The 121,896-nt window shown below is 42.1% G+C and overlaps 4 protein-coding genes and 1 long non-coding RNA gene across 12 annotated transcripts; 2 read left to right on the top strand and 3 right to left on the bottom strand.

Annotated features, from left to right (window-relative positions):
- The first annotated feature begins 331 nt into the window (after positions 1-331).
- On the top strand, positions 332-30,282 carry LOC118385931 (sterol 26-hydroxylase, mitochondrial-like). 3 transcript variants are annotated; one of them, XR_004826124.2, is made up of 9 exons: positions 332-604; positions 3,873-4,063; positions 9,623-9,822; positions 13,633-13,830; positions 13,972-14,135; positions 23,467-23,633; positions 23,743-23,859; positions 23,994-24,194; positions 27,461-30,282. XR_004826124.2 is itself a non-coding variant. In XM_035773183.2 (9 exons), the coding sequence occupies exons 1-9, from the start codon at positions 362-364 to the stop codon at positions 27,590-27,592; spliced, it is 1,578 nt and encodes a 525-aa protein (XP_035629076.1). In that variant the 5' UTR covers positions 334-361; the 3' UTR covers positions 27,593-30,282. The 3 variants fall into 3 exon arrangements, 2 of the variants coding, with proteins under 2 accessions (XP_035629076.1, XP_035629077.1); XM_035773183.2 differs by having other exon boundaries at positions 334-604; positions 23,743-23,824; XM_035773184.2 differs by having other exon boundaries at positions 461-604; positions 3,947-4,063; positions 23,743-23,824.
- A 960-nt stretch (positions 30,283-31,242) lies between these two features.
- zgc:66484 (uncharacterized protein LOC327557 homolog) lies at positions 31,243-42,410 on the top strand. 3 transcript variants are annotated; one of them, XM_035773180.2, is made up of 4 exons: positions 31,243-31,374; positions 38,460-39,652; positions 40,155-40,344; positions 41,093-41,440. In XM_035773180.2, the coding sequence occupies exons 1-4, from the start codon at positions 31,354-31,356 to the stop codon at positions 41,213-41,215; spliced, it is 1,527 nt and encodes a 508-aa protein (XP_035629073.1). In that variant the 5' UTR covers positions 31,243-31,353; the 3' UTR covers positions 41,216-41,440. The 3 variants fall into 3 exon arrangements, with proteins under 3 accessions (XP_035629073.1, XP_035629075.1, XP_035629074.1); XM_035773182.2 differs by lacking the exon at positions 31,243-31,374 and adding an exon at positions 37,042-37,319 and having other exon boundaries at positions 41,093-42,410; XM_035773181.2 differs by lacking the exon at positions 31,243-31,374 and adding an exon at positions 37,043-37,270 and having other exon boundaries at positions 41,093-42,410.
- vil1 (villin 1) lies at positions 41,726-67,218 on the bottom strand. 3 transcript variants are annotated; one of them, XM_035773179.2, is made up of 20 exons: positions 67,078-67,218; positions 53,115-53,223; positions 52,897-52,971; positions 52,608-52,804; positions 51,724-51,832; positions 50,140-50,250; positions 48,989-49,197; positions 48,718-48,796; positions 47,851-47,949; positions 47,168-47,321; positions 46,661-46,761; positions 46,393-46,530; positions 46,047-46,205; positions 45,728-45,907; positions 45,100-45,245; positions 44,782-44,926; positions 43,569-43,757; positions 43,309-43,377; positions 42,848-43,000; positions 41,726-42,711 (listed from the first exon to the last, which is right to left on the bottom strand). In XM_035773179.2, exons 2-20 carry the CDS (start codon positions 53,193-53,195, stop codon positions 42,598-42,600), a joined length of 2,508 nt encoding a protein of 835 aa, XP_035629072.1. In that variant the 5' UTR covers positions 53,196-53,223; positions 67,078-67,218; the 3' UTR covers positions 41,726-42,597. The 3 variants fall into 3 exon arrangements, with proteins under 3 accessions (XP_035629072.1, XP_035629069.1, XP_035629071.1); XM_035773176.2 differs by lacking the exon at positions 67,078-67,218 and adding an exon at positions 62,078-62,215; XM_035773178.2 differs by lacking the exon at positions 67,078-67,218 and adding an exon at positions 58,488-58,544.
- A 493-nt stretch (positions 67,219-67,711) lies between these two features.
- LOC118385928 (integrin beta-2-like) lies at positions 67,712-84,106 on the bottom strand. 2 transcript variants are annotated; one of them, XM_035773174.2, is made up of 16 exons: positions 83,998-84,106; positions 81,349-81,391; positions 81,136-81,245; positions 75,983-76,187; positions 74,645-74,815; positions 74,129-74,370; positions 72,921-73,079; positions 72,631-72,726; positions 72,376-72,465; positions 71,464-71,598; positions 70,980-71,173; positions 70,431-70,663; positions 70,019-70,238; positions 69,513-69,724; positions 68,941-69,107; positions 67,712-68,644 (listed from the first exon to the last, which is right to left on the bottom strand). In XM_035773174.2, the coding sequence occupies exons 1-16, from the start codon at positions 84,004-84,006 to the stop codon at positions 68,579-68,581; spliced, it is 2,352 nt and encodes a 783-aa protein (XP_035629067.1). In that variant the 5' UTR covers positions 84,007-84,106; the 3' UTR covers positions 67,712-68,578. The 2 variants fall into 2 exon arrangements, with proteins under 2 accessions (XP_035629067.1, XP_035629068.1); XM_035773175.2 differs by lacking the exons at positions 81,349-81,391; positions 83,998-84,106 and having other exon boundaries at positions 81,117-81,225.
- Positions 84,107-89,955: 5,849 nt separating this feature from the next.
- Positions 89,956-90,829, bottom strand: LOC118386469 (uncharacterized). Its single transcript, XR_004826219.2, has 3 exons — positions 90,670-90,829; positions 90,423-90,567; positions 89,956-90,308 (listed from the first exon to the last, which is right to left on the bottom strand). It is a non-coding gene; the product is annotated as an uncharacterized LOC118386469 (long non-coding RNA).
- Between the last annotated feature and the right edge of the window lie 31,067 nt (positions 90,830-121,896).

Raw genomic sequence — 121,896 nt, 5'->3', positions numbered from 1 at the left:
GACAGCTACATTGGCAAAAAAAGTCATTAACAAAGATACTGCAAAATGTAGTTAAAGTACTAGTTGAACGACATATCGTTCACTACTCCCCAACACTGCCCACAGCCGTTTTTTTATCTGAGATTTTTAATTTCTCAACACAGAGACAGTGACAGTGGCCTTCTGTTATTTCTCTGTTCCAAGTAAGCATTACTTTCTGTAGGGCTTCTCTTCAACAAGGGGACATTCCTTCTATTCCACTTCTCCAGTGTTGGAGCTGAAGGGTTAACCTCCTTAGGATCCCAGGGATATGGCCCCTCCCCACTCTCACTGGTGAAACAGAAGCCCTGTGTTTTTAGACATTCCTTGTACTGCTCCCATCATGGTAGTCTGTCTGGCCCAGAGTATGGTGCAGAGGAGCGGCCGCTGGCTCCTGCCGTTCCCTACTGCCCTGTCTCTGGTCTACACCAGGGCTGCAGGAGGCACCCCTTCTCCCTCAGTCGCCCAACCGTCCACCTCCCAGGATAAGATTCGGACCGAGGATGACCTCCCCAAGATTAAAACCAGGGAGATGTTGTACAGATTGTATGTCCAAGGCTACTACAAGCGTCTACACGAGCTACAGGTACAGGAAAAAAGGAAATGTGTGTATTCTAAGCGGGCTCTCTATGTTTTCTTTGGTACTCAAGGTGGCTTGCTGCAAATATTTACCCCTCTCTATGTTTTGGGTCCTGTAAGTTTCCAATATATTACTGTGTGTTTCTGATATTTACTAACACATTGAAACATGAGATCCGTGTCAGCCAGGGTGAGCTTTTGTGTTGAGCAACAGCTGACCCACAGAGACCGTGGATTTAACCCAAGACATGTTTATTTTGTACCTTGTAAATATTCACCTTTTTTTCTATATACATTTCAATCACTTTCCATTTTCGAATTAAATATACCTTCCTCCAACCCGCCTCACCCAACGTGGTATGGATCTGCTATTTGTTTTAGACCTTATAACTGGAACCTCAATTAATTACATGACTTAAACTGCCCGTTTCTGCATAATTCAAGCAGGCAATGAGCCCCGTCGGGTCTTTTTAAAAATGGCGGGTGGGGAAGCGAAACTAATGCGTGATAGTGAGACGGAGAGATGTTGTGGGAAAATTGCTTTTTTTCACTCGATCTGTCCAATTTATCACCTTATCGCCTCTAAAATGTAAATAAAACACTATAAAGAGTTTATATAATGTGTCATTACATACCTATTTGAAGGTTTGTGTCGAATTTGAATCTGTTTTTTTAGGGCGGTGCTAAAGTGATCTTAGAAGTAAACAGCGGTTTTGAGAATGATGATCGCATGCAATGACGCAAAAAATAACTATGTATCCCCCCTTACCCCGTCACTGTCCATTTCTTGTTTTTAAAGGAAGAGAGTAGTGCTACACCTGGTGGAGCGAGATTGTAAGACAGAAATAATATCTTTATGCGTGCTATACATTACGACATGACACGTCCCGATGTAACAGAGGGTCTGTTTTTTTTTTACTTTTCCCCAATACTTTAGAGCCATTACCATGTCGATCCACGCTTGAGTAGAAACCTAGTTCACACCCCCGATTTTGAAGTCAACACAGTCGCTACAGTCCCATTAGTTTTCTTTGTAGCCTCGTTTGAATGTTGCGGTTGCGCACATTTGTACGGAATGGGATGAGTTTACGTTACCTCCCTCATCCTGCCTCACTGCTTTGCTTTCTTGGCCAGGTTGTAAATGAGAACTTGTTCTCAACTGGCCTACCTGGTTAAATAAAGGAGAGAGTGTGTGTGTGTGCGTGTGCGTGTGCGTGTGCGTGTGTGTGTGTGTGTGTGTGTGTGTGTGTGTGTGTGTGTGTGTGTGTGTGTGTGTGTGTGTGTGTGTGTGTGTGTGTGTGTGTGTGTATATATACACTGCTCAAAAAATAAAGGGAACACTTAAACAACACAATGTAACTCCAAGTCAATCACACTTCTGTGAAATCAAACTGTCCACTTAGGAAGCAACACTGATTGACAATAAATGTCACATGCTGTTGTGCAAATGGAATAGACAACAGGTGGAAATTATAGGCAATTAGCAAGACACCCCCAATAAAAGAGTGGTTCTGCAGGTGGTGACCACAGACCACTTCTCAGTTCCTATGCTTCCTGGCTGATGTTTTGGTCACTTTTGAATGCTGACGGTGCTTTCACTCTAGTGGTAGCATGAGACGGAGTCTACAACCCACACAAGTGGCTCAGGTAGTGCAGCTCATCCAGGATGGCACATCAATGCGAGCTGTGGCAAGAAGGTTTGCTGTGTCTGTCAGCGTAGTGTCCAGAGCATGGAGGCACTACCAGAAGACAGGCCAGTACATCAGGAGACGTGAAGGAGGCCGTAGGAGGGCAACAACCCAGCAGCAGGACCGCTACCTCCACCTTTGTGCAAGGAGGAGCAGGAGGAGCACTGCCAGAGCCCTGCAAAATGACCTCCAGCAGGCCACAAATGTGCACGTGTCTGCTCAAACAGTCAGAAACAGACTCCATGAGGGTGGTATGAGGGCCCGACGTCCACAGGTGGGGGTTGTGCTTACAGCCCAACACCGTGCAGGACGTTTGGCATTTGCCAGAGAACACCAAGATTGGAAAATTCGCCACTGGCGCCCTGTGCTCTTCACAGATGGTTCAGACTGAGCACCTGTGACAGACGTGACAGTCTGGAGACGCCGTGGAGAACGTTCTGCTGCCTGCAACATCCTCCAGCATGACCGGTTTGGCAGTGGGTCAGTCATGGTGTGGGGTGTCATTTCTTTGGGGGGCCGCACAGCCCTCCATGTGCTCGCCAGAGGTAGCCTGACTGCCATTAGGTACCGAGATGAGATCCTCAGACCCCTTGTGAGACCATATGCTGGTGCGGTTGGCCCTGGGTTCCTCCTAATGCAAGACAATGCTAGACCTCATGTGGCTGGAGTGTGTCAGAAGTTCCTGCAAGAGGAAGGCATTGATGCTATGGACTGGCCCGCCCGTTCCCCAGACCTGAATCCAATTGAGCACATCTGGGACATCATGTCTCGCTCCATCCACCAACACCACATTGCACCACAGACTGTCCAGGAGTTGGCGGATGCTTTAGTCCAGGTCTGGGAGGAGATCCCTCAGGAGACCATCCGCCACCTCATCAGGAGCATGCCCAGGCATTGTAGGGAGGTCATACAAGCATGTAGAGGCCACACACACTACTGAGCCTCACTTTGACTTGTTTTAAGGGCATTACATCAAAGTTGGATCAGCCTGTAGTGTGGTTTTCCACTTTAATTTTGTGTGACTCCAAATCCAGACTTCCATGGGTTGATAAATTTGATTTCCATTGATAATTTTTGTGTGATGTTGTTGTCAGCACATTCAACTCTGTAAAGAAAAAAGTATTTAATAAGAATATTTCATTCATTCAGATCTAGGATGTGTTATTTTAGTGTTCCCTTAATTTTTTTGAGCAGTATATATATATATATATATATATATATATATATATATATATATATATATTATATTTGTTCCCGTAATAACCCGCAGAGGAGTGCAACTTAAGGAAAACAGGCAGTCTCTGCTGACCTGCAGTGTTGTTTACCTTCTCCAAGAGCTGTCTTGCCCTGGAAATACAATCCCCATTGACACAGCAGGGATTACCAAAGTACAGCGGTTTGCGTTTATTGTACCAGAATGCATGTTGAAAGATTTGTTGACCCCATTTACTAATATCAATCCAGCTTTTCAGTTACATAACAATGTGGAAAAGATTGAATAGTAGATGTGTGCACAACAAAGTAGGCCTATACTATATGTAACCCGGCTCGTCGCTCTCTCTCTCTCACTTTCCCTCTGTGTGCTAGGTGTATGAGAAGCAGCTGTACGGCCCCATGTACAAAATAGGCATAGGCAGCATTAACTCCGTTGCTCTCAACAGTGTGGAGCTACTGGAGGAGCTGCTTAGGAAGGATGAGAGGTTCCCCAGCCGAGGAGACATGTCCCTCTGGACAGACTACCGGGACCTGAGGGGCATTGGTTACGGCCCCTTCACTGAGTAAGGCCCAGGGATGCTGGTGGGAAGTGATGAGATCACATGAAAGAGGGATATAGCAGTGGCAAGGGGAAAGCAGTCACGTTAGAATATACTGTACATATATAGTATGTCTTATGATCACACTCAGTGATGCGGTGAGGTCGGTGGCTGGGTAAGCACGGGCTCTTATGAAAGCCAGATTTACTTACAAACCTTGATGAAGCTCCAACAACCAGAGTGACATAGGCTATTAAAATCCTCTATTGACTCACCTGTCCGTCAATGTAAGTAACATAATAAACAGATCCCTATAAACATCTGTCACAAGCAAGCTAGAGTTACTGTATTTTTTGCATGGGCTGTGTCTAAATCCACCACATTTGCCTGTGGTGGCCTTCCACACCTGTGGTGGAAGGTGGCCGAGCTACAGCAGTGTTTTTCAGACCACGAGACATCCCGAAAATGTCTTCTCATAAAGGTTTGCAGCATTCGAACGGCCTACAACCTTATGACCACTCTATAGACCGGTGACACTCACAAACGTGATGCTGTCCTCCGTTTTACTCTGAAGGTCTGAAGGTAATCCATACAAAGGAATGAAAGGCAGTACAGAGGTAGTTTTGTGCTAACAAAAAATGAAATTCCTGAGCTTTCTTATCTCCTAGATATAGGACAGACACTTAAAACCTTAGTCTTTATGATTAATTTTTTGACGGCCTGTTTTGCCATTTATGAACCTGTTATTCAATGTGTTTCTATTGGTTAGTATTAAAGGCCATTTTTTTTTATACCTAAAGGTGTCCTAAAACTCTAAATCAAATGGCTAAATGATCCATTCGAACATCTTAAAACAATTGCATATGTTAGCTTAGTAAAAGTGTTATTTGGTAATGACGTCTCAGACTAGTGGACATTCCAGTACTCACTGTTCGCCTGCCCGACAGCTAGCAGTGAGGGAGACGGTGGTTGCCTGTTATTGTTTGAGGTACAATAGTGTACATTTGTCAGGTTGTTTTTTTTCTGCCAAGAAGACCCTCTAAACACCAGTCTCTACGTTAACAGTGAAGAGGCGACTCCGGGATGCTGGCCTTCTAGGCAGAGTTACAAAGAAAAAGCCATATCTCAGACTGGCCAATAATATATTCTTTTTAAAAGATCAAGATGGGCCAAAGAACACAGACACTGGACAGAGCAACTCTGCCAAGAAGGCCAGCATCCCTGATGTTTTGCGGGTACTATTTAATGAGGCTGCCAGTTGATTACTTGTGAGGCATCTGTTTCTCAAACTAGACACTCTAATGTACTTGTCCTCTTGCTCAGTTGTGCACTGGGGCCTCCCACTCCTCTTTGAATTCTGATTAGAGCCAGTTTGCGCTGTTCTGTGAAGGAAGTAGTACACAGCATTGTACGAGATCTTCAGTTTCTTGCCAATTTCTCGCATGGAATAGCCTTCATTTCTTAGAACAAGAATAGACTTGACGAGTTTCAGAAGAAAGTCCTTTGTTTCTGGCCATTTTGAGCCTATAATCGAACCCACAAATGCTGAAGCTCCAGATACTCAACAAGTCTAAAGAATCTAACTACAATTGTAATTTACAACATTAACAATGTCTACAGTGTTTTCCTGAATAATTTGATGTTATTTTAATGGACAAAAAAGGTGCTTTTATTTAAAAAACAAGGACATTTCTAAGTGACCCCAAACTTTTGAACAGTAGTGTATGTGCATTAAAGTAGTAATAAGTTCATTTATTTGGTCCCATATTCATAGCACGCAATAACTACATCAAGCTTGTGACTCTAGACATTTGTTGGATTCATTTGCTGATTATTTTACGCCAAATAGAAATGAATGAAATCATACCTTGAAGGCAGAACTCAGTGTGTCAGAGTGAGCAATGAGCTGTCGCCCACTCTTAGCTATGATGTGTGCGTGCCCTAAGGGTCAATACTGGGGCCCCTCCTGTTCAGCCTGTACATTAATGATCTGCCTGTTGTTTGTACTGGGTCTGAAGTTCAAATTTATGCAGATGATACAGTGATATGTGCATGCAAAGAGCAAACAACAAGCTGCACAAGAACTGTAATGGTCTGTAATGGTCCAATACTGTAATGGTCCAGGTTACAAAGTGTCTCAGTGACTCGTGTTTGCATCTCAATGTGAAAAAAACTGTTTGCATGTTCTTCACAAAGAGGGCAACAGATGTTACTGAGCCAGATGTCTATGTGTCAGGGGAGAAGCTCCAGGTGGTATCTGATTTTAAGTACCTTGGCATCATACTTGATTCCTTCCACTTTTAAAAAGCATGTGAAAAAGGTAATTCAAATAACCAAATTCAACCTAGCTAATTTCCTATTTATATGAAATTGTTTGACTACAGAGGTAGCAAAACTGTACTTCAAATCTATGATACTCCCCCACTTAACATACTGCTTTACTAGCTGGGCCCAAGCTTGCTGTACAACATTAAGACCTATTCAGTCTGTCTACAAACAGGCTCTCAAAGTGCTTGATAGGAAGCCCAATAGCCATAATCACTGTTACATCCTCAGAAAGCATGAGCTCCTGAGTTGGGAAAATCTTGTGCAATACACCGACGCATGTCTTGTATTCAAGATCCTTAATGGCCTGGCTCCCCCTCCACTCAATATTTTTGTTAAACAGAAAACCCAAACATATGGCAGCAGATCCACAAGGTCTGCCATGAGAGGTGACTGTATAGTTCCCTTAAAGAAAAGCACCTTTAGTAAATCCACTTTCTCTGTGAGAGCTTCCCATGTCTGGAATACACTGCCATCAGACACACACAACTGCACCACATATCAAACTTTCACAAAATGCATGAAGACATGGCTAAAGGTCAGTCAGATTTGTGAATATAATCCCTAGCTGTGTGTTGCCGCTTTCCATGTTGTCTGTAGCTTGTGAGGTGTGGAAACACTTTGTTGCTTTTATGAATTTTGTCTTGCTGCTTTTTGTTCTAGGTTGCTCTGTCTGTATGCTACGTCTTACTTGTCCTATGTTGCTCTGTCTGTATGCTACGTCTTACTTGTCCTATGTTGCTCTGCGTGTGCTCACTGCTCAATGATTGTCTATATTGTAATAGTTTTTAATAACCTGCCCAGGGACTGCGGTTGAAAATGAGCCGGCTGGCTAAAACCGGCACTTTTACTGAAACGTTGATTAATGTGCACTGTCCCTGTAAAAACAAAATGAACTCAAACTCAATGGTAAATCACTTTTATTGTAAATAAGAATATAATGTTTTCTAAACACTTCTACATTAATATGGATCCTACCATGATTACAGTATATCCCTGAATGACTCTGAAATAATAATGAGTGAAAGTTACAGAGGCACAAATATCGTATGCCCCCAAAATGCTAACCTCCCCTGTTATTTTAATGGTGAGAGGTTAGCATGTCTTGGGGGTATGATATTTGTGTATCTATAACTTTCTCAGTGCATCTGTAACAACTTGGAGAAAGAGCGCAACACATACACACTGACAACAGCTACATCTGTTCAACTCCCCTGTGCCGTTCCTAAGCCAGCCTTTCGGAAGCTTTACCTTCACAGCCCTGCACAGCCCTAAATCCAGCTGCTCAGAGGCGTCTACATACTCCTAAAGCACACTGATGCCATTTTTGTGTCACAGCACAGTTATAAAACTGGGTGGGGGGTGGGGCAAAAATGCAATTTCAGAATGTGAGAGGGTTTTAACATGGTTTTTGATTGACTACCTCATCTCTGCACCCCACACAAGGTCCCTCAGTGAATTTCAAATACTCTCAAGGAAGGGCACCTGTTGGTAGATGGGTAAAAATTCTAAAAAGCAGACATTGATTATCACTTTGAGCATGGTGAAGTTATTCATTACACTTTGGATGGTGTGTCAATACACCAAGTCACTACAAAGATACAGGCGTCATTCCTAACTCAGTTGCCGGAGAGGAAGGAATCCGCTCAGGGATTTCACAATGAAGCCAATGGTGACTTTAAAACAATTGGAGTTTAATGACTGTAATAGGAGAAAATTGAGGATGGATCAACAACATTAGTTACTCCACAATACTAACTTAAATGACAGAGTGAAAAGCAGGAAGCCTGAACAGAATAAGAATATTCCAAAACATGCATCCTGTTTGCAATTAAGGCACTAAAGTAAAACTGCCCAAAATGAACTTTGTCCTGAGTACAAAGCGTTATGTTTGGGGAAAATCTAACACAACACATTACTGAGTACAACTCTTCATATTTTCAAGCGTGGTGGTGGCTGCATCATGTTATGGGTATGCTTGTCATCGTTAAGGAGTTTTTTAAAAACGAAAACAAGAAACGAAATAGAGCTAAGCACAGGCAAAATCCTAGAGGAAACCCGTGTTCTGTCTGCTTTACAACAGACCCTGGGAGACAAATTCACCTTTCAGCAGGACAATAACCTAAAACACAAGGCCAACTATACACTGGAGTTGCTTACCAATACGACATTGAATGTTCCTGAGTGGCCTAGTTAATTTTTTTTTACTTCAATCGGCTTGAAAATCTATGATAAGACTTGAAAATGGCTGTCTAGCAATGGTCAACAACCAACTTGACAGAGCTTGAAGAATTTTAACATTGTACAATCCAGGTGTGCAAAACTCTTAGAATTATCCAGAAAGACTGGTGATTCTAACACTCAGGGGGATGAATACTTATGTAAGGAAGATAAATAAGTGTTTTGTTTTCATCAATTCTAACATTTTGTAAATATTTTTCTTCCACTTTGACACTTTGTGTTGATTGTTGACACAAAATGATGAATGAATCCATTTTAATCCCACACTGTAACACAACAAAATGTGGAATAAATCAAGGGATGTAAATACTTTCTGAAGGCACTTATATATATATATCACAGGGTAAACACTGTCTACCCTGCCTACCTTGACTACACATCACTGCAGTGATGCCATTGATACACTAGTGCTCTGTCATGAAAGAAAATGCTACAGATCCAGTGATTCAAAAAAGGCTGTCATTACACATTTCTATAGACCATGCGTGTGTGCAAGGCAGGAAACGTGAACTATGGACTAACACAGTTTGCACTGGGAGTGTCCTTTTAGAACCATCAAACTGTATGAGATTACATGTATTTTTACTTAGCAGCCATCGAGCTTTGTGAGATTCCCTATGTATATCAACACATATGCTTCAAATCGAAAAGCAGTGCAGTCATTCTGATTTATTTCCTTAGTTTTGTGTTCGGTGAACTCCAAGTGCTGCAAGACCAGCGCAACACCCTGCGTGGCTTTGTAGGTCAAGGTCCAGTCACGTTAATCAAACCGGATGCTCGAAAACAGTACATCCATTTAAATGAGCCGGTTACGTAAGAGTAGTAATACACTATTGTTACATACTGTATGCAATTTATACAGAAGCTGAAGTTAAAGCTTTATCCCATCTTATCCTGCTTGAATTCAATATGAAGTTACCTAAATTCCAACATGTACCAATTAATGAATGCATCATCAATGTTATTGTTGTGAATGTGTCATGCATGTTTCCTGATACAGTATATGTTTCCTGACAGGGAAGGGGTGAAGTGGTACAATCTGAGGACTGTGCTGAACAAGCGCATGCTGCACCCTAAAGACTCGGTGCAGTACGGAGACGTGGTCAACGAGGTGGTCAGCGACCTGATCAAGAGGATCTACCACCTACGCCGGACCAGCGCCACGGGAGACCGGGTGAACAACCTGTCCAATGAGCTCTACCGATTCTCTCTGGAGGGTACGTGGGAAATTCTGCCTATGGGTTGGGACGGCCATTCTTTCACTCTTCACTATATCTACAGTTCATTTTAAGTTCAATGATTTGATCAAGTTGGGTCAAGTTGCAGGTTTGACTGGATCTTTAAAGCATCCAGGTATAATTATAATATAATTCTAACTTGTTATAAGCATTACTAGGCTTTGAAATGTCTTATAATAACCAGGCTTTTAATGTCATGTGGGCTATCTCGTTGCTTAACATTTTCAACGGTCTCAAACTGGCTGTTATTTAGTCCGGCTCATTATGAGATGATTATACGACATTATATCGGGGTCATACATGCTAGTCTTGCTATGCATTACAGCTGCATCCTAATGCCTCATACCTGGATGCTGTAAAGCTGTGGTCACCAACCTTTTCTGAGTCAAGATCACTTTCTGAGTCAAAATACAAGCCTAGATCTCCAGCTCAGATTTGGTTTGAAACGTTACTTAAATAATAACAACGCAAGCTTATCGAAACACTGCTGTACCCCTTCATTGCATCTGCTGTGCTGGTTGTAGCGGGAGTGGAAGTAGGGAGAACGCACATTCAATGGTTTTTAAGTGTTAAAAAAAGTGTTGACAGTGCTGAATAACAACTTTAAATATGAACTTTACTCATAAAAACAGCAGCTCTTTGCTGTATTTGTGAAGTCTCTCCAGTCATGGTTTAAGGTGTTGTTTTGTAATGATATGTATAAAATTATGCTTTACATAGTGTCTGGCATCTTAGTATGTCAGATGAACAGACAATGCTTATCACTACCTCCGAAGTAGACAGAGGCTAGGAGGAAGTGAGATGCATTGGGTGGGATCCCTTTTTTTAAGAAACTCACAATCATCAGCTGTATACGGGATATTTCTGATTTGCTATGTAGCATAGTCAATATGTTAGTCATTGACAACCCTGGACTTTGAGTCAGAGGGGATAGTCATTTTGAGACACCAAAACTGCTCAGTCATTCTTCAGGTACCTTATTTCCATCATCTTCAAGAGGTAATGTTTACTGTTCCTAATGCACGTCATATAGCAAAAGGAGCATTCCAATACTTTGAAATTATATTGTATCTCATTTTGTCCAATATTGATAACCTATAAATAGAGTTTTTGTAGTCTGGAATCAGCAGAATATATCATTTTCATTTGACAGGGAAAATTAATCTGAATCCATTTGTAAAACAGTACTCAAACCGTCAATTACAAAAATGGTCTTAAAGCTTCCTAAATGTAGGTACAACTACACATCTGCATTGAGAAACTGCCAGGGTATAAAGGTAATACAACTTTAAGGGTATGGCACTGTTAACTTCACATTGATCCATTCTTTGAAGACTCTAACAGACATGACTGTTAACATGCGCACCTGAGCTCGGTATGTTTTATGAGTCCTGTCACATTGCTGTGGAGACTTTCCTTGAGTAATTTACACATCACAAACATCACTTCAGAGTTGCTTGATGAATCTCGAGCGGCTGGATTTATTTGTTAATAAAGTCACCACTATTGTAGACTTTACATTTAAGGGACTGGGTAAATTTAGATTCTTGCTTGGATAAAAACATGATTACAAAGAACAGTTAATTTGGTCTGCACAGCTTGGAAACACTAATCCTGCATAATAACCCACTTGTACACATTGAAGTGTCTGCATTCATCCTCCTCACTTCGCTGAAGAAAGTAGATTCAGACTTTGTGAATCTGACAAACATATTTGGTGTTGTCTTCAAGGGCTGATTCACATGAACTTTGCTCCTGGTTTACTCTCACCAACATCATCGGCAGTGACAGTTGCGAAAACCAGTGTCGTGTCTTTACTATCATTATACTGAAGACTTCGTTTTTATCAAAGATTCTCTGTAATTAGTGACTCGATTTAAACTGAATAATCATGTAAATGTAATTAACTAGGAAGTTGGGGCACTGAGGGAAAGTATTCAGATTACAAAGTTATAATTTCCCAATATAACCTTTCAGATATTTTCATATCTGATCAATAGTCTTCTGATTAATGATTTATTTATTTTACCTCACGTTAGTCTCATTCCAAATGTCGTAAATTGTTGGTTATCTGTACGAACCCAGTCTTCACTATGAGTCATCCATACATCAATAGTCTTAAATCATTTGTTTATTACTAACTAAGTAATTCACAGAAATGCATAAACAAACAGTAATTATGGTTACATGAAATTATAGAATGTGCCCTAGTGGGCTGAACCGGCATCATGGTTTGTTTGACAAAAGGGGAGTGGGGGTCGACTAAAGTCACTACAGAGTTCATAATTATAATTGAAATGCTAATCCTTACACATGAACGCTCACTCAGTCGGGAACAATTGCAATCAATATGTATATTTACGCTCAGTGTGTCGTCTTGATCGCTGGTGAAAAGTTCATTTCTTTTGCAGAATTGTCCGTCTCTCTCCCTCTCTCTCGGTTGTGGTGAGAGGGGATTGTTCAGAGTGACATTCATTATAGAATGTATGTTTCAGTGGTTGTCATTCTTCGCGTTCAATGATGCCGAATTCCTAGCTGCAGACTAGTAATCAATATCAAAGACTTGTTCTTATTCTGTCGGTATCGATAGTTTAAGAGTTTAACCACGTGGTATGGTTAAAAAGATTGAGCAATGGTCTACACCTTTAGCCCTCTCATAATTGAGGTAAGCTTGGTCTGGTGATAATTTCTCAAAGTTGGGTTTTATTCGGAATGGCAGAAAAGGGCTGTCCCAGGATGTCTGACCCTAACTGGGCTCAGGGGCGGTCCTCTGATTTAGTTCAAATCAGAAAGGGAATTGTATTTTTCTTCATTAAAAAGTCCACAATCATATTATACAAGAGGTATCATTCTCATTCATGTTATATAACAATTAGATGTAAACCTCATAACTGATGCTATTATATAAACAGCGTTATGGTAATGTGGCCACACCGTCTCTCTTGAGCTTACCAAGTTGTGCCAAACGGACCAGTTCGTAGCTGGATTCTTCCCCGATCTTTTACACTTTCTCTGGAACATGAAATTTGTTCGTACCTCAAGTTCTGTGTGATGGAAGGATTTCCTTTCTCCATGAAAAACTACTCTATAACTGTGTGTCCATGAGGTCTTCTTAGGAATTTAGGACCTCTGACCACAGCAGTCTGGTTGTAGAAGCAGAGAGCGGGGGAGGGTGCTCGCTGTACTCAAAGAGGGCAACGTCATGACACCAGGCTTCGCCCTACAGCTTACCACGACATCCCCTCCTGCAGGAGTTTGTGGACATGACTGACCTGAACACTAGTGCAGTTGAGGGATCTGACGCCAATGAACGTGGACCTCATGCACTGGGCATTATGTTCCAAAACCTGACCAGGCTAGCGAGCAAGATTCTGATCTCCTATAGAATCTTCACTCTGGATGAGGTGAGCAGAGCACTCCCTCAGGCTCCTATATGTGGACGTACAAAAAGAGTTTGGTGTCATGGAGAGTTGTTTAGAACCTCTGACCAGCCTGATGTGGAGTTCTGCTGGCCTCGCCTGCACTGCAGCTGTGATTGGAGAACTGGGTCAGAGACATCTAATTGTCCCTCTGGGTCAAAATGTTTTCAACAGGTAGTTAAAGCTGTGTTTACTCTCTCTCCGTGCTGCTGAGCTGAGCAAATGATAGTGATGACTTTGCTGTTAATCTGTCCCTTTGCATCATATGTACAGTATCAGCAGTGATGGTGTCTGTGCTCCATAAGTCTATGGCTTCACCATTCACGTGCAAACAAAAGTTTATCTTAAACTTTAAATCTCTGTTCTTCAGGAATCTCTTCCATCCTGTTTGAGACTCGGATCGGCTGTCTGGAGGAAGAGATCCCGGTGGAGACGCAGCACTTCATCGATTCCATCGCTCAGATGTTCTCCTACAACTTGCTGGTGGCCATGCTGCCCAAGTGGAGCCGCAACATCCTGCCATTCTATGGGCGCTACATCGCTGGCTGGGAGGGCATCTTCAAATTCTGTGAATTCTTCAGCATAAGACATTCTGTGCACTTCTGCACATCTCAAGGATTTAAGAGCACTGGATTGGAGTGTGCATTGTTGATATTGGAATTCATTTGATTACCTATTAGTACAGATGGATAATGATTTTCTTTTTCAGCTGTGAAGTTTATTGAGATGAAGATGGAGGCAATTCAGAAGCGAGTGGACACAAACCAGGACGTTGAGGGAGAATACTTAACGTACCTCCTCTCCAATACAAAGATGACCAATAAGGAGGTGTACGGCAGCGTCGCTGAGCTGTTATTGGCTGGAGTTGATACCGTAAGTAAATCTGCAGAGCTTTAACTACCGTCAGTTTTAGGGGAAGCAACCGGGGGGGGGTCCTTTATAATAAAGTAGCCTATTGCAGGTACAGTACCAGTCAAAAGTTTGGACACGCGGGGGGTGCTGTTGGAAGCTAAGGATGTAGAACGCATTTCCCTAGTTAGTGACCAAATGTATATATTTTACCTTGAGAAATTGTATGTATTTCTGTTTGGTCGGGTGTCTGAAGAGACCTCTAAACAATTCAGATCAAGTCTGAGAAATGTTGTAATGCTTTCTACCCAGCCAAAAACGGAGTCTGAAAGAGCAGGCCGCAGCAAGCCCGTACCCTCTCCTGATTCAGCCGTGGGTTCAGCCGCTAAATCAGGAGAAGGAACACTGACCCACGGGAACACTGACTGTAGAGCTGCTACAATCCGTGATGGGCACCCTCAAAACTGATATTTTTGGTGGAGAGAGAGTCAATTTGACCGATCTCAGGTCAGAGATATCAATGGTCAAAGATGAGCTTAAAAAAAAGACTAGAGGCTATAACGTTGGCTCATTAATAACTAGGGTGATATACCTCGACAATAGATGCGAAGATATGGAAAGTAGAATGCGGAGGAACAACATTCATCTTCTGGGAATACCAGAGGGAGTGGAGGGCCCAAAACCGACAGAGTTCATGGCCCAGCTGCTTCAGAAGCTGCTCGGCCTGCAGGAGAACCTGCAGCTAGACTGGGCCCACCGCACCCTGTGTAGCCGACCCCGGGATGGAGAACCCCCTCGACCATTTGTCATCGGGGTGCATTTCTTTTCACAATTCCAGTGGGTCAGAAGTTTACATACACTAAGTTGAATGTGCCTTTAAACAGCTTAGAAAATGACAGAAAATTATGTTGTGACTTCTGATAGGCATATTGACATCATTTGAGTCAATTGGAGGTGTACCTGTGGATGTATTTCAATGCATGCCTTCAAACTCAGTGCCTCTTTGCTTGACATAATGGGAAAATCAAAAGAAATCAGCCAAGACCTCAGAAAACAATTGTAGACCTCCAAGTCTGCTTCATCCTTGGGAGCAATTTCCAAACACCTGAAGGTACAACGTTCATATGTACAAACAATAGCACGCAAGTATAAACACCATGGGACCACGCAGCCGTCATACCGCTCAGAAATGAGACTCGTTCTGTCTCCTAGAGATGAACGTACTTTGGTGCAAAAAGTGCAAATCAATCTCAGAACAAGAAGCCACTGCTCCGAAACCCCCATAAAAAGCCAGACTACGGTTTGGAACTGCACAGTACAGATCCTCGTTTTTGGAGAAATATCCTCTGGTCTGATGAAACAAAAATAGAACTGTTTGGCCATAATGACCATCGTTGTGTTTGGAGGAAAAAGGGGGATGCTTGAAAGCCAAAGAACACCATCCCAACCGTGAAGCACGGGGGTGGCAGCATCATGTTGTGGGGGTGCTTTGCTGCAGGAGGGACTACTGCACTTCACAAAATCGATGGCTTCATGAGGCAGGAAAATTATGTGGATATATTGAAGCAACATCTCAACATCTTTTCAATCAGGAAGTTAAAGCTTGGTCGCAAATGGGTCTTCCAAATGGACAAAGACCCCAAGCATACTTCCAAAGTTGTGTCAAAATGGCTTAAGGACAACAAAGTCTAGGTATTGGAGTGGCCATCACAAAGCCCTGACCTCAATTCTATAGAAAATTTGTGGACAGAACTGAAAAAGTATGTGCGAGCAAGGAGGCCTACAAACCTGACTCAGTTACACCAGCTCTGTCAGGAGGAATGGACCAAATTCACCCAGCTTATTGTGGGAAGCTTATGGAAGGCTACCGGAAACGTTTGTCCCAAGTTCAACAATTTAAAGGCCATGCTTAAATTTAAAGGCCAAGGCCAAATACTAATTGAGTGTATGTAAACTTCTGACCCACTGGGAATGTAAAATAAATAAAAGCTGAAATAAACTATTCTCTCTACTATTATTCTGACATTTGACATTCTTAACTAAAGTGGAGATCCTAACTGACCAAAGACAGGGAATTGTTATGAGGATTAAATGTCAGGAATTGTGAATAACTGAGTTTAAATGCATTTGTCTAAGGTGTATGTAAACTTCCAACTTCAACTGTATGTCTATATCCTGGGAAATGTTCTTGTTACTTACAGCCTCATGCTAATCGCATTAGCCTACGTTAGCTCAACCGTCCTGTGGAAGGGACACCGATCCCGAAAAAGTTTTAACCACTCAACTGTACGTCAATGATTTCTTCCACTGACTTGCTGTGCCTTCTGTCAGCCGGGATTTGGTTAAAAAATTAGAGCAGCTGATCACTGTTGAAGAATTGGCTGTCAAATACCTTCAATCCAGGAGAAGCCCAGGGCCTGGGCTTTTTTTAATAAAATGTTTTTAATAAAAATATTCTCTCCAAAATAGTACAAAATGTACAATGAAGCATTTGTAAATGGTGCTTTCACTCAGGCAACCATTTGTCTTAGTTTTTTTAAAGAATAAAACCCAATTGGGGACTTGTCTAAGACCCGACAGTGTATCATACCGTCCAATTAGTCTGCTAAATGTCGACTATAAAATTCTAGCCAAACTTCTGGAAACAGTCCTCCCATCAATTATCTCTCCGGATCAACAAGATTTATTCAAAATAGACACTCATTCTTCAATTATTTAATATTATATGTAATCCCTCTGTCACCAATGCCTCTGAAGCCATTCTATCCCTGGATGTGGAGAAAGCATTTGGAATGGAAATACTTTTTTACACTAAATAAATTTGGCTTTGGCTCCAAATTCATTACTTGGATAAGACTTCTGTACTCATCCCCTCAAGCCTCTGTCAGGACTAATAACACTAATCAGATTGCTTCCTTTTGCAACGATCGACACGTTTGAACAATAATTATTAGCTAAATCTGGTCTCCCCAGACATAATTTATTTAGGTTCTTACAAATCAGGAGTTACGTCCACAGCATAGATCCCCGATTCCCCACCTTTCCTGGTGAAACACAGTTTGACACATTTCTTATCCCAATTACTACTCTGAAAGGCATCTGGTCAATAATCAATAGCCAAATTTGCTCACTACAAACCACCTAATCAAACAATATTAAATCCTCATGGGAGGAGGAACTGGGTGAGGAAATATCTGATGAGCTATGGGAAGGGGCACTCAAAAGGGTGTACATACCTCTTCTATTTGCGCTCGGCACGATCTCATTCAATGCAAACTCATTCATAGGGCTCACTGGACCAAAGCGAGATTATCCAAAATGTACAATGGATGTGAACCCTAATTGTGTATGATGTAACCAGTCTGCTGCTAATCACGTACACATAATTTGATGTTGCCCATCTCTTGTTGGTTTCTGGAAAGACCTCTTCAACGCACTCTCAGTATTTGGTGTTTCCTTTCCCACAATACAACTGGCCAAAATGAATAAGGATGTAATTTCCTTTGTCACTTTGTTAGCGAGACGATTCATTTGACTTAGATGGAAATCCTTTGCACTCCCTTCTCATGCTCTTTGTATTAAATCCATTTTTAATTGCATAAAGTTGGAAAAAATGTAACACCCTCTCAATGGGTCTATAGACAAATTGTATGCATTGTGGGCTCCCTTCTTTTCTTATGTTAAATGATTTCCCTGCAGTTCCAGAGTGATGTATATTTATATATCGGTGACGTAAGAGGCCTGGTATGTGTATACATGGAATCTCGGATGATAAGGAGGACTGTATTATCTGTGTTAGTTGACTTGTAACAACTATCAAAATATCTTTCTTTTGTCTTTGTTTTTTTTTGTTATTTCTGTCTCACTCTTTGTTTTGCTGTATTGTTGTCCTTGATGTGTTGATTTATATTACTACCAAATAACTTAACAATAAACGTAACGAAAACCGAAAACAGCCTATACTTGTGTCAACTAACACAGACCAAGGACATCAGGACACTAAGGACAATCACCCACAACACAACCAAAGAATATGGCTACCTAAATACGGTTCCCAATCAGAGACAACGATAAACACCTGCCTCTGATTGAGAACCACTTCAGACAGCCATAGACTTACCTAGAACACCCCACTAAGCTACAATCCCACTACATACACACCACATACAAAAACCCATGTCACACCCTGGCCTGACCAAATAAATGAAGATAAACACAAAATACTTCGACCAGGGCGTGACAAACACACAGCTACCACTGCGCCACTCGAGATGCTAATATACTATTTTCTACATTGTAGGATAGTAGTGAAGACATCCACAACTATTAAATACCACACATGAAATCGTGTAATAACCAAAAATATATCAAAATATATTTTAGATTCTTCAAAGTAGCCACCCTTTGCCTTGATGACAGCTTTGCACACTCTTGGCATTCTCTCAACCAGCTTCACCTAGAATGCTTTTCAAACAGTGTTGAAGGAGTTCCCACATATGCTGAGCACTTTTAAGTTGGTTTTCCTTCACTCTGCGGTCCAACTCATCTCAATTGGGTTGAGGTTGGGTGATTGTGGTGACCAGGTCATTTGATGCAGCACTCATGACTCTTCTTCTTGGTCAAATATCCCTTACACAGCCTGGAGGTATGTTGGGCCATTTGTGACGGCCCTGAATTTTTCTGAACCGTCTCAGTGCAGCTCCTTCCAATAGGGCGCTTTCCCTTTAATTCCCAATTAAATAGCCAGCATCAGCACAAAAGGGGGTTGTGATGGAGACGTGCATGAGGATGTGTTCAACCCTCACGAAGCTTCTCTATTCCGTTTGTTTTGTTGCCGTTAAACGTGTGTTTTGTAGCCTAAGAGAGTTTACCCAGGATCGGATCCACTCATCGCGTCCCTGGACTACACCTCTCCGTTCTTCGTGGCCTTTCTCCGCTGGAGATCTATTGGCGGATTGGATTGTCTGACTGACCGACTGACTACCACCTTTTTGTATACGGTATTTCATTTGTTTGGATGTGATGTATACTGTGATTTGTGTAGTTAGTGGTAGTTGAGGACTTAAGTAAGAGTTGATCCGCTTTAAAGTTCTGTGGTAAAGTAATTGTTATATTGATTGTATGTTTAATACTGGGTTTACGCTACACTGAATGAACGGACAAACATCGCGTGACAAAAGTCACTTGAGTTCACTGAACTCCTTTCGGGCAGGACTCTTTTTAGGCCCGAGGTACAGGACATTTCTGGAGGAACCAGAACTCATTGTGATATTATTATATGTGTGTGTGTAATCATTGTTGTTGCTAATACAACCCACGCAACAGAATATAGTTGTTTTTTAAGTTCTTTCCAATGTTTTAAGGGTTTATGAAAAGTTTATTTCCATCCTGACTTTTACATAAGTCCTTTGTATTGGTGTAGACTTGACGGACCAGATGGGACTCATTCCCACCCAAACTAAAAGGAGAAACCAATGTTTTCTCTGGTAGGCACAACCTACCTGGCACCCCTATAAATAATAACCTCAAGTCAAAACCGTTACACATTGTCCTGTTGAAAAACAAATGATAGTCCCACTAAGTGCAAACCATATGTGATGGTGTATCGCTGCAGAATGTGGTGGTAGTCATGCTGGTTAAGTGTGCTTTGAATTCTAAATAAATAATTGACAGTGTCACCAGCAAAGCACCATCACACCACCTCCTCCATGCTTCACGGTGGGTACCACACATGCAGAGATCATCCGTTCACCTACTCTGCGGCTCACAAAGACACAGCGGTTGGAACCAAAAATCTCAAATTTCTACCTGTCCATTGCTCGTATTTCTTGGTGTCCTTCAGTATTTTTTTCATTTAACCCAACTAGGCAAGTCAGTTAAGAAAAAAATCTTATTTACATTGACTGCCTACCAGGGAACGGTAGGTTAACTGCCTTGTTCAGGGGCAGAATGACAGATTTTTAGCTTGTCAGCTCGGGTATTCAATCCAGCAACCTTTCAGTTACTGGCCCAACGCTCTAACCACTAGGCTACCTGCCGCCCCAGTGGTTTCTTTGCAGAAATTTGACCATGAAGGAAGTCCTGATTCACACAGTCTCCTCTGAACAGTTGATGTTGAGATGTGTCTGTTACTTGAACACTCTGTGAAGCATTTATTTGAGCTGCAAATTCTGAGGCTGGTAACTCTAATGAACTCATCCTCTGCAGCAGAGGTAACTTGGGATCTTCCTTTCCTGTGGCGGTCCTCATGACTGACCTTCAAGTCTTAAAGTAATGATGGGCTGTCATTTCTCTTTGCTTATTTGAGATGTTCTTGCCATAATATGGACTTGGTCTTTTACCAAATAGGGTCACAACACAACTGATTGGCTCAAATGCATAAAGAAGGAAATAAATTCCATTTAACAAGGCACACCTGTTAATTGACATGCATTCCAGGTGACTACCTCATGAAGCTGGTTGAGAGAATGCCAAGGGGTATGCAAAGCTGTCATCAAGGCAAAAGGTGGCTCTTTAAAGAATCTCACACACATAATATATTTCGATTTGTTTAACACTATTTTGGTTACTACATGATTCCATATGTGTTATTATTCTACAAAGTAAAAAATAAAAAGTCTCCAATGAGTAGGTGTCCAAACTTTAGACCAGTACTTTAGGTGTCATAAACAGCCATAAAAGAACTACAGTGGTAGGTTTTTGGGGGTTTTGACACTAATGTACAGTAGTTGTCATATCCAGCCATAAAATAATGCAATATATGTCACAGTAGGTCTAAATATATGTGTCATAACAGCTGACATAACTTGTCGTAACCGGTCATAATATGGTCATGTCAGCTGTTATGAAATATTATGACATGGTTTGGACTGTGTCAAAACGTTGTGACGCTAGGTGTCAAGTGAAGTGTTACAGAATGCTGTTCATCGATTACAACTCAGCCTTCAACACCATAGTGTCCTCCATGTGGCACAGTTGGTAGAGCATGGCGCTTGTAACGCCAGGGTAGTGGGTTCGTTTCCGGGGACCACCCATACGTAGAATGTATGCACACATGACTGTAAGTCGCTTTGGATAAAAGCGTCTGCTAAATGGCATATATTATTATTATATTATCACTAAGCTCAGGGCCCTGGGTTGAAACCCATGCCTGTGCCACTGGGTCCTGGACTTCCTGATGGGCTGACACCAAGTTGTGATGTTAGGCAACAACACCTCTGCCACGCTGATCCTCAACACAGGAGTCCCACAGGGGTGCATGCCCAGCCCCCTCCTGTACTCCCTGTTCACCCATGACTGTGTGGCCGCACACGTCTCCAACTCAATCATCAAGTTTACTGACGACACAAACGTGGTAGTGATTACCAACAATGACGAGACAGCCTACAGGGAAGAGGTGAGAGCCCTGGCAGAGTAGTGCCAGGAAAATAACCTCTCCCTCAATGTCAACAAAATAAAGGAGCTGATCGTGGACTACAGGAGACAGCAGAGAGAGCACGCCCCCATGTCACAGGAAGGCCAAGAAGATTATCAAGGACCTCAGTCACCTGAATCACTGCCTGTTCACCCCGCTACCATCTAGAAGGTGGAGGCAGTTTAGGTGCATCAAAGCTTGTACCAAGAGACAAACTATATTTCAATCTCCAGGCCATCAGACTGGCTTCATTAACTGTTAATCTGATGGATTTTGGATGTCCTTGGTCTTATTTATTTGTTTGGGGGTCTATACATGAGGCCAACTTCACCATATTGTCCTGGAGGCATACTTACACACCCAGTTTTTGCGTGAATGATATTTCTAAAATTTAAACACCCAGTCTCATTACTTTGGCGAATGTCATTGTCATGGATGTGTTAGTAGCTGGGCTAGCATATATCAACACTATTTTTGGACACTATTGTCATTAAATTGTTTGCTATCCCTTTTCCTTTCTTTCTGTGCCACAAAATGTTTGCATATTGGTAATGTTACTAGGGCCACATTCAGTTGAAAAATGTTCTTGAATGAAGTTGTTTGTTCTTCATAGTATATTTCTAAAACGTGTCCTGCTGAACGCTCCCCCAAGTTGTTAGCTATAGCTAGCTAATGAGGTAATGAGGTAACATCCCTGAACAAGGTGTAGCCTAAACAAATGGTTGACGGCCCAGTCCAAAAGTAGCATGTTTGGTTTTTAGAACAGCCCACGATATGCTTTATGAATGTAAAATGCGGCCTGCCAATGCATGATAGAAAGAAAAAAACGTAGTGCCCTTTTATGAGTCAAGCCTTTTGAATGGTAGCCTAAAGGCTAGAATCAAGACGTTTTCTCTGAAGAAAAGATGGAGACTTGGATACAGAACCTGTATATGACATTCAGTGAGAAATGTGGAAGGATTGATCGAGACTACAAATTCAAAGACAGCCTACTTTTCTAAAGCCTACTGAAGTGGGAGAAAAACATAGCTAGACTATTGTTTTACTATTAAACTCAATGCTGCTATTGTTTTTAATATCGTAAAGCAGCTTGTGTTTTTTAACCAAGCAAAGAGTAGCGAACTCGAAGGCTGTTGCTGCTCATCTGTGTTGCTAATATTAATTGTGTTTGTCACTGAAAAGCTCTCCATCACTCCAAAAACCTTTGTCCAGTTAGTATAGTAGTACGATTTTAGCCACAGACATCATTTTGTCTCGTTTTAGTGAACTGAAAAATAATAGTTAATATATTTTTCTGGCTCTGTTTAGTCAGTTATAGTCTCGTCAATTGCCACTGAAAAATAGGTGTTAGACAAATATTTTAGTCACTATTTTTGTTGACAAAATGAACACAGATTTCATGTCTGAGTAACTCAAACATTACAACAAAATCAATGGGCTATAAAAACCTAGCTAAAAATATTACCTGACATGGGCTAGGTGATCTGGACATTTCTGACAATATAAACATGATCTAAGGTCTGTAATGACTGACATTACATTAGCAAAACTGCTTATGCACTGTCCAAATTCGACATGGCACCTTCTGCATTCTTCTATTACAACTTTGAAGAGAAAGTTAAATGCCTAACTGAGGGAAGGGGGGGGGGGACCACTGATTTAAACCATGTTCTAACCAAAAGTTCACAAGTATGGCCCCAGTGTGTTGTACGATAAGGGCATGTATTCACGAACCACAGGAGGTTGGTGACACCTTATTTGGGGAGAACGGGCTCGTGTTAACGACTGGAGCGGGATAAGTGGAATGGTATCAATTACATCAAACACATGGTTTCCAGGTGTTTGATGCCATTCCATTTGCTTTCCGCCGGCCATTATAATGAGCCGTTCTCCCGGCAGTAGCCTCCTGTGTCACTACCGCTGTTGTTGTCATATTTTAAGACATCCAATACCATGATGTGGGCGATGTACCTGCTGTCCAGGGACTCCAATGTGCAGAACACCCTTTATCAGGAGGTGTCACGCTGTGTACCAGGAGACAACATTCCATCTGCTCAAGATGTCAACTGCATGCCATACCTCAAGGCTGTAATAAAGGAAACACTAAGGTAAGAAATGTGAATAGTGGTCGTGTATGTCACTTTGGAAAGGATGGAGTTCTTGAAAGTTCCCTTATCTTGCTCGAACACCATTTCTGATGTACTTCCTGTTCTTCAGAATGTACCCTGTTGTCCCCCTGAACTCACGCATCATGGCAGAGAAGGATGTCATTATTGGCGGACATTTTTTCCCCAAGAAGGTTAATCTCTCTTTAGGGAAACAACCAACTTTCAAGTACATCTTCACTTTACTGGCCTAAAACTGACCCAACCATAAAAACATAACAACATTTGAATGCATGTAAATCATGCCGTTGTTGGTATAGTGCTGTAACAAATATTTCCCTCTCTGCTGTTTTGTGTCTGTAGACTTCGTTTACAATGTGCCACTACGCCATCAGCCAAGATGAAAAGACATTCCCAGAACCATCGAAGTTCAAGCCTGAACGATGGTTGAGGGATGGCCGAGTCCGGCCAAACCCCTTTGGCTCTATCCCATTTGGTTTTGGGGTTCGGGGTTGCGTAGGTCGTCGGATAGCTGAACTGGAGATGTACCTGGCTTTGTCACGGGTAAGAGCAGTTTACAGATGCATTGCACTGAACTATTTCAACCAACAATAGATTGTGTAGAGTGGATTTTGTAGTAGTGTAACGGATGTGAAATAGCTAGCGAGTCAGCGGTGGTGCCCGCTAAATGGCGTTTCAATCGGTGACGTCACTTGCTCTGAGACCTTGAAGTAGTGGTTCCGTGGCTTTTGTGGAGGGATGGGTAACGATGCTTCGTGGGTGACTGTTGTTGATGTGTGCAGAGGGTCCCTGGTTCGCGCCCGGGTATGGGCGAGGGGACGGTCTAAAGTTATACTGTTACAGTAGCACAGTTGACTTGTTAAAGAGGAAACCAGCGTTCTAGGATCCAGTCGAAGTAAGAGTTTTAATATAGAGCTTTCAGGGTTCAGGTAGGGCTGTTGCTAACCATGTGTATGTGACAAAAAAAACATTTGATTTGCGGGGACCTTATTACGGTCACGATTCATGAGGGCAGTCAAATTCCATGTGACCGTTTAGTCATGGTAATTAGGCTTCTCCAAGCTCTGATGTTGGTGATGGTCATTAGTAACCTACCAAACTTGCTAACTGCCTGGTACTCAGCACTCTATTGTCCCTCTAATCACTTTGATATCAATGCCAATGTCATCTAAAATCTAATCAAACACTTCATATAGGCTATGCAATTGCGAGAGAAAACAGAGTGATGGCCTCTATTAAAGAGAGGAGGATCCCATCAAGGCTAGGCCTACTATATTTATTTCTCAACTTTCCTAATATTAAGCACATTGCTTATATATACAAAATGAGTATAGACTACCGTAATTGCTGGACTATTAAGCGCACCTGAATATAAACCGCACCCACTGAATTATTAAAAAATATGTATTTTGTACATAAATACGCCGCACATGTCTATAAGCCTCAGGTGCCTACCGGTTCATTGAAACAAATGAACTTGGTCACTATCTTCCTCCTCCTGTGCACTGAAACCACTGAAGTCATCTCCTTCGGTGTCGGAGATGAATAGCCTCAGAATTGCTTCATCCGATGTTGGATCGTTTTCATTGTCGCTCTCGTCACTTTCATCCGGAGGCAAATACCCCGAGCTCATGCTGCCCCTTCAACACGCAGCAGTCCAGCCTTTCGAAACCCGTTGATGATAGTGGATTTTTTGACAATGCTCCACGCTTTTAGGACCCACTTGCAGACATGACCATAAGTTGCTCTTCGCATGCAACCCGTTTTAGTGAAGGATTTCTCCCCACTTGTCATCCAAGACTCCCACTGAACAAGGAGCGCCACCTTAAATGCACGATTTACACTGATGTCGAGTGGCTGCAAATACTTTGGGCCATCTGCTTTTCTTCCCTCTGAAAGCCTTTGTTGTCTTTTTGCACGGAGTCAGTTCCTCACGCTGCTGTTTCCAACGTCTTATCATCGACTCATTAAGGCCAAGCTCCCGTGCAGCTGCTCTCTTTCCTTTTCCAACAGCCAGATCGATCGCCTTCAACTTGAAAGCTGCAAACTAACTAATCATACATAAACAGGTGCTACCAATAAACATACAAGGAGGGGGAGGAAAGACAATCGGTGGTAGCTAATAGGCCGGTGACGACGACCGCCGAGCGCCACCCGCCCGGGAAGGGAAGCCACCCTCGGCCGGACTCGTGACATGCATGATAATGGTCCATTCTAAATAAAAACAAATTTCACACATATATGTAAAGACAAGATTAAATCAAGAATAGTCTGATGGGTGACAATATTAGTCTGATGGGCGACTTTTTCGAATCATAGTCGCACACATGTAACCTAGCCCATAGACCTATATGTTTGGTAAGGTTTGTATCACAACTAAAGTGACCAAATAACTTCTTAAAATTAAGCACATTAATCCGCTTTACAAGGGGTGTAGAGCCTAACTGGCATATGCAGCCCGTGAGTCAAGTTTGGGGAAGATAATTTTCACCATAAAAATGCACCTAATCATATTTGCATGTAATAATCGTATTTGTCACTTTTGATAATGGTGTTTTCCCGCTAATGGAACATTCGTGCTTAAAGCCTACTGCCATGTGCACATTGCTGCTCTTATAATGTGAAGAAATAGTCTAATAGTTTGTCACATTTTAAGCTTAACATTCTGATCTGTTGCCTCATTGTGTAAAAAAGATTTTGTTATGCTAGTGGTTATATTAATTTGGTATCTATCGCGTGCTACAACTGACCCAGACTGTTTGGAATATTTATTTCTCACAGAATAGGTCAACTTTTGTAAAATATATATATATATATATATATATATATATATATATATATATATATTTAACTAGGCAAGTCAGTTAAGAACAAATTATTATTTACAATGACAGCCTCGGAACAGTGGGTTAACTGCCTTGTTCAGGGGCAGAACGATAGATTTTTACCTTGTCAGGGGATTAGATCTAGCAAACTTTCAGTTACTGGCCCAACACTCTAACCAGTAGGCTACCTACCGCCACTATGGGGGATAGTAGATTGACCTAGGCTAGTGCTTTTGCTGTTTGTTAGGCCATCTTGTTGGCTGACGAAAAGTAAATGTGGAGAAGTTTTCCAATATATTCAATATGCACCTCGGAATTGGATAAGGACGGGCGCTGTTGCATCCCCGAAGTGTCTTCACTTGTAGCCTGTTAGAAAGACCCGATCACCTGACGGAGAGCCCGCAGCACTCAGGGAGAAGGGAACAATGGCACAGGTGTTGCAAAGGCTAATAGCATCAGTGGCTAAAAATCAAAGTGGCTAAAAGGAAGAAAAAAATATTATTCTGAGTCTCAAGATTATATAGTCATTCTGAATTACGTATTGGCCTATATACATCATTATAGATGTTGGTTGATATTAAACTGATCCTACTTTGAATTGAACAATGAGAATATCTAGCGAAAAAAGCAATTGACTGCAATAGTGTTTAATATGAAGATTTCACAGACATACTTCCTCCTCAAGAAAGACTGTGTAGTTAAAGGTTTGTACAGGGTATTGAAAATTGTGGAAAATATCCTCCTAAAAAGGAAACGCTGGCCAGGAGTCTTGCTTGATGCTTAGGTGGACGACTTAGGCCTATTCTCTCTTAGTGAATATATAAAGGCATCTTGATCTGTAGGATTACTTCAGTTACTACTAGATCTAGAACTCAAAGCGGTTGGTGGTTGTCAGGAAGCCGATAGGAGAGGAATGTTTTTTGAACATGAATACTCCTGGAGAGACCCTGACAATGACTGAAAATTATATTTTCTCTCCCCCAGATAATCAAGCTATTTGAAATCAGACCGGACCCCAGCATAAGAGAGGTGAAAGCTCTCAATCGCTCCGTCTTAGTAGCAGACAGGCAAGTCAATCTGCACTTCCTGGAGAGGACGGACAAAGCTGCCCTTTGATATGTTAAAGACAGGTGATAGCCATTTGTCACCAAGCAGCCTACAATATCTATCGCTGAATGTAATTAAAAATACACTACAGTTCAAAGGTTTAGGGTCAATTAGAAATGTCCTTGTTTTATAAAGATAAGCACATTTTTTTGTCCATTTAATATAACATCAAATTGATCAGAAATACAGTGTAGACATTGATAAAGTTGTAAATGGCTATTGTAGCTGGAAACGGCTGATTTGTTTTTTAAAATGGAATATCTACATAGGCGTACAGAGGCCCATTATCAGCAACCATCACTCCTGTGTTCCAATGGCACGTTGTGTTAGCTAATCAAGTTTATCATTTTGAAAGGCAAATTGATCATTAGAAAACCCTTTTGTAATTATGTTAGCACAGCTGAAAACTGTTGTTCTCTTTTAAAGAAGTAATAAAACTGTCCTTTAGACTAGTTGAGTATCTGGAGCATCAGCATTTGTGGGTTCGATTACAGGCTCAAAATGGCCAGAAACAAATTACTTTCAGAAACAAATAACTTTCTTCTGAAAATCGTCTGTCTATTCTTGTTCTGAGAAATTAAGGCTATTCCATGCGAGAAATTGGCAAGAAACTGAAGATCTCGTACAACACTGTGTACTACTTCCCGATGCACAACTGAGCAAGAGGACAAGTGCATTAGAGTGTCTAGTTTGAGAAACAGATGCTTCACAAACCCTCAACTGGCAGTTTCATTAAATAGTACCCGCAAAACACCAGTCTCAATGTCAACAGTGAAGAGGTGACTCCGGTATGCTGGCCTCCTCGGCAGAGTTCCTCTGTCCAGTGTCTGTGTTCTTTTCCCCATCTTAATCTTTTCTTTTTATTGCCCAGTCTGAGATATGGCTTTTTCTTTGCAGCTCTGCCTTGAAGGCCAGCGTCCCGGTATCGCCTCTTCACTGTTGATGTTAAGACTGGTGTTTTGCGGGTACTAAACACAATACCCCATAATGCCAAAGTCTCATTATATTTTTTCCAAATTAATTAAAAAACAAAAGATGAAAGGTCTTAAGACAATAAGTATTTAACCCCTTTGTTATGGCAAGCTTAAATAAGTTCAGGAGTACAAATGTGCTGAACAAGTCACTGTGTGCAATAATATTGTTTAACATGATTTTTAAATGACTACCCCATCTCTGTACCCCAAAATCTATAGCAAAACTTGAAGATCGTTGTCTAGTAATAATCAACTTCCAACTTGACAGTTTTCTTGTGGTTTTTATGGAAAGTGTTCTTAACCTTTTCAGAACAATTTGAGAAGATGACTTTAAATAGAACCATGAGAACCATGAGGAAAATAGAACCATGAGGAAATTCCCACAGAAGAATGTTGTTTCTTAACATTCTCAAAACTATTTGAGAACATTCCCAATGTCAAACCAGTTGGAGAACATTCTTAGAAAATTAACAAAATTGAAATTAAATGTAACCATCTTATACTTTTAGGAAATGTTTTGTTAAGGTAATGAAATACCAAGAAAATATACTGAACAAAAATATAATTGCAACATGCAACAATTTCTATGATTTTACTGAGTTACAGTTCATATAATGAAATCAGTCAATTGAAATTAATTAATTATATCCTAATCTATGAATTTCACATGACTGGGCAGGGGTGCCGCCATGGGTGGGCCTGGGAGGGCATAGGCCCACCCATTTGGGAGCCAGGCGCAGCCAATCAGAATGAGTTTTTCCCCACAAAAGGGCATTATTACAGACAGAAATACTCCTCAGTTTCATCAGCTGTCCAGGTGGCTGGTCTCAGACGATCCCGCAGGTGAAGAAGCCGGATTTGGAGGTCCAGGGCTGGCATGGTTACACGTGGTCTGCATTTTGTGAGGCTGGTTGGACGTTCTAAAAAAAAATCTAAGACAACATTGGAGGTGGCTTATGGTAGAGAAGTTAACATTCAATTATTTGGCAATAGCTCTGGTGGACTTTTGTTCAGTCAGCATGCCAATTGCACGCTCTCTCAAAACTTGTGACATCTGTGGCATTGTGTTGTGTGATAAAACTGCACATTTTAGAGTGGCCTTTTATTGTCCCATGCACAAGCTGCATGTGTGTAAAGATTGTTGTTTAATCAGATTCTTGATGTGCCACACCTGTCAGGTGGATGGATTATCGTGGAAAAGGAGAAATGCTCACAAACAGGGATGTAAACAAATGTGTGCTCAAAATTTGAGAGAAATACACTTTATGTGCGAATGGAAAATGTGTAGGATCTTTTATTTCAGCTCTTGAAACGAGCACTTTACATGTTATTTATATTTTTGTTCAGTGTACAATTTTTTTGTTGTCAAGTTCCTTAAAATGTGCTGAGAATGTTCCAACACCAAGAAACTATCCTGCACCATTATCAGAAAGTTGTGGGAAGGTTGTATGCAAAATAACCATCGGCCACGCCTTAAGAAACATATGGTTCTCAGAACGTTATGTACTAGTTGGTTTAGTTGGGGTTCAGCGGTCTTCTATGTTGGGAATTCTGATAAGGCTTTACAATGACTCATTAAAATGTAGGCTACTATATAAATTGCTATATCTAGACCACAATGCTTTGTTTTCATTTTAAATTGAAAAAATATATATATTCTCTCTATGGAAAGTCTGTTCTATATTTAAATTAAATAAATTCACTACAATGATGTTGTAAACTTGATATTTGTCTGTGTGTTTGAGTAGGCCTGCTGTAAGAAAAAAAATGTTTTACTAACATACATTACATCAACTTCATACAGGTGCACCAATACCACATAGAATGAAAGGTTGCTGGATCGAATCTCCAAGCCGACGAGGTAAAAATCAGTCATTCTGCCCCAGAGCAAGGCAATTAACCCATTGCTCCATGGGCGGCGATATCGTTTAAGGCACCCCCCTCACCTCTCTGATTCCCAGGGGTTGGGTTAAATGATGCAATAGACACATTTCAGTTGATTGCATTCAGTTGTACAGCTGACTTGGTATCCCCTTTTCCATTTCCCTATCAGTAATAAAATCAGTCATTGGTACCTGGCAATGTTGCAAAAAATGTTCTAATTATGTCCAGAAGATGTCAGTAGCATAACAGTCACCAGGAAGATCATGCTGTCAAACAGCTGCTGTAGCTACACATGTTCGGCTAGTTGTAATGAGGTCTGGATATGCATGAATGTACAAATTATGGAGTGCACAAATTAATAAAATAGAATCCCAGAGTTTTCTTAACACTGCAAGATACATTTTATTTTGCGTTTTATAACATGTTATAAAGAGGACTACCGAAGACATTCAAAGAACTCCTCCTTGTTCTAACTGTACTAACCTGTATGGGTCCAAAGGCTAGCCTACCCAGTGTGAGATTTTAGTCCAGAATTTAAAGCAGAAACCACATGGAGAGGCGTTGTCAACGGAGTCAGAATTTGCGTGAGAGAGTAGAGAGCATCAATCCATATACAGTGCATAGCGTATGCCAATTTGAATTATCATGAGAATCCATATAAACAGTTGTTTTTGTTATGGTCGCTATGTAGCCCTTGTATATTATTGTTGTGTGTTCCTTTTTACTCAACTTAAAATGTCCTACGGGAGCCACCATACTTTAACTAACCAGTTATGTTAGCCCCACAATGTGAGGAGAGTTGTAGACACACCCAAGCAGTTTATAAGACTTTAGTCTTGTTCTTCCGACATAACAGTATTCTCTCTTGAAATCTGAGTCCTTGAGTTTCCCAGCCCAGCCTGCCTAGGCTATATGCTATCGAAATCAACACAGGTAGGCTGCAATTGTTTTCAATTATAAACTTGATTCGAGCCCTGAATGCTGATTCGCTGACAGCCGTGGTATATCAGACTGTATACCACAGGTATGACAAAACATGTATTTTTACTGCTCTAATTACATTTGTAACCAGTTTATAATAGCAATAAGGCACCTCAGGGGATTGTGGTATATGGCCAATATACCACGGCAAAGGACTGTATCCAGGCACTCCGCATTGCGTTGTGCGTATGAACAGCCCTTAGCTGTGGTATATTGGCTATATACCACACCCCTTCGTGCCTTATTGCTTAAATGTATAGCCTGTTTGACTGAAACCTTAGCTTACAGCCCAATACATTTTAAACTACATCTTTAGCTAGTCTACTTAGCATAGGGAAAATAGTCCTCTATACCACACCACCACATTCCACTATTTAACCTACAGTGCCTTGCGAAAGTATTCGGCCCCCTTGAACTTTGCGACCTTTTGCCACATTTCAGGCTTCAAACATAAAGATATAAAACTGTATTTTTTTGTGAAGAATCAACAACAAGTGGGACACAATCATGAAGTGGAACGACATTTATTGGATATTGGATAAAAACAGAAAAATTGGGCGTGCAAAATTATTCAGCCCCCTTAAGTTAATACTTTGTAGCGCCACCTTTTGCTACGATTACAGCTGTAAGTCGCTTGGGGGATGTCTCTATCAGTTTTGCACATCGAGAGACTGACAGTTTTCCCATTCCTCCTTGCAAAACAGCTCGAGCTCAGTGAGGTTGGATGGAGAGCATTTGTGAACAGCAGTTTTCAGTTCTTTCCACAGATTCTCGATTGGATTCAGGTCTGGACTTTGACTTGGCCATTCTAACACCTGGATATGTTTATTTTTGAACCATTCCATTGTAGATTTTGCTTTATGTTTTGGATCATTGTCTTGTTGGAAGACAAATCTCCATCCCAGTCTCAGGTCTTTTGTAGACTCCATCAGGTTTTCTTCCAGAATGGTCCTGTATTTGGCTCCATCCATCTTCCCATCAATTTTATCCATCTTCCCTGTCCCTGCTGAAGAAAAGCAAGCCCAAACCATGATGCTGCCACCACCATGCTTGACAGTGGGGATGGTGTGTTCAGGGTGTTGCTTTACGCCAAACATAACGTTTTGCATTGTTGCCAAAAAGTTCAATTTTGGTTTCATCTGACCAGAGCACCTTCTTCCACAAGTTTGGTGTGTCTCCCAGGTGGCTTGTGGCAAACTTTAAACAACACTTTTTATGGATATCTTTAAGAAATGGCTTTCTTCTTGCCACTCTTCCATAAAGGCCAGATTTGTGCAATATACGACTGATTTTTGTCTTATGGACAGAGTCTCCCACCTCAGCTGTAGATCTCTGCAGTTCATCCAGAGTGATCATGGGCCTCTTGGCTGCATCTCTGATCAGTCTTCTCCTTGTATGTGCTGAAAGTTTAGAGGGACGGCCAGGTCTTGGTAGATTTGCATTCGTCTGATACTCCTTCCATTTCAATATTATCGCTTGCACAGTGCTCCTTGGGATGTTTAAAGCTTGGGAAATATTTTTGTATCCAAATCCGGCTTTAAACTTCTTCACAACAGTATCTCGGACCTGCCTGGTGTGTTCCTTGTTCTTCATGATGCTCTCTGCTCTTTTAACAGACCTCTGAGACTATCACAGTGCAGGTGCATTTATACGGAGACTTGATTACACACAGGTGGATTGTATTTATCATCATTAGTAATTTAGGTCAACATTGGATCATTCAGAGATCCTCACTGAACTTCTGGAGAGAGTTTGCTGCACTGAAAGTAAAGGGGCTGAATAATTTTGCACGCCCAATTTTTCAGTTTTTGATTTGTTAAAAAAGTTTGAAATATCCAATAAATGTCGTTCCACTTCATGATTTTGTCCCACTTGTTGTTGATCCTTCACAAAAAAAAAAGGTTTATATCTTTATGTTTGAAGCCTGAAATGTGGCAAAAGGTTGCAAAGTTCAAGGGGGCCGAATACTTTCGCAAGGAACTGTATCTAATCCTACTCCAGACCAACCTCTGTGAAGTCAGAACACTACCACTCAACACCCACCACAACTGTTATGCAGTAAAACTTCGCAATCTCAAGTATTTCTCTGCTGCTGCCAACAACCTTCTATTTAATGTGATTTAAAAAATAAAATAATTTATGCAGTACAATTGGCAACAATAGCTATGAATGCCAAGAAACCTACCTTACTGAAGCAAATACAGTATTCTTCCCATCACTCTCTATTAGTCTCTGCCTAATCGCAGGAATCCTCTCAGGATCCCTCACCCTGTACCCATCTTCCTCTACCACTCTCTTCACCACTTCCGCATACGACACTATCTGTACTACGAGCTCTTGTCCCATGGGTACCCCCACAACTAACATCCAAACTACACATTCCATCATCTCATGCGCTCTTGCACACTTCTCACATCTAGGACTCTCCCTCCTACTTACTGCTGCAACATGCCCATACATTTGACCCATTAAACACTGAAGTATTTCACCGGATAACTCTCACTTCCTACCCTAACCTTATCTGCCAAAGATTACAACACAACTCAACAGAACAGACAACTTATTTTGGCAGGATCTGTGTCGCAACCAGGGTTGGGGAGTGGCGTATTAAAAATGCTTTAACACTTCTTTGTTTTCTCAATGACATTTAAATCAACATTGAAAAAAGGTTCAAGTTTAAGTTGGTTCCACTTGAGCATGTCTGAGCACAAGTCAGAAACCACCATGATGACACACCAAATATGTTTGATGGATCGCTGGAAAAGATCAGGAATAGGTTTTTGTAACCAGGCTACAGTCCAAGCTATGTCTTACAGTGGTGCGACTGCTGTTGGCATCTAAAGATTAATCAACTTTAATAAATACTTGGAGGTAAGGACAAAAGCAGTGGTGTAGTCTAAAGGCGATACGGATATCACTTATTATTGATATCTACATAGCACATTGATGTGAATCACACTGCTGCTCTCTCATTTAGCTATTTGCGCCTAGCTATGGTGGTTGTTGTGGATGACTGTTCACCAATCTAAATGTCTATTTGCTCAATCTAATTCATGCTGATATTTTTTTTAATCCATAGCCCTAATGGAAACATTAGCAACAACCCGCAGTTTTGATGATTAATTTAAAGGGGCAATCTGTAGTTGCTACATCCATTTTTGGACTCTCTCTCTCTATATATATATATATATATATATACTGTATATACGGTTGATGTCGGACGTTTACATACACCTTAGCCAAATACATTTAAACTCAGTTTTTCACAATTCCAGACATTTAATCCCAGTAAAATGCCATGTTTTATGTCAGTTAGATCACCACTTTATTTTAAGAATGTGAAAAATCAGAATAATAGAGAGAATAATTTATTTCAGCTTTTATTTCTTTCATCACATTCCCAGTGGGTCAGAAGTTTACATACACTCAATTGGTATTTGGTAGCATTGCCTTCAAATTGTTTAAGTTGGGTCAAACGTTTCGGGTAACCTTCCACAAGCTTCCCACAATAAGTAGGGTGAATTTTGTCCCTTCTTCCTGACGGAGCTGATGTAACTGAGTCAGGTGTGTAGGCCTCCTTGCTCGCACATGATTTTTCAGTTCTGTCCACAAATTTTCTATAGGGCTTCATATGTGGATTTGCCCTTTAAACAGCTGCATATTATCAAGATATCAAAGTGTCACCAACCGAAAGATAAACAATAGGCCTATAGCAAATGCAGCACATGTCATTCATTTTTCACATGTAAATAGCAGTCCTCCATGACAACAAAATCATACGCAACAGAGTAGGCCTGGCTAATAAGTCCTTAGTTTTTGGGTTATGCTCAGGTAAAGCAATTTGGCTAATCTATACTTCCATATTTCCAAGTCCTATTCTTGAAGATCAAGGGGTATAACATTTACTGGAATGACTGTAATTCTGATAGACTTTGGTTTTTAATGTAAAGATGTAATTGATAATTTAATCGTATTATGTAGAAGGTAATGGGTTAAAAGCAGCCTACATAACCAACCCATAAAGTAAAATTGTACATCCATATATGGCCAGCTATGTAAACTTGAACATTGATTTATTCTGCAATAGATGTCGTTCAATTGGTAACATACATTTTTATCTTATTCTAATGCCTCTAAAGGGGAAGGTCACCTAAAAGTAACTGAATGTAATCAGATTGTTACTGAGTTTGGATAATCCAAAAGTTACGTAACTGATTACAATTTTGGACAGGTAACTAGTAACTAACAGATTACATTTAGAAAGTAACCTACCCAACCTTGGTCGCAACAAATGGTGGAACAGACACCGGGAATCTTCACTTTCAACTGATCTTCCTCAACATTTAATGCTACCCACGTTATCACTCCTTTCAAAGGTGCCCTGCTCTGGAGATCAAAGCAAGTCACATTTATTGTCTCTAATCGCGTGACCCGGAGCACCCGCTCCCTCTGGGCTGAAGAAACACAACAAATCATCCCTAGTCCACTCCTAGTTACTTTCACCAACTCAACAGTCTCGAACCTCTTCTCCACTCAACCTACCACCACATATTAATCAGCCAAAATGGAAGGATCCATTCTCTACACAAATATCACTCGCGCTGGCCCAGAATCATCCTTTACATCCTCGGACACGACCTTGGTGGTCCTCACTGCAGGAACTTCATCCACACTCTCGTCAGGGTCCATCACTGAGCTACTGAAACACGTATCCCTTTTTTTGTACATGAAACCAACCTTCCTTGTCACACTGCTTCCCTCTACACTCAACTTCTTCTCAACAGTCATCACTGCACCTGCCACCACATCTAATTCATCTTCACACTCGTCCAACTCCATTTCCTAAAGTTCTTCCAAAAGTTCTGTGAAATCCCTCATTCCATATTCCCTCAAACGTTTCCACGGCTTTCCTTTTTTTCTTGTCCATTATCTTCTCCTTCACTAGGTCTTTTAGAAGGCCTGTGTTATCCTCCACTCCAATGTTTCTTAATAATATGCTCCACTTTCTTCCTTATTTCCTTTTCTGCCATCTTCTCCAGTTGCTCCTGTTCTCCCTTACCAGTATTGCTCCGCATAGATGCTAGGAAAAATAAAGTTACCAGTCAAAAGTTTGGACACACTACTCATTCCACTGTTTTTCTTTATTTTTCCACATTGTAGAATAATAGTGAAAATATCAAAACTCTAAAATCACATATGGAATCATGTAGTAACCAAACAAGTGTTAAGCAGATCAAAATATATTTTATGTTTGAGATTCTTCAAAGGAGTCACCATTTGCCTTGATGACAGTTTTGTACACTCTTGGCAGTCTTTCAACCAGCTTCATGAGGTAGTCACCTGGAATGCATTTCAATTAACAGGTGTGCCTTATTAAAAGATAATTTGTGGAATTTCTTACTTTCTTAATGTGGGTGCTTCAGCAAGGCTGGAATCGGGAAGATTTGTCTTTGTGAAGGACGCATGAATCAAGCCACGTACAAGGTTGTGAAAATTTGCTTCGGTTTCCTCCTGAACTAGACTTAATGGCTTTTCGGTAAAAAACATTTTAAAAAATCTGACAACTTCCGGATGTTGTACACCTCGTGAGTCTTGTTTACCACTGGCTGAACACTCACCACAACATCAGGAAGTAGCATTAGCCACATACATGGTGGTGGACATGTGTGTTTTATTAACAGTATAGTACGCAAATTTCCCATATTTTGTTCCATAGACGAGCTATTAAATCTAGTTAAGGAGGAAACCGATGCCTTCGCAGCCAGAATAAAGGATGCTTTATGTATGTCAGTCCATGGAGGGGACACGAGTGTATTACCGTCGAGGCTGACCGCGTTGGCACCTAGAGGTAATACGACATCAGGAAGAACTATGCCCACTAGGAGTCTCGGTGCTCGGTATGAGAGAAATTGACACACTGTACATTGTAGAGTTCAAAAACATCGCTAGCCAAACACAACCCGTTCTCGCTAAGCGAGCAATTGAATTAAAGGGCAACTACACCCTCCAAATGTACTGTATTGATTGTTCCCAGACCTCAAACGTGCTCCTGATGTGGTTTTAAGCATTGTTGTGATTTTGAGAGTGAAAACATGAAAAAACGAGGAAGACTCGAAAACCAGGACAAATTTAACCGGGAAAACAGAATTGACCAAAATAGTGTATTGCAATCTGAGCAGACTGAGTCGACACCTAGAGGTAATACGACATCAGGAAGAACTACGCCCACCAGGACACTCAGCGCTCGGTCTCGGCGATAAATTTTATTTTTTTGTACACTTTTAACATAGGCTCAGGCCCGGGTGTGAACTCATATCCCAGGCATAATGCAAGGCATTATAATAAATAATAAAACACTTCAAGTGTGGCTTAGAGGCAACTTGAATCAAACAAATGCAGGTGTCTTCAAAATACTATTCATATTATGCATAAAACGAACAAAATGTATTCATTTGTATGGGTTATATTGATTAGCCATTGGCTCAACTCGCCAAAGGGCACAATTTACCCCAAAGCAACCATTTTGACTATATTAGCCCACATAGCTACAAGGATAAACTTTCGTGATAGGTTTAGGACCTCGTCTTGTAGCTTATAGAGACTCCAAATAATGTATGAAACAGTTTTAAGACTATATATTTTGGCTTAGATACAAGCATCATGAAACCTATAACACAATACATTCATTGGACTTGATAAATACATTTTTTTACCTCAATTTTTCCATGTGGTTTCTTCCTTCACAGACTCCATAACATGATGACATCTTCTTAAATATTTGGTCACATGATTCATTTTGTGTACAGTTTCCTAGAAACAAAGAGTGACTCAACTAAACCTTTGGCATGACTTACCCCACTGTCCCTTACATTTTTGGCTAAACTTTTGAGCAACTGAAATGGTCTATTATTTGTTGTTAAACAGCTGCACAAATACAGCATGCAATTGGAAGGTTTAGTTTTTGGTGAAGGAATGTGTCCCAAGCAATTCTATGGTGACAGGGCAAAAACTGTACCCTTCTCACCTCCTTCCCTCAGGAGACAGCTCACTGCAGAATGAGTCCACACAGTGCTGCCAGAGTGGTGGTGGTTGGTGCTGGTCTATCAGGCTTATCTACAGCTTCCACCCTGGTGAAAGCTGGCTTTCGGCACATCCAAGTCCTGGAGGCTATGGGCAGGCCCGGAGGCCGGGTCTACACCACAAGACCCTTTGGCGAGAATGTAATTGAGCTGGGGGCCAACTGGATCCACGGTCAGGAGGCCAACCCTCTCTTCCTGCTAGCCCAGGAGCAGGGCCTGCTGCTGGAGGAGCGAGGCTCAGCCAGCATCATGTGCCTGCCAGGCTCTGTCACCCCTAGGGACTACTTCTTCCGGGAAAGCAGGCGACAGCTTCCGGTGGACGAGGTGGAGCAGGTGTGTTCCTTTTTCAGCAGGCTCACCTCCAGGGCCTTCGAATCAGAGTTGGAGCCTAGGCACAGCAGTCAGAGCCTGGGGGGCTACCTGGACGAGGAGTTTGCCCAGTCACCCCTGGCGGCCTTGGAGGACGGCCCGAGGGTATTCGAGTGGTGCAAGAGGAGCGAATGCACGGATGAGGCCAGCTCCTCCCTCTATGAGGTGTCTGCCTCGCAGCTGGGTCACTATGTGGCCTTGGAGGGGGGCTTCTTCAATTCTCTGGGCCCCGGAGGCTATCAGGCCCTAGCAGACACCCTCTTGGACAACCTTCCGCCTGGAGCCTTGCTGTGTGACAGGCCGGTACACAGCATCCACTGGGCCCTGCAGGAGGAGAAGAACCACACCCGTCCAGTCAGAGTGCTGTGCCAGGGGGGCCAGTGCTTCATGGCAGACCACGTCATCGTGACCGTCCCTTTAGGCTTCCTTAAAGAGAATGCAGTGGCCATGTTTGAGCCAGCCCTCCCCAAGTCCAAGGCCGACGCCATTGAGAGACTGGGCTTCGGCACAGTGGACAAGATTTACCTGCGGTTCGAGGACAGGTTCTGGCCCCACGACTGTGCCGGGATCCAGCTGGTGTGGGACGCTGGGCCCGAGGATGAGGAGGTATACCAGCACTCTCAGTCAGAGGGTGGTGCCTGGAGAGACATGTGGTATAAGAAGATCTGTGGCTTTGACACGGTGGCCCGCCATCCCACAGTCCTCTGCGGCTGGATCACAGGCCGGGAGGCCCGACACATGGAGAGCCTGGACGAGAAGATAGTGGGAGAGGTGTGTGTAAGGTGTGTATCAGGTCTGTTTATCAATCAGGTGCACAGGTCAAAGGTTCAATCATCGAGTGTGTGGGAGAGAGTTGTGGCCATCATATCTCATCACTGAGATATGTGACATTCATGTTGAACCTTTCACCCTGCCTTCAAGGTGGTGTCTGTAGATGGCCTCAGATTCCATGCTTTTTATGCCCTTAAATACCCTACAATGGTTTACCACACTAATATTTAAGGACATTTTATTCTGCTATTGTTTTGTGCTTGATGACAAAAGTGACTTTATGACAAAAACTCTAAGTAAAATAAGCTATTCTTATTTTTAAACAACCTATTTTGCAACATTCAAGCATGAGCTATTGCTCACAAAGCAAAAAAACTGTGAGAATGCATGCATGAAGAATTCAATCAGAAACACACAGTCATCATTTTTAATCCCATCATTAGTCAGCTATTCTTTTGGCAAACTGTGTGAGAATGTTCAGGATGAGTAACAATCAGGCTTGTGTTTTGACAGAATGCTCAGGTCCTTCACTGGCTGGTCAGTACCCGAGCCAGCCCAGGTCCTGATGTCCAAGTGGGGGAGTGAGCGTTTTGTCTGTGGGTCATATACGTACCCCCCTCCAGGAGTGGACGCTGTGAGGGAACACACAGCCCTGGCAGCCCCTCTTCCTTTGCCCTGTGAGGCTGGATACTCACAGGCAAAGGTACAGTACATGACGTTCACAACCCTTCCGGAGCGCACATGATTCTGACAACAACTTTCATGTACAGTTGGCAACACTTTAAAATGAAGATAGCTTCTAGTAACATTAAGCATGCTTCTAACTGCTCGTGATTGCAATAACTAATATCTTTGACATACCTACTTCCTAATAACATGTTAGTAAGCATGTACAGTAGTTTGACATGGCTAATATTAGTCAAGTTTGTAAGTGTATGAACCAGCGATATGTCTCTTAAGTTAGCTAACTTGCATTTGAGACGGCATCAATTAAGCCACGGTATCACTCAGAATGATCTGTCAATATTCATTTTATGGTCGGCAAGCTGACCCTTAATCAGATTTTATGCAGGATATATTTTTGTTCAGTATCTGCAATTGAAGCCAATATCATATACCAAATACCAACGGAGTTGGTGGTGCTTTGTAGACTGTGACCTCTTTTTTTTAACGATGCGTTGTAGAATTGCACAATATACACATGTGATTTACAGTAAAGATAATACTCAGGGACCAAAGTTTGTGTGTTTGTGTCTTGTCAGTTGTGTGTTTGTGTCTGTCAGTCCTGGGGTCAATTCAGTTTTCAATTTAGTCAGTCAATTCAGTGAATTAAAATGATATTCATGAAATGGAAATTATCCATTGTTTTCTATGAAGATTTTTCAATTGATGAATAGAATTTCAACTTACTCCCCGAATTGACCTCTACTCTGGTCTCTATGTATGTTCAGCCTCTTCAGGTGCTGTTTGCTGGCGAGGCCACCCACGTGAACTTCTACACCACCACTCATGGGGCCTACATGACGGGCATCAGAGAAGCACAAAGACTCATTGACCATTACGCCGATAGTTAGCCCCGATTCCTCTAACGAGTGATACACAAAATGCCTCATTTACTATGAACTCTAGCTTGTCAGCAGGTTACTAATACTGATGAAATTACCATGAATTGTTTTCGATATCTAGTAAGCAGCTGCTTGAAATCATTAGCCACTATGAATGTCGCCACTATGGATTCAGCTGTGGACTTTGGTCACCATCATGCGATTGTGATAAAGTTGAAGTGCTTTGTAATTGTAGTTGTATGTCACAGTATCAGTTCTTTCTTTTAGGGATTGGTTAGATTAAGATTGCCTGACTCATAATGTAATGACCTTTTTCCTTTTTTCGTGTAACTTGAAACCTTAGCTGTAATTTTAAATGACACCTTTTTTGTTGTTGGCAAATACATTTTTTTTGTGGGATGAATATATTAATTGGATCCCAATTAGATATGCCACACTGCCATTTGTTTTCACATTCAAATTTGATGCACATATCAGTATGATTCATTATGATTTGCTGAAGGTATTGAAAACACAAACTGGGGAATAGGGTCTTTATTGACTGTCAGTGTAGCATTGCAAATGAAGGATCTTCATAGAGATGTATTCATCTGCTTATCCAACATAGCAAAAAAACAAAATACCCCAATAGATATCTCCATTTGACAGTCATAATTTCATTGATACGTTACATCTCAACATGTATATTATGAAACACAAAGTACCTACTAATAAACTAAGCCCTTGTGGTCCTCTGAAGATTGCAAATATATTTTTGCAGATATGTTTTCAATATTAAGGCTAATCGTGGACATAAAGTATAGAACCAACATCATATTCTACTTATTTTGAAATTCCTGACAGGCACATTACATATCCAGATATAGTTCTGTGACACAACTAGCAATTCAGGGGGAAAGTGCTGCAAATGAAGCCTATGCTAAATCTCCAATAATAGAATGTGTAGAATCCTTTCTATCAACTACAAATGTCATCTTCATAACTCGATTGCCTAAATTTTAACAGTGACATTTCAGAAGCAAGAAAACAAATCATAGATTATTTGCAAGACTAAACCTAAAGGCGCTTTAATATGTTGTTTACAGTTATTTGAGAACGACCCACTCATTCACACACTCTCTTGGCTAAGAGTAGAAGTGCAAGGCTAGATGACAAAACACGAGGGGCCTCATTTTGAAAACGCGAAAAAAAAGGTGTCAACCATGTCTGAAATACTCCATATACTTTTGTTTTAGTGGGGCTCATTAAAAAAAAAACAGTGCAGATTGAAGATGCAGAATTTCAAACGCTTGCATTCCAAACTCCTTTTGAAATAGAGTTTGAGAAGATTTGACAACAGTGCCCTTATTACACACTGTCAAAATGAGGCCCACGGTGTAGATATACTCCTTTTAGAATAGACCCTTCTCTTTCTTCAAATTCTGCTGCTTCCAGTTGGGCATGGAGTAGAAGTCTACCCTGGACACACCCAGGATCAGAGCAAAGTCATCATTGGAAAGATGCTCCTGGAAAAGATAAAGGTATGGTATAGTACATGTTACAATAGATGAGTGAAAACGATAAGCATGCATTTAGCTGGCAGCTACTCTGAAATACAGATTGAAGAGAGACCAATCATGGAGTTCCAACGGTGTAGTTTACCTCTTTCTTGGTGGGGTCAACCCCTTCGGGCAGGTCCTCTGTCTGGCAGTTCAACAGCTTGTCTGCAGGGAAGGTGGCCTGAACGGTAGGTTGCAACAGTGATATTCCAGTGTTCTTGGAGTTATTCTGAGTGGAATTGGATGTGGTTCTCTCCTGTAGCCACAAACAGACAGAGACCATTCCTTTAACCGTTGCAGAAAATCATATCTGACTGGTTTCTGTGACAATGCCATCATTTTTCCTAAATGGCTAGGCTAGGTTTAAACACCAGGTCAACTGGTGGCTCGACCTTTCGGCAACTCTGTTGGTGGACATTGTTTTCCGTGAGTCAGATTAACACTAACACTTAAATACATTTCCAGTTGCATACTGTAGATGCACTGCATTTGTAAAGAATGCTTACATGAGAACAGTTTCATAAATCAGATTATGTTCGTGCGCTTGAGAGAGAGTAGACTCACCACAGTGATCTGGATGATGTCAGTGGCATCTCCAAGCTCAGCCTTCAATTCTTGGTAGGACTTCCCTCCCTGTGGACATAATAATCAGCTTGTTTAAATCAATATTTTGTGCCCCGAGTAAACACATTTTGGTAATACTTGAAACCAACAGGTGTAATGCATTATGATGCAGTTATAATGCATTGTTAGACTTGTTATAAGCACATGACCCTGCTACAATGTGTATTATTATCTCATAATGACTCATTCTTGCTACATACACTCCACATGTGTGGGTCCCAGGCGTGGAACCAGCCAGTGAAGGTGGGAGGCTCAAAGCCCTGTTTGATCATCACGATGGGGGTGTCTACATCCCGACCCCCTGGGTGGGACTTCAGGTATTCTTGTGCCGTGGGGACCACATTGTCCTTCTCTATTTGATTGGCTCCCTTGCCGATCCACAGGAACACCTGAGTAAGAAGAGGTCAAGGGTTTGTAAGGAAGGATGTCCTCTCAGGACGGCTTGTGTTTTACAAGAACCAGACCTCCAGACCGTAGATTGATAGTGGCCACCAAAGGACAGTACAGTAGTAGCCTGGAACCCAAACTGTAACCATGGGGAAACAGGGTAAATCAGTTTGGACTCCAGGCACAACCGATTGGCAAGTTGTACTGCAAATTGAGAAATCAGGTGACTAAACTGAAAAAAATCATAATAAACTATACTATGAAACAAATATAAATGATGTAAAGAGTGATAGTAAAAATGCTTTGGAGCACTTTAAATGAAATGTTGGGCAGAAAGGCACACTCAGCTCCATCATTCATTGAATCAGATGGCTCATTCATCACAAAACCCACTGATATTGCCAACTACTTTAAAATGTTTTTTTTCTTTGGCAAGATTAGCAAATTTAGGCATTACATGCCAGCAACAAATGCTGATTCTACACATTCAAGTATAACCGAACAAATTATGAAAGACAAGCATTGCAATTTTGAATTCTATTAAATGAGTGCAGAAGAGGTGATTACATTTTTTTTTGTTGTCTATCAACAATGACAAGCCACCGGGATCTGACAACTTTGATAGAAATTACTGAGGATGATAGCGGACAATATTGTCACTCTTTATGGAATAGCAGGTACTGTGAAGTGACACACACACACAGGTACAGACACACGGCATACGCACACAAACGCAAGCACACTCACTCTACACACACGTTCATTGCAATATTGTTGTATGGTGGTATTATACATTTTCTATTGTAGATATGTAGTGGTGTAATGTTATATGATGTACTGTTTTATCTTTTGTTTAATTTGTGATGTAAATGCCTTAATGAAAGAGTGGAAGAGTACCCTGGAAGAGTACCTTGGAAGAGTACCTTGGAAGAGTACCTTGGAAGAGTACCTTGGAAGAGTACCTTGGCAGCAGCTAATGGAGATCCATAATAAATACAAATAAATGCTAAAAAGACATGCCCTCACCATGTCCCATATGTCCAGCAACATGATGTCATCTTCGTCCAGGTCGTCCTGGTTGAAGTTGGTGATCTCCGTGGCCATGAAGCGGCCTGTCTGATTGGAGCACTCGAAGAGACGTGGGGTGATGTTTGTGTGCTCTTCCTGAAGCCTTGGCAGAGACCACAGACGGATCAGGAAGAAGGCATCAAAAAAGGGATGTCATTTTCAGTTGTAAACAATGTTTTTCTGAGTTCATTAATAAAACAAGTTAAAATATGCTAACTGAATTCAGATGAACAGGGCCCTTAGGTAACTATAAAACCAAGGGATCAAGTGTAGTACCTCTTGCTGTCGGCATACTGGGACTTGCCTCCGAGATTGACCCAGAAGTGAGCCGGCTCCTGGCCCTCTGCAATGACTTGTTTTTCCCTCCTGGAGATGATGTCTGCCAGGGATTTGCCCATCTCTCGCTCATCGCCACTGCAGCCCTGCAAGGGATGAGAGTCATACCTGTCACATAACTAGGTAAAGTACTGCCCTTGAACTCAGGGACATCAGACACCCATTATTTTAGAGGGGGCACAAAGTATGTGCATATTTTCAAACACCTGAATCATCATTTTCCTTCAATCTAGAGCCATAATCTCCTAATTCTATGTAAAAATATGTATATACCTGTTTAATTTTTTATTAATCATGCACATTGATTATTTAGGATATTTTATGACTTAGGAGTTTAGTACAACTGCCACACTAGTATATAGTATCATAACCCAAGAACCTTTAGTACATTTAGTAATTTCTTGCTTATATAAAAAGCATCAGAAGTTTTCCAAAACTGGGAAAATCTGAGCGGGCACGTGCCATTGGGCATGACGCCACTGCTTTTACTCTCCTCATCAATGCTTAGCTGGAGACCTGTTACTCTGCTTAACCTGGATTACAAGGTTATGGCATTTCTGCTGCTTACCTTTCCGTACCACAGATAGCAGCAAGTGTCAGTGCTGAGCACAAAGACGTCGTTGGAGTTGAGGGACGAAGAGCGTGCCGGCACTTCAATGGCGCGGGTGTTGAACTCGTTGGTGCCGTGGATGTGGAAGAGACGAACTGCCGGCTGGACATGTTTAGAGTTGACTCTGGAGCTCCCCTCCTGCAAACCATGATTACAATCGAATGATTACATACAATCTATAGGCGATTCCAATGAGAATATTTTAAGACTATAGATTTGAAACATTCCAAGAATTTCCTTGAAAAGTAATTGACAAAGGAACACATGGAGGGCTTACCTCATAGACCACCATCTTGCCCTTGAATATGGCCATGAGGTGGAGTGGTTCTTTCCCCATGGGCACTCGGACCTGAACTGGCTCCCCGTTGTACTGCCGGTCGATGTTCACGGCTTGGAAAGCAGAGGCAGCTAGCTCTCCCGTGGTCGCATGACGACCCTATATTGCACACATCAAACACATCCTAGTTATCTATCTGCATAGGTTGCAGAAAGCAAGCCAGAGACTAAGTCATGAAATTAAGCTCTTCTCGTATCAACATTTTCTGGTATTAACAAAAGCCTGATTGCCAAGCAGAAAAAGTGCTATGTCATACAGGAAATGGTGGCTAGCAGGGTGTTCTGACCTGCCACATGTATAGCATGTAGCGACTCCTGTTGCTGACTTCATATTTGTAGAGGATGAGATAGCAGTCGCCTCCATAGAAGTGGCCCAACCACTTCCTGTCCACAGGCACCAGCTCACTGTCCTCTAACCTCCACACCTGGTTGGAGGAAAATAGGACATATTGGTGTCCATTGGATGTATAGTTTAAAGGGGAGGATTATGAATCATTATTGTGTCAAAGCTGGTTATAACAGGATGTGACAGAAGAATTCTTGTTACCAACCAACCTCTGCTTCGCCTGTTCCGTCGTCCACCATTTTCTGCTGGGCAGCCAGGTCAGGCCTTGCATGCATGGAAGTTGCATCAAACTTGATCTGCTCAACCTTGGCTGCATTGTCAAGAAAACACTTTTTTTTTTACCAGTGAATACTGAGTGCTTAGTTTCATTAGTCGAGTTGAGAAATACAGTTGAAGTCAGAAGTTTACATACACTTAGGTTAGTTAGAGTCATTAAAACTCATTTTTCAACCACTCCACAAATTTCTTGTTAACAAACTATAGTTTTGGCAAGTCGGTTATCTACTTTGTGCATACAGACAGATCATTTCACTTATAATTCACTGTATCACAATTTCGGTGGGTCAGAAGTTTACATACACTAAGTTGACTGTGCTTTTAAACAGCTTGGAAAATTCCAGAAAATGATGTCATGGCTTTAGAAGCTTCTGATAGGCTAATTGACATCATTTGAGTTTTACTGTGCATTGAGTGTATATCCAGTGTGACTTGCTCACCAATTTTCCCTGTGCTGCTTGTGGTGCCCATCCCCACAGTCTGACCCTTCACGGTCCACCTCTGGAAAAGCTGCTTGAATAAGGCAGACTCAGCACCATCATTCACCGTCTCGATGTAGGTGGAGATAGGGTAGCCCTTCGCCTTCTTATATGCCTAGAATTCCAAGATTTTAGATTTTAAAATACAGAGGTGGGATCTTAATTTGAACACTATTTTGTTGATGAAAATGTATCAACCCCTAAAATCATTGCATTCATTACAATCCACATAATAGTTCACATTTCTTGTTGCTGCAGGATTATTTTCCAAACTGTCTCAAATTAAAATTGTACATCGGTAGGGATCACATGGAATGTAATTCCTGTGCTTTGTTTATTTTTTCTTTTGCTAGGACATTAGACATCATACATTAGAATGTTATAGATATATGGGTGTCAGAGAGAGTGGGTAAATCATTGAGTGGAGCTTAGATCCAGGACCAGAATAAGTGTCTCAGGTGTTCAGCTGGTTTTCAGGGTTAACTTGTTTGGGTATTTGTTATATGGGATGTACAAACCGAGGGTGTCTGATATTTTAGGACCCCCTATAACAGTCAGTCTGAATTCCCCTAAAAAGCCTATAGGGGACAGCAAAGGGATATCAAAACCATTGTGAAACTAATATGTGTCGAGGCGCGGCTCACTTCTGCTTTATCCAAAGACTCAGACCGCTCTGTCTTGGAAGCCTTTTTTCCTTTCCAGATAAAGATTTGTGTACCACCTTGATCCAACAGAAAGCAGTCCTGTGAAATTAGTAGATATAGATTAGATGTCTCATGTATGAAATTACATTTATTTATACCTCTACTGCTCAGTAAAGAGGTTTACTGTTTTCCTGAGTGCCAGTACTGCATTATTCACTTCTGTACATAGGGACAATTATTATGTGGCATACCGAGAATGTCTGTAACAATGCCAACAGATTCATTTTCACTGCGCTAAAAATGAGAACCAATTACTATGAGAACCAGTTACTGTAATCCTCAATTTTCATGTGAGCCTAATTTCTCATGGTTTTAAACCACATCAGTGTTGGCTACTGAAATACTTAGACACAGACAGACAGTGGATTTATTTTCTGTGTACCCCTTGTAATCTAGATGTATTAGTATTAGAAGTTTGGCTAATTTTGACTGTTGAGACCACATGCAAGCCCTCAAGGGGAAGCATGTTTGTCTCTGTTCGGTGTCACAGGGCCGAAATAGTCTCTCTTTCAGTTCTCATTAAAACATCCCAGAACTAGTGTAAAATTTACACATACTTATCTCTCTCAGCTTACACATTTCGCAGAAGGATCTTTATCATTATCCTTATCATCTTCTCATTCTTGTATGAACCTGATCATTTTATTAGGCTTTAGCTCAGTCAATATAATTTAATAGCACACGCCCAAATACTGTACTTTGAATTCTGGATACAATTTTGCTTGAGTAGACAAGTGGCAACAAAGTGCACTTTAAACCCCTTCTCCTTTAACATGCCCCCTCCCCTTTCCCTGATTGGGGAATCACCTCGTGATTCAACAGGTCCTGAGTCAGAGGCTTCACTGCCACTTCCTGCACCACAAGGTTCCCCTCGGCATCTGAGATACTGCACAGAACAAACAGAATGTTACACATCATTTAAAAAAAAAATCTGTAAGAAAAATCGCGAGCTCTCAGTAGCTAGTTCACATCTGCTACGGTACATGTCAATGACAGGTCATAAGAGCTTATCATGTCTATGACAGGTCATAAGGAGGTTATAGATATCCCTGAGGTCAGGTCAGTGGTCATCACTCACTGAAAGAGCTTCACGCTGGACTTCAGCTTTTGGTCGACGATGTCGTCAGGTGCGATGCAGTCCCTGATGTCCCGTCTTGTCTCTCCTAGGTGCTGTTTCATCAGCTTCATGGCCTCCTCTGAAGACTTCTCGTCGTCCCCTTCCACCACGCTCACCTGTGCCCGTCCCCCTCTCTCCCTGTCACGGATATCTTTGGCTAGATTCATCCCCTGCAGAGAAAAACAAACGTGACAATATCCACCAATCATACCACCACCACTAGGGCGCTCTGGAATGCTAGTTTTTAGCTGATGCTTTTATCCAAAGCACCTTGAGTGCAGGGGCAGTACTTTACAATCAAACCCACCACGATCTACCTTATTGAGCCATTGGAACCACACTCCTTCCTTAGTTGTAACCGATGTGAAATGGTTAGCTAGTTAGCGGTAGTGCGCGCTAATAGCATTTCAATCGGTGACGTCACTTGCTCTGAGACATTGAAGTAGTGGTTTCCCTTGCTCTGCAAGGGCCGTGGTTTTTGTGGAGCGATGGGTAACGATGCTTTGTGGGTGACTGTTGTCTGTGTGCAGAGGGTCCCCGGTTCGAGGCCGGGTAGGGGCGAGGAGAGGGACGGAAGCTATACTGTTACACTTTCCATGCTGGAAGGGTTAGGTTTAGAGGCAGAGGTCTTCCTACATTGTTTGAATACTTTAAAAATGCACCCGTCCTCACTTCTCTTCCTTATGGTTATCACTGACCTGACATGCTTGGAGGTGTGAAAGCAATGTGGTTGAACCCCTGCTTTCACTTATCTCTCATTCATGATGCACCAAAGTAAAAACAAAGTAACCTAGTGGTTAGAGTGTTGGGCATGTAACCAAAAGGTTGCTAGATCGAATTCCCGAGCTAAAAAGGTACAAATCTGTTGTTCTTGCCCTGAACAAGGCAGTTAACCCACGGTTCCTAGGCCGTTATTGTAAATAAGAATTGGTTATTAACTGACTTGCCTGGTTAAATAAAAAAAATCTTGAAGCACAGACAGGTACTAAACTCTGACGAGATCTGTCCATTTTGCTCGCGGCGTTTAGACAACGAAAATGTCACCCGTAAAGTTCTGTTAAAGTAGTATTGCTGTAATATCTCTATGGCTGTGTTCGAAAATGTCTCCTTACCTTGAGTTTTTCCATGCGGTTGCTCTTGGGTCCGTTCCACTGGATGATGAGGTTGCCCAGGTCCAGCAGGAACACATCCCCCTTGTTGAAGCTGCTCCAGCTCATGTCCACCTGTTCTCAAGGATTGATGACGATGGAAAGGGGGATGATGGGGATGGAAAGAGGGATGGATGGTGATGGAAAGGGGGATTGATAGGGATGGAAAGGGGGATTGATAGGGATGGAAAGGGGGATTGATAGGGATGGAAAGGGGGATTGATAGGGATGGAAAGGGGGATTGATATGGATGGAAAGGGGATTGATGATGATGGAAAGGGGGATTGATAGGGATGGAAAGGGGATGATGATGATGATGGAAAGAGGGATTGATGGGGAGGGAAAAAACACAGATGAATTCCATAATAATGTTGATTAATAAATCTGATAAAAAAATGAATATAAATGCTATAAGTAGGGACATTTTTGGTTTCACTGGGAATTGAATATCCAACTAGTCAGTGACAACTATATGGAATTTGGAGTTTGTGACAGTGACATTGTGAGATTATTACAGTATTACAGACATTATGTCCTGGGATTTCCTATGATATTTTATGTAGAAACCTTATCTTCTAAAGACTCTTGTGTCGCACGTAAGCATCGTAGAATATCCGTGGGAGTCTCAGCTTTTTATAGATAGATTTGAATAGTTTGTAGATCCAATCATTTGGACACAGATGTTTCTGTAAAAAGACCTGGCACCAGGACCCTTTGGAATACTCCCTTGTTTCACAAACACCACTCTAGCACAGCCCCCGTTAATCACACAGAATGGTTGGTATCTGTGGATGCAGATGAACTAGACTAATCCAATGGTACAACCCAGAAGTCTGTAGCTACATTTTTTTGGAAAAAGGGGTTAGAAGTCTAAAACGCACCGGCATTATGGGGTACTCGTTGGGTTAACAATATCTTCCTTATTCTACTCAGCTTTCACAATTAGTAGTATGTCTGAGTTGAACATTGAAGGTAGACTCAGCGATATGACATAGATGCAGAAAATAAACAGCATAATGGGTCAATTTCCGAAAACAACTAATAGGCTCAACTTCTCTGCTGTTTTTGTCCCGCTGTACACAGCGTGAAGCGAACCGTGCGCATGCACAGATACTGCGTGTGACCATGTGAGCGCTAAGTGTTGCATCTCGCTCATCTCAATATTTCAGGTGCTGCTTGTCGCAATGTCATTTGGCTGAGTCAACCTTTAACCTTGGAATTTTTGTAATGGATAAGGCACGTCAGTGTAATTTCTTGATAGGCTATCTTGTGATTATGTCAGTGAAGAGCTACACGGTAGCCAGTGGCGCAGCAAATGTGACTAATAATTGATGCACTTGAATTTAAATTCAAACCGCTGTACATGAAGTGTTTTGCATTTGTTCCGAGGCAGAAAAGGAAGTGACATGCACCGGCTGAGCTGTTTCTAGTCAAGTCAAATTGAAGAAGAAAATATAGTAACTGAAGTAGACATCCTAGTCAGGGGCAGAACAGAGGCTGTGAAGGCAGTATATTCCACAAGGGTCACGTTGGCTTGAGCTTTCTCACCTCTCCAGCCACCACATGCTTTTTTCCCTTGACATGGAGCAGGCGACGGATGTTGTAGGTGTTGGTCTCCACCTGCTTCATCCCAGATGCCACGCCGCCCTTCTTGTAGCTGCAGAAAAACATGCGCAAGAAATGTTGTCAGATGACAGCCATGAATGATGGTCTGAAACCATTTCTGTTGTTATTTGGCAATTGCCAGGATTGTATTCATTAGTGCAAATTTCAGCAAAAGGTTTTGAAACAAAAATGTGTTTTTCTTATTGGACATCTTCAGGTAGATCCCTTCCCGTTTCAGCCTGTTTGTCTCTACTCGTTTCCTAGTGAATACACCTCTGATGCTTATGAAAACCATTACATGTTAGGTACGTCACCACAAGGGGAAATGGCCTTTTGCTGTAGAGAGGGGGAGGTGATATAATTTCACTATGATTTACGGTACAAAACCGATGATGGCTACAGAAATACCAGTACCTACCTTTTTTCTCAGGATTCTGTTTCCTCCTATTGTCACCTCTTGTATATCAACAAGGTGTTTCTCTTGCCACTGTCTTTCATGGCGTCATAATCATTCCAAATATCTTGGTTTGAGGCTTGTTGGTATTGTGCTCATTGACAGTGCCACTACACTGTGTGTTGGTGTTGGGTAGATGTATTTTTATGGGTGATTGGGTGTGTTACTTTGAGGTTAAGCCAACATGGTAGCTTATTTGAGTGATGAGTTGGAGGAACTCAAGTTGCTTGTCTCTAGTGTAAATAGTGACGTTGCATTGGATACATGTGAGCTGCTGCTAATTTGTCTGTGTTCAATGGGAATCATTGTATCAGAGTTGTTCCTTTTCTTTCCATGCAGTAGGCAGGTGTAGGGTGTGGACTACGTAGCTCACATGATGCCCTGTTTGAAGTATCCGCGGAAGGTGTCGCTCTCATAGCCCTGCGCCTCGCGGTGCTGCACAGCCACACCCCCCAGGTGCTCGTCCATCATGGTGGTGTAGATGGCCGCCGCCCCCTGCTCGTCGTTGGAGGTGTGCTTTCCGAGCCAAAAGTGGATGTCGTAGGTGAATGAGCTGTTCATCTTATTGGTCTACGAGATCAGACAGAGAGAGACATGATGTTACTGGGATGTCAATGTATGTATTATTTTGGGTGCATCATAACGGTGCATTGATTACTTACGTATAGAATGATATAGCTGTCTCCTTCATAGAAATTTCCATATGCTTTAGAAGGGGAGGGCACCATCTCCAAGGCCTGACCAATTGGAAAATTGGAACCAGTTCAATTGCATTTCATTCCATTGTGTGAAAAAGTTTGATAATGAACCTAAATTGTTATTTACATGTTCGGCATATTCATTATGTAGTGATGACAGGAAATATGTGCTCTTCTCTCACCTCTATCCTCCATATCTGCAGCCCTGGCGTGGTTTTATTGAGGACTTTTGCAACTTGGGTTTTGACCTCGATCTGTGGCATGGTGCCAGATTCAGCTTGGAGAAGATACCTAGAGGGAAGGGGGGTGAGTGAGTTAGTGGTCGTTCACTATTTATTAATGAAGCTAACCTATTCATATTCTGTTGTTTACATGTTCAATAGTATTCCAGACAATGATTCAAAGGGCTTGGAATACCGAAAAACATCATCAAAACAGACACAAACTCTATAATCTGTACTGTTGTCTAGTGTTATCTTGCTCTGCTACTTCACATGACTGGCTAAGGGGAGGAGCTGATCCATAAGTTGATCATTGGCAGAGTCAATGATGTGACAGGGGTGAAAGTAGATTCAATGAATTCCTTGTACTGGATGTCCTTTGTGTGCACACGCTTGTGTGTGGGCCTAATCAGAGCCCCACCTGTTTTGAGCCCCACCTGTTTTGAGCCCCACATTTTTTGAAAAATAAATAAATGTATTTTTTTCTTTTGGGGGGGTGGCTTGTCTGTTTTTCAGTCATCATTTTGGCATTAATACATATCTCATATTAGTTTGCAAAAATATGTATAAAGAAGTATATATATAATTCAGTTAATAAAGCTGCATACACACATGGTCTCTTTTTTGTTTTCTTGAGTAAGGCAGCTCCAAAATGCAGGTGTTTCAGCCTAGCTCAGTGCTTTCTGTGGTGGGGCGAGCCAGCAGAAAATATGAGCATTGCGCCTTGATTGGCTCAGTTTTCTGTCACTCATGGGGACAGTACGTCATCACCAAGTTTAAGTCCTTAGTAAGGGTAGACATCCAGAATTTCAGCCCTTTGGGTCCTGACATAGAGTTATATTACAGATGCCCTTTCAAGAAGGCTCAAGGTCATTGGCCACAGATAAAATCACGTCAAATCACGTTATATGCACAGTAGCTTTGATTGGACTGATCATGTCAATATCTTACTTTCAAAGTCTTAGCTAGCAAGCTAGCAGTCATCATCATGAATCAAGTCGACAATCTACAGGCAACTCCTTTTTAATCCTTGTCATATAAAGATTAATAATGAAGAGAAATTATAGATAAAACGTACCGGTGCTCATCGGTCATTGGACATAAAGATTACACAACAAGCTGGAAATCGCAAATTCAACAATGAGTCGTTTGAAAGGAATCCGTGGCTAACTGCAAGCATTGCAAAGCAATCACTAATGTTAGCCTGCTATTCAGTGGAGTGGCTGTGTGTTTCTTTCTCAGAGTTCCCACGATAAATCCAGAGTATGCCGGACTAATGACAAAGTTTCATGACAAAATTTGCCCACAAAGAACTGCCGCGAGTCCAAAAATGTCTTGTATGCTGCTGCATAAACAATGTAATATGCCAGGGAGACATGTATACTGTTGCTAAGAAAGTAATACTAAGTGTATGTTAAGTAATGCTCTGTTAGTAGCTCATGTGCCTCAACCTAATAATTTGGTCTACTTTCACCAACGCGGTTTTGTAAACACATAGTTCGTGGCTGTGTGCTTGTTTGCCAACTTTTTTTTGTACAGCTTTGACAGTGCCACTGATAGTAGTGGTGGCACTTGGCTTGCACATGAAAATTCAGCACACGTAACATTCTATAATAGAATTGTGTTATTTGACGTCTATTTTCACCTCTTAATTTCACCTACTGTTCTAACTTGGTGGTGCACATGTACTGTAGCCTATAACCTGTTTTAGAGAAATGTAATCATTGAATGTTGTAAGAGCTTTCATTGGTCTGTTTATATGACCCCTTTATTTATCCTACGGTTCTGACTTGTTGAACTGCCCATGTTCTGAATTCTGTCGCTGTACATTTCAAAAGTGCTGAACAAACAGTTATATTGATGACGTTCGTCGTTGCTCGCTCATTAATGTCTTAATCGGAATTACGGATGGCCTCTTATCCGCTTGTCGTCCCCTTATGCCATATTTTGTACATCGCATTCATCAGTAGAAACCTCATTTTTTCAAGCAAGTAAGCCATATCAGCTTAGATTCTTTTAAAGGCAATACATGAGGCTGAATTAACTGTTTCGCTGCCAGACAAGGCTCCGTTGAAAGCCAGGTGTAGCAGTGGTAAGGTGTTGGGACTGCTGTTGGGTCAACTTTATGTAGGCCCTAACAGTTTGTGGGCACCGTTTGTCACTGTTATAGTGCAATTAATGTATTGTTTAGTGTTGGGTTATCATAGAATTCCATACAGAATCCCCATTGATTCAATAGGATCTCTGTGGGCCAAGCCGTAAAGATCTATCATTTAACTATTAAAATGTATGACCTTTTACTGTGGCATAAACACAACCAGTCTTGATGTTGTCATCTGATTGTCAAACAATCACTTCAAAGAGCTCCTTTACTAGGCCAACCGCACATGTTCATCCACTCGCAACATATTTCCAGACTCCAAACAGTGGTGAATGGAAAAAGACATCTGTTTACACAAAACACCAAAAAGTGTAACGCCATTTGGCAATTGCCATTAGGCCAGAATTTATACAGTACGTCTACTGCTGTCTGCCACTCATCTCTCCCTGCCTTGGCAAAGTGTGAGTGTTCTCGTAGAACCACATCACATTTTGGAGCATAAGCTATACTACACATTTTCAATCCCATTTGCTCATTTTTCATGCGGCAATGATACATAATAGTGTAATAGCCTACAGTTTTCTTGGCATTTTTCTTTAATTATTTTGTTTTAATCATGTTTTACCGGTATGCCATACCCCCACTATTTATTTTGCCGGCATGCCGTACCAGACCGTACTGCCTTACTTTCACTCCTGGATGTGACCTCAGTAGAGTATTTCCTATCTCAGGTCACAGAATGGTAACGGGAGTATACTGCTCAAGAGTGTCTAAGTCTGTGCTCATTGTACTACACAAAAGGAACAACATATTTTGAAGCCACCATTGCAGGGGGAGTGTAAACAGCTGCCACAAAGCAGGAAGTGAATGTCTCAGTACCTCCCAATTGTTACCACAGTCTTAAACACAGCAGTCTCCAATTTTCTGAGTGTCAAAACACATGGTGCCTTACTACAGTGTCTACAGTTATACTGCTATATTGGTATATATTGACAGATAGCTGAATGTCAACTTTTGCATCATGGTCTCATGCCTCATTTGTATCGAGGACCTGACAGAATTATGAATAGATATGTGTCTAACTTGTGCTTCATTTCGTGGTCCATTCCATTGTACAGCAGGCTGTAAATACAGGGATTGACACATTTATGGCTTGTCATTTAGTTGGTACATTTGGCTGCTGAGGCGAAGCCAAGTTTTTATGATAATGCGAATATATTTTCTCGATCAATCTAAGGGAGAGATAGAGAACTGTAGTCTTGTCAAGGCGTTAAACCTTTAGGACTGGTTTCTCGGACACAGAGTAGGCTGCTCTTATTCAAATGTCCACTGTGAAAAGGCTTTAATTGAATATCAAGTAGCGATAGTCCCCAACAACATATAGGAGCAAAACATCCACTATACAGAACTATTTCTCCCGATTAATAGAATCTTCATTTAGAGAATGAGAGGGCCGGCTGGAACAGCATACTGTGTGGCTGACTGGCTGGCGTGCTGGCTAGTTGGCTGGCTGCTGATAGACCATGGAAGCCTAGTTCAGTTTATGAGCAGTGGACCATAAAGTAATATTGTGCTGTGTTTGCACTCTGTCTGTTTCTTGTAACCACAGACTCGTCTCCATATGGCTTCTAAACCAAACAGCAGCCATCGCTGAAACAGACTAGCAGGCCTATTACATTGTGCCCTTTGTAGCCTGAGTGTTTTGTCAACCAATCAAATGACCCACCCCAACACCCTGGGGAGATTCAATAATAAATATAAGGCTCATAATTACAAAGACCCATGATAGGCTATTCACAGCTTCATCAACTCGTTACTGTGTAGTTGCTCCATGCTGGTTTCAAATCAAATCAAACGTTATTTGTCACGTCTACCCAGTGTAGATCTTACAGGGAATTGCTTACTTATAAGCTCTTAACCAACAGTGCATTTCAAGAAGAGTTCTGACATTTTCTACCAAATAAACTAAAGCAAAAAAGAATAAAAAGTAACACGATAAAAAAACAATAATGAGGCTATATACAGGGAGTAACGGTACCGAGTCAATGTGCGGGGCTACAGGTTAGTCGAGGTAATTTGTACATGTAGGTTTGTGTGTGTATATTGTTTAAATGTGTATCACTGCTAAACCTATAGCTTATCTTTCCTTTCTGTGCCATGCAGTGTATGTATGTCCTCAAAAACACTCTCTCTGATTTGCACATCCCAGCCAAATTCATGATTTTGAAAACTATTTGATTTTCGTTTCTGTAAGTTGTCAAATGGAATAAAACCAAGTGAGTGATTGTACACAAAATATTCATTTCAAATTGACGATAAGTCAGACTGTTGCGCTCATAATGAGCCTTTCTACTTGTAGAGTAACCACAGTATAAATGCGTGTTTGCTTATCATAAAACAATAACTTTGAGTCAACTTATCAGCACCATTTTTCCTCCCATAACTGCTGTTCAGAGGTCTGTTGAGTAATACAATAATGATTCATCACAACGACACTTATCTTGCCTGTGTCATGATTGGATAATAGGGCGGAAAATATTTTTACTATCTCAGATTGTACGGGCAATTCTCACATAGGATCATCAATGGGAGGAAGGATGTTTAACATGGTGTTTAAATATGTATCACATGCAATTTCTTTGAAAATCATGATGAAATGGGCCTTTTCTAGACCTATACATGCCTCCTGTAAAACCCTATGATCTGTGAACCGTACATGATACAGACAACATCTCGGAGTAATTATCCTCCTTATAGTGTTCTCTCAAATATGGAGTATGTCTAGATTCTGTAAAACAAATTTCACATTCATTTATTCAACCTTAACAATATGAATATTAATATACTACTCTTTTTGATTTTGCTTATTTTTAGACATATTGTTACTAACAATATACACATTATCAGACACATTTTCAGACAAATAAATGTTTCTTCTATAATCAATATGAATACGTTTGCAAATGTCACTACTTTAGCTGATAGCTATATATCTAATACGTGTTGAGGCCATTTTCCCTAGCTAACCTCCCAAGGTTCCACAATGACCAAGACATAATTTCTCCTTAAATGTCCACCTCAACACAGAGCTCATTCCACATAAACACCCATTTGCTCATTCCACATAAACACCCATTTGCTCATTCCACATGAACTCCCATTTGCTACATCACTTATTTGCGAAAACACACAGAAACGGTTTCTTAGCTTGGTACGTTGTACAAAGGACTCACCGGATGTGAAGGGACCAGGAGTGGAGTGGAGTGGAGAGGAGAGGGTGAGATGTGTCACTACCTGCCCATCTCACCAACCCATTTATAGCACCTGAACTTTGTCTCTCTCTCTCTCTCTCTAACATCTCTCTCTAACGCACACACACACACACACGCACACACACACACACACGCACACTTTTGATTGTCGATTACTTTAGTGACCATATATGGCAAACAGAGGTGATATTGCATACAGGTGTGTGCCTTCTCTTATCTAGTTATGAGCGACCTTGTTCCTAGACCCCACAGTGTGTACCATGTAAAAAGACCCATGAGCACTAACATGTGAAGTTTATAGGAGCATATCAACTTTGGTGTAAAATGAAGGCTAAGAGTCTATAATTTTGAATAATTAAGGTATATACATTTTTCAACCATTTTCCATCCTGAAAATTAGGAATAAGCAAATGCTTAGATTTGTGGTCAAATATGGGAAAGGGGTCTTACAATACATCTAACATAAAAAGTCTTAAAAGGGATTAGAAATACACTATATGACCAAAAGTATGTGGATACCTGTTCGTCAAACATCTCATTCCAAAATCATGGGCATTAATATGGAGTTGGTCCGTCCCTTTGCTGCTATAACAGCCTCCACTCTTCTGGGAAGGCTTTCCACTAGATGTTGCAGTATTGTTGTGGAGACTTGCTTCCATTCAGCATTAGTGAGGTCGGGCGCTCATGTTGGGCGATTAGGCCTGGCTCGCAGTCGGCGTTACAATTCATCCCAAAGGGGTTTGATGGGGTTGAGGTCAGGGCTCTGCACAGGCCAGTCAAGTTCTTCCACACCGATCTTGACAAACCATTTCTGTATGGACCTCGCTTTGTGCATGGGGCCATTGTCATGCTGAAACAGGAAATAGCCTTCCCCAAACTGCCACAAAGTAGGAATCGTTTAGAATGTCATTGTATGCTGTAGCGTTAAGATTTCCCTTCACTGGAACTACGGGCCCAGACCATTATTCCTCCTCCACCAAACTTTACAGTTGGCACAATGCATTGGGGCTGGTAGCATTCTCCTGGCATCCTCCAAACGCAGATGAATCCTTCAGACTGCCAGATGGTGAAGCGTGATTCATCACTCCAGAGAACGCGTTTCCACTGCTCTAGAGTCCAATGGTGGCGAGCTTCACACCACTCCAGCTGACGCTTGGCATTGCGCATGGTGATTTTAGGCTTGTGTGCAGCTGAAAACACATTTCATGAAGCTCCTGCTGAACCATTCTTGTGCTGACATTGCTTCCAGGGGCAGTTTGGAACTCGGTAGTGAGTGTTTCAGCACTCAGCGGTCCCATTCTGTGAGCTTGTGTGGTCTACCACTTCGCAGCTGAGCCGTTGCCGCTCCTAGACGTTTCCACTTCACAATAACAACACTTACAGTTGACCGGGGCAGCTCTAGCAGGGTATAAATTTGACGAACTGACTTGTTGGAAAGGTGGCATCCTATGACGGTGGAATGTTGAAAGTCAATGAGCTCTTCAGTAAGGCCATTCTACTGCCGATGTTCATCTATGGAGATTTCAGGGTCTGTTGTGCTCGATTTTAAACACCAGTTCCTGTTAGTCCTATAGGGGCAGTATTTCATTTTTGGATAAAAAGACGTGCCCGTTTTAAGCGCAATATTTTGTCACGAAAAGATGCTCGACTATGCTTGGAATTGATAGTTTTGGAAAGAAGACACTCTGACGTTTCCAGAACTGCAAAGATTTTCACTGTGAGTGCCATAGAACAAAATCTACAGGCAAAACCAAGATGTTTGAGTGACCAGGAAATCAACAGGATTTCTGGAGGCACGTTTTCCATGATCTCCTTATATGGCTGTGAATGCGACAGGAATGAACGGACACTTCCTATCGTTTCCCCAGGTGTCTGCAGCATTGTGACGTATTTGTAGGCATATCATTGGAAGATTGACCATAAGAGCCTACAATTACCAAGTGTCCCGCACGGTGTCTGCGTGGAAATTGGTGCGCAAAAGTCAGGTACCAGTATTTTTCCATCCGAATCAGACAAGAATGCACGCTTCCAGGGAAGGCATTTCAATGAAGAGATATATGACAAAACACCTTGAGGATTGATTCAAACAACGTTTTCCATGTTTCAGTCGATATTATGGAGTTAATTCGGAAAAAAGTTCGACGTTTAGGTGACTGAATTTTCGGTTAGTTTCGGTAGCCAAATGCATAGTAACAAAACGGAACGTTGTGTCCTACACAAGCATCTTTCAGGAAAAACTGGACATCTGCTATGTAACTGAGAGTCTCCTCATTGAAACATCTGAAGTTCTTCAAAGGTAAATTATTTTATTTGATCCCTTTGCTGGTTTTTGTGAATGTTGCGTGCTAAATGCTAACGCTAAATGCTAAGCTAGCTATCACCACTCTTACACAAATTATTGATTTTCTCTGGTTCTAAAGCATATTTTGAAAATCTGAGACGACAGGATTGTTAAGAAAAGGATAAGCTTGAGGGCAGGCATATTTATTTCATTTCATTTGCAATTTTCAGAAATCGCTAATGTTGCGTTATGGTAATGAGCTTGAGGCTGTAGTCACGATCCCGCATGCGGGATGGGGCGGCCTAAGAGGGTGTGGCTGAAATAGCCAAATCTACTCATTTCAATGGGTGTCCACATACATTTGTATATATAGTCTACATCAAAACACAATAATGTTGTAATAAGACCCTTGCCAACTAATATCAACATTTACCTTCTGTAAGTATAGGAAATATTGCCTAGCGTCAAAGCCAATGTTTAGAGATGGGGGTGCCAAGACATTTTCTTTATCCCCGTGCTACTGGCAACTATTTTTGTCCGCTCATACAGGTGTAATAAAGGCCCATATACATCATTTTTGTTGTTGTTGACTTTTGTAAAATTGTGTTTTGTAATTTCTTTATTCTGATTTATCAGGGGGAGCTGCAGCTCCCTTCAGCACCACTACTTTCCACCGCTATGAATTCTCACATAGGAACTTCATTGGGAGGAAGCATCACACATTTTGCATTGAAAATCATGACGACATTTTTTAGACCTATACATGCCTCCTGTAAAGCCCTATTAATCTGTCAACCATACAGACAACATCTTGATGTCATTATACTCTTTATAGTGTTCTCTCAAATATGGAGTATGTCTAGATTCTGTAATGCAAATTTCAGATTCATTAAATTAAGGAGTATAAATGACATTTAAAATATTAATATCTCAAAACGACCCTTTTTGATTTGGCTTATTTTAGACATATTGTTGTAACAATATGCTGTTCAAACAAATCCCATTTCCATTCAAATAAATGATTCTCCTATAACCAATATCAATACATTTGCAGGCAGACATTTCTACTACTTTAGCTAATATCTACATCTGATATGTCCATTTTCCCTGGCTAACCTCCCATGGTTCCACAATGACCAAGACATCATTTGTCCTGAATTGTCCACATCAATAGAGCTCATGCCGCATAAATTCCCCTTTTCTACATGACGTCTTTGCGAAAACACACAGAAACCGACTGTTAGCTTGTTACTTTGTACAAAGGACTCACCTGATGTGGAGGGAACAGGAGTGGAGAGGAGAGGGCGAGATGTGTCAGGATCTAGCAGGCAGCAGCAGACTACCTGTACATCTCACCATGCGATTTACAGCACCTGAACTTTGCGCTCTCTCTCCCTCTCTCCCTCCCTCCATATATGGAAAGAGAGAGGTGATATGCATACAGGTGTGTGCCTTCTCTTATCTAGTGACGAGCGACCTTGTTCCTAGACCCCACAATGTTTATGGGCATTGACATGTAAAAAGCTCATAGGAGCACAAGAATAGAGCACAAAAACTTTACCAAAAAGCCACATATCTTTAAGATATTTTCCATTTCTCTCCCTCATTTTACTGATAACAATTTGGTTTGTAATTTATTAATGGATTAAAACATTTAATCCTGTTACCAAACCGGTAACAGAATGACAGAAAAATGAGGAACAGAATAGCAACATGAATTAGCTACAATGAAAATTCATAGTAGTCACAAACCACAGTTGGGTCTAGTGCTACTGTCCTCCTTTCCACTGGCCACTGTTCCACTGTTCAGCTCATAACTGTTATGTTCAGCTCATAACTGTTTTCTTTCGCTTCCTGTCATCTGGTGGTCAAAGAAAGTGTGAAAACATTCTGGACAACCCCTCCTTCTGTCTCTCTGCCTCTCTTCTCTCTCTCTCTCTTCAGTTAATGTCACCTCTCCCGGCTCTTACTGACACCTACCCATGAGCCCCCTCTCTTTCCTTGTACTGTAACCAGCCCTCTCACCCACTGAGCACCGACCGACACCGGACGTCAATGGATGTTGAAAAGTGGTTGACATTTTGTCAAGTAGAGTAGAAGTCAGTACAATACAGAACAGTACAGAACAGTACAGAACAGAACACTAGAGTAAAGTTTAGTGCAGTACAGTCAGGTAAGAACACTGACCCCTCTCATCGAAGCCACGAAGTTCAAGGCCGACCCGTGGTACTGCAGGTATTCTTAGCAGAAAACAGGATTCCCCATTATAGTGACTTGGAAAATGTCGATCTTTGTGTAAAAAATATATGTATATTTAGAAGACAATCAAGGAACCAATAATTGCTTCTATTACAGCAGATGTATGTCCTCGAACTGATTATTTTAAAATCGCACACAGAAGAAGTTAGGATAGTTTAATTGCTAATGGCAGCCTGCAGTACACTGGTCGGCCTTCAACTTGAGATATTCAATGAGAAGGGGCAGCACTGAGCTACCCTGCAACGTCACTTCTTGAAGTAGCTCAAACTGTGCATGTTATGTATCCATGAAACACCACCTTAAGTGACATCCTTAGCTTCAAATGCTCCATTGAATCGTCACATAGGAATGAAGGATGTTACGTGATCGATGGCTTTGGCCATTCATAAACAGTCATTGAGTACCTTAGAGCACACTAGAGTAGAGTAAAGTATAATTTACTGTATTGTACTGTACTATACTGTACTGGACTCCACTCTACTGTGCTGTACTGGGATGTCCAAACTTGTGAAACATAGTCTATGATTGGTAGAGATTTGGTCTGGACTAAACCAAATGTGGTCTTGTTGGGGGCAGAGCTCATTAGAATAATAGCCAGTGTGTAGAATCATACCCAAACATGCAAAGGAGGATATTAAAGTTTTCTACCTTTGTGTACCTACTCAGGATACATAACCATGAAGAGAATTATGCATTTCTGTATAGTACAATTCGGGGACCCATGATGTCAGTCTGTACCGGATGTTAAACCACTTTTATTACTGTACTTCAATTAGCATTTAAACATATATTTTTTTTACTCAAGGTGTCATATCATAGCTGACACCCCGTTCTTAATTCAAAGTAGATATAACAGAGTTTTTTAAAAACGTTGTCACAAAACCTGAGGGAGATTTTACCTACATTCTGTTACCAAGATTTACTCCTGCACAGTTCTTTGAGTAAATGTGTTTTTGTAAAATTTTCAGTGGAAATTGTTAAAAGTGGGAAATAGAGTTGGTTTGTTTAACTTTGCAATCAATGGTTTTTGTTTGGTGTACTTTTAAAGTGAAAAACTGGAGTCTCATTGTCATTCTGTTTCTGTGGAAGTGTCCTTAGTCTATAGACTCCTCATGTTCACTTGTTGTCACGCCCTGACCTTAGAGATCCCTTTAATGTCTCTATTTTTGTCTGGTCATGGTGTGAGTTGGGGTGGGCATTCTATGTTTTCTATTTCTTTGTAGTTGGCCGGGTATGGTTCTCAATCAGGGACAGCTGTCTATCGTTGTCTCTGATTGGGAACCATACTTAGGTACCCTTTTCCCCACCTGTGTTTGTGGGAGGTTGACTTTGTTTAGGGCGAGCTTTGCGTGTGAGCTTCATGGTTTGTTTTTGTAGTGTTTATAGTTTTGTTTGGCGTCATTTGCATTAATAAAGAAAACGTACGCTCACCACGCTGCACCTTGGTCTGCTCCTTCCAACAGCCGTGACACTTGTGGTACTTCCTGCCCTTGTTGTGTGTTTGGAGAATATACATTTAGCCTAACACTTAATTTCATGGTACAGACAATTACCAGGTATTTACAGTGCACTCGGAAAGTATTAAGACCCCTTGACTTTTTTCACATTTTGTTATGTTACAGCCTTATTCTAAAATGGATTAGATTGTTTCCCCCCATCAATCTACACACAATACCCCATAATGACAAAGCAAATACAGGGTTGTAGAAATGTTAGCAAATGTATTGAAAATAAAAAACTTAAATATCACATCTACATAAGTATTCAGATCCTTTACTCAGTACTTTGTTGAAGCACCTTTGGCAGCAATTAAAGCCTCGAGTCTTCTTGGGTATGACGCTACATCCTTGGCACACATGTATTTGGGGAGTTTCTCCCATTCTTCTCTGCAGATCATCTCCAGATCTGTCAGGTTGGATGGGGAGAGTCCCTGCACAGCTATTTTCAGGTCTCTCCAGAGATGTTCGATCGGGTTCAAGTCCGGGCTCTCGCTGGGCCACTCAAGGACATTCAGAGACTTGTCCCGAAGCCACTCCTGCCTTGTCTTGGCTCTGTAACAGGTTTTCATAAAGGATCCGTCTGTACCTTGTCCGTTCATTTTTCCCTCGATCCTGACTAGTCTCCCTGCCTCTGAAAACATCCTCACAGCATGATGCTGCCACCACCATGCTTCACCGTAGGGATGGTGCCAGGTTTCCTCCAGACATGACTCTTTGCATTCAGGCCAAAGAGTTCAATCTCAGTTTCATCAGACCAGAGAATCTTGAATCTTGCCTTTCCAAATCATGTCCAATCAATTTTAATTTACCACAGGGGGACTTCAATCAAGTTGTAGAAACAACTCAAGGATGATCAATTGAAACAGGGTGCACCTGAGCTCTATTTCAAGTCTCATAGCAAAGGGTCTGAATAATGTAAATAAGGTATTTCTGTTTTTAAAAAGAATCTAAAAACCTGTTTCGCTTTGTCATTATGGGGTATTGTGTGTAGATTGATGAGAATTTTTATTTATTTAATGCATTTTATGAATACTTTCCGAATGCACTGTATATGGAAATTATTGTTAATTTCACTGTAAGGTCTTGTGTTGAATTCTTTGAAGAAAGTACTAGATGTGCATATTTTTAGAACACAATTGCATGGTGAATACCACAGAGAGCTAGATGTATTGTGTTTGAGTGGGCTTTGGTCATCAATTACTTTCAAACTGAACCTGATAAGTTAAGTTTCTATTCAGTAACAATGAAGTTGCATGGTAGTTTTTTTTTTTTTGTCAGTGGTTGTTTCTATGTAGTAGGGGTCTGTCTGGATTTAGACAGTAAAGGGAAGCAAAATACATATGATCCTGTATGTGCCATTTTTCCTCTTTTGGTAACTTGTATGTAACTAGTATGTGTTCTCTTTCCTCTGTTGGTTTTATGTAGGTTGTAGTTGTGCCACATTGTACTGGTTTAACCTCAGCCAGAGCTCTCTGGATAATAGTATGGAGATTAAAAGCTCCCTGATTTTCAGATTAAGTGAATTCTACCAACACTCAAGCCAAACTCTTGGAATGCACAAGTGATTAACTCTCGCAGTTCCTCACTTTGAAATGCTTTGAAATGACCCGTAATTGCACGCACACACACAGTTTGAACTACAGCTGAACCAGATATCAAATGCAGGCCATTACTGAAGCCTTCTCTTTATCATGGAGGCCCCTTCCCTGAGCCACCCACTCTCTTCTCTAATGTCCTGCCTCCTCGTTCACTGGTCTCTTTGTCTATCCACTGTCCAGAGGATCGGACCACTATGGCCTCACTTGGTGATATTTGGACCACCATGTCAAATGACGAATGGGTGGGCTCTTCAGAGACCTTCAGAGTGCTTCACCAAGCTAAACGGACCATTCAAATTTGGCGAATGCTAAGTGGGAGATGTGTTGGTACAGTAGGGAGCTGTTTGTTCCACTAATGGTTCAGACTTTTGTTCCCTTGAAGTCATGCAGCAACTCAACATAAAGAGCCCCCGAGAAACCTTGCTGGTTAGAGAGGAGACGTTATTGGAAAATTCAGAGCAAGGCAGGTTACCAAAAGACCTCTATGGACAAACAGTAAAGACACAACACATAAACAATGCAAGCAGGGCCATACGTACTATGCGTATCCCCTCGGCTTTATAATGACCTGTAATTGCATACACGTCACACACACCCACACAGTAGGCTCATACAGATACACAACATAAGAAACAATGCAAGCAGGGCCACACAAACAGTGCACACAGGCTTCCAGAAACCGACAGACTTATGCATTTACGCAAACACGTACACCTGCTCACTCCTGACAACTCTGAAAGCATTGTCAGCCCTAAAGGAAGGGTTTTACACCAGCTCTCGCTCAGCTGGCTCACTAAACAACCCTCTCACGAAATCAAAGCCTGTTCACACCTGCGCCATGCACCACAACCCCCTACAAACACAAGAAAACAAAACAACGAACATTCACCCATCAAAAAAAAAAAAAAAACTACCTCAGTCAGGTGAAGGGCGTGCGTCTCCTTGACAGAGTCAGTGCATCAGGGTTTCTCACTCTCTCTCACTCTTCCACCTGCTGCTTGTGCCGGTGAACTTCAGCCCCTTCTGTACAGCCACTCCCTCCAGCTCCTCCAACTCAATAACCAGCCCCTTGGTGCTGCGGTGGTGGTGGTGCCTGGAAGTGCTTGGAAGGAGATAAAGAGAGCCTGCACCTCAGAGCTGCTTTCCTCATCGACTGGGCATGGGCTGGCGGACTCTCAACTCCCCTTCCCAAGGCTTATGTAAGCCTGAGGTGTTGGGCGAATGGTTAGTTCAGCTCCATGGCTCTCCCTTTGTGAAAGTGCTCTGGACTGTTACAGGCCCTCAAAGGAGGGGCTAGGACCCAACCTCAACACTCGTGAGTAGGAGACCCAGCTCCCCCACCTATCTCCCTAGCCCCCCACAATAGGAAGATGAGAGATCTGTTTATAATATAAATTTGAACATTAACAATATAGAGAAAAGGAGGGAGAGAAGCACTGCTAGTGCACACAATAGTAGATATTTGTAGGTTATTAATAAAATGTGCTCTGTTGTGATGACTGCAGAGTGCATCACATTCTCTTTCTTTGAATCATGAGCTGGAGTCCATCAAATCAAGAGAGTTTTATTTCATAATTCACTTGCTTCTTCATACAATATTTACTCATGATGATGTACAGTCATGGTACATTGCAGATAACTACATAAAAGCTACAAAAATAATTGCTTAAAGGTCCAATGCAGCCATTTTATCTCGATATCAAATCATTTGAGTAACATGTGATTGTTTTCATTTTAAATTGTACCAAAAAAAATCTTAGCAATGAGAAATTTCTCAAGCAATAATTTAGCGAGGACTGTCTGGGACTGGTAATACTGAAAACTAGCTGTTATTGGCAGAGAGGTTTGTTACTATTTCTTATTGGTCTATCAACTAATTTGCTGCCTAGCGATGTCACCAGGCACCAAAACTCCATCCCACCAAAACAGGCTGACATTTCAGGTGGTCTTTTCAAACAGCTCTTACACTAAAAGGGAATTATCATTATTTTTACAATTTCACAGTATTATTCCAACCTCAGTGAGGGAATATATATAAAACACTGGAGAATCACACTGACTGCATTGGGCCTTTAATAGGTTTCATGAAGTTGAACAATGTGTCCAACTCTTTACACAACAGTTTATAATCCCAAACAAAATAAAACCAGGTTTGCACAAAACTATTCAGTGCTTTTCTAAACAAATTCCTGCATTTAATCGAGCTGAAATGGAATTGACTCCAACTAGACATAAGATCATGTAGCAAACACTCCAGCAGTACAAGTTTCGAGTCATTCTCTAAATGTTCAGACTCGGGACACACAAAAAGACAGACCAATGTATAAATTAAACTAATCTACATAAATGCACATTAAAACAGAAACAATAAATGTATGCATTTGCATCCAACCGAATGTCTTGACTGACTTGAAGTTATTCTCCACTAAAGGTAGGGTTAGCCACGGTGGTGGTTGCCTCCTGGAATATTGGATTCTTATTCTGTTGAGAGGACAAACGAGAAATTACAGAAGAGCCGTAATGTTTGGAACTCAGATGTCTGGAGCGATAGACACAGCATCATGTTTTCCCATAGCTGCAGTTTTTGCCAGCCGTACATTTAGGGCAACTGACATACAAGGTTAATAAAATCACAACGCTGGCGTGGATTTTTGACTTTGTACAATTACGTATCAAATCTCGCAAGAGTGTTTTATGAACGAGCCCCCCCAGGTTGTGTAGTGCAGTTCTGCCATCCACAAAGTGATGGTTTTTATGTGCAAGCAAATGTCACTCACATCTGACCACTTGGTTTTCTGCGCGTCATTCGTAAACTTGCGGTACTCCTTCAGGTCTTGCAATGTGAAGAGGACTTTGATGAAGAGCAGGATCAGGATTCCGATGACAGTCACGCCTACGATGGAGCCTCCAATGATGGCATAGATGTTTGGCAACTTGGGACACTCTAACACGTTTAGGACGGACATAAACAAACGTCAGTTGAGGCAGTCCTGGAAGCTATCACAGGTTTATGTTTCTGCTGTGAAAACACTTGGTTACACTTTGTTTTGACGTCGTTCCCTCTAGCAGGTTAACATGCAATTATGATGCGTCATAACCATGTTAAATGTAGCTTTCCCACATCAGCAAAGTTGCCACTTACCTGGGGGAAAAAAATGTAACTGATAGTTTATGGAGTATATTTGCATGTAGGGGAAATTTCCTGGACCCAGATTAAGCTGACTAAAAAGATGACTGATACCCTTCAAACAATATGGGCGGTCAATTAACCCCGGCACATATTTCTGTCTCTGTGGGCAATGAAGGTAACACGGGCATACTTTTCAGTTGCACAAGACATGTCTCTTACCTCTGGTCTTTAGTATTTGGGCGGTGTAGTTGTCCTCTCCATCCAACTGTGTAATGGTAAAGAACACCCGGCAGCTCTCCACATCCCTCACATCACAAGGCTTACCAGGTGGCAACGTCTCCACCATCTTGAATTCACTAATACTCGTACAGGCCTGGGAGCAGTTCTTACTGAATGGGCCTGTCTGAAAGCCCAGACACTCAATGCATTTCCTGAAAACAGAAGAACAAGAGGTAAATGGTGAGAAACGTCATTGCTCAACGTTTCCTCTTTTCTTTATTAACACATAAACGCATGCTTTGATTCAAAAACTCTTCGTTTTGAGTAAGATGGCAACACCCAGAAATGGTATTTTCTATTCTCCTAGGTATTCCTTTACGATCCATGGTAGCCATCGTTGTCCTGTGGCTTTTAACGTGTACACAATTGCTCCAACAACATTACCCCAAGGGGCCAGTGAAAGAGGTGGTTATGTAAGTGGAAAAGGAGGGCCCAGGCCATTTTACCCCTTGGTTATACAGGTGGTTTGGCAGGCGGGACAGGTCAGACAGTAGGGCCGCTGGTAGCCCTCCATACACTTGCACTGGTTACACTTGCACGTGCCCCTGCCGCTGCACACACTCCCGCTTGGTGTGCGACACTGCTCGTCCGACTTCTTGCATTGGCAGGCGGTGCCCTCGTACCCGGGTTTGCATTCGCAATTTTTGCAACGGCATTTTCCGTTCCCTTCAACACAGAGAAGTGATCTTATGTCAGAGTTTTGAATGTAGCTTAAATCAGAACGGAACTGTCATTAACAGAACGTGTTCTTTCTATTGTTATACACAAATGCACGCATATGTTTTCATCTATATTTCCTATGTTATCTATTATCTACCCCCCAATTGATACAGTATTTTCCTATATATCAGACTCCACCTCCACACAGTTTGTTCTGGAACTTCTCGCAGCTCTCGTTTTCACACTCGCAATGCGTGCCGTAGTAGGTGCTGCCACCTGGTAAGGTGTAACACTGGCAAATGCCACACACACAGTCCCCTCGTCCTTCACACTCCGTGCCGTTGTCCTTCCGGCACGCCGCTCTCAGAGAGCTCTCGTCCTTCTCCCCGATGGAGCACTCACACTTCTGGCCCACGAAGCCGGCTTTGCAACTACACAGAGTTGGGGAAAATAAGCAATCTGTACATTTGGCTGTGAATACTTTACATGTCCCCCCCCTCCCACCGTGGTGCCTGTGTTTTGTCCCCCCTGAATATAGAGAGAAAAAAACAGTATAGAAAATAGATGAATCATATCAATCATGTTTCCCAGAAGGCCATTTGTTTTTCAGGTGACTCAATGCACGCAGAGCGGAAAGGAGGGTGAATCATGCATCACATATTGAATTCAATATTGACTAAATCAAAATAAGAATGATAATACTGTGCATGCTATTTTTTTAAATATCCTGGCCAATGCCTGCCTTACCTGCACATGCCACAGTTGACTTGGCCCTTCCCGTTGCAGTACGGGGAATCGACCGTCACAGAGTTGTCACACTCACACTTGCAGAGAGTCGACAAGCTCACCTTCAGCTTGTCCTTCATACCCAACGGACCAATCAGGAAAGACATTTCACTCTGCATACATTCATCTGCTGTCACTGTTACATTGAAAGACACCTGAGAGGAATTCAAGAGAGGATTTTTTTTTTTTGAATTTTAGTCTGTTTGTATAATGTTTGTTGCTATGTATCATGTAACTAAATGTATTCCTAAAGTATAACATTTCACTAATTAGCCATTATATTAATTATGTTTATAATCCTTTTAGATGCATATACATGTTTACAAGTAATTAAATACCAATTTAATGAATTTTTTGTCAATAGTCTATTAATGCTTATTCATGAAAGTTAAGTGTTACAATATTATTTTTGGTATGGGATAGTCTGTTGCTGCTGAGCTCTTACCATCTGTCCCACTCCCACATTGTTACACACTCCTTTGTCCCCTGAGGGTCCCCCTTCAGGACAGAGTGGAGTGTAAGTGACTCTCACGTTGTCAGGGAGAGCATCATGAGTCACTGTCACTTTGGAGGAGAGCCTCTGTGTCAGAGACACAAAACAGTCTTAGAGCTGACACCAACGCTACATCACCAGAAAAAAAACTACCCAAGAAAATCCAAACTGACACTTTATTCCTAGAGATACTAGAGTTTCAAGTGTATGATGAACTCCAGCAGGGTTGTAAAAGTACTTAAGTAAAAATGGTGTAAAGTACTTAAATAAAAACACTTTAAATGTAAAACTTAAGTAGTTTGAGGGTATATGTACTTTTTTTTACTCCACTTACATTTCTAAAGAAAATATGCACTTTTTACTCCTATACATTTTCCCTGACACCAAAAAGTACTTGTTACATTTCAAATGCTCAGGCAGGACAGAAGTATGGTCCAAATCATGTACCTAGAAATATCACACTAAACACAATTACTGAGTTTGTCAATTAAGAGTGTTGGCGTGTGCCCCTGTCTGTCCATAAATAAAAAACAATACAATCGTGCCGTCTGGTTTGCTTAATATGAGGAATTTGATGTGTGGCATTTACTTTAACTTTTACTCAAGTATGACTATGAACTACTTTTCCCACTGTGCTTATGTACATTTAAAACCAGACAGTAGAATTTTACTGGGTGACTTACCTGAATAGAAAATGACTCGATTAAAAGTATCTTTACTTTTACTCAAGTATGACAATTTAGTACTTTTTCCACCACTGAACTCAAGTAAAGTTTCACACATAATTACAATATGATTTCTTGGAGTACAGTTTTTTTGTTTGTGATTTGTTAAGTTAATAACAAAAGATAATAAATGTCTTACGTTGTAGGCATTTTTGATCAATTCAACGACATTATGGGAGTCAGCGGACAACACTCCCACCTCAGACTTCGGGATCATTTTACTGAGTTCCTGGAATAAAGGTGCTGATTATGTCACAGGGTTAATAAGTGCCTGCATTAGATATGTTGAAGTGTGTCAAAAATATTGGTGCCGAAACCCAGGGCCTTAAGACAACATTCAAATGAATAACAGAAAGACAAGAGGAAAAATGAAGGAAAGAAAGAGTCCACTTACCCTGTATACCTTCTCCATGTTCTTCGTCACAGCAAAGATTGGTTGAATGTTGTTCTTCTCTAACTGATTAGCCACTTGACCAACAGATGGGTAGTCCTACATGCAGAGACACTTAACTAGTACAACCTCAACAATGCAATTGTTTAGGGACAAATGGACTGGAATGCAGTCTTCTAAAGTCATGCTCTTCCATTCACTACACATTTCTCATAATCTCTTATGGTATGTTTCATATAGTTTTGTTGAGGACCAATGATACTGATCTGAGTGTGCTGCATGTCATCACATACCATTTCATTGCTCTTGCTGTACAGGTTATTGTCCATGTAACATCTCTCATCATTGGGCTCCAGTATGCCAGCCAGCTTGCCATCCCCTGCCATGTGGAAGCCATCGTCGGTGGTCAGGACGATAAGCCGAGTGCTGCTATTCCTCCAGCCAATCCTTTCCTGCGGAAAACAATTTGGGGCATCATGTAAAATGAACGACAAAGACGTGAAAAAGTATTCATCATACATTGTTAGGGGCCTGAGTTTCTCTTTCGAGTGCTACACTACCAGTACCCTTTTTTGTTTACTGCAGCCTATCGTATTGTGTAAAAATACAGAAATACCTTATATTTCATCATTCTGCTCCATTTCATTGAATTATGAAAAATGTTGGAATAACAATAGGCCGACTACATCTCAGTGAATTGTGTGTTGCAGAAGTGGACCATTTCCCTGTTTGTCTATATAGGGCTACCTATCTACTGTACTTGCCAAGTACCTCAACTCCTCCACAGAGTTGAGCGCAGACTATAGTTTTTGTAGCTCAGTTGGTAGAGCATGTAATGCCAGGATTGTGAGTTTGATTCCCGGGACCACCCATACATCAAATGTATGACAGCATGACTAAGTCGCTTTGGATAAAAGCGTCTGATAGATAAACTACTACTACCACCACCACCACTACTACTACTACTGTACTACTTCTACATTGAAATGAACCTCTGACTCCTAGTCTCTACATGTCTTTCTTCATTAGGTGAAGTCAAAACTTTTTAATAAAACATTAATCAAATACAACCGACTGTTTCCTTATGGCTGTTGCTCGAAGATGGCAACTCAGTGCGAATGTGCATGTGCTAATTGGATCTCAATCAGGAAACAGTCGGTGGTTGTATTTGACTAACGTTTTATTGAAAAGTATTGATTCAACTAATGAAGAAAGACATGCAACAGAGGACAAACATGGGTACACAGTAAGTGTTTAAGAATGAACATTTTTAAAGTATTGAAGCGTGGCGAGACGGAGGTTCATTTAAAAAACTATAGTCTGCACTCAACTCCATGGAGGAGTTGATGTACAGTACTTGGCAACTTATGTACTTATCTATGATACACAATGCTGCTTCGACAACAGGCTAACCAAAAATGTCACTGATGTTCAACGTCAGTATGTTGACAGAATGTTGATTCAACATATTTTTTGCCCTGTGGGATTAGACTACTCTTACCCCACAGACTGCAGCCTGCATGATGGCGTCCAGCGTCCCTTCGGGGGAGTCTAAGTTCCCAGAGATCCGCTGCTTGTTGACCTCGCTCTCAAACTCAGCTTTGTTTTCCGTCATGCTAAGAACATGTCTGTAGCCAAAAGCAGGTTGGCAGTACATCTCTGTTTCGGCGCACGGCTTATTCAGCTTCTCTGGGTTGGTGTTAGTGAACGGCAGGACAGTCTTGTCTACAAAAGAGCCAAAACCTAGAGCAAAAGATAATGGTTATAGAAATGAGATTCATGGACACCCATGGACATGCATTGATTTTGAGTAGGAATTGGAGCTGAGATAGACCTGGATTCAAATACTATTTGAAATCATTTGAAATACTTTAGCTGTGCTGTTGGAATGGAACTAATAGAAAAGTCCCAAAAGTGCCAGGTCTGCCCACGTGGAACCCAAGGCAAACTGAAGCTAATGCAAATAAAATAATCAAATAGTATTTGAACAATTTTATCTGATCCGAGATGGTGTCACCGATTCGTCCTTTTTTTGTGATGCCTTGCAGAGCGTTAAACAGTTCGTTTCCCAGAGTCTTGATGCTCCTCAAATCATCCTCCATGGAGTAGGAGAGATCCATCAGGTAGTAGAGATCAACAGGATAGCCCTCCACTCTCTGAAAGTCCAGCGTGAATGTATGAGGCAGTCCTGAAAAAAGCAACATCAAGGTGAAAACTGAAATGCCCAAGAGAAAAGTACAAAGTTAATGAAAATATGTATTACTGTCATAAAAACACACACTGCAAGGATAACAGTACTGATGAAATTGAGGATGTTTATTGTCCATTTTAAGATACTTTTATCGTGATTACGTTTGACGACTTTGAATCTGTTACAGCCATAGAGTTGGATAGAGAGCTTAAAGCCAAGGTTGGTGATTTACTGCCACCTAGTTAGGAAATGTTCGCTGAGGAGTTTAGTTAATTGGCTGATCCCTGGTGCTGACCTGAATGAAATTCTGTTATCCTCATTTAACCCATAAAAAGTTCAACCCAGTTGACTAATTGGTGGGGGAAAAAAATGCTCTGCCCATGCTAAAACAGGTGTGGTTTTAGCCATTTTCAGAACATGTTGGTAGTGATGGGAAACTGAGGCTTTCTGAAGGTTTTGGTGCTTTCACCAAATTGTGCCGAAAAATTGTTAATTATTCGGAGCTTCATTATCTGTTCACAATGCAATGGTCAGCAATAAATAGCAGCGTGTGATTGGAGAAAGATAAGCCATTCTTTTCCTCAAATCTACATGGTTCAGCGGAAAGTCATTGGCTTTGTTTGCCTCTCGTCAGTTGGAATACCAGATTTGCATCTTACATTATCCTTCACAACTTACATCATGCTTAAGACAGAAGTTTAAACTATACTAAATAAAACAAAGTATTTGAACAGTGCAGAAAGTGTGGTTTCACGTAAAACAATTTTCAAAATAGTGCGTCTTCAATGGGATCATATTCTCACTTTCCTGAATGTTACATAGTTACCTACTCTACCTGCTAACCTTTAGTACAAAACCCAAACTATATTTGTAAGTATGGGTTCCAGTAGAGATTGGTGTTAAAAAGCAGCTTGGAATCCAAGAAAGCACCAGAACCATGGCGAAATCAGTGGGATCTCACATTTTGCAACACACGATTTGAAAAAGCACGTGATCAAACGAATCTTCGGACGTCATGATTTACTTCTGATAAAGTGATACGTGTCTGCAGACTGCTTTGAAGTTATTTGCTTCGACCCATGCCTCAGATATCCGGTATCAAACGTCACATCATTACATGGTGGCCATTTTACAACTCAGTTTGGCCATTTTGAGAACCCTCACCTGGTCTGAGCTTCAGATTGACCTCCTGAGGACGGAGCTGGATGGGTTCCCCCTTGTCCAATGCAGTGTTGGACAGGGAGATGTTCTTAGAAGAAGAAAAGTTATTCTTGGGAGATATGATGTCTTCTTCCATGCAGCCCCTTTCTATGAGCTGAGCCCAGGTGTCACAGCGAGCTGCTTCCTGCTCCCCTGGTTTGATGAAGTTCTGGGAATGGAACAGACTGGCTTCAATTAATAAAGTACTGTGATGGAGTAGCTACAGATTTGCAGCGGGATAATGTGATTCTCCATCAGCCGTTACAAGGTCATTCTCACAAAACCAAACAATTCTCAAGTGTATTTTTTCAAGAAATGTCCTCTTGAATCACTGAGATGAGCATCTGTACTTATCTATTTCATAATTGTTATGTTTTTTAATGAGATATTATACATTTTACCAACATTTTCACAAAATGCCCATTACCGAAGCAGTTTTAGATGTCCAAAAAAGTAAAACAAATCCATATTTCTACTATAAAAAATAAAAATGCTCCCCCAATGGAAAGGCTGAATAAACATAACACTGAAAATAAAAATATTTCAAATTAAATTATACAATTATGATCAAATTAAATCAGACTTTTGCCCAATTTGAGCTATTTTGGTAATGAGAAGGTCACATGGGGTAAAGGGGGTGTTTGAGAATAAGAACATCATTCTGAAGACGTATACAGTGCATTCGGTAAGTATTCAGACCCCTTGACTTCTTCCATCATTTTTACGTTACAGTCTTATTCTAAAACTGTTTTTTTTAAAATCCTAATTAATCTACACAAAATACCCCATAGTGACAAAGCGAAAACTGGTTTTTAGAAATCTATAAATAATAAAAACAGATACCTTTTTTAAATAAGTATTCAGACCCTTTGCTATGAGACTCGAAATTGAGCTCAGGTGCATCCCGTTTCCATTGATCATCTTTGAGATGTTTCTACAACATGATTGGAGTCCACCTGTGGTCAATTCAATTGATTAGACATCATTTGGAAAGGCACACACCTATATATGGTCCCACAGTTGAAAGTGCATATCAGAGCAAAAACCAAGCCATGAGGTCGAAGGAATTGTCCATAGAGCTCCGAGACAGGATTGTGTCGAGGCACAGATCTGGGGAAGGGTACTAAAGAATGTCTGCAGCATTGAAGGTCCCCAAGAACACAGTGGTAAAACTGAGCAATAGGGAGAGAAGGGCCTTGGTCAGGGAGGTGACCAGGAACCCTATGGTCACTCTGACAGAGCTCCAGAGTTCCTCTGTGGAGATGGGTGAACCTTCCAGAAGGACAACCATCTCTGCAGCACTTCACCAATCAGGCCTTTATGATAGAGTGGCCAGACGGAAGACACTCATTAAAAGGCACATGACAGCCCCCTTGGACTTTGCCAAAAGGCACCTAAACGACTCTCAGACCATGAGAAACAAGATTCTATGGTTTGAAGAAACCAAGATTGAACTCTTTGGCCTGAATGCCAAGTGTCACGTCTGGAGAAAACTTGGCACCATCCCTACAGTGAAGCATGGTGGTGGCAGCATAATGCTGTGAGGATGTTTTTCAGTGGCAGGAACTGGCAGACTAGTCAGGATTGAGGAAAAGTTGAACGGAGCAAAGTACAGAGAGATCCTTTATGAAAACCTGCTCAGAGCGCTCAAGACTGAGGCGAAGGTTCACCTTCCAACAGCACAATGACCCTAAGCACACAGCCAAGACCACGCAGGAGTGGCTTTGGGACAAGTATCTGAATGTCCTTGTGTGGCCCAGCCAGAGCTGTGAAAATAGCTGTGCAGCGAAGCTCCCCATCCAACCTGACAGAGCTTGAGAGGATCTGCAGAGAAGAAATGGGAGAAACTCCCCAAATACAGGTATGCCAAGCTTGTAGTGTCATACCCAATGTAACGGATGTGAAACGGCTAGCTTAGTTAGCGGTGTGCGCTAAATAGCGTTTCAATCGGTTACGTCACTTGCTCTGAGACCTTGAAGTAGTAGTTCCCCTTGCTCTGCAAGGGCCGTGGCTTTTGTGGAGCGATGGGTAACGATGCTTTGAGGGTGACTGTTGTCGTTGTGCGCAGAAGGTCCCTGGTTCGCGCCCGGGTATGGGCGAGGGGAGGGTTTAAAATTATACTGTTACACCAAGAAGACTCGAGGCTGTAATTGCTGCCAAAGGTGCTTCAACAAAGTACTAAGTAAAGAGTGAATATTTATGTACACTTAATATTTCAGTTTTTTATTTTGAAATACATTTGCAAAAATATCTAAACCTCATTATGGGGTATTGTGTGTAGATTGATGACAAAAAACAAATACATTTTAGAATAAGGATGTAATGTAACAAAATGTGGGAAATCTGAATACTGAATACTTTGAGTGCATTGTTAGCAAATTAACTTAACTTGTGCTCATCTAAGGACTACTCTTCTACATTACGCATCATGGGTGAATAAAACTATTAAAAAACTGGAGTTAACAGGAACTTGAAAAATTGTTACGGTAATACGCATTAAATATATTAGTTCAATGTGAACATTTTATGATTTATGGACAATCCACAGCAATGTTTTGTGTTTTATTCAAATTAAAAAAATATTTGTAAAAAAAACTTTTTTGAAATAAAACATTTTAAAACTGTTTTTAGGACAATCACCCTACAGCATAGGCGATACTATCTTCGTTCGTGATTCGGCCAAACATGTATCTTCTAAAATGTTGGTGATTCATTTGAATTTAGACAATTCTCCGTTATTAAAAGAGAGGATGTTTTGCTCCATGAAGTAATCCAACTGTGTGCATGCCGTCATCTTGTCTATTTCAAATCTTTTCTTATTGATTAATACAGGTGGGTCCACCCTGAAGTGCCGCTTGTCATGATTTTAAATAGACAAGATTGTGGCACACACATTAATGGATTACTTCATGGAGCAAAAAACATATTTTAATAATGTCGCAATTTCAACTACCTGCAACTTGACACAGACATTTTAGAATATACATGTTTGGCCGATTTGAGAACAAAGATAGTGTCGCCAAGTTAAGGCTGATTGAAAATTCTCTGTCTACGCCAAACAGAAGCAATCCTGTAATGGCAAATGGAGAATCACATTAGCCAGTTACAAATCTGCAGCTAGTGATGGAGTTGCTCTGTAATCCACTCTGAATTTGTAGTAAAATGTGTTGGAATTAATTTTAAATTAGTAGGACCCCTAGTTAAGACCATCTCTCTCGGTTGGTTTCAAGAGGTCTGACTGTCTGTGGATAGTCCTCTACAAATGATCTGAATATCAAACTATATCCAGCAACTCAAAATATTTTTTTTGTCACTGTAGTTGTTTACAAACGATGCCACAGTTGACAATTAAATTGACAGTTTGTGCTTAGTTGAACATTTAGATCTAAGGGACTATTATTCAAATTAAGTGTTACCAAGAAATGGAAATACAAACGGGCCTTCACATGTATATTTTAGTACTGCAGTTAGCACACCCACCCACATGCTGTAGCTTAGCACCTTCATGCATATTCTCAGCTCTGTTTGCAGTGTTGTAAAGTACTATTTAAGTAGTTTAGGGTAACTTTTACTTCACTACATTCTTAAAGAAAGTCATGTACTTTTTACTCCATACTTTTTCAATGACACCCAAAAGTACTCGTTACATTTTGAATGTTTAGCAGGACAGGAAATGGTTTAATTCACACACTTATCAAGAGAACATCCCTGGTCTTCCCTACTGCCTCTGATCTGGCGGAATCACTAAACACAAATTATTTGTTTGTAAATGATGTCTGAGTGTTGAGTGTGCCACTGGCTATCTGTAAATAAAAAAAACAAGAACATTGTGCCTTCTGATTTGCTTAATATAAGGAATTTCTAGTTATTTGTACATTTGCTTTTGATACGCAAGTATATTTTAGCAATTACATTTACTTTTGATATTGAAGTATATTCAAAACCCAATTTGACCTTTTCTCAAGTATGACAATTGAGTACTTTTTCCACCACTGGAAATCAATCACACATAGATACAGTTGAAGTCAGAAGATTACATACACTTATGTCGGAGTCATTAAAACACATTTTTCAACCACTCCACAAATTTCTTGTTAATAAACTATAGTTTTGGCAAGTTGGTTAGGACATCTACTTTGTGCATGGTACAAGTCATTTTTCCAACAATTGTTTACAGACAGAATATTTCACTTATAATTCACTGTATCACAATTCCATTGGGACAGAAGTTTACATACACTAAGTTAACTGTTCCTTTAAACAGCTTGGAAAATTCCAGAAAATGATGTCATGGCTTTAGAAGCTTCTGATAGGCTAATTGACATAATTTGAGTCAATTGGAGGTGTACCTGTGGATGATGAAGTCCTACCTTCAAACTTTGCTTGACATCATGAGAAAATCAAAAGAAAATAGCCAAGACCTCAGAAAAAAAAATTGTAGACCTCCACAAGTCTGGTTCATTCTTGGGAGCAATTTCCAAATGCCTTAAGGTACCACTTTCACCTGTACAAACAATAGTACGCAAGTATAAACACAGTGGGACCACGCAGCCGTCATACTGCTCAGGAAGGAGACTCGTTCCTTTTCGTAGAGATGAATGTACTTTGGTGCGAAAAGTGCAAATCAATACCAGAACAACAGCAAAGGACCTTGAAGATGCTGGACGAAACAGGTACAAAAGTATCTATATCCACAGTAAAACAAGTCCTATATCGACATAACCTGAAAGGCCAATCAGCAAGGAAGAAGCCACTGCTTCTTTATCTGCCATAAAGAATAAGGTTTGCAACTGCACATGAGGACAAAGATCGTACTTTTTGGAGAAATGTCCTCTGGTCTGATGAAACAAAAATATAACTGTTTGGCCATAATGACCATCGTTATGTTTAGAGGAAAAGGGGGAAGCTTGCAAACCGAAGAACATCATCCCAACCGTGAAGCACAGGGGTGGCAGCATCATGTTGTGGGGGTGCTTTGCTACAGGAGGGGCTGGTGCACTTCACAAAATAGATGGCATCATGAGGATTAAATGTCAGGAATTGTGAAAAACTGAGTTTAAATGCATTTGGCTATGGTGTATGTAAACAGACTTCTTACTGTATATAGCTCTCCTCACCAGTTGTTTGCACCACGTGCAGTACGCTCCTGATTTGATGCAGTCACTGCAGGAGTTGATCACTGTTTTGGAACATAATTTCACCTCCTCGGAGAGCACTAGGGGAATGGCTGACACACATACACACAGACACACAGGATGACTCATATTATAATTGTGAGTATTTAAAAAAAAAAATCAAGAGGTGATTTTGCTGACTTTTTAAAAACGTACCACCCATCAGAAGGAGCAGGAGAGACACACACGGATACATTTCCTGGTGACAGAAAGAGGGAACAGCCATTTGTCACTCCATCAATCATGACCAAATGTCAAAGACCATTACAGTCATCTATATTTACCATTCAAGCACCAGTAAAAGTGCACTGTAGATAACACACTGTAAGAGCTGTACACTGTAAGAGTTCCTATACTATTAGAATATGATGCACACACGGCCACTGTCCAATATTCTGAGCAATATCAACTGAGAGGGTCAATATTTAGTGGCCACACCTTGAATGAGTAGGTGTGTCCAAACGTTGGACTGGTACTGCGTGCATATACAGTTCCTTTGGAAAGTATCCAGACCCCTTGATTTTTTTCACGTCATTACGTAACAGCCTTATTCTAAAATTGATTAAATATAAGAAAAATTCTCAGCAATGTACACACAATATTCCATAACGATAAAGTCAAAACAGGTTTTTAGAATTTTACAAGGTGTGTCCAAACGGAGAAATATATATATAGACTCTTCTACTATCGGTTTTGTACGCCAGCTTTAAACAGCTGAAAATACAATATTTTTTTTAATGAAAAATACATTTCACAGCGGTTTACATGGTACAATGATTACACTACACTTTTTCGTTTTGTCACAAACTGAAATTAGGATAACTATTCGATTTTCAGCAACCAAGAAATGGCGGAGCGTTTTCTGCGTAGTGCATCTTTCACAGCAGCCACATACAAACAGCATCGTCAGAATGCTCGTTGTAGAATTCCTTCTCACATCTACATGCTCTCCTCCTCATGTTTTTCCTTTCGCTTCAGTGCCCAACACAACAGCTGTCTGTAACCAGGCAAAAAAAAAAAAATCCAAACTTTTTATACCACAACCGCCTCATGCAGCCCCTACAGCGGTGTCACCATATTAGCTTACGCCGTTGTTAATAGCTACTAGAACTAACCTGTTATTAAATCCGCTACAGTGTAGCAGTAACACCGGCTGGCCCGGGTGGCAATAAATTAATTAAAACCGAAAGCTTACCTTGACTTGGACTTCAATGTGGAAAAAAATTGACGGGGTCTGAATACCTTCCAAATGCACTATATTTAGTTATTATTAGTCATTTAGTTATATTTATTTCGTTTTATCTAAAAAGGATCACTTTTTATGTTTCACTATATATTTTGGTAGTCCTCCCCTTCCTCCACTGAGGAGCTGTAATGGGTTTCTTCTTCCTCCTCCGAGGAGTAGCAAGGATCAGACCAATGTGCAGCGTGGTAAGTGTCCATAATGATATATTTAATAAATCAACAGAACAAAAGTACAAACAAGCTGAAACAGTCCCGTATGGGGAAAACACTAACACAGGATACAACCACCCACAAAACACAATAGAAAATAGGCTACCTAAATATGGCTCCCAATCAGAGACGACTGACACCTGCCTCTGATTGAGAACCATACTAGGCCAAACACATAGAAATAACAGAACAAAACATAGAAAAACAACATAGAATGCCCAACTCACACCCTGACCAACTAAAATAAAGACATAAAAAAAAGGAACTAAGGTCAGAACGTGACAGGAGCCTTCCCTGCTGAAGACAAAGCCACTAATATGAACAGAGAGTAAAAGAGATACAATTATCTTTCAAAAGCATAGCTGTTGTTAAATTAAATGTCCTCCATTGCCAGTATTTAAATGATTCATTACCATTATTTATCCAGGCGGGTATCTAAGAACACATTTTTTTTAAATGTTACCGCCCAGCGCGGTATAGCTAACAGGTTGTGAATTGGAAGACAATCAGTCATTCAGTACATATGAGTCTACAAAGTTATGGGGCTGAATTCCTGGACATTGAGAGTACTCTTCATTCAGGAATAGGTTTAATCTGGGTCTGGGAAATTGTCCCAAACTCTTGTGGAATATCTCACTTCTTAAATAGTTGGCGAGAAGTACTTAAGCAATTCACTCCTCTTAGGCATGAGCGGTCTCCGTTTTTTTGCTTTACTATCATTTAGGAAAAGGTGAGAAATCTGCCACAAATATGAGTAAACTAAATTAGTTAATATTAGAAACATTAAATGGTCCACTGTCGGCTATGAATAAACCAATAAAAGCCTGATAAAATAGGCAATGAACTTTAATTTGTGATACTTTTGGATAGTTGCTGTCATTTATTTTCGTTGAGCGTCTGTTTAGCTTCTTTACTTGGTCATTAGAATTACAATGTTAGTTCTTCTTATTTATTTATATTTTTAAATGTATTTATAAATCAACCAAATTATCTCAGGGTACAGTTACACATTGGTGCTATAGCTTCACATTCTATGCCTATGCTGTTTATGCTGTGGTAGTATATGGAATAATCATATGGTATACTATATGCCTCAAGTGTAATGGAGACTTATTTTATGCAAATCCTTACAGGCTGATAAATATAAATCCTGAACCTAAATCCTTGATCTCCTATGGCACAATATTACATTATTATTAGTCTACATTAAAACATGAATCACAATTCTCTTCTCCTAAAGATAGAAAGTCCCAATTGTTAAATTGAGTAATAAAACAGTTATTGATCCTAGTAAAAAAAATGTATCAACAAAATATACACTTTAAATATAGCCATATGGACGCTACTCACGAGAGTCATTGTGCTGCAGCTCCTATGTAACCCTCAACTCACTGTCATGGGTGTGCTCTCTATGTGGTTGACTGACTGCTTGAGATGAACATCACAGTTATTTTGTAAAAAGCATACAGCCTCATTACAGGAAGTATATGGAAGGAAACAGATAGGGCTATGACAGTACCAGTATGGCCCAAAATAAATCCATGCCAAAAATGTAAACATGAAGAGGTTGATGTTGAAGCAGCCAATTCTGAGTGTGTGAATAATGAATAATGAATAATGAATAATGAATAATGAATAATGAATAATGAATAATGAATAATGCGAAAGAGGACCGTTTCCAAATCATTTACGGGACAACAAAAATATTTTCATCCCAAAGTCATCTGTTTGACCTCCCGCAGCATGAAAGATGCCGACCAACCCTCTAGAACACAGTCAGTACACAACATCATGTCTTAGCAGAATCAGATGGTGATAGGGGTCCCAGCAGGGTCAGACAGCCAGGGAAGACCAGTCTACAGAGCTCAGGTGAATTTTGCAGTATATTAATATCTGTGAATTATATAAATGTCCATCTTGAATATATGGGTAGACCTACAGTAGCTACAGGACAGCAGCGTGCCTTGCGAAAGTATTCGGCCCCCTTGAACTTTGCGACCTTTTGCCACATTTCAGGCTTCAAACATAAAGATATAAAACTGTATTTTTTTGTGAAGAATCAACAACAAGTGGGACACAATCATGAAGTGGAACGACATTTATTGGATATTTCAAACTTTTTTAACAAATCAAAAACTGAAAAATTGGGCGTGCAAAATTATTCAGCCCCCTTTAAGTTAATACTTTGTAGCGCCACCTTTTGCTGCGATTACAGCTGTAAGTCGCTTGGGGTATGTCTCTCAGTTTTGCACATCGAGAGACTGACATTTTTTCCCATTCCTCCTTGCAAAACAGCTCGAGCTCAGTGAGGTTGGATGGAGAGCATTTGTGAACAGCAGTTTTCAGTTCTTTCCACAGATTCTCGATTGGATTCAGGTCTGGACTTTGACTTGGCCATTCTAACACCTGGATATGTTTATTTTTGAACCATTCCATTGTAGATTTTGCTTTATGTTTTGGATCATTGTCTTGTTGGAAGACAAATCTCCGTCCCAGTCTCAGGTCTTTTGCAGACTCCATCAGGTTTTCTTCCAGAATGGTCCTGTATTTGGCTCCATCCATCTTCCCATCAATTTTAACCATCTTCCAAATCAAATCAAATCAAATTTTATTTGTCACATACACATGGTTAGCAGATGTTAATGCGAGTGTAGCGAAATGCTTGTGCTTCTAGTTCCGACAATGCAGTGATAACCAACAAGTAATCTAACTAACAATTCCAAAACTACTGTCTTATGCACAGTGTAAGGGGATAAAGAATATGTACATAAGGATATATGAATGAGTGATGGTACAGAGCAGCATACGGTAGATGGTATCGAGTACAGTATATACATATGAGATGAGTATGTAGACAAAGTAAACAAAGTGGCATAGTTAAAGTGGCTAGTGATACATGTATTACATAAGGATGCAGTCGATGATGTAGAGTACAGTATATACGTATGCATATGAGATGAATAATGTAGGGTAAGTAACATTATATAAGGTAGCATTGTTTAAAGTGGCTAGTGATATATTTACATCAGTTCCCATCAATCCCATTATTAAAGTGGCTGGAGTTGAGTCAGTGTCAATGACAGTGTGTCAATGACAGTGTGGCTGTTTAACAGTCTGATGGCCTTGAGATAGAAGCTGTTTTTCAGTCTCTCGGTCCCAGCTTTGATGCACCTGTACTGACCTCGCCTTCTGGATGATAGCGGGGTGAACAGGCAGTGGTTCGGGTGGTTGATGTCCCTGATGATCTTTATGGCCTTCCTGTAACATCGGGTGGTGTAGGTGTCCTGGAGGGCAGGTAGTTTGCCCCCGGTGATGCGTTGTGCAGACCTCACTACCCTCTGGAGAGCCTTACGGTTGAGGGCGGAGCAGTTGCCGTACCAGGCGGTGATACAGCCCGCCAGGAAGCTCTCGATTGTGCATCTGTAGAAGTTTGTGAGGGCTTTTGGTGACAAGCCAAATTTCTTCAGCCTCCTGAGGTTGAAGAGGCGCTGCTGCACCTTCTTCACGACGCTGTCAGTGTGAGTGGACCAATTCAGTTTGTCTGTGATGTGTATGCCGAGGAACTTAAAACTTGCTACCATCTCCACTACTGTTCCATCGATGTGGATAGGGGGGTGTTCCCTCTGCTGTTTCCTGAAGTCCACAATCATCTCCTTAGTTTTGTTGACGTTGAGTGTGAGGTTATTTTCCTGACACCACACTCCGAGGGCCCTCACCTCCTCCCTGTAGGCCGTCTCGTCGTTGTTGGTAATCAAGCCTACCACTGTTGTGTCGTCCGCAAACTTGATGATTGAGTTGGAGGCGTGCGTGGCCACGCAGTCGTGGGTGAACAGGGAGTACAGGAGAGGGCTCAGAATGCACCCTTGTGGGGCCCCGTGTTGAGGATCAGCGGGGAGGAGATGTTGTTGCCTACCCTCACCACCTGGGGGCGGCCCGTCAGGAAGTCCAGTACCCAGTTGCACAGGGCGGGGTCGAGACCCAGGGTCTCGAGCTTGATGACGAGCTTGGAGGGTACTATGGTGTTGAATGCCGAGCTGTAGTCGATGAACAGCATTCTCACATAGGTATTCCTCTTGTCCAGGTGGGTTAGGGCAGTGTGCAGTGTGGTTGAGATTGCATCGTCTGTGGACCTATTTGGGCGGTAAGCAAATTGGAGTGGGTCTAGGGTGTCAGGTAGGGTGGAGGTGATATGGTCCTTGACTAGTCTCTCAAAGCACTTCATGATGACGGAAGTGAGTGCTACGGGGCGGTAGTCGTTTAGCTCAGTTACCTTAGCTTTCTTGGGAACAGGAACAATGGTGGCCCTCTTGAAGCATGTGGGAACAGCAGACTGGTATAGGGATTGATTGAATATGTCCGTAAACACACCGGCCAGCTGGTCTGCGCATGCTCTGAGGGCGCGGCTGGGGATGCCGTCTGGGCCTGCAGCCTTGCGAGGGTTAACACGTTTAAATGTCTTACTCACCTCGGCTACAGTGAAGGAGACCGCATGTTTTCGTTGCAGGCCGTGTCAGTGGCACTGTATTGTCCTCAAAGCGGGCAAAAAAGTTATTTAGTCTGCCTGGGAGCAAGACATCCTGGTCCGTGACTGGGCTGGGTTTCTTCTTGTAGTCTGTGATTGACTGTAGACCCTGCCACATGCCTCTTGTGTCTGAGCCATTGAATTGAGATTCCACTTTGTCTCTGTACTGACGCTTAGCTTGTTTAATAGCCTTGCGGAGGGAATAGCTGCATTGTTTATATTCGGACATGTTACCAGACACCTTGCCCTGATTAAAAGCAGTGGTTTGCGCTTTCAGTTTCACGCGAATGCTGCCATCAATCCACGGTTTCTGGTTAGGGAATGTTTTTATCGTTGCTATGGGAACGACATCTTGACGCACGTTCTAATGAACTCGCACACCGAATCAGCGTATTCGTCAATATTTTTATCTGACGCAATACGAAACATGTCCCAGTCCACGTGATGGAAGCAGTCTTGGAGTGTGGAGTCAGCTTGGTCGGACCAGCGTTGGAGAGACCTTAGCGTGGGAGCCTCTTGTTTTAGTTTCTGCCTGTAGGCAGGGATCAGCAGAATGGAGTCGTGGTCAGCTTTTCCGAAATGGGGGCGGGGCAGGGCCTTATATGCGTCGCGGAAGTTAGAGTAACAATGATCCAAGGTTTTACCACCCCTGGTTGCGCAATCGATATGCTGATAAAATTTAGGGAGTCTTGTTTTCAGATTAGCTTTGTTAAAATCCCCAGCTACAATGAATGCAGCCTCCGGATAAATGGTTTCCAGTTTGCAAAGAGTTAAATAAAGCTCGTTCAGAGCCATCGATGTGTCTGCTTGGGGGGGGATATATACGGCTGTGATTATAATCAAAGAGAATTCTCTTGGAAGATAATGCGGTCTACATTTGATTGTGAGGAATTCTAAATCAGGTGAACAGAAGGATTTGATTTCCTGTATGTTTCCTTCATCACACCATGTCTCGTTAGTCATGAGGCATACGCCCCCGCCACTCTTCTTACCAGAAAGATGTTTGTTTCTGTCAGCGCGATGCGTGGAGAAACCCGTTGGCTGCACCGCATCGGATAGCGTCTCTCCAGTGAGCCATGTTTCCGTGAAGCAGAGAACGTTGCAGTCTCTGATGTCCCTCTGGAATGCCACCCTTGCTCGGATTTCGTCAACCTTGTTGTCAAGAAACTGGACATTGGCAAGAAGAATGCTGGGGAGTGGTGCGCGATGTGCCCTTTTTCGGAGTCTGACCAGAATACCGCCTCGTTTCCCTCTTTTTCGGAGTCGTTTTCTTGGGTCGCTGCATGCGATCCATTCCATTGTCCTGTTTGTAAGGCAGAACACAGGATCCGCGTCGCGGAAAACATATTCTTGGTCGTACTGATGGTGAGTTGACGCTGATCTTATATTCAGTAGTTCTTCTCGACTGTATGTAATGAAACCTAAGATGACCTGGGGTACTAATGTAAGAAATAACACGTAAAAAAAAAAAAAAAAAAAACTGCATAGTTTCCTAGGAACGCGAAGCGAGGTGGCCATCTCTGTCGGCGCCTCGAGGCGGCCATCCCTGCTGAAGAAAAGTAGGCCCAAACAATGATGCTGCCACCACCATGTTTGACAGTGGGGATGGTGTGTTCAGGGTGTTGCTTTTACGCCAAACATAATGTTTTGCATTGTTGCAATTTTAGTTTCATCTGACCAGAGCACCTTCTTCCACATGTTTGGTGTGTCTCCCAGGTGGCTTGTGGCAAACTTTAAACAACACTTTTTATGGATATCTTTAAGAAATGACTTTCTTCTTGCCACTCTTCCATAAAGGCCAGATTTGTGCAATATACGACTGATTGTTGTCCTATGGACAGAGTCTCCCACCTCAGCTGTAGATCTCTGCAGTCCATCCAGAGTGATCATGGGCCTCTTGGCTGCATCTTTGATCAGTCCTCTACTTGTATGAGCTGAAAGTTTAGAAGGACGGACAGTTCTTGGTAGATTTGCAGTGGTCTGATACTCCTTCCATTTCAATATTATCGCTTGCACAGTGCTCCTTGGGATGTTTAAAGCTTGGGAAATCTTTTTGTATCCAAATCCGGCTTTAAACTTCTTCACAACAGTATCTCGGACCTGCCTGGTGTATTCCTTGTTCTTCATGATGGTCTCTGCACTTTTAACGGACCTCTGAGACTATCACAGTGCAGGTGCATTTATACGGAGACTTGATTACACACAGGTGGATTGTATTTATCATCATTAGTCATTTAGGTCAACATTGGATCATTCAGAGATCCTCACTGAACTTCTGGAGAGAGTTTGCTGCACTGAAAGTAAAGGGGCTGAATAATTTTGCACGCCCAATTTTTCAGTTTTTGATTTGTTAAAAAAGTTTGAAATATCCAATAAATGTCGTTCCACTTCATGATTGTGTCCCACTTGTTGTTTATTCTTCAAAAAAAAAATACAGTTTTATATCTTTATGTTTGAAGCCTGAAATGTGGCAAAAGGTCGCAAAGTTCAAGGGGGCCGAATACTTTCGCAAGGCACTGTATATCAATCAGCATTGGTACAGGTGCCTTTCTTAGTAGGCTATAGTTTGAACTGTGTATTGAACAGACATCAATTCATTATGGCAAAACAACAATCAAATCATATGCTGTGACATTGCAACTTTTTATTATGTCAAAATAAGTAATTCATACTATGTAATCGATTGAAACACACACACACACACACACACACACACACACACACGTTAGTGCTTAATGCATTTATTTATGAAGACCTTTACTTCACTTATTCATTTTAGAAGCTGATGATGTCGCCATAGTCTACGACTGGAAGAAAAGTGAGGAGAGGAAACATGGCAACAAATGCACTGAAATCAGACATTGCTTCTCCACTAGCGCATCATCAGGCAAATTATATTTCTCTGGGTGGGTTCAGAAGGTGAGGGGTCAGGCGTCAACGTCAGGAGACCAGGCTGCTCCCGAGGGAGCAGAGGCAGGGTTGGTGAATGATTTCAGAAAGCATAGCAGTTGTCATCTGAGCTCTCAGCAATAGGACCAGCTTTTGCTAGGTGTTCCTGGTGTTTCCTTGGTCTTGTGTCAGTTCACTCAATTTTCTCTTCAGGAGGCAGAGAAGGCCATTCCTCCCTCCACTGCATTACCTAAAAGTAATAAGTAAAGCGCTAAAGTATTGACAATTCCACTACACCGTGCGGAGGGTATTTGTAAAGCAAGACAAAATGTTCAGTCCAAAAATAGTATAAGCCTTAACCTACTCTGTTCTTGCAGCTGTAGGCACAGTGCCTCCAGAGTTCCCGGCTGCTCTTTGTAGGCTCCCCCAGTGCCCATTCACCTCCTGCAGTCCGTTCACCAACATCAGTCTGTCGAAGATTGCCTTTTTGATGGCGAGATGGCGGTTGCCTGTGAGATGTAAAACTCTGAGGTACAGTATTTAACAGAGCAACAGCAATGAGAAGGTAAAAATGTAATCACAATAGATACCTTCTGCAATCATATACTTACTGGTGCCAAGTCTCTCCCATGGTCCCACAATGTTGTTAGTACTGAGCAGCTCACCCACTGAGCAGCTCTGCCTGCTGTCAAGGCTGATTTGTGCTCAACAATTTCTCTGAATCTGATGCCTCCTCTTGTTGCCGTCTGAATACAATGGGGTGATTAGACGAACTGTAGATACAGATATGTTACATAACTATAAGTTGTAGAGCTACTATAGAGGCACAAACAAAGAGAGTACAAAACAATCAACTCCTTTCTAAAGCATTGGTTGTCATACAGTTATAACATTATACAAGCCATGCAGAGTTTTGGCTCACAAGGTACTCTGCTGTTTATGGTGATGTAATTTCTTAGTTTAATTAAATGTTTTACATTAGATCAATTCATAACATAGGCCATGCTTACATTTGATCATAAACATTGTAACACTTCAGGTGTCGTAGGTGTGTGGAGTCAAACGCAGGAGACAGTGAGTGCAAAGCTGTGCGTCTTTAATAGCGCCAACGCAACCCAGGGTGCTCACAATAGTAACGGCCCCAAACATAGGGAATGAGAATGTACAACAGAAAACGTAACGACCAGGCACTAACACGTACTTCTAACAACAGAGCCGAAGGTTACACTGCAATAATCCCGCACAACAACCAGGCGGGCCGGCTGTCTAATAAAGACAAACTAATTAGCTGATTTAATCATGAACAGGTGCTACCACTAAACATACAAGGAGGGAGAGGAAAAACAATCAGTGGCAGCTAATAGGCCGGTGACGACGACCGCCGAGCGCCAACCGCCCGGGAAGGGGAAACACCCTCGGTCGGACTCGTGACAGTACCCCCTCCTGACGCGCGGCTCCCGCAGCGCGCCGACACCGGCCTCGAGGTCGCCCCGGAGGACGAGGTGCAGGGCGATCCGGATGGAGGCGATGGAAATCCTCAACATGGATGGATCCAAGATGTCCCTCACCGGTACCCAGCACCTCTCCTCCGGACCGTACCCCTCCCAGTCCACGAGGTACTGCAGGCCCCTCACCCGGCGTCTTGAGTCCAGAATGGCCCGGATCGTGTACGCCGGGGTCCCTCGATGTCCAGAGGGGGAGGGACCTCCGGTACCTCACTGTCCTGCAGGGGACCAGCTACCACCGGCCTGAGGAGAGACACATGAAACGAGGGGTTAATTCGATAATAGGAAGGGAGTTGTAATCGATAACACACCTCGTTTATTCTCCTCAGGACTTTAAAGGGCCCTACACACTGCGGACCCAGCTTCCGGCAGGGCAAGCGGAGAGGTAGGTTTCGGGTCGAGAGCCAGACCCTGTCCCCCGGTACAAACACGGGGGCCTCACTGCGGTGGCGGTCAGCACTCCTCTTCTGCCGTCCACTCGCTTGTCGTAGAGACTCCTGGACGGCCCTCCAGGTCTCCTTGGAGCGCTGTACCCATTCCTCCACCGCAGGAGCCTCGGTCTGGCTCGGATGCCATGGTGCCAGGACCGGCTGGTATCCCAACACACACTGAAAAGGGGACACGTTAGTAGAGGAGTGGCGTAGTGAGTTCTGAGCCATTTCAGCCCAGGGAATGTATCGTGCCCACTCCCCTGGCCGATCCTGGCAATACGACCGCAGAAACCTACCCACCTCCTGGTTCAATCTCTCCACCTGCCCATTACTCTCGGGGTGATAACCGGAGGTCAGGCTGACAGAGACCCCCAAACGTTCCATGAACGCTCTCCATACCCGAGACGTGAATTGGGGGCCCCGATCAGAAACGATGTCCTCCGGCACCCCGTAGTGCCGAAAGACATGGGTAAATAATGCCTCCGCAGTCTGCAGGGCTGTAGGGATACCGGGCAACGGGAGGAGACGGCAGGACTTAGAAAACCGATCCACAATCACTAGAACCGCGGTGTTCCCCTGAGACGGCGGAAGATCGGTCAGGAAATCTATGGACAGATGTGACCATGGCCGCTGTGGAACGGGGAGGGGTTGTAGCTTCCCTCTAGGAAGGTGCCTAGGAGCCTTACTCTGAGCGCACACTGAGCAAGAGGAGACATAACCCTTAACGTCCTTAACCAACGTAGGCCACCAATACCTCCCCTGAAGGCTCCCCACTGTCCTCGTCACCCCAGGGTGACCCGAGGAGGGTAGGACGTGAGCCCACCGAATCAGCTTGTCCCGAACATCAAGCGGCACATACCTTCGCCCCGCTGGACACTGAGGAGGCGCGGGTTCAGCCCGTAACGCCCGCTCGATGTCCGAGTCCACCTCCCATACCACTGGGGCTACCAGCTTAGAGGCGGGAAGGATGGGAGTAGGTTCAGTGGACCCATCCTCGGTGTCGTAAAGGCGGGACAGTGCGTCAGCCCTCACGTTCTGGGAGCCCGGTCTATAAGACAAAGTAAACCGGAACCGGGTGAAGAATATGGCCCACCTTGCCTGACGTGGGTTAAGTCTCCTTGCAGCCCGAATATACTCCAGATTCTGGTGGTCGGTCCAGATGAGAAAAGGGTGCTTAGCCCCCTCAAGCCAGTGTCTCCACACCTTCAGAGCTCTAACCACCGCTAGCAACTCCCGGTCCCCCACATCATAGTTACGCTCCGCTGGGCTGAGCTTCCTTGAGAAGAAAGCGCAGGGGCGGAGTTTTGGTGGCGTACCCGAGCGCTGTGATAGCACGGCACCCACCCCAGCCTCGGACGCGTCCACCTCCACTATGAATGCTAGAGAGGGATCCGGATGCGCCAACACGGGCGCCTCAGTGAACAGCGCCTTCAACTTGTTGAATGCCCTGTCCGCCTGTGCTGACCACTGCAATCGCACCGGGCCCCCAGCAGTGAGGTAATGGGAGCCGCTATCTGGCCAAAACCCCGGATAAACCTCCGGTAGTAGTTGGCAAAACCCAAAAACCGCTGCACCTCCTTTACCGTGGTTGGAGTCGGCCAATTACGCACGGCCCTAATGCGTTCACCCTCCATCACCACCCCGAGGTGGAAATGCGATATCCCAGAAAAGAGACGGCTCGTTTAGAGAACACACATTTCTCAGCCTTGACGTATAGGTCATGCTCCAGCAGTCTTCCAAGCACTTTGCGCACCAGAGACACATGCGCGGTGTGAGTGGCCGAGTAGATCAGAATGTCATCGATATAAACAACCACCCCTGACCGCACAGGTCCCTGAGAATCTCGTCTACAAAGGATTGGAAAACGGTTGGAGCATTCTTTAACCCATACGGCATGACGAGGTACTCATAGTGGCCGGATGTAGTACTAAATGCGGTTTTCCACTCGTCTCCCTTCCGAATACGCACCAGACTATACGCGCTCCTGAGATCCAGTTTTGTGAAGAACTGCGCTCCGTGGAACGATTCCACCGTAGCGATGAGAGGTAGAGGGTAACTATACCCCACTGTGATGGCGTTTAGACCTCTATAATCGATACACGGACGCAAACCTCCCTCCTTTTTCCTCACAAAAAGAAACTCGAGGAGACGGGTGAAATGGAGGGCCGAATGTACCCCTGTCCCAGCGACTCCGTGACATATGTCTCCATTGCCAACGTCTCCTCCTGGGACAGCGGGTACACATGACTCTTGGGAAGCGCAGCGTCTACCTGAGATCTATCGTACAATCCCTTCCCGGTCGATAAGGTGGTAATTTAGTCGCTTTCACTTTACTGAAAGCGATTGCCAAATCGGCATACTCGGGGGAATGCACACCGTGGAACCCTGGTCTGGACTCTCCACCGACGTGGCACCGATGGAAACTCCCAAACACCTTCCAGAACACTCCTCTGACCACCCCTGGAGAACCCCTTGTCTCCACGAAATTTTAGGATTGTGCCGGGCCAGCCAGGGAGTCCCCAGCACCACTGGAAACGCAGGCGAATCAATAATAAAAAAACTGATACGCTCCCTATGATTCCCCTGCGTCACCATGTCCAGTGGGACCGTGGTCTCCCGACCATCCCTGACCCTAATGGCCGGCTATCTAGGGAGTGCACGGGGAAAGGAGAATCTATCGGCACCAGCGGAACCCCTAACTTAAGGGCGAGTCCGCGATCCATAAAGTTCCCAGCTGCGCCTGAATCGACTAGCGCCCTATGCTGGGAAGAGGGAAAAAGTGAAGGAAAGAGATTAAGACAAACATATGGCCAACAAGGGATTCTGGGTGAGTCTGATGCTGACTCACCTGGGGTGACCGAGAAGCGTTCCGCCTGCCATCTCTACTCCCAGACGGACCCCCCCAGCACCGATCAGACGTGTGTCCTCTCCGACCACAGTTGGTGCAGGGAAGGCCTCCTCCTCCGGTACCCCTCGGCGCAGCCCCTCCCAACTCCATCGGAATGGGAGCGGAGGGGCCGGGTGGTGGAACGCACAGGACCCTCTCTGAACGCCCGCGGGCAGCCAGCAGATTGTCCAGTCGAATGGACATGTCAATCAGCTGATCCAGTAACAGAGTGGTGTCCCGACACGCTAACTCCCGGCGGACGTCCTCTCGGAGACCACACCTGTAGTGGTCCATAAGGGCCCTGTCGTTCCACCCAGATCCGGCTGCCAAGGTCCGGAACTCCAGCGCGTAATCCTGGGCGCTCCTCCTCTCCTGCCTGAGATGAAAAGTCGTTCTCCCACCGCTCGGCCGTCTATAGGGTGATCAAATACGGCACGGAAGCGGCAGGAAAACTCTGGGTAGTGCTCCCGCTGAGTCTGGGCCATTCCAGACTGCGTTCGCCCACTCCAGAGCACGACCCGTGAGGCAGGAGATGAGGACACTCACCCTCTCCGCTCCTGAGGGAGGGGGTCTAACGGTGGCCAGGTATAGCTCCAGCTGAAGCAGAAACCCCTGGCAACCCGCCGCCGCTCCATCATAAGCCCTCGGTAGCGTCAGACGAAGGGTGCTGGAGTCGAGTGATGGGGAGACCGGAGTCGGGGTGCCGAAGGTGGAGAGAGGAGACCACTCCTCTCCCATCGGTCCATTCTCTCCATCACTTGATCCATCGCGGATCCGATCCGATGGAGAATGGTGGTGTGGTGGAGAACCCGTTCCTCCATCGATGGGAGAGGGTTGGCTGCTGCTCCTGCTGACTCCATTCGATTTGATTCGGGTGCGGGATTCTGTAACACTTCAGGTGTCGTAGGTGTGTGGAGTCAAACGCAGGAGACAGTGAGTGCAAAGCTGTGCGTCTTTAATAGCGCCAACGCAACCCAGGGTGCTCACAATAGTAACGGCCCCAAACATAGGGAATGAGAATGTACAACAGAAAACGTAACGACCAGGCACTAACACGTACTTCTAACAACAGAGCCGAAGGTTACACTGCAATAATCCCGCACAACAACCAGGCGGGCCGGCTGTCTAATAAAGACAAACTAATTAGCTGATTTAATCATGAACAGGTGCTACCACTAAACATACAAGGAGGGAGAGGAAAAACAATCAGTGGCAGCTAATAGGCCGGTGACGACGACCGCCGAGCGCCAACCGCCCGGGAAGGGGAAACACCCTCGGTCGGACTCGTGACAAACATGGTATGATGTGTATAACTCATGCATTTTATTTCACAAATCAGTTTCACTGCTTGATTAATAATGTGTTTTGAGGTCATGTTGTTTTTGTGCCCTACCTGTCAAACAGTATAGGTAGTGTTTCCTCTGGTTCACACTGAGGTAAAGCCCCTCAGTCTTCTTCTGGAGATGCCCTGTCTGACTATCCTGAAGTGTGGTTGTCAAACATAGGGCATGTTACAAACGTAACTCCACTTACATCAGTCAATTAGGAAGTTGAGAGACAGAAACATTCACTTTTCTACCTGTTGGATTCTGGCTTGAAATATAATTTTTCCTGTCATCATATTAGAACATAGTTATTACTTTACTTGTATAAGAATTGTACATTTTGGGGGTCAATGAATGGTGAATTTGAAGTTTATGTATGGAAAGATACTGAGACTAGGGGAAGTGCAGAAAGTTCACATTCTGTTCAAAACATGTCGCTGAATATTAATATTTCTAAGGAAGGAGGCAAAAGAGCAACAACTTAGTTTCAGTTCCTCATAAGGCAGGCCAGTTACACAAACACTAACACACACACACACTTCCACGCCCAAGAAAGTCCTAGACTTAGGCAGGTCATGACACTACCAGTGAGAGGAACATACTGTGTTTCTGCCTAACAATAGAGAATTATGCTTTATCGTAGACATGCAAGGTGGTGCCTAGTCGTAAGTTATAAAAATACATGCTTGTGGGTTGAATAAACTTTTTCTGGTTGTCCGTTTTGAGTTTTTGCTCTATTTGTTCAGAAACTAATATACCTTCAGGCCACTGCTGCACCTCAGCAACCCACTCCTGTAGCACAGCGCTATTGATGTCCAGCTGTGCCGCTTTTCTTCAAGGAGGCTCGTCTCCTTCAGTCTTTTGACATTCAAAAAAAAATACAATTCAATTAAGGAATATTTGGTTACTGTAGGTCTCTGTCCCTCTTTCTCTCCCTCTCCATCGATTCTTTAACAAGCATTGTCCTCATCTTGTCGTGTCCTATGTGGTCCTTCTGTGGCTCAGTTGGTAGAGCATGGCGCTTGTAACGCCAGGGTAGTGGGTTCGATTCCCGGGACCACCCATACGTAGAATGTATGCACACATGACTGTAAGTCGCTTTGGATAAAAGCGTCAGCTAAATGGCATATATTATATATATATATTTACACCTTTCTTCGCATATCTTTTATATATTTTCTTTTCCAAAAACTCAACTTCAAAACACTCTCCTACAACCCGCCTCACCAATTAAAAAATAAATAAATTATTTACCTCAAATCTGAAATCCACAATAGAAGCTAGCCAGAAGCTAGCCAGAAGCTAACGTTAGTATTCAGCTAACCATGGTTTGTGGTCATCAGCTATCCTTTAGCTCGAAAAGCTATCGCCAGTTTTGTACAACGCGACTCAGACCAGAACATACTGGACCTATTTTTCTCTCCATATCCCCGGATTTCAACCGCAAGCTCTGGACATTTACACCTGGATCTCCCAGCTAGCTAGCAGCTATCCGTGTGACTATTGGCTTACATCGATCCCGGAGCAAACATCAATTATTCCAGAGCTCGCCAACTGAAGAGTTCCATCAGTCACTCCTGGGCTACAATCACCTATCCGGACCCATTTTACTGCCGATGCGGAGCCCCACCGGACCTTTACGACTGGACTACCGACGTTATCGGCCGGATGGAGTTATCCATCTGGCCCCTCCGCCGCGACGTTACCTGAATGCCCATCTGCGGTCCGCTAATCGTTAGCTGTCTTATCGGCTGCTATCTGAATAGGTCTATCAGACAATTTTTCTTGGGTCACTATAACTATATCTATTTTGCCAATTGGATTGATCCCTTCTACCACACGGAACCCCACTAATCTACCGAAGGAAACGCATGAGGTGGCTAAAATCAGACCTCCATCCAATGCTAGCTTGCTACCGATGGCTAGCTGTCTGAATCGCCGTGACCCCAACCCCTTGACTAAGCATGCCTCTCCTTGATGTCAATATGCCTTGTCCATTGCTGTTCTGGTAAGTTTTTATTGGCTTATTTCACTGTAGAGCCTCTAGCCCTGCTCACTATACCTTATCCAACCTTTCAGTTCCACCACCCACACTTGCAATGACATCACCTGGTTTCAATGATGGTTCTAGAGACAGTAGCTCTCTCATCATCGCTCAATACCTAGGTTTACCTCCACTGTATTCACATCCTACCATACCTTTGTCTGTACATTATACCTTGAAGCTATTTTATCCCCCCCAGAAACCTCTTTTTACTCTCGTTTCCAGAAATTCTAGACGACCAATTCTCATAGCTTTTAGCCGTACCCTTATCCTATTCATCCTCTGTTCCTCTGGTGATGTAGAGGTGAATCCAGGCCCTGCAATGCCTGGCTCCACTCCAATTCCCCAGGCGCTCTCTTTTGATGACTTCTGTAACCGTAATAGCCTTGGTTTCATGCATGTTAACATTAGAAGCCTCCTCCCTAAGTTTGTTTTATTCACTGCTTTAGCACACTCTGCCAACCTGGATGTTCTAGTCGTGTCTGAATCCTGGCTTCGGAAGACCACCAAAAATTCGGAAATCTTCATCCCTAACTACAACATTTTCAGACAAGATAGAACGGCCAAAGGGGGCGGTGTTGCAATCTACTGCAAAGATAGCCTGCAGAGTTCTGTCCTACTATCCAGGTCTGTACCCAAACAATTTGAACTTCTACTTTTAAAAATCCACCTCTCTAAAAACAAGTCTCTCACCGTTGCCGCCTGCTATAGACCACCCTCTGCCCCCAGCTGTGCTCTGGACACCATATGTGAACTGATTGCCCCCCATCTATCTTCAGAGCTCGTGCTGCTAGGCGACCTAAACTGGAACATGCTTAACACCCCAGCCATCCTACAATCTAAGCTTGATGCCCTCAATCTCACACAAATTATCAATGAACCTACCAGGTACCACCCCAAAGCCGTAAACACAGGCGCCCTCATAGATATCATCCTAACCAACCTCTGCTGATCTCAGCAATCACTGCCTTATTGCCTGCATCCGTAATGGGTCAGCGGTCAAACGACCTCCACTAATCACTGTCAAACGCTCCCTGAAACACTTCAGCGAGTAGGCCTTTCTAATCGACTTGGCCTGGGTATCCTGGAAGGATATTGATCTCATCCCGTCAGTAGAAGATGCCTGGTTATTTTTTTTAAATGCCTTCCTCAGCAACTTAAATAAGCATGCCCCATTCAAGAAATTTAGAACCAGGAACAGATATAGCCCTTCTCTCCAGACCCGACTGCCCTTAACCAACACAAAAACATCCTATGGCGTTCTGCATTAGCGTCGAACAGCCCCCGTTATATGCTACTTTTCAGGGAAGCTAGAAAACAATATACACAGGCTGTTAGAAAAGCCAAGGCTAGCCTTTTCAAGCAGAAATGTGCTTCCTGCAACACAAACTCAGATAAATCCACTATAATTGAGAATTTAAAGAAAACATTTTCCACGGCTGGCCATGCTTTCCACCTGGCTACCCCTACCCCGGTCAACAGCACTGCACCTCCCACAGCAACTCGCCCAAGCCTTCCCCATTTCTCATTCTCCCAAATCCAGTCGGCTGATGTTATGAAAGAGCTGTAAAATCTGGACCCCTACAAATCAGCCGGGCTAGACAATCTGGACCCTTTCTTTCTAAAAGTATCTGCCGAAATTGTGGCCACCCCTATTACTAGCCTGTTCAACCTCTCTTTCGTGTCGTCTGAGATTCCTAAAGATCGGAAAGCAGCTGTGGTCATTCCCCTCTTCAACAGGGGGGACACCCTTCACCCAAACTGCTACAGACCTATATATATCCTACCCTGCCTTTCTAAGTTCTTGGAAAGCCAAGTCAACAAACAGATTACCGACCATTTTGAATCCCACCATACCTTCTCCGCTATGCAATCTGGTTTCAGAGCTGGTCATGGCTGCACCTCAGCCAGGCTCAAGGTCCTAAACGATATCTTAAACGGCATCGATAAGAAACAATACTGTGCAGCTGTATTCATTGACCTGGCCAAGGCTTTCGACTCTGTCAATCACCACATCCTCATCGGCAGACTTGACAGCCTTGGTTTCTCAAATGATTGCCTCGCCTGGTTCACCAACTACTTATCTGATAGAGTTCAGTGTGTCAAATCGGAGGGCCTGTTGTCCGGGCCTCTGGCAGTCTCTATGGGGGTGCCACAGGGTTCAATTCTTGGACCGATTCTCTTCTCTGTATACATCAATGATGTCGCTCTTGCTGCTGGTGAGTCTCTGATCCACTTCTACACAGACGACACCATTCTGTATTCTTCTGGCCCTTCTTTGGACAAGTAAGTAAAATTAAATGCATGCTCTTCAACCGATCGCTGCCTGCACCTGACCGCCTGTCCAACATCACTACTCTGGACGGTTCTGACTTAGAATATGTGGACAACTACAAATACCTGGGTGTCTGGTTAGACTGTAAACTCTCCTTCCAGACTCACATCAAACATCTCCAATCCTATGTTAAATCTAGAATTAGCTTCCTATTTCACAACAAAGCATCCTTCACTCATGCTGCCAAACATACCCTCGTAAAACTGACCATCCTACCGATCCTTGAATTCGGGGATGTCATTTACAAAATAGCATCCAATACCCCACTCAATAAGTTGGATGCAGTCTATCACAGTGCCATCCGTTTTGTCACCAAAGCCCCATATACTACCCACCACTGCGACCTGTACGCTCTCGTTGGCTGGCCCTCGCTTCATACTCGTCGCCAAACTCACTGGCTCCAGGTCATCTACAAGACCCTGCTAGGTAAAGTGCCCCTTTATCTCAGCTCACTGGTCACCATAGTAGCACCCACCTGTAGCACGCGCTCCAGCAGGTATATCTCTCTGGTCACCCCCAAAACCAATTCCTCCTTTGGCCGCCTCTCCTTCCAGTTCTCTGCTGCCAATGACTGGAACGAACTACAAAAATCTCTGAAAATGGAAACACTGCAAATCAACCATTCCAGTGTTTTACTTGCTATATTGTATTTACTTCGCCACCATGGCCTTGCCTACCTGGTTAAATAAAGGTGAAAAATAAAAAATAAAAAATAAGTGGTAGCTCTCGTGGTGCCCCAGATCGTAATTAGTTAACTGTTACATGATTAATTTAATTGGGTAACAATTAAACATAGTTATTTAATTAGATAAACAACAGTCTTCAGAATAATGTTAAAGTCACAACAAAGATGACTGGTAAAAATAATAAAAGAAACTGAGTCAGGATTGCAGACAGAAGATCAGACATGTAGAAATAAATACAAGAAGATACAGGTAAAAAAATAAAGTCTTATGGAAGCCCCCCAATTTCTTTTTGACATACCTTCACATATCTCTTTGCCAACATATGATCCATGTTGGCAAACTTCCTCTTATTCTAGCCCCTTGCCAGTAGTGTGATATTGTCCGTACATCTTCAGTCAGCTATTCTAATAAATTACTACTGTGTGCCTAACCAATCAACACAAAGACTGCAATTATAGTCTTGTGTAAGACTTTTTTAAAACAACATTAAAATCATATAAGATAGTGTCGTGGAAATTCACCACTAAAGACTCAAACCTAAAGTAAACGAGACAAGCTTTACTATCACGGCCAGAGAGGCTCAAACTCAATAGAAGCCTGACGAAACTCTGAAAAGGGCGTTTTAATAAAAGCAGCTAGACATACGATTACATAGGCATGGAAATACATTTCCATCACACTCCCTCCTTTTATCACTATTACTGATAACTATTGTTACATTTTAGGGTAAGAATTAGATTATGGCTGAAACTATTAAAGGAGGTTCTGTAAAAACACATATTAAAAGTAAGCGAAATCAACACATAAAATACCAGACACTTTCTATCATTAAGATCAATAAGATACATCTCGAATTTTATCAAGGGCACATGCCACTCCATAATTATGGAGCATTACACCAGTTAATCATGACAGGGTAGTTTGTATATGAGTAATCCCGGCCAGTGAGCGCTTCCACCTGTCTGCTGCAGGGGGACGATATCACTGGAAAATAATAGACAGGTCAAGGCATGCAATAGACAGGTCAAGGCATGCAATAGACAGGTCAAGGCAGAGGGCAGAAAACCAAAGGTGGGGCAACGGTACCGGACGGCAGGCAGGCTCAGGTTCAGGGTAGGCAGAGGTCAATAATCCACAGGGGGGCAAAGGTACAGGTCGGCAGGCAGGCTCAGATAACAACACATCTTCTTTCCTTTAAAAGAAAACTACTTTTCTATGTAACTACACATGTCACATTTGTTTACTCAACCTGCATAACATGCAATTTTCAATAACACACATTTCTTTACCGTTTTTTTTCCTTAAAAAAAAAAAAAAAAATTCAACTAAATATAGTCTGTCCAACAATACTCTATTGTGGCTCTATTTCTTTTCACATTAACAAAACATTGAGTCCAGGTGCCCTGTAACGGTTTTCTAGGTGTGGTGAAGGAGAGTCGGACCAAAACGCAGCGTGTAGATTACGATCCATGTTTAATGAACAAAAAACGTAACACGAATCTAAAATACAAACAAAGAACGTAACGAAAACCGAAACAGCCTATACTAGTGAAAACTAACACAGACAGGAACAAGGACACTAAGGACAATCACCCACGACAAGCTCAAAGAATATGGCTGCCTAAATATGGTTCCCAATCAGAGACAACGATAAACACCTGCCTCTGATTGAGAACCACTCCAGACAGCCATAGACTTTGCTAGATCACCCCACTAGCTACAATCCCAATATATACACACCAAAACCCCAAGACAAAACACACCACAATGCAAAAACCCCATGCCACACCCTGGCCTAACCCAATACATAAAGATAAACACAAAATACTTAGACCAGGGCGTGACATGCCCCTTTTATGTATTTTTGTAATTTTTTTTAGCAATTCTCAATTAGCCTTTTCCCCTGAAAGTCCTTTTTGGTCGTTCTGCTGAAGTGCTTCCTGAAACAGTTGGACAGCGTTCATTGTCAGTCAGGGTGTTCTGACTGAATTGTCAATTTCTAAAGGCATTTGACGCTTCAACAGTATCCTCCTGATGATCCTCAGTCCCTTGAGTGAATGGCTGCAGCCTTAGATCTACTCTGTTTCGTCTCAGTTGTGATCCATGCTCCGTTTGGATCTCATAGGATCGCGGTGCAACTTCTCTCTGCACACAACCTTGCTGCATCCAGGTTTCTGTAGTGATGTCTCAGAGTCGCTCATGATCTCCAGGTTTCAGTTCAGGTAAGTGTCTTGCACTTTTGTTGTGTCGCTGTTTTTGTTTGTCTTTCTGTTTTTCCTTTGCGAGTTTGACTTTGTGAGCACCTCTGGGTGTTAGCTTTAGCGAGTCCTCATGGATGGGTAGATTGTTTCTGATGCGACGTCCCATCAACATTTGTGCAGGTGAAAGTCCATTCTGCAGTGGTGCATTTCGGTAGGTCATCAGTTTTATTAGGAAATACTCCTTCCCATCATGTGCCTTTTTCATCAGACCTTTGACAATTTTGTAGTAGGGTCTGTTGGGTACTGGATGAGGCATTAGCGGCTCTGCTTGCTGCTTTGGCCTGTAGGTGAAACACAGTTCACATGAAGCAGTGGTCTGGCTGATTTCCTGGTTCATTCTTGGCCAGTACATTACTTCTCGTGCTTGTCGTTTGCATTTTTCCTCACCCAAGTGGCCCTTGTGTATTTTCTGTAGCATTTCTTTGCGTAGTGTCATGGGAATGACAATCTTGTTGCCTTTGAACACCATGTCATCCACAACGGTGAGCTCTGCTCTGCACATCCAGTAATCCTGTATTCTCCTTGGACAGTTGTTTTTCTGTGTGGGCCATCCTATCAGTGTTGTTTCTTTCAACTCTGTCATTGTTTGGTCAGCTGCGGTCTCTCTTTTGATCTGCTCCATTCTCTCAGAAGACACAGGAAGTGATTCTACGATCATGTCGACGTAGGCCTGATTCTCAGTGTTTTTCTGTGTGTCGAAGCTCTCCTTCTTGTCGGCTGCTGGAGAAAGAGTGTCGGCGGAGATCATCTTCACATCATACTTTTGCAGTCTGATCAACATTCTCTGGATTCTCATTGGACAATCATTCAGTGGCTTAGACATGATTGACACCAATGGTTTGTGGTCGGTTTCTACTTCAAAGTCTCATTTGTAGACGCGTATGTGCTCGCCAGTAGTTCTTTCTCTATCTGTGCATACCTTGTCTCTGCGCCTGTCACGGCTCTGGCTGCATAAGCGACGGGTGTCGTCCATGTCATGTGTCGTCATGCTGTTGCAGAAGAACTGCTCCCAGGCCAAACTGTGAAGCGTCTGCAGAAATCCTTGTGCTTTTCTCTGGATCGTAGAACCTGAGCACGGGCTCTTCTGTGATTGTCTTCTTTAGGTTTTTGAAGCAGCTTTCCTGTTCATGGGACCATTCCCATTCATTTTTCTGTTCCAGAAGACACCACTAGCTGCTAGGTAGATATTGAATCTCTGCTTGAAACGTTTCCAATTGTCAGCTAAATTGCCTGTTAACTGTAGGAGGACTAAGCCTATCCATGATGGAGAACAGGAACCGTGTCAATGTATCTTACTTCATGTATGTTGCTCATCAACTTGCATGTCAACAGATTCCAATGCAGCCTCGCTCTCGCTGCTGTCACTCTCACTGCTGCGGACGATGGGCGACACTTGGAGGGGGATGGAGACAATCACAAGGACAGGTGAAACAGATCATGGAGTAACAGGATAACCGTACTTCCTGATGGAGACATCCAGCTCTCCAGGTTTCTAGCCATTTCCTGAGCCTAGGGCATGACAGTCCACGTCCATTTTTTTGCAGAGGAACGTGAAAGAGAACCTATCTCGCGATTCCTCAGCTACTGGAATGCTGAAGAATGCATTAGCCAAATCAATCACTGAAAAACAACAGCTTCCAGGTGGAACTTGAGAGAGAATGGTCACCGTATTAGGCACAAGTGGTACTTGACCATGTACAGAATCATTAACCAATCTGAAATCCCCTGAGGTTTTCTTCCTGGGAGGTGGAGTGTCACCAGGTGAACTTGGCCATGGTATAACAGCACCCGCCTCCACTAACGCTGTATGTACTGGAATTATGCCTTTTTTCTGCCTCTTTGCTCACCACGGTTGCTGCTCCTTTCGTTTTGACAATGTCTATCTTCCCTTTGACCCATAATTTGTCTGGTACTTTCTTTAGCCATGGAATCGTGTCATTTGTTTCAGCCACCACCATTACTTCTTCGGTGGGGAGAGGTAGTTTCTTTCTTCTGGCTTCTTGCTGATGCCCAATAGGGTGAGATTAATTTAGCACATGAGGTCTCTTCACAGTAGATTTACTGGGCATGAGGATGCATACATTTTGTATAGGTGCTGTGTAGCCTGCAGAACTTTACGTTCATTTTGTATTTTGTTGTTTTTTCGGGGTTCATTTTAATAAAGTAAGATGTTCGCCTACCACGCTGCACCTTGGTCTAATTCATCCAATGAACGTAACAGCTGATTTCTTCAGGGCAGAGACTGCTGCATCAGTGTCTACTAGGAATGGATTTTTGTCTCCCAGTATCTCAATGTTAATTAGTGGATTTTCTGTTGAGAGAGTAGTTAGTTGTGACATCTGTAGGGGTGTTTCTTCTTCTTCATTTTCTGTTTCTGTCTCATCCTATTGTTGGTCTCCGAAAAGGTAATTTACCCTCATGTTTCTGGGAGGTCCATTCCACTCCTCCCTGCCTTCATTTTCTTGGCAGTCTCTGGCAAAATGTCCTGGTTTACCACAGATATAACACCTCCGACCATTTCCGACTGTTTCTTTCTGTGGGTTCCCACCTCTCCCCCGTCTTTCCCTCATCCTCCACCTCTTCCTCAAGGTCCTCTTCCTCCTCTTCCTTCTTTCCCTCCCCCACTGTATCACATCAGCTGCAGTAAGGGCTGTGCCTCAGGTGGGGCTGTTGGAAATTCTGGATAAAGGCTGTTCTCTTTTTTCTTTGCCCTTCTCTCACTTTCTTTCCTTTTTTTTGACTACTTGCGTCACCATTAACACTTTCACTGTTCTGTCCTTCTATTTCAGTGATTCTGCTTCTCTGCCTCTTCCAGTTTTTCTCTGGCTTCTACATGGCTCTGTATCCCATCTTTAAGGGAATGCTCCATTTGTCCATTTAGCCCATTTTTGTCCATTTAGCCCATTTAACTAACACCCCATTACCAAATTTCTGACTCATCGTTTTGGCAGGCCCCGAAATTCGGGGCGACTTGTATTTTCGTTTTTTTTACTACAACACGTCCCCATTCTCTCTTTTTGCTCCCTATCTTGAAACAGGCACACCTGAAGTATAAATCGGCAATACTGTAGTTGTAAAGTACAGTTGTACCCCCAAAAAAAAAAAAAAAAAAAATCTGCATTATTGTCCATATCAATGTTGTATTTTGTGTCTTTGTAATTACATTCTTTCTTTTATAATACAGGGGTTTAGATATTCATTCTTCACAAATTCCTCCTTCACACTAGTGTTCTATAAATACAACACATTCGGTAATTGTAATCTCTCCTTTCATATCTTCACACACCACCTCACTATTTTCCCACATTTCATTCACACATCACACAGAATCCCTATAACATCATCAATCGAAGTCCACACAGAACTTTCTTAGGTAATCCCATTCACACCACCAGCAATGATCTGCAGACATCATAGTAAAACTCATTATACACTATTTTTATCGCACTCGAGTTCTTTTGATTATGAGGGGGATCCCTTACGAATTGCTAACACAAAACATTTAGGAACCCCTCTGGTAGCTTATATGATGAGATATGGATGAGAGAAATATCCTTAAAACAATCAAATACAATTAGCAGCCAAGCATCGATCATCATGCTGGTGACATGCATGTCACCAGCATTCAAATAATACCTTCAATATTTATTGGAAATTTGCATCAAGATCACCACTGTCCGTCACTTAGCCACCATGAAGTTCATCATAACTTATTTCATCTGCCTATGAACTCTTAATGCTTTCTCACGTTGTCGGTTTAGTACAACTACAGTAGTAGTGGGAAAAGTATCCAATTGTCATACTTGAGTTAAAGTAGAGATGCCATAATAGACAATGACTCACGTAAATGTGAAGGTCAACCAGTAAAATAGCACTTGAGTAAAAGTATTTGGATTATAATATACCTAAGTATCAAAATTAAATGTAACTGCAAAAATATACTTAAGTATGAAAAGTAAAAGTATACATTTATATTAAGTATACCCGACGGCACATTTTCTTTCTTTTTTTTCCCGAATATCCAGGGGCACACTAAACATGCAGACATAATTTAGAAACAAAGCATTTGTGTTTAGTGAGTCTGCCAGATCAGAGGCAATCGGGATTATCAGGGATGTTCTCTTGATATGTGCATGAATTGGACCATTTTCCTGTGCTGCTAAGCATTCAAAATGTAACAAGTACTTTTGGGTGTCAAGGAAAATGTATATAGTAAAAAGTACATAATTATTTTAAGGAATGTAGTGAAGTAAAAGTTGTCAAAAATATATAAAGTACTGATACCACAAGAAATTACTTAAGTAGTACTTTAACGTATTTTTACTTAAGTACTTCACACCCCTGAATAAATTGTATCATTGCAAGTTTCTCGCATAATTAATTTGACACACAAAAAGATCCTATCATGTCGATCAAACAAATGGTCTGTTGGCAATTACTAAATTGAAACATAATTCCCTGTTTCTATCAGCCCATTTGACATGTTTTTATGCATTAGGTAATTCATCTGCATGAAATGGTTGGAGGGAAACCTGGTTAATGAGTGAGATGACATGATGGCACAAACAGATCAGGGACCAGATGAGGATGGAATATTTCCTACCAGAGTAGAAGAACCAGTCTAATTCTTCCCCCTCTTCTATCATACATGAACCATTAGAACATTGGTAGCAGTGTTTCTTGGTGGTATGGATGTGTCCTTCTAGCACCACTAGGTGGAAGAACTAGCAAAGAAATAAGGTTGTGGTAACATCTACAAAATTCCTGCACAGAGTAAAATAATACCAACATATTAATTGTGTTCGTTCCATTTCTCAAAATATGTCTGCTGTAGTTATAGAATTACCACGTGGTGAAATTTAAGGAAACTATCTTCCTTCATCCATCTCTTCTGTGGACTGAGTTACAGTCCAATGTGTCTGGTCACTTATACATATACTGTGTTTACTTTGGGTTCAAGTTCTACTAGAACAATCCAGAAAATAACATCATTGGATCTATGTGAGGGACACACACACAGACACACAGACTGATCTATAAGAAGCCAAGCTGAGGGCTGGTGGAGGAATGGGAAGACCAAGCTTATGAACTTATCCACAGTGGACCAACCCACAAGGCATTGGTTTTCATCTCTGTCCAAATGAAAAGATGAGAGAAAGAAAGAATAAAGGAATGGGAATAGCTGAGCCGAAGGAACTGTCAACCTGGTTTGTTGAAGAGAAGATTTGGGTTAATTCTTCCTATCTATTGTGTCTGGCAGACATATCAGTGTGGATGACGGATCACCACCTCAAGCTGAACCTCGGCAAGACGGAGCTGCTCTTCCTCCCGGGGAAGGACTGCCCGTTCCATGATCTCGCCATCACGGTTGACAACTCCATTGTGTCCTCCTCCCAGAGCGCTAAGAACCTTGGCGTGATCCTGGACAACACCCTGTCGTTCTCAACTAACATCAAGGCGGTAGCCCGTTCCTGTAGGTTCATGCTCTACAACATCCGCAGAGTACGACCCTGCCTCACACAGGAAGCGGCGCAGGTCCTAATCCAGGCACTTGTCATCTCCCGTCTGGATTACTGCAACTCGCTGTTGGCTGGGCTCCCTGCCTGTGCCATTAAACCCTACAACTCATCCAGAACGCCGCAGCCCGTCTGGTGTTCAACCTTCCCAAGTTCTCTCACGTCACCCCGCTCCTCCGCTCTCTCCACTGGCTTCCAGTTGAAGCTCGCATCCGCTACAAGACCATGGTGCTTGCCTACGGAGCTGTGAGGGGAACGGCACCTCAGTACCTCCAGGCTCTGATCAGTCCCTACACCCAAACAAGGGCACTGCGTTCATCCACCTCTGGCCTGCTCGCCTCCCTACCACTGAGGAAGTACAGTTCCCGCTCAGCCCAGTCAAAACTGTTCGCTGCTCTAGCTCCCCAATGGTGGAACACACTCCCTCACGACGCCAGGACAGCGGAGTCAATCACCACCTTCCGGAGACACCTGAAACCCCACCTCTTTAAGGAATACCTAGGATAGGATAAAGTAATCCCCCCCCCCCTTAAAAGATTTAGATGCACTATTGTAAAGTGGCTGTTCCACTCGATGTCATAAGGTGAATGCACCAATTTGTAAGTCGCTCTGGATAAGAGCGTCTGCTAAATGACTTAAATGTAAAATGTAAATGTCTTGGGGTAAATGTGGAGTACGGGACTGTGTGATTTTGATTATCTCCATGTTCGGGTTAGATGGTGCGATGGAAACCCTCACTAACTATAATAGGCAATAACGTTGATAACCAAGTCTCTACAAAGACCATCTATTTTCGGTTTTCTAAATCTCTGCACTCCCATTTCATTCTCTATCCTGCTGTTTGGTGTAATACAGCAGCCTTGCTCCCACCTCTCTCTCTCTCTCTATCCCTCATCTCTCTGCTCCAGTTAGAGGCACTGCGACACCGTGCTTTGAGCACACACACTGCATCGCCATTCATCCTATTTCTGCCATGGCGTATGCGTGCTGCCAGCCCAGCGCACTGCAGTTCTGTGTTGCAGAGGAGATGCAGGGTGCCTGCCATGCACTGGGAGGAGGAGGGGGGTTGCTGGAGCTATTTATAGCAGCGAGGGATGTAAATAGCCTATGCGTGAAGCTATAGGGATCGAAGGCAGTGGATGGGATGAGGGGGATTTGATGAGAGTGAGGAAGGTTCAGAGTAGTCAGAGGGTACAGTATTTATTGGTGTCATAGGGTAGTGATGGAGAATGAAGAAGGGGGAGAAAAATTATGTTTGTTGGCTGTATTTTGTTCAGGCTCTATGGATAGGGAGAATATAGAACTTCTTTGTGAATGTGTGTGTTGTGTTCATTTTAGAAAGACATTCATTAATTCAAACCAAGCAATAGCAATGAAATGAACCACAAACTCTAATTGGGCTCATTTCAATATTTCCATTATGGACTGTACTGCACACAACACCGTCAGCTTCAGTAACGTACGCTAAACTGAATTTCTCAGCAGGCAGGCTCAGGGTCAGGGCAGGCAGAGGTCAATAATCCAGGGTGGTGAGACAAGGTACAGGACGGCAGTTAGGCTCAGGGAAAGCAGAATGGTCAAAACCGTGAACTAGAAAACATGAACTAGAAAAAGATAGGAGCAAGGGGTAACCGCTGGAAGGCTTGACGATCAAAACAAAATGGCAACAGACAAACAAAGAACACAGGTATAAATACACTGGGGATAATGTGGAATATGGGTGACACCTGGAGGAGGTTGGAAACAAGCACAAAGACAGGTGAAACAGATCAGGGTGTGACAGTTGCTTCTTCCTTGCTGAGTGGCCTTTCAGGTTATGTCAATATAGCACTCGGTTTACTGTGGATATAGATACTTTTGTACTTGTTTCCTCCAGCATCTTCACAAAGTCCTTTGCTGTTGTTCTGGGATTGATTTGCACTTTTCGCAACATAGTACGTTCATCTCTAGGAGACAGAACGTGTCTCCTTCCTGAGCGGTATGAATGGTCACATGGTGTTTATACTTGCGTACTATTGTTTGTACAGGTGTTTGGAAATTGCTCCCAAGGATGAACCAGACTTGTGGACGTCTCAAATTCCTTTTGGCCTGATTTCTTTTGATTTTCCCATGATGTCAAGCAAAGAGACACTGAGTGTGAAGGTAGGCCTTGAAATACATCCACAGGTTGACTCCAATTGACTCAAGTGATGTCCAATTGACTCAAGTGATCAGAATGACATAATTGCCTGGAATTCTCCAAGCTGTTTAAAGGCACAGTCAACTTAATGTATGTAAACTTCTGACCCACTGGAATTGTGATACAGTGAATTATAAGTGAAATAATCTGTCTGTAAGCAATTGTTGGAAAAATTACTTGTGTCATGCACAAAGTGGATGTCCTAACCGACTTGCCAAAACTATAGTTTGTTATCAAGAAATGTGTGGAGTGGTTGAAAAACTATTTTGAACCTTTTGCGTGTAGGGGGCAGTATTTTTGTTTTTGGCTAAAACACGTACCCATTTGAAACTGCCTATTCCTCAGCCCCATAAACTAGAACATGCATATAATTGTCCGATTAGGATAGGAAACACTCTAAAGTTTCCAAAACTGTAACAATATTGTCTGTGAGTATAACAGAACTGATATTGCAGGCGAAAACATGAGGAAAATCCAATCAGAGAAGTGCCTCTTATTTTGAAACCTCTCTGTTCCTATGCATGCCTATCCTCCATTTAAAGGGATATCAACCAGATTTCTTTTCTATGGCTTCGCTTAGATGTCAACAGTATTTAGACATAGTTTCAGGCTTTTATTTTGAAAAATTAGCGTGAAAGATCACATTGCGTAAGTGGATAGGTGGGGGCTCGCAGAGTGAGTTTTGTACTACAGAGTAAAGTGGCCATTGTTTCTCCTGGTGTTTTTGAAAAACCTACACACCCAGTTGATTTTAATATATGATCAAATATATATTTCTAAAACAACCTGAAGGATTGATTATAAAAAAACGTTTGACATGTTTCTGTGGACATTATGGATATTATTTGGAATATATGTCTGCGTTGTCGTGACCTCTCTTTCCTGTGGATTTCTGAACATAACGCGACAAACAAACTGAGGTATATTGGGTATAAATATAATCTTTATGGAACAAAAGGAACATTTGTTGTGTAACTGGGAGTCTCGGGAGTGAAAACATCTGAAGATCATCAAAGGTAAACGATTCATTTGATTGCTTTTCTGATTTTCGTGACCTAGCTACTTCATGCTTAGTGTACCTAATGTTATGTTATGCTATCGATAAACTTACACACACGCTTGGATTGCGTTCACTGTAAAGCATAATTTCATGCTTTCACTGTAAAGCATAATTCCAAAATCTGAGACGACAGGTGGATTAATAAAAGGCTAAACTGTGTTTTGCAATATTGCACTTGTGATTTCACTAATATGAATATGTTTCAGTAATATTATTTGACTGTGGCGCTATGCTATTCAGCGGTTGCTGACAAATGATCCCGCTAACGGGATGGGTAGCGTCAATAATTAATGTCTCCAACATAAGTGTATGTAAACTTCCGAGTTCAACTGTACGTTTATTTCACTTAGAGACCGTGCCAATCATTCTCAAGCTTTTCCCCCATTTTTGACAAGAAAGTGTTCTGTTGCCATGGTGAAAATTGGCTTTGTGCTCCAATGTCTCAGCATATTGCTGGGGCAATTGTGTGAGTCATCACCCACATCAGCTGTTTATTTTTTATCTGTCAATATTGCTGTTCGCTTCAGCAAATGCACCGTCTACACCAGATGACTGAGAACAAAGACGATGAGAGAATCAGAGTTCTTTTTGGTATCAGAGCGCTCAAATGGACAAACAGTACCAACCATACTGTTCAAATGTTACAGCCTTCTTATAAAATAGTTTTTTTTATCCCCTCAATCAACACACACAATACCCTTTAATGACAAAGTAAATACTTTTTTTAATAATAAAAAAAATATATATATATATATATATATATATATATATAATATATGTGTGTGTGTGTGTGTATAACCAAAATTTAAATCAGATTTACATAAGTATTCAGATCCTTTACTCAGTACTATGTTGAAGCACCTTTGGCAGCGATTACAGCCTCGAGTCTTCTTCACTATGACGCTACAGGTTTGGCACACCTGTATTTGGGGAGTTTCTCCCATTCTTCTCTGCAGATCCTCTCAAACTCTGTCAGCTATTTTCAGGTCTCTCCAGATATGTTCAATCGGGTTCAAGTCCGGGCTCTGGCTGGGCCACTCAAGGACATTCAGAGACTTGTCCCGAAGCCACTCCTGCGTTGTATTGGCTGTGTGCTTAGGGTCATTGTCCTGTTGGAAGGTGAACCTTCACCCCAGTCTAAGGTCCAGAGCACTCTGGAGCAGGTTTTCATCAAGGATCTCTATACTGAAATGATTTGCTACCCTTCCCCAGATTTGTGCCTCAACACAATCCTGTCTTGGAGCTCTACGGACAACTCCTTCGACCTCATGGCTTGGTTTTTGCTCTGACATGCACTGTCAACTGTCGGACCTTATATAGACAGGTGTTTGCCTTTCTAAATCAATGTCCAATCAATTTACAACAGGTGAATTCCAATCAAGTTGTATAAACCTCTCTCAAGGATGATCAATGGTAACAGGATGCACCTGAGCTCAATTTCAAATCTCATAGCAAAAGGGTCTGAATACTTATGTAGATAGTTATTACAAATAAAAAACATAAATACCTTATGTAAAAATGTCTAAAAACATGTGGTATTGTTTGTAGATTGAGGAGGATTTAATTTAATACATTTTAGAATAAGACTGTAACACTACAAATGTGGAAAAGGTCAAGGGGTCTGAATACTTTCCGAATGCACTGTAAATGTAAATCTGAGACACTTTATATTCAGGACAAAAATATAATTTCTTTGCTTTATCTTTTTCATGATTCATTTGTTGAGTTATTGCAAACAGGATTCATGTTCTGTAAAGGCTTCATTCTTTTCACTGTGTCATTTATGTTAGTATTGTCTAGTAACTACAATGTTTTTGATCCATCCTCAGTTATCTCCTATCCGGAAACTGAGTTAGGAAGGACGCCTATATCTTTGTATTGTCTGGGTGTAATGAAACACCATCCAAAGTAATTAATAACTGTACTATGCCCAAAGGGATATTCAATGTCTGCATCTTTTTGTTTTACCTAAAGGTGCCCTTCTTTGCGAACCATTGTAAAACCTATATGGTTGGATCTGCGCTTGAAATTCACTGTTCGACTGAAGGACATTGTACATAATTGATTTTATGGGCAGTGTTTAAAATATATATATATATATTTCACTTTTATTTAGCCAAGTAGGCAAGTTGAGAACAAGTTCTAATTTACAACTGTGCCTTGGCCAAGAATAAAGCAAAGCAGTTCGACACATACAACAACACAGAGTTACATATGCAATAAACAAAACATACAGTCAATAATACAGTTGAAGAAAATCTTTATACAATGTGTGCAAATGAGGTAAGAAAAGGGAGATAAGGCAATACATAGGCCATGGTGGTGAAGTAATTACAATATACCAATTAGACACTAGAGTGATTTGATGTGCAGAAGATGAATGTGCAAGTAAAGATACAGTGGTGTAAAGGAGCGTGCAAAGCATGCAAAGGAGCATGGGATACAGAGATAGGGTCACTTAAAAACCATGTTAAACACTTTTTTTTACAAACAGAGTCCATGCAATTTATTATGTGACTTGTGACTTGTTATGCCCATAATTCCACTTCGGCTTTATGGCGTTTTGTGTGTTGATCAGTGACTCAAAATCTCAATTTAATCCATTTTAAATTCAGGTTGTAACACAACAAAATGTGGGAAAAGTCCAGGCATATGCATAGTTTCTGAAGGCACTGTATGTATGGCATGACCAAATCGGAGAGATATGTAGGAGCAAGTCCACGTAATGCTTTGTAGGTTACCAGTAAAACCTTGAAATCAGCCCTAGCCTTAACAAGAACCCAGTTCCGAGGCTATCACTGGACTAATATGATCACATTTTGAGCTTCTATATGCCATATTTTGCACTAGCTGAAGTTTATTTAGTGCCTTATCTGAGTAGAGCATTGCAGTAGTCTAATCTTGAAGTGACAAAAGCACGGAGTAGCTTTTCTGCAAACTTTTTTGGATAAAGTTTCAGATTCTTGCAATGCTACAAAGATAGAAAAAAGGTGCTTTTGAAATTATATGTTTGATATTTTTGTCAAAAGATAGATTAGGTTCCAGAGTCCTTCACTTTTATTTGAGAAGACTGTACAACCATAAATATTCATTGTCAGATCCACAGCAGATAGATATCTTTGTTTCTTGGGACCTAGAACTAGCATCTCTATTTTGTCAGAGTTTAAAAGTAAAACATTTGATGCTATTTACTTCCTTTTGTCTGAGGCAGTTTTGGATCTTCACCATTTTTCAAAGAAATTGAACATAGCAGTGAAAGTTGATATTGTGTTTTTAAGAGGTAGCATATATAGTGAAAACAATAGTGGTCCTAGAATGGAACCTTGAGGAACACCATAACCAGTGTTGTACTACCCACAAACTGAGGGTCTCGGTCTTGTCTCAAAGTCAGATAGAGTTTTCCTAGGTCTTGGCTCGGTCTCGGACAATGAGTACTCATCATTTCCTCTCGAGACCAGTCAAGACCATCAAAGTACTCGAGTACTCGAGGACTGGAGTTGGGAAACACTGCTTCAGATGGACCTGGGGCAGGGTACAGCATGTACAACACAAGTTTGATTTGTAACCTGCACAAGTACCGTGAAATGCTTAACTTGCAAGCCCTGCCCAACAGTACAGTATTCAATATCAAATAGTATAACTATTAATAAACATAAAAAATACAAGAAATAAGAGAGGAAGCTACAGTGCATTTGGAAAGTATTCAAACCCCTAGATTTTTTCTTTTTGTTACGTTACAGCCTTATTATAAAATTGATTAAATAAAACATGATCCTTTATTTTAATTTATTAGAAATAAAAAACAGAAAAACATTATTTACATAACTATTCCAAATCAAATCAAATGTTATTTGTCACATGCGCCCAATACAACGGGTGTAGACCTTACAGTGAAATGCTTACTTACAAGCCCTTAACCAATAATGCAGTTTCAAGAAGAATACCCCAAAAAAAGTAAGAGATAGCCCTTATGCATAGCCCTTACCCCTAATAGCCCTTATGCACATTCCATGACCGAACGTTCTAAGCATACTTCCTACTTGTGTGGCAATTTCCGGTGACACATACTATAGAACGGAAGTCAGTCTAGTTGTTATTGATGATGAAAACATTATTACCACGATGTCTCAGTTTGTTGCTAGGTGTCTTCAGGACTTGCCTCAAATTAATATTAATGATCGAATTGTTAAATCAGCCTCCGAGACTCCAGCAGGCAAGAACGAAAAGAGGTTCAAGATGTTGTGGCAGACCAGGGGGTTGGGTCAAGACGTTTACACAGATCAGACACGGGCAGAGTATGATTAGCTCGGTTTCAATGGTGTTTATTAAATAATAAATCAAAAGTAAAGGATAGGTCTCCCCCACGAGACCCTCTCCGGGATACCATCTTCTGAGCTCCGGGTCTTGCTGTATCCTGTCGGGCACACAAACTCAAACTCCCTCATCTTAGCTAGGGCGCCGTCTCCAACTACACAGAAGTAACCTTCCTTCCCCCAGTCCTCTCCTGTGTGCTGCCCTTCTGGCAGCTTTATGGGGCTTGTACAGCCTTTGATTACTCACCAACTCCCCAATCAGCCCCAGTTAGTCCTAGGCGGAGAGCCTGTCGAGACCTGGCATGTCCAGCAGATGGAGCCATCGCCTCATGATGTATACTCCGTCTGTCACCAGGCCTCGACGAGTCTCCCATTGGTGGCTGACCTGCTGTATGCCACAATGTATGTAGGAAGCTACATAGACAACTATGAAGGTGAGTACCAAGACATTGACAGATATCACGTTAGCTAGCTACAATCATATTAGCTAGCTAGCTAATTTAACTAGTAACTGTAGCCAGCTAGTTACTTTGTAAAATGATGTAACATTGACAGAATCTACCTGAGAATCTATGTATTTTCGTTAGCTTGCTTAAATTATGCTTGCTAGCTAAAAATATTTGTTATGCATGTCTTCTACACGGTATCTAACAAAGATACATTGACAGGGGAGATCACCGTTAGGCCTGCATGTCACAGGTCCACGAGGAAGAGTGAAAAGCCGTACAGCATGAGAGCAGGGAAAGGTATACTAGAGACCTTGTTAAACATCTCTTTTGGGACACTGTCATCATGGTCAAAATGTGTTGGAGACAGTTTTAGTGTTTAATCTTGTCAATAGATACCTATTAATGATGTGTCCGAATTTAGAATTGCACACTTACAGGCTATTTGGCAAAGATCTATTGATGCAGTGTTTGGTCATTTTGTTACTGAGACACAATGTATTCCTTTATAATTAAAACGTGTTAAGGCTAGGCATAATACTGCCCCCTTTGGATGAATTGCGTGCCCATAGTAAACTGAAGAAGAATCTGTCCAAAATTGCTAATATATGCATATAATAATTATTATTGGATAGAAAACACTAAAGCTTCTAAAACCGTTTGAATTATGTCTGTAAGTATAGCAGAACTCACAGGGCAGGCAATCTCCCAAAGTAGTTTTGGAATACTGAAAGTTGGGGCAACTTTGACGTCATCGCCTCCACCCTTCCCAACCAGCTATGGATCTTGAGATACTTTCTATGTCTTCCACTAGATGTCCTCATTCAGTAGAGCGTTTAATCGTGCAAATCCCGTGAGCTTTGACCCTTTCGGAGGCGAAAGAGTGGGTGTCGCGAGAAAATACATGTGCGTTAGGGCGCGAATTGGACACAGACCTTCCTCTGTTCCAGCTTGCCTGAGAAGAAGTATGATTATCCGGTTGAATTGAGAATTGTTTTGTACGTTTATAACATCCTAAAGCTTGATTCTGCACTTAGTTTGACCAGTTTAGTCGACATATAATATGTAATTTTGAAGTTTTGATGCGCAACTGTTTGGGACCTGAAGTCATTTTGGATGCATTTCAGCTGAAAGTGGTAGCAGATGCTACTATAAGGACACACAAACTGAAACAAAACGATGTATTAGGTAAGTATGACTCCTTCCACTACATTCTGATCGAAGACCATCAAAGGTAAGGGAATATTTATGTTGTAATTTTGTATTTCTGTTGACTCCAACATTGCGGAGAAATATTGCTTACGTCTGAGCGCCGTCTCAGGTTATTGCATCGTCAACTAATTCTATAACGTTAAAAACAAATCTGACACAGCGGTTGCATTCAGAACCAGTGTATCTTTCTAACTATATGTAAAACATGTATCTTTAGTCAAAGTTTATGATGAGCATTTCTGTTATCAGGCGAAGCTTTCCATAATTTCCCCGGACATTTTTGATAATTTTATGAACATGGCGTCAATGTAAACCGTGATTTATGGATATAAAATGCATATTATTGAACAAAACATAAATGTACTGTGTAACATGTCATGTGACTGTCATCTGATGAAGATTTTCAAAAGGTTAGTGAATGATTTATTTTTTAATCCTGCTTTTATAATTTTATATTTTCTGGGACAAAATGGCTGCCTCTTGTCTTTGTTTCGGTGGTGGTCTAATATAAATATGTGCTGTGTTTTCGCCGTAAAACACTTAAAAAATCTGACATGCTGGGTAGATGAACAAGGTCTTTATCTTTCATTTGAGGTATTGGACTTGTTAATGTGTGGAAGTTAAATATTTCTAAGAATGGCGGACCCTGAGAGGGACGCCTCGCTTTAACTGGATTTATTAAATGAGCCCCCAGTTAAGAAGACTAGACACTACTATGTTTATTGTTATTTATGGGCCGCATTATTCTTGTTTCTCACTTCAGTCTTTCATAACACTTATCTTCACTTCACAGATGATGTTAAAGCTGTACCAGTGATAAGAGGTCCAAAGGAGAATAACCTCACACTCAATGTCAAAAAACAAAGGAGATGATTGTGGACTTCAGGAAACCGCAGAGGGAGTACCCTCCTTATCCACATCAACGGGACAGTAGTGGAGAGGGTAGTAAGTTTTAAGTTCCTCGGCGTACACATCACGGACACACTGAATTGGTCCTCCCACACAGACAGCGTTGTGAAGAAGGCGCAGCAGCACCTCTTCAACCTCAGGAGGCTGAAGAAATTTGGCTTGTCACCAAAAGCACTCACAAACTTCTACAGATGCACAATCGAGAGCGTCCTGTCGGGCTGTATCACCGCCTGGTACGGCAACTGCTCCGCCCTCAACCGTAAGGCTCTCCAGAGGGTAGTGAGGTCTGCACAACGCATCACCGGGGGCAAACTACCTGCCCTCCAGGACATCTACATCACCCGATGTCCCAGGAAGGCCATAAAGATCATCAAGGACAACAACCACCCGAGCCACTGCCTGTTCACCCCGCTATCATCCAGAAGGTGAGGTCAGTACAGGTGCATCAAAGTAGGGACCTGGAGACTGAAAAACAGCTTCTATCTCAAGGCCATCAGACTGTTAAACAGCCACCACTAACGTTGAGCGGTTGCTGCCAACATACTGTCTCAACTCCAGCCACTTTAATAATGGAAATTGATGGAAATTGATGTAAAAAATCATTAGCCACTTTAAACAATGCCACTTAATATAATGTTTACATAACCTACATTACTCATCCCATATGTATATACTATACTCTACACCATCGACTGCATCTTGCCATCTTTATGTAATAAATGCATCACTAGCCACAATGCCACTTTTATGTTTACATACCCTACATTACTCATCTCATATGTATATACTGTACTCGACACCATCTACTACATCTTGCCTATGCCGTTCTGTACCATCACTCATTCATATATCTTTATGTACATATTCTTTATCCCTTTACACTTGTGTGTATAAGGTAGTAGTTGTGGAATTGTTAGTTTCGATTACTCGTTGGTTATTACTGCATTGTCCGAACTAGAAGCACAAGAATTTCGCTACACTCGCATTAACATCTGCTAACCATGTGTATGTGACAAATACAATTTGATTTGATTTGAAAGCCACTGCTCCTGTGTTGCAGGAAGTGCTATGTGCAATCATCTGGTGGCCCTTCTTTACCAGACAGCACACTACTCTAACTAAACATTCCTGCTGCACCAACAGTTCACAGCTGCACAGACACAGAACAGCATTGGCACAAGACAAGAACACTTTGTGAGTCTATCAATATCCATAAAAAAAATGCACCTGAAAAGTATTCAGCCTATGTAACAGTAAATCCTGGTTAAATAGGGTGTGAAGTCAGGTCCGGTTGATGTGATAGAGTTCTGTAAACCTACTAACTCGTGTGCTGATGGAATAAGGTAAGTTGGAGGTCCCTAGAAAGGAAACATTTTTCTTATGATTATTTGTAACCAGATGATTCGCCTAAACAGTGGCATCTTTACGATGTAATGACAAATGTTTGGGACAAAGACTGGGGGGAAATATATAATAATCTGTATATTTTAATTCATGTTATTTGAACTTTCGGGCTTGTGCTGTTTCTGGAAAAGTTACATAAGTCTGTTATAGCAATCTCTCCAACCTGATGTTAAGGTTTTAAAATGTTTTGCAGAAGTTCTCTCTACAAAGCACTTTATGGATACATGCCTGACATGGACCTTCTCCGCGTCTCAGCTACGTATGCCAACTTTTCTCCCCTTACTGCCCCTCTTGTGACAACAATGGAAATGTCAGCTGACGTGCCCCAGTTTGAGTCTGCTTTTGGGCCAGTGCAAGCTGGCAGTGTGCTGTCCTATCAACTTCCACAGCCAAAGACCCGTGAAATTGTGAAGATTGCAGATGCCCCTTCTCCACCAATACTTCCATTAGATGGCTACAGGCTACAGGCTTCAGTTTTCCCAGTGTGCTTACATCCTTAGCCATCACGAGCAGTTCCACGTCAAGATATAGAGACAACCTATGAGATGTCACACAACGTCGAGGTTGCTACAAGGGAGCAGAGCAGCAGCCCAGAATGGCATCAGCTCAGGAAAATGAGAATAACATCCTCTCGTCTCCGAGATGTTTGCCATGTACTGGGAGAGACCTCAGCTGGCCGCCTAGCTGAGCAGATGTTCAAGGGATCTGGTATGCAGACCATGGAGATGAAGAGGGGGCTAGCCATGGAGCCAGTGGCTGTACAGGAGTACTGCACACTGAAGAATGTTAACTTCTTTCCATGTGGCTTCGTAGTGCACCCAGAAGCCTCGTGGTTAGGATCCTCTCCAGATGGCATCATATTTGATCGCAGTGTGAGACCACACTGTGGACTCTTAGCAGTCATGTGCCCAAATGTACCAAGTTATGTTGACCGCCCTTACCTGAAGATACAGAATGGAGAGCTGAAGTTGAAGCGATCTCATGCTTCCTACTGGCAGGTGCAAGGTCAAATCCTTCTCACAGGTTGTAGCTGGTGTGACTTTGTCATCTCTGCACAGGAGGACATCCTAGTTGAAAGGATATATTAAGATCTACAGGTTTCAAAAACTATAAGAGAGAAGGTTGACCACTTTTCTTTTTTTTTACCACTACTTGCAAAAGTATCTATCTTGCACCTGAATGGATCTCCTCCATGGGTGCCAAGTTTAGTGGCATGATGAAGTATTGATGTTGATGTTCTTGTGAAAACTACAGTGGAATAGATTTGTTTCAAAAAATAAAATTCAGCAAATGTTCAACAGTTAATCAATTTCACATCTCTAACA

The sequence above is a fragment of the Oncorhynchus keta genome, chromosome 7, assembly GCF_023373465.1.
Source record: "Oncorhynchus keta strain PuntledgeMale-10-30-2019 chromosome 7, Oket_V2, whole genome shotgun sequence".
Classification (NCBI taxonomy): Eukaryota; Metazoa; Chordata; class Actinopteri; order Salmoniformes; family Salmonidae; genus Oncorhynchus; species Oncorhynchus keta.
This window is presented reverse-complemented; position numbering and strand designations above follow the sequence as displayed.

Bases quoted from the DNA above. Each gene is read 5' to 3' on its own strand.
- LOC118385931 (XM_035773183.2), top strand. From the start codon at position 362: ATGGTAGTCTGTCTGGCCCAGAGTATGGTGCAGAGGAGCGGCCGCTGG. The intron at 605-3,872 runs GTACAGGAAAAA...TCTGTGTGCTAG, and splicing joins AGCGTCTACACGAGCTACAG to GTGTATGAGAAGCAGCTGTA. The intron at 23,825-23,993 runs GTTAATCTCTCT...TTGTGTCTGTAG, and splicing joins GACATTTTTTCCCCAAGAAG to ACTTCGTTTACAATGTGCCA.
- zgc:66484 (XM_035773180.2), top strand. From the start codon at position 31,354: ATGCTATCGAAATCAACACAG. The intron at 31,375-38,459 runs GTAGGCTGCAAT...TCCTTCCCTCAG, and splicing joins TGCTATCGAAATCAACACAG to GAGACAGCTCACTGCAGAAT. The intron at 39,653-40,154 runs GTGTGTATCAGG...GTGTTTTGACAG, and splicing joins GTGGGAGAGGTGTGTGTAAG to AATGCTCAGGTCCTTCACTG.
- vil1 (XM_035773179.2), bottom strand. From the start codon at position 53,195: ATGCCACAGATCGAGGTCAAAACCCAAGTTGCAAAAGTCCTCAATAAA. The intron at 48,797-48,988 runs GTGAGTGATGAC...TGTTCTGTGCAG, and splicing joins TCCAGCGTGAAGCTCTTTCA to TATCTCAGATGCCGAGGGGA. The intron at 45,246-45,727 runs GTAAGCAGCAGA...CATCCCTTGCAG, and splicing joins GCTATCTGTGGTACGGAAAG to GGCTGCAGTGGCGATGAGCG.
- LOC118385928 (XM_035773174.2), bottom strand. The intron at 76,188-81,135 runs GTGAGGAGAGCT...TTCCATTCCCAG, and splicing joins GCACGTGGTGCAAACAACTG to AACTTCATCAAACCAGGGGA. The intron at 70,239-70,430 runs GTGGAGTCTGAT...TCTGTGTTGAAG, and splicing joins CCAGAACAAACTGTGTGGAG to GGAACGGAAAATGCCGTTGC.